Consider the following 137046-nt stretch of genomic DNA (forward strand, 5'->3'; position numbering starts at 1 on the left):
TTGGCTCCAGCTCTTCAGCTCTCCACTTCCAGCTGCATCTTTTCTCATTGCTTGACTGCGTCCATCTGTTGGTCCTAGTATCGGTTAGTCTGTCGTTCTGTCGGTCTGTCCGTCTGACTGTGTTTAATTGCGCTTTAATTAACTTGCATTGTTCCTAGCGACGTGTCGCCGACTGTCCCCCCACCGAAGCACTCCACTCCACTCGACTCCATTCCACTCGTTTTTTCGTGGATGCGGGGGAGAAGAAAGTGCGGTGGCTGTCAGTTGTTTGTTTGTATTTGTTTAAAAAGTGTTGCAGCAGTTGGGTTCAGCCCCCGTTTCAATGGGGATTGCATCTACATCTGTGTCTGTATCTGTATCTGTGTGAGTGCGAGTGTGAGTGTGTGAGTGCTGTATCTGTGTGAGTTGTTTTGAATGCCAACTCAAACAGTCAAGTGTCGTGCAGTGAACTGTCAATAGAGTGTACCAACATTTCGCTCTGGCAAATAGAAAGAAGAACTTGTTTTTGTCGTAGATGAAGCAGACAGAACAAAAACAAAAAACAACAAAAAACACAAAAAGGAAAAGGAAATGTAAATGAAAAAAAAAGGAAAATAGAGACAAATAGAAGGTGGACAGCCAGGATACTCTGGGCAAGATCCCACCGACACTGAGCAGCGTTGAGGTAGGCCTGGAAAATGACGATCTGGCTTGGGAATAATAAATTAAAAGTAAATTGATAAAATGGCATCTACTTTAAAATATCTTTAAAATAAACATCATTGGCCACTGCTAAGGATTTTTTATTTGCTTTAAGGATATGCATTTTGCAGTACATTTTGAATGAATGAGTTTTTTCACGAGATAAATCTTCAAGTAGCGATCTTGTAAACCCATTAAGCGATTATAGATGTTTGAAATTTTTCTGGGTATATAATTTGGGTAATTTGTTACCCATGGAAATTGGTAGATTTGTTGATGGAATGGCACTCATATTATTGGCCCATCTTTATTGTCACAAATGAAACTCAAAAGCCAAAGTACCCTCACGTATGTACACCTCCCTAATCTGGGAAAATATCTCCGTCTCTCTCTCTTACACTCTTCCCTGTAGTATGGGGCAGGACGGGGCTACTCCGCCCCCCACTGGGCTTGAAGGCAGTCTGGGGCAACGCTAATGAGACCACGTCTTGGTCTTGGTCCTTATTGTCGTTCTGGCTACAGCTTCCTGCTTTTCTCTTGGCTTTTGTTCTCCAGACTGCATTTTCCATCCAATACCAGTACCAGTACCTCGTCTGGCTCTCTCTCCTTCTATTTGCTGACTAATCCATTTCATTGAGAGAGAATTTGTTCCACTCACAGCTCTCTGTCCTACGCTCTCGTCTACGTTCCGCGTTTGCTGTGATTAATTTTATGAATGAAGTCAGCATTTCATTCATTCACGCTTTCTGCTAAATACTACGACTAAAAAAAGCCTGAAATAAGAGAAAAGAGTGCAAAGGGTGTGTGTGTGTGTGGGTGGGTGTTTGGTTGTGTGAGTGGCAAAATAATCCTGGGGAAACGCAACGGCTGTAGAAGGATGTGCGCTTCCGTCTTTGGGTATTCCTGGTGCTGCTTCTGCTGCTTCTGCTGCTGACGATGTTGTCGTCATCCTGTGTTGCCAATTAAAATGCCACCGCCAGGCACATACAATATGAGTGCCTCCAACCGGGGGCGTGGCAGTCCACAAAACCCGTCGTCTAGCCCCCAATTTGCTAAAGCAGCCGCCCAACGGCAACGGCAACGGCAACGGCAGCAGCAGCAGCAGCAGTGGGAAGAGTGGGATCCAGGCATTGCCAGGACGAAGATGATGAGGTAAATGTGGATGTGGATGTGGAGGTGGAGGTGCAACAGACCCCTTTTAATGACTGTAAATCAAGCGTACTTTGCAATTTTGCCTGCAACAACACCAGCCACAGGAGCAGCAGCAACAGCAGCCCCAAATGCCACACATCCGCCATGTCCTGGCATCCTTCAGGCATCCTGCGGCTGGCATGCCACCTCCACCGCCTGTTGGACCTTTTCTTCACAACTCAGCCCCAACACTGGTCTACACGAGTGGGTGTTATGGAGTTTTCTTACCGATTACTAATTGATATTGTCCCAGGACTTATGTGTATTCATCAAAAACTGCTACATACAGCTTGGAAAATGTACCAGTAATCAAGGCTAAGAGAAAAAAAAACTGTTTTATTCCATTAAAACTGCCTGAAACTCGCTCTTCACTTTTCCTTTGTTCCGAAAGTTTCATTTACAAGCAGTCCAGAATCCAATTTGTTGTTTAAACATGTGCCAAAATGTAAAAATAAATTATTTATGCATGCACTTAGGCAAGGCAACGGAAGCCTCTTTAGATTTAGAGATCTATCAAGTGAAATGAAATATTTACCCAGGTATTTAGTGGGCATATTAACTTGTAGCTCTCGAATGAAATTAACTGAAGAAGGCTCATTCAGTTCCAGTTCAATCATTCATTCATCCTTCGATTCGCATCTGTTTGGCGTCTTCTCAAGTATAATTCAATCAATGAATCAATAGATGCTTCTCAATCAGCAGACCCTTTTCTTTCCTTGCCTTTCGTTTCCCTGTTGTTTAGTGCCGTCAGCATTGGGGCAACAAACTCGTGTGACATGCAGCTCGAACTTTCAAGAGCCTTGACTGACTTCCAGACTCCCCCTTCCGCCCCCACCACCATCCCAACGGTGCGGTGGTGGGGTCTGGCTGGGTCATAAGCTTATGGGCGTGGCCAATTAGCATTTGGACATTAGACAGCAGCAGCCACCAGCTACCAGCCAGAAGACAACAACAACAAAAAAAAAAAGGTAAAGTATAGTAGAAAAGGGGGTTTCCCTCGGCCCCAAAACATCTGACAGTTTGCCAGGGGCCGACCTGGCAGTGTGACTCACGTTGCAGCCACGGACCGGAAGTGAATGATGCAGAAAAAGGCACAGCAACAACGGTAAAAGCAAACACAAAGAAATCCTTGGAAGGGACAGGCAGCCCCGGTACTACCCCTTGAGTCAGGGGTACCAGACCCAGACCCAGACCCAGCCCGGACCGAACCAAACCGAACCGAACCGAACCGAACCGCCCACGCCATGACATGACGTTGACAAATGCCTCTGAAGGGATCTCTGTCTTCGGGTGGACAAGGACACAGGGTGGCTATGAGTCAGACGACGACGACGACGACGGCGACGGTTAGCGGCGGGTCGTAATCAGTGCACCTGCGTCTGGGCACGCGACTGGGCCCTCGCCCCGCTCCCACTACGAGCTGAGTCAGCCAACCGAAAATTGTCCTTTCCAACTCCCCAGAACCCAGACCCAGGCCCAGACCCAGACCCAGACCTTAGATCCCAGATCCCAGACTGCAAGTCGAAAGTTGTACCTTTTCCACCACTCTTTTTCGGTTGGGCTGGTTGTTTGGTTAGTGTTTGATAAGCACGAAATTATGCAAGCAACAACAGACCAGAGCACTTGCCCTCAGACAGACAGACAGCCAGCCAGCCAGGGGAGATACGAGCCGAGCAGCAGCAACTGTCTATCAGTGGACTCACTGCGTTCATTCAGTCTGCAAGTCCGTCAGTCTGAGTGCCCGACCGACTGCCTGCCTGTCTCCTGGCTTAATTGCCCGAGCACGTGACAGTAATGAGGTACCGGTGGGCGGAGTGCGGATGGATGGGGGAGCCCTCGCCTCCTAACCTAATCGTCACCAGCAAAGAAATGCGAAACTAATTGAATGCCCAACTTTGCTGACAATTGCTGAGACCTGGTCACCTTAATTGAAATAGTGGCCGGGTGTTTGCTTGCAGCTCCAGTTCCTCCAGTTCCAGCTCCTTGCCGTTCGGAACGGCTCGAATGATAGATGGATTAGAAAGATGATTGGGGATGCCATCCCAGAATATCTTCTTGTATTCGGTTGTCCAATGGTGGAGAAAAAATCCTTTGATCTTGTGATTAATTCATACCCCATTAAAATACCGAGCACATTTATTTTCGATCCTTTGGGGGTTCTATTGGGATCTTGTTTCCAATCGGCACCAACAATGGTCGCTGTATCCAGCGCATTTGGGCATGGTCATTTGAGACCTAAATTGGTCACCTAAATTGATTATGAAAAATCAGTCTGCAATTGTGTAAATTTATTGAACAAATGTGGCGAAAATGTAGTGGAAAAATGAAGCCACGCCGCACGCAAACCCCACAATTCCCTGTTTCTAGCCCGAATTTAACCTCATGGTCACATTACAAGGTATTTGAATAAAACTGGCCTGGTTTCGGGTTTTCAAATGATTAAGCAAAAATATAAATTAATTAAAAGCAGAAAGAGTTAGAGAGGGGACATACATACATATTTATTAAAGCGGAGAGGGACAAATTATATTTCGTCCGACAAGAACTATTGTGTGGCGGCATAATCCCACTAAAATATTTGATTGAAAATGAATCCGTGAAGCCGGCAAAAGAGCAGAGCCAAATGGAAAAATATCCAGCGAAATATTTTCAATTCAAAACTAATTTATTGTATTTATGTGACCACCTAAATCTAACGAGAAATGAATGCAGGGGTGTTGCAGGTTACACGTTGCAGATTGCAGGACTGTTCAATATTATGCAAGTGGCTGGAAATTTATGGTTAACCCGAAAGTGACATCCAGGTGGACAGTAGGCCCCCAAACCTTGCCAAAAATTACAGAACAAAACAAAAAATATTTCACTAGACAGTATATTGGCCAATTGACAGTGGAGCAATGCTAATCAAAATAAATGTGTGGCTTAATTGCTGAATTATGGCTCAGTGGGACAAAGGAAATTTTCGGCTGTCGACATTGAGGGCGGGATGCCATTTGGTCGCTAATATTCAAAGCGTTTTCCAATCGGCCCAAAGGCAACCGATAATCTATGTATTTACCCTGGCATTTTCCAATTTGGAAAATAGCTTCCCTTCGAACGCATTCGATCATGTCTCAGATTATACCTATTCCTTCCAGTTCTGGGTCGGCATAAATCTCTTTGATTTGTGATTTCTGATTTGTTGTTCTTGCGGCTTGTTTTCATAATGAGGCGCAAAGAGTTGCGACGGGGTGAGGTGAGAATTATGAAAATGTAGCAGCCGACAGATGCGTCTGCGTCTGCTCCTGCTGTTGCTGCTGTGGCAGTGGCTGTGGCAGTGGCAGGTAAAGGCTGTAGCGAAGGGGCAACTCCTCCAAGCAGTGGACACATTAATTGCTGAGAGAGAAGGTCGCACACGCAAACCACTTTGCACCGCCGCTGCTCCTGGATCCTGCTGTCTCGCCTCGTTCAGAAATTATAGATTAAGGCAAATTATGATTCCGAGTGTCTGTCGCTGGCAGTCTCTGTTTCTGTATTCGTATCTGAGTGCGCCTGCATCTGTATCTGTTTCTTTGAGTGTGTGCTTTTGTGGGAACCTGGCAATGACATGCTAAAGATGCCTAAGATTCTGGACAGTCGACGGCGGGGCAGGGGCACGGGCACGGGCACGTCTAGTACATCTAATTCAAAACGGCAGCCTCATTTCTGTTTGTTAATTACACTTTAGTGTGTGTAATTTTCACAGGATCAGACGCAGACGGTAGGACCCGACCCCGGGGCTCACAGGAAGCCGTCGCCAGGGTCCAAAACAGAAACGAAAATATTTTCAAAGACCACAGGGGGTACAGGTACAGATACAGATGCAGTTACAGGTATGCATATGTGTGTGCGTGTTGGTGTGTATATATAGAATAAATGGGTGTAGGGCATTGGGCCTACAGGTACAAAGTGACTTCACACAAAACTAGATAAGAAACGAACAGAAGCCAAGTGGAGAATGTTGAACGACTCAGGAATGCCCAGTATTTGAAGTCCTTGGGATGTTCGAGATAAATATATCATATACTATCTACGATTATAGGGCAGTAATAGAAGCAAAGTAATCCAAGTACTGAATATTAAATAAAGTATAATAAAATAATAAATATTTCTAGATTATATTCAGAAGCAAACTCGCATAAAGACTAGGTTTTTGACCTTGGAGGCCTTTTGGAGGCCTTTTGGAGGCCTTTTGGAGCCCTTTTTTAGGTCTTTTGGAGGCCTTTTGGAAGTCTTTTGGAGTCCTTTTGGAAGAATAAGTAAAATAAACTAGTATTTTGGTATAATTAAATTATTCTTCTCCATATAAAGTGAGCGATTAAGAGCTAGATCTCATCCATCGACAAATGATTGTTTCCTTTCCTGGGATCTGTGATATATTAAAATGTGTATTAAAATACCTCGTGGCAAAGATCAGGTCCCAGACATGATACCCACTGCGAAGAGGAAAAAGGGGTAACAGACGAAGAGTGCCGCAAATGTTGTGAGCAGAACAAAAGAGCGGAAAAAATGCAACGAAATCAATTGCAGGGCCCAAACGGCACGTCTGGGTAAAAGGGATGCCTATACACCATATACGTATGTATGTATGTGTGTGAATGGGACGGAGGGGGGGAATGCAATTGCTGTTGGTCAGCGGGGGGTTCGGGTAGCGGGGAGCGGGTGCGATGAGACACACGCACAAGCGTAAGACACGCACAGAGATTGGGTCTCGCTATTGTTGTTGTTGTTGTTGCTGCTGTCGCTGTCGATCCTGTTGCAGCTACCGGAAATGCAGCACATTGCACCAGAGAGCGAAAGAGATACGCGCGCGGGAGAGGGTGCGACAGAGGGAGAGGGACCGAGTAAAGATGATGAAAAAGAAATCCAGCCACGAATGCAGTTCGTGCGTTTGCACTCGTTTCAATCTCGGCTTCACTCTTCCCTCCCCATTCCAGTGGTCTCTCTGCTCTCCATCTCCCTCTCCGGAGAGACACGCAGCAGCTGTCTCAGGTTCCTCTGCACCGAGAGGACCGCTCCCCATCCAACCGAACCCCGGGATAGGCAGGCATACGAGCGAATTAAGCGATTGCAGATCTACCCTCCTTCTATGACGCTTCCCTGCTGAATATCGAATTCGTTTTTGCAAGAATTTCATTTTTAGACGCCACTCTTCTCTCTAGTTTTTTCCTTTATTTCAGGAAATTGCAATTTTTACTTGAGACATTTTTGATCATTACTTGGAAAATGATCGGAACGTCTGATATGAGCTGTTGCAATTTTTTCGAATATACCTTTGATCGAAAAGTAACCCATGAAACGGAATAGGAAGCAACTAATCTATGGATCTAGAACCTATTTTTATGAGATATCTTTTCACATTAAGCCATATATATACCAGTTCTTAATGGAATAAACGATACTTTCCGGTCCACTGACTTTTCTGCTGCTCTGCCAAAGCCAAAACTTAATCAGCCGCATTAATCGCATTACAAATTGTCGCTGGTCTGCATTTTTTCCCATCGCCGCAGAAGAACTGAAAATATTCAACGAGAAACTAAAGAAAATGTTGTAATGGAAAACTAAATGGAATAAAGTGCATTGATGGGATGCCGGGATCGCTGCTGCACTTGTTCGCGTTCATAAATGAGACACAGACCCACTCCCTCTGTCCCTGGGCCCGGACTGACCTTTGCGGCCCCATCCCAGACGACGAACGAGCCTCTGGATGTGGCTGTGGATGTGGCAGGCAGCTGCAGTCCACATGTGCTGCTGTGCCACAGCTTCTTGCTCTGCTTCTGCTGCTGATGTTGCACCTAGTAGTACCCGGCGAGTGAATTTAATTGACACCCCGCCGATGGGCAAAATCTGCGACTGCAATTAGCTGTAGCTCCCACAGAGTCACAAATACAGATACGGATACAATTACAGATACAGATACGAGAGGGGACGGACTCTATTTCGTCGCAGTTTTGTATCGGTGGATGGTTCTCACATACCGCTGACTCTGTTTCGGCCAAGGTTAGAGCCAAGAGTCGATCGGATCGGGTCGGCTCGGATCGGTGTTCTCTCTAAGTTCTTGCCCCACTTGAGCCACTTTTTCTGGCCTACAAATTATGCAAAAATTTTATTACTTTTACTAGACTCCACCAGGGGGTGGGGTGAGCGTGCAAACAAAGAGATGAAGAAATAAAGAAATGGGAAATGGGGGGTGTGGCATCTGTGGCACCTGTGCGGCAAGGTGTGGTGCGGCAAGATTGTAACAATTCTCAAGCGGGGCAAGGTTGCCAATTGGCTGTGAACAGAGCCAAGGAATGCGGCTAACGTGGATGCTGCCAACCGACGAGGAAGAACAACCAGATCATGATGGATGGGATCGCTTTGGGATCGGCTTCAGATCGTAGATGGGCTGGGGAGAGATTCAGATTTAGATAGCATAGAAAAATAGATAAGGCTGAACCCCACAGCTAGCTACAAATATTTCAAAAGAATACAATAAATATACTATTCCTATATTAAAACTTAAGAATACTCTCGCAACTGTGGGATTTATATTCTTCGATAAAGTCTAAGAAATGTTCCAAGACCAAGAAAAAAAGCTATAAATATATATGAAAGAAATTAAAATATTATTAAATATAATTTTAATTTTATTACAATATTTTCTTAGAAAAAACCTCTCTCTACAAAGGAATACTTAGTTTAGTATCGAATCGCTGCACAGCTGTTCATTCTAGAGTACATTTTTTGTACAACTCCAATAGACGTTCAAACAAGTGCATTCTGCATTCTTATTGTAATACAATTCCCTTAATACCAGGTCTATAGATCACTTTTGAGTACTCGTATTTGTTTGAAGACTTCTGTTATATGATCCAAAACATATAAGAATTTCCATCAACGAACATTCAAGTGTATTTCAAGTATGTACAAGTCCATAGTCAGCCCAAGAGTTCCATCTTTCAATATATTTTGAAATATTATTTCAAGAAAATTATTCCTAAGCAGATCTCTCCCCCGCCCCTCTGCCAATGCCACTGCCACTGCCTCTGGCTCTTCCTCTTTTAGTTTTTTCTGGGGTTTTCCGAGATTTCAATTGTCATTATTTTTAACTGATGCGGAAGCTGGGAGAGAAGAGCAGCGAAAGATTCGAACAAGCAATGGGATTTCAAATGTTTATTGTGTGAATCTCTCTGCCCTCTACCTGTCTCTTTCTAGCTCTGTTTGTGTGTGTGTGCTGTAATAACAATAAGCGGAGAAAGAAAAAACTATAAAGGGGGACACTGGACAAGATAGTAGTATTTAATAGCCCCCCGGAGACACAAGAGTTAAGCGTGTGAGAAAAACCAAATTCCAGCTAAACCCAGCGAAAGAGAGAGAGAGAGGTGTGCCAGAAAATTATTGTAAATTTTATTTAATTACTAATGAAAATATCAAGGATAGGAAATATCAAGCCAGAGAGAGCACAAGGGAAAGAGCCAAGGAAAAAGAACACACAGCAAAGACAATAAAGCTGGAAACGAGAACAAGAAAAGGGCAATCGTAAAAATGTCAAGCGGGTCGGGTCGGTCCGGAAGATCCCAAAAAAAAAGAAGAAAAACCGAACCACGGCGGCGGTAGAGGTCAAAGATGACCAGAACAAACCCGAGAAAACCAGGGAGACAGAAACACGTAACCTTTAGTGTTTGTTCCCTTCCACCCGCCCACACACCAGTACCCTGGAGGAGTGATGGAAGAAACACACTCATACTAGTAGATCTAATCGAAACCCATTCGGTCATCATTCAAATTTCGGAACTTTCCACCAATTGACATATCCATCTATACAGGGACGGAGCACCAGATGATCTTGGGGCTGATGGTGAGAACACTTTCGATCAAAGTCGAACAGCCTCCAGCTGGCTTCGGCCTCGAACATAAAATTAACAAAAATTTGTTTCCCAACCAAAAAGGGCAACTAGATCCTTTTCTGTATCTCTTTTCCTGCCTCGCGATCACGTCTCGACCTTTTCCACTTCATTACAAACAAATCTTATCGTCTGACTCGACCCACTCTGTGTCTGCTGTGGTAGACACATACATGCACACACACACATAGATACCAGCACGCACGCACACAGGCAAACTAATGATGCTCATTAGACGTCTTTAATGCTCATCAAACAGGGAAAACCATTTCCCAGACAGACATACAGATCATTCGTAGAATTACTCAACAGGCAAGTATAAATTTTCTGGTTTCCCTTTTCAGAATGTCTTGTCAGTTGTTCTTGTAAATTCTAGACAATTTGCAGTTATTTTTAGGCCCAGGGAGTGAGGAGGGACAGAGAGAGAGTCAAAAAGTCGGATGATGTCGAGGGAGTGAGAGAGCGATCCTCATTGAGAACTGAGATCTTAAGAGATCCCATGTACATCCCATACATATGGACATATCCAAAAGACAAGCTGGGCTTGCTGGCGATTTATATATAGACAAAGCACTTAAGATTTCTCTCTCTCTTTATCTATCTATCTATGTATCTGTGCGTGTGGCGTGCGGGGAGGGGAGAGCGGTATGCCTTGGATTGGGGGTTATGTGGGGGATCTATGTGGTTGATTATTTCACAGATATTATGTTGAGTTTTCTGGGATTTTTATCTACATTCTATATGCCGCACAGATAAAGATATGGCTGGTTTCAATACAATCCAAAGTGACAACCACAGCTATCGCAATATTTATGCAATTTTTTATAAATAATTCAGATGGACAATTATCGGAAAATAAAGTTTATTTTTCTTTATCGGCTCATGTAAAATTAATGCTGATTATTATTTTGATGTGGAAAAACCCACTGAACTTCTAGATCCGTTCTTTATTTATTTTTGCTCATAAATCACACAATATTCATTATTTCTATCGATCAAAAAAAGTTCAAATCAACCAAAAGAATCTTGTATCTGAGCGCAAACTTTTCCAAGTGAATAAAAAAAAAATAGTTCAAAAAATTGAAAAAACCAAAAACCAACGTAAAACTGAGACCCAACTAACGGCATAATTACTAGGGTCCCAGCTAGCCCCCTTGTCCCCCTATGCCGTTGGAGCTGTTGGAGGCTTTCCACCATTTCCATCGCCTTTTGCTTTGATAATTTGTAGTTTGTAGTTTATTGTTGTTGTTGCTGCTGCTGCTGCGGAAGCGGGGAACACCACTTTTTGTCTCAGTTAATTTGTTGTTTCCATTGAAAGTTGCGCAAAGTGCACGGAATTTCCCAGGCCGGGCCGGGGCAAAAGTAAAAGCTGCGCTTAGGTGTTGTACAAGCCCCCGTTTGTGGCATGCCGGGCCTTAATTAAGTTACCAGCTAATCTGCCGTAGTCTACTAAAAGTCAACTGCCAACTGGCATATCTGCGTACAAAAAAAAAAGTTATAGAATTATCAACAAATAGATGACGTAGAGAGAGAGAGAGATTCAGAACTAACGATAGCAAATAAATTGAATTGCAACGAATTAAATCAAATGAAAATAAAAGTTAATACACAGCTACAACAAAATTGTGAAACATGCTCAACAATTTTTCATTCATCCAATTTGTCGCATTCTTTCCATCACAAAAACTGATGGACACAGACAGGCATATTAATCGAAATCATCATATATACAATACATATGTACAACTGGTGCCTACGTGTACATACATATGTGTGTGAAATATTTAAAAAACGGCAACCGCATTTCATATAGAACATGGTACAGTCCTCTCTGCGTAAAAACTCTTTTTTGGCCACCCAAACACACACACACAGACAACCACGCAGAATCGACTCAATTTGCATGGCAGCTGCTTTAAATTTTTTTTCTCAGTTTTTCCATTCGATTTTTGTGTTTTATGTGTTTTATTTTCATTATTTTTCTATGTATAAATCTGAAATAAATCGTTGTCATTTAAAATTCAGTCAGTGGCGTCGCAAATAAATCAAAAATTTATTGTAACGCATTTAAATACATGCATATTTCATCTATAAAACCAAAGCGGAGTGGGAGTGGGGAAGGGCGGGGAGCACGGAGCAGCGAAGGTGTAATCGATGATGGGTTCATATCCTCCTGCCATCTTGTCCCATCACACAGATGCCTGACAGATCGGAAGGGTCAGCCAGGAGCCAGGAGCCAGGAGGCTAAGCTCCGGCCTTAAATTGGCCAACGATTTCTCTAAAAATCGCACAGGAATTATTTTTTTAAATATTTGTATGGTCTAATGAGCTTATGCAGGGGATTTATGGGGATTTCCATATACATATGCATGCACAAAACTCTGACAGATTTTTCGTTTGCGGTTGGGAAAAAACCATTCTTTGGGATGCTCTGGGATTTGCCGAGCAGTTCAATGGACCACAAAATATGATATCCTTCAATGGAAACTTAAAGAACTCAGATCAATCATTGCCATTCTTCTCATCTATCCAAATCTCCGATTAGCCCCACTCGAAGATGCTTCAGTGCCGCGGAAACTGGTTTTCCCTTGGGGGAAAGTAGAGAAAACTGTTTAAGCTAATATATTTACTTGATCTGTTTGGGTAAGGCATCTAATAAAGTTGTCAGCTGGTAGATTAGGCCCCCCTCCCATCCCCCTCTATTGGCCATGAAAAACTTAATTGAAAATTGAGTGAGGAAAGCAAAAGAGAAAAAAGGAGAAAGAAAAATCAGAAAAATCAGAAAAATAAGAAAAACCGCAAGACAAAGTCCACGAGCTACGTCATGGTGGCCCCTTAAGCGCTTTTCCACATTTTCAAGTTCATTGTCACTTGCAGAGATAGAGACGGAGAGAGACAGAAAAGGGGGGGGGATACCGAAAAAAAGAGAGAGGTGGAGATAGAGATTGGGACCCCCTCAAAGGCAACAGCAACGACGACGACGACGGAGACGCCAACGACCGCTAACCAAGAGCTCGAAATGCCATAATCCAATTATGAATTTTCACATAAATTTTTACTCAGCCACGATCTCGGCACCGAAATGTATATATTTTTGATGAAAATAACTCCCCAGTCTCCGCCCGGGCCCAGCTGTATAAGTCCCTGTATCAATCGCCCCATGCCCTCGCCTAATAATAACAATAAATTTCCGAGCATGAAGCAATTCAATGAAATGACGAGGACGGCGACGACTACAACGAGGAGAAAAACTTCCATACTGAAGTTGGTGACAATTTCGAAGGGGTTGGAGTTGGACTGGGGGGGGAGATTACTCGTACTTTACTTTTATCAGTCAGCGATGATAATGCCTGGTAATAATTATAGACCGAAAAAAAGCAGCTGGAGATGGAGATGGCGGAGGAGGAGGAGGAGGAGCAGGAGGCTTTTGCCCGATTCAGATTGAACAGAGATTTTTCTTGGAAAGGGGGAGAACTCTCCTCTGGCGCTGGGTCTGGGTCTGTGTCTGGGTCTGGGACGGGGGGCTTTGAGTTGACTCATTGAAACTCATCAGGGCGACAACGTCAACGTCATTGTCAGCTTGCAGCCTGCAGCATCCATCCACTCATGCTCTCTCAGCCCCAGCCCCAGCCCCAGCCCCAGCCCCGGCCCCGGCCCCAGCTGCAGTTCCATTCGAGCTGCAGCTTCCCAACCCATCCTCATCCCCATCCTCATCCCCATCCCCATCCCCATCATCATCATCATCATATTGGTGTCTGGGTCTGGGTCTGTGTCTTCATCGTCGTCTTCGTCTTGGTCGTCACTTTGAGTCCCCATTTTGCTTTTCTGCTGCCATCAAACCCATCGAGTATGACAATTTCATTTATTTAACATGATTTTTACGCAGCGAGTGTCACAATGGTTGAATACATATACAATATTCATTCCTGGTTCCACACTCCAGACTCTGCAGTGCATCTGCATCAGCATCTCTCATCTTCGGCTCACAAGACGCTCTGGAGAAAAGGATGGAAATTGCTGGCTGTATTCGTTTAATGAATGTCTGATTGAGTTATCTATTAATATGATCAATCATTCGTACCACTCGCCGCTCTCTCTCTCTCTCAGATACTCTCATTCGAAAACAAATGATTGCATTGGAGTTCAGTGGAGTTTGTATAGCGACTGATTCATTTGGAAAGGATTTATCCGCTTTATTCCCTCCCGCCCTCTACTCTGCATTATTCGATCTCTAATGATTTTTCCATTTCGCCAGCTCTTAGAATTTTTCAATGAGCATCTTACTGAGTTATCATTTTATTAATTACTATTCGAACTTTGTGAAAAGAGATTTTGCTTTTCCCAAATGAGCTTCCAATACAAGCATGAGTACTCGTACTTATTATTGCACTCCAAAATAACAATAAATTTATTCGAATAATACCTGATCCAAATCGTTTCCCTCAACCTTGTGTTCGATGTTCGCACGCCCACAATTTGATGCCTTTCCCAGCACTGGCTCCACTCTGCTCTGTTCTGTTTCGATTTCTTTTTCTTCTCCTTTTTTATGGGGTCTTTCCCATTGTTGAGCATTTGCCTCTCGCCGCTTGTATTAATATTATTATTATGATATATATTTTTTATTTTTCGGCTATTTGCCTGGTGTGTTTTTTACTTTGGTTTTTCATTATTATTATTATTATTTGGAGTTCGACTGGCAGCGAGAAGAGTCTGCCGCAAAATCGCCGAAAAGGCACGTAGCTCATTGATGGAATGGAAAACGGGATTGAGTGTGGCACAGGGATTGCGACTGGGGGCGATGGAGGAGGAGGACGAGGAGGAGGAGGGCTACTGGGGACATGAGACTGATGATGACGGGAGTTGAGACAGGGCCGGGCCACTTCACCACGTTGCCGCCTGCCACTTTGCTTTCATTTCAGAATTTTATTTTGATTTTTTTGTTCTCATCTTTTTTCCACTTCGATTTTCCATTTCTTTATGAAAATTGCTGATAATCACAGCACAGAGCAGTCCCAGTCGCAGTCCCCCCGTCCCCCATCCCCCATCTCCATTCTCATTCTCATTACCCAAAGTGCGAGGAAAGGCAGGCACTTGCCGCAGATCATTCGTATGGCGGGGGGAGGGTGGTGGTGTGTATCCCATTCAGATTGGAGTTTGGTGGGGGGGCCACAATCAGAGTGGGTCTGATAGAGATGGGGTCTGGGGATGGGTCTCACATGGCTCTGGCATCGCAAGTGGGAATTAAAAGCGACAATTGTTGGCGGAAAGTGCGAGCCTGATGATATGTTCAAAGTAAATGCAAAATAATAAAGAATTAATTAGAATAAGTGGCCATATATTTAAATGAAAAATAAGTGTAAAAGCTATTCACTACGCACTTACGAGACTTTATTTTCAATTGAAATTAGCGTGGATTTGAAATTTTGAACTGAAATTCAAACAATTGAAGGACAATTTAAGATACAGTTTAGGAATTAATTCTAGAATGGAAGGGAAATATGATTAATGGAAGAATATGCATATGTATGTATTCAGAAAGCTGGGTGTCCAGGGATAACTATTCCATTTGTGAATATGTAATTTAGCCAAACACCAAAAGATTAGAGAGACAGAGGCGACAGAGGTAGTCCGTCCGTCCGGCCATTCAGGCGGAGTTTTGAATTACAAATGAACAGGACAAAATGCTGCCAATTTTAATTACTTACATTTCACTTTTGTCAAACGAACGTACGAACGGTCGGCAGCCGGTCAAGTGCACACCCCACATCAGGCAGGGGCCCCAACTCCAACTCCGAGTCCGATTACCTCCCACAGGCCGTGGTGTGGTGGGGCGGAGGGGTGGAGGTGTCTCCCAAACGTGCTATAAACCGGTGCACGCACCACAGGAGCAACCCCCCTGTCCGGGGCACACCAATCCTCGACAGACGTCGGCCGGGCAACCAGTCAACCAGTCAACCAGTCACGACTCATCGAGTCGCAGGCAGTTGCTTTTTAACTAATTACCGTTGCGCCATTCACCTTGAGCCGCTCGCGCCCGTATGTATCTCCAAAACCGTATATCTTTTCTGTTCGCTTCTCCTCTCCAATTTGATACCCTCTTGGGGAAGGTATGATGACGCAGAAGGAGCTGCAGGGACTAGTCAACGGCTTCAGTCCTTTGTTCCCTTCAATTTGTAGAAAAGCAAACGATTTTTAACCGAATCAACATTTATCCCACAGCTTCCATCCTGAGGATCGGCTCACAAGGGTATTTGATGAGTCGGGCCGCAAGGCCTCGTTTTCCTGCCCGTTTTCCTTTCTTTTATTTTTTTTGTGCAAATTATTTAGACAGCGAAAGTAATCGTCAAGAGTTGGTTGGTCGAACAGCTCGGACAGCTCGGACCGACGGGGAAAAATTTAAATGAACTTGGCCGGAGAGGCCAAGGAAAATAAAAAACCAACACGTACGTGGCGAGGCCAATGTACGGGGTCCCGAGCCCCCCCCCCTCCACAGCTCTCAGCTCTTTCTCGAAACGGTTGCGGGGGAAGCACTAAGACTGGGGCTCTCTGACTTCATTAACAAACAATTCCGATTGGGGGGTAATGGCTGTGGGTAGAGGGCCCTAGCCACCACCAACCACTCCACCAACAGCTGTTGCCAATGGCCCCCAGGAATCGAAGGTGCTTTTCATTTGGGCTTATTAAGCCCTTTCCCAGAGAAGGCTGGAGAGGGGTGCAAAATGTAAGGGGGGTAACGGAAAAGTCTGAGAGCAGCGACGAACTCCAGCCAATGTTCCTTAGGTTTCAAGTCTCAGTGACTTCCATTCACAGATTACGTGATTTTGTGCGTGAGATGTGAAAGTAATTTCCACAGTAAATATTTCCATATATCATAGATAAATCATAGCTTGAAGATCTTCTTGAATACTAAATCATATCAAACACATGTGTTTCTTGAGTATTCTAGAAGCTCTATAAATCAATCTGCGTTAAACTGTGACTTTATTAAAACGAGTGACAGGGAATGACTGAGACGCAATGATCTGGTACAAAATAAAAAAATAAAAATAATGAACTGTCTTGCTTGAAAGGGTTCTTCTCCAGTTCCATTCCATTCGAGCGATCAGCTGATTGTGACTTATTCACGGTACGGCTTACCATTCCACAATCACTCTTTGCAGTCGATCATTGCATTCGTTGGTGTTAAATTATGTTCAAATTATAAACTATTTTCAGTGAACTCTTGTCAAGTTTTTTCAGTTTTGGAAATTCTTGTAATCGATTCACTGTGACTCCAAGTCACTGCTTAACCTTAAGTTTACACTTGCTTTTGTCACCCCTTTCACAAGTTCTTTCTCTCTCTCTCCCTCTCTTTCTCTGCTTCTCATCCTCCGGCTCTCTTCTGTGCCCCCGTTGGAACGATAATTACATGTCGTCTTAGGCGAGCACACAACCCATTCAGTTGGGGCTTTGGGGGTAGGTCTCTTTAGTTGGAAAGGCGCTCGAGGGTAGGGGCTGGCGAGGTGACTGGCAAAGTGTTAGTTACATGGGACGCCATTCTCCGCCGCCTGGCACGTAATTTGCTGATTTTGAATTTCGTCTGCGATGGCGGCAAATGAAATGCTTCTGCATTTTAATGCTCCCCAGACTGACAGCTGCCTGCCGCCCCACCGCTGGGTGCAACGTGCGCCCCGTCGATGGTGGGGAAGGGGTCGGTATACCAGCCTTCTGGGGTCTCTCCGAGTTGATCTCTTTCGCTTTGCATTTCGTTATATTTTTATTTCATTTTATATCTCCGTATTCGCATACCCTTGTCGAGGGTACAATGATTTTAAGCTAACGAAAAGAAGTACATATGTATTTATTCGAATATACTATTAATACTTAGTACTTGATCTGACTTATGAGTCCAATCCATCAATCAATGTAATAGTAAAATGTACATTTATGGATGTGCTTGAGCCTTCAATTTATTTACAGAAGTTAGGATGGGGTCTATTATATAATTTAATTTTCATTAATTACATTCTTATGAAACACAAAACCTATTTGGTTTATTCATTAATGTCTTGGATAGTCCAAATTCCATAGAAATCGGTCTACTATATCCGATCTATCTGCAAGAGTATCAAAAGCCTCGGCCTGCAAAGCCCGCCTTACATTCTAGCTTCTCCTTTTTTTTTTTTTGTTTTTTTTGGGAGGCAGAAAAACTATTTGTTGCTGCCGCTGCTGTCAACTCCAGGGGGAGGCTGGTTGGGGTCTGAGGCAGCATCAGGCCCCGTGGCTAGCACCCCTCCGGTGGCCCCCGTTTGGTGCGATGGTCCCCATCTCTTCTTTGCGTAACCCCATGCCCATGCCCATCCCCATGCCCATCCCCATCCCTGGAACATATTTGCACTGTCTGACAATTTTTAAGCAATTTCAGCTCCAGCTTGGGCATGACTTGGCGCTCGCTTTGGGTGGGACTCCACTCCCCGCACCATTTCCCGACGGCACTGCATCCTGTTTAAATGTTTTCCCTTTCCTTTTCCATTTTTATTTTTTTACAGTTACTTTGGTAGCAAGGAGCAGGCGGGTACCGGGGAGGGGGAGCAGCGCGTCGTCGAAATTAAAAATAAATTTCACAGTAAACACACATAAAAAGAGACGCTGCCATGGATGGGCTCTGGTCCGGGGGCCCAGGTCTTGGCTGGGCGTCAGGGATGTCGGGGTTGTTGTGTGACGAGACCGGGGCTGGTGGATACATCCGATTAGATTGATCGAATCTCGACCGGAGATATCCTCTGTAAGGCATCGCCATTCCACAAGCGACTTTGCACCTGTTTTTGTTTCTTTTTTTATCTCTCTTTAAATCATAAATATCCCGAATCCGCCCTCTCATCAAATTTAAAGACTCCAGTATCTATGGCATTACGAATTTCGTATCAATTAAGACATAATTTCGACACTTGAGTCCCACCGAGTCCCACCAAATAACCCCCCAGTTCAATCAGTTCCTGCCCCTGTTTTGGTCCTGGGTATCCCTTAGAAAGAAGGAACACGAAAAGAAAAAATAAATTTGTATTGTATGTACACCGAATTTCCAGGGGAACGGAACAGCATCGTAGTGCCAAAAGCCGGACGTTCAAAAATAGTTCGACGAGACGGGGACTGGGCGACTGGGGGACTGGGGGACTGTGGATTGGGGACTGCGACACAGGGCTGTCGCTGCGGCAGATTGGCGGTGTCTCAGCGCAGCGCAGCGCAGCGCCTCTGCCCTTGAATCCGATTTCGGGGCTGGGAGAGTACGGAGAATCGAGAGTGGAGAGTGGATATAGTGCAGAAGCGTGCCAAGAGCCCGGACGACGTTCAACGGCGTACAGCTGTCCGGGAGATGGGAGTGGGGCGAATGGCGACTCTGGACTTTGGATCGGAGTGGTAGGGGAGGCAGATCAGGGAGTGTAACTTACACGTCTGATGCTTATATTTAGCAGCCAGGCAACACAATGATGGAAAATCCAAACGGAGGATAGCAACAGCAACGGCAAAAAGCGAAGGAAAATGAAAAGCAAAGAAAAGCGACACGACAGATGAAAGAGGAGCGGTGGCGGAGCAGCAAGGGCACAAGCACAGGCTGAGGCAGAGGCAGAGGCAGAAGCACAGAGAGGAAGTGACGTCTCGACAATGCAGTTGCCATGGAGAGGGCTCCACGGCACGGCGTAACCCTCCTATTTATTCGAAACCCCCTTAATGAGCGGCAAAAACTGTCAACTAAATGATGGGGAGCGGATGGCGGATGGCTGCTGGGGTCTGCTCTGGTCTGGTCTGAAGGAAAGGATTCCGATTTGATTTGATGGAACTGAAATTGATTTCGATTGAGGGGGCATTAAGGACCGACCGTTTGCGTGGTCTAACAATAGATTAAAGAGCCCAGTGACAGCTGCGGACAAAGGAAATAACTTGGAACTTCACAGAATTTGCTCCCTAAATTGGAACTCAAAGATTTACGCACGCGTTTCCCATTCCATCAAACGAATTCCCAAAAATTTCTCTGGAAAAATACAGATTGGTATTCGAGAGAAGGCGAAGCTAAAGTTTCATTAAATTCCAAGACATCCGCGATTCTTTCTCTTACAAGAAAATTTAAATCTCTGAAAACCGTTGGAAGATCGATGTAGAACTATTTTTTGTTCTATAATTTTTATTTTTTTTTTATAAAAATCTACAAAAAAAAAGAGAAATTCTTGTACATATGTACATAGGTCGGTTTTGTAGATTAGAAAATTCCCACCGATGCTCCGTCTCTGACCTCGGCCCAATGCCTGCTCGTCTTCGTCGGTTCGGCTCGTCTGGACAGCTGAGTCGGTCCCAGAATCCTACAAAAAATACAAAAAGGTGTAGTAAGCAAGACACTCCCTCCCCTCCTTTGATAGAGATATTTAGGCATTGCAGATAATGCAGAGAAATTGGATATATAAAAAAAGAGTATTGAAAAGTATGGAAGAGTACGGGGAGATATGTTTTTTATTTATGTATTTATTTCTAATTGGAAATATTTCAAAACTACAAGCCCCATTTCGGTGGAACGGAACCCTATCTTGTAGGCCAAAAATTTATGAGATCTCCTTGCTCCTTCTTATCGGGTAGCTCTGGTTTGCTCGTTTTTATTATGGTTCTGAGATTGTTTATAAACAATAAATGGAAAATGGTAGTCAAGCCGCGATTGGAAATGCATTTTCTTATCCACAGATAGATAAAGGGAGAGAGAGGGAGCCATATATGTACATATGTACATATGTACAATGTATGTGCATCCATCTCCTTCTCTGTCGGTTTTGGGTAAATTTAGAGCTAAGTGAGTGAGGGAGAGAGAGAACAAACGCATCGATATTCCCATGCGGCGGCCATAAATTACGGGACAATTACCCATCGAAAAACGAAGCAGTGGAGGAGGCAGTCGAACGAAAGAAAGCAGCGCCAAAGAGAGAACCGAAATAAGCAGAAAATTGGAAAAGAGCGCAACGCTGCGGCCCGGCCCCGACACTTCATCACGACGCCCGAGCGCCCGCTCGCCCGACCGCCCGCCCGCTCGCTCGCGTACCGCTCCCTCGCAGCGCTGCCACTAAGATTCTACCGTCTCCCGCTCTCACACCCGCCCTCACACGCGTAGTTTAAATTGCGCTCACAGCAATCGTGCCATAAATTCCCCCCCATCCACGCCTTTCCGAAAAGTTGTTTATTTTTGGGTCTAGGAAAATGTCTCTGCTACTGCTGCTGCTGCAATCTTCTCATCTTTCCATCTTCCAGTCTGCCTATACATATGTAGCATCTACCCCACCAGAGAGACTCTGTGTTTGTGTATCGATTCAATTATGGAACATTTCCGAATCGACTCATCATGCAGTCGATTGATTAACAAGTATACTGGGAAACCTTCTTTGGCTCCAACAGCGCCAGATCAAATGGGATATGTTTGTACATACATATGTATGTATATGTTTGATCGGCTTTGGACCTGTCAAGGCAAATCAAAGCTCTACTTCCCAAAAAACTGGAAAGCTGGACCATATGTTGTTGGGATCGCACTCTGCAATCCACACAGTCCAGATGTTAGGCCAAAAGGAGAGCACACTGCTTACCTGCGAAGAGGAGCACTGCTTACCTGAGGGGGAGGAGCACTGATTGCGCCAACAGAAGGGGTAGACTGATGTGGGTGATTTGCCAAAAAGGAGAACAGCTGCTGCTGATGCCGCAGTCGAGGTGTCATGACAGCATTGACCTCTGAAGCTCCTCCAGTTGTTGGTGGTCCACACTCAGTCGCGGCGGAAAGTGGCGCATCTAACAGCAAATCAGTTGGCAATTAGGGTACAACCCCTGCCAGATGGCCAGCGAAAGGAGAGCGAGAGGGAGAGCAAAGCCCCAACTTGAGTTTCATCCACTTCCCCCCTCCCCCGACTACGATTCCTTATCAATAGCGCCAAGATCTCTTGCACCAGAATAGCCATCGAACCTCAAACGAACCTCGAACGAGCCCCTGTTGCGCTTAACAGTGGCCTAACAGTCGTCTAACAGCTGTCGAGCCGAAGCCTCTGCCATGCAACATGTGTTTTGTGTCAAGCATGTTGGCATCAAACCCCAGTACTGATTGCAACGCAATTATGAGCCCAACCGAACAAATGGGCTATGGAGAGGTATGGACAACGAGGAAAAACAGCACAGCAACATTTAAGAGTCCCACGAACTCCACCTCACCGTGTTTGATCAACAATATGCCGTGATGGCCTACAAGTATGTTGAGCAAGAGGGTGAGCTCAGCCTTGCATGCGTTGTATTTTCTGGGTCGTTTGGCCTGTTGTCCATACCCTTTTTGTCATCAGCAACACGCGCTTGTTGCCGAGCAACATTTCCCAGCACCGGCAACATTTGCAGGCGGGCGGTTTTGAAAGCCGGCCTTGCCGCCCCAATGTATTTCGTATCTCAGAAATTTTTTGTTAGTGACATGGTCGAGACACGTCCATTCACGTTGTGGGCTGCGGGTGTATTCGAAATATATTCGTCGTGTTTATCGTGAAGCGTGAATTCTTTGCATGGAAACATTCGTGAATGAATATTCTTTTTTTGGAATAATAAATAAAAACCTAAGAAATAAATAAAAACAAGGGACAGCAGTGAGCAAAAGAACGAAAAAACTTCCTACTTGGATCAATGTGTGAAATTTTCAAAATATATTTGAACAAAAGTGGAAAGATTTCAACGAAAGAACGAACCTACAAAAGAGTTTGAGTGGCATAAACAAATGTGGCAAAGGCAAATGTCAGTTCAGTTCAGTGCAAAAAATAATTGAGTTTTTTTTATAATTTTTTTTTTATTTCTGGAAAAATTCAAATACACCCCAAAATAATAAAAAGAAAAGAAGAAGAAAAAATAAACAAGTGCAAAGCCAAAAAACGATTTTTTTGGTGTGGATTACCAGTGAAGGAAAGTGAAGTGATGGCTTAAATGGATTAAACATAAATAAGAAAACACACTGAGAGAAAGAAAGAGAGAGAGAGAGAGAGAGAGATATTATGCAGTGTCCAGATAAGTGCGCGATTGTTCCGGCACTAAGATCTATATAGTCCTAATCGTATATTGAAAAAACCGAATATCATTCGGGGAAAGGAACCCGTAATACGGCCACTGTGAGTAGCAATTGTGTTTTGTCTTTTATTTATGGCAATAGTATCCCAAAACCCCTACCCGGAATAAGCCGCACAATTTTTGGATATTTTGTTTTTTGCTTGGGAAAATGCTCTGGAAAATGCACTAATCCCCCACCAGTAGTTGCACCTCAACTTTGACCTTCTTGTGTTTGGTTTGGTTTTGTTGATTAAATACGGTTAGGGGCCCCAGCCCACCCACAGTTTCGGGCCTCTGACATTTTCCCTGTTTCGGTGGGTGGTGCACGAATGGAATGGGATTGGATGTTCCTTAGAATATTCGAAGAGATCCATGAATTACGAGATCCACGGTGTGCCAGTGATCGTGGCAGATATTTCTTTCCTTATGAGTGGATCCAAATCCAAATATATGTAGATTCTGTACGACAAACATTTACAATATTCCCTTTAAGAATTTTCAATAACAAAAAATGTACACGGTGTAGTCTCATTTGTTGTATTCTTAAATATTCAGCGATAATTGAAAATTGTGATCTGATTTCCTATTCACGTTTTACACTTTCCTCTGGGATAGATCTGGTTCTGGCCAGACCCTAATTGACTTTTTGTCCGTCTCTACCATTCCATCAGAGGCATCATTCCATCCCCCCCCCCCCCCCCCCACTCCCTTTTTCGTGGGGAAAAGCAAATGCTCTGCTTAGCTCTGCTCCAATCTGTTCATCTTTTGCTCTTCTGGCTTTTGCATGATTTATGATTGCCTCAAAACGATTATCATTCGTAGGCCATTTAGTAGAAAAAAGAATTATATAAATATATTAGAGCTTGGGGGGAAAAACAAGTTTTCCTCACTTAGTATTGTGTGCCTTCGATTTGCCTGGAGGCTGCAGTGTCAATGATGCCACTGCCACAGCCAGGGCCCAGAAGCACACTCCACACACACAGATAGACGGATGTACAGATACACAGATGCACAGAGGCTCGGATCTGTATCTCACAGATACACCGAAGCACACGCACCTGTCCCTTGTCATTACAAAAAAGGCAAGAAAAGTTTCATCTCTGGCTCTGGGCCTCGGTTCCGGGCTTCTGGGCTAACCTTTTCCTTGGCTCCAGCTCCAGCTCCAGCTCCAGCTTCTGATTCTTCACCTTTTTGCTGCTGCTGGTGCTTCTTGTTATGCCCTGTACTCACTGGGGTGCAAGGGTATGCTGTTCTCGCACAGCCCTTTCGAGCGTGGCATCGCATTGTATATATTTCATAATTTGCAACAGGGTATCCCCACAGTCGGGAGTCCAGCTGCCATTTATGGGTATATGGGTGTGTGTGTTGGGGTTTTTTGGATTTTATAATTTGCCCCAATTTGCTGGCATTGCAAATTGCTGAAAACGTCTGAAACAATCGACAGGCTGAGCGGGGGGAGGCAGGCGCAGGGGCAGGGGCAGAGGCAGGCCGACGGAAGTGCAACATGCTCATGTCGCAACTTGCTGTGGCTCTTGTTGTTGTTGTTGTTGTTGTTGTTTTTGCTGTAGATATTGATTGCCGGTGCAGAGGCAGAGGCAGAGGCAGAGGCAGGGACCTCCGCGTCCTTTTGCCTCCTCGATGGCAGTGGGGCATCGGCACCCAACATTTGTTGGATCGTTTTGACGCGTCCTCGTCAGCATGTCGAAACTTATTTTTCCTTTTCAATTTCAGCTTTCTTTCTTTTTGATTTTTGCTGCTGCTGCTGTTGCCGCTGCTGTTGTTGCCGCTGCTGCTGCTGCGGCTGTCGCTTTGTTAGTTCTTTGCATGCCACAAATTATGTTTCGGTGCTGCCGCTCGCCGCCTCACCTTGAGAGCTGTCAGCCTTTTTGACAGTTTCTGCTGTGGCGTTGCCACTGATTTGACTGGCGAAGGAGGCGCCCCATCATCCCCATTCCCCATTCCTCCTGGAGCCCTTTAGGTTGGGGGTTTTTTTTTTGGCTTGAGCCAAAAGCCATGATTGGCTGTCTTTTTATACAGTTTGCAACATTTTCTTTTTAAAAAATAATAAACACGATTTTTCCATTAAATGCAAGAAACCCTGTAGGACTAGTCGGAATCCATTCAAGCCCCTCAAAGTCCGCTACAGATGGGTCCATCGATCTGCATCCAACAGCTGTTTGGCCACTCATTTCTCAAGTCATCTCCAGCCAGAGACGATGCGAGACAGAGGCCGAGTGAAGAATGGAAAACAATTTATCCCTTGGTTAATTTGGTTAATTGAAGACAATTGAAAGCCGCTTTGCAGTTCATTAAGCCTCATCAGGCGATGAAAAGCGTCTTGCAGCCTCCCAGTCTCCAGCCTCCCAGCCTCCAGTCCCCAGCCATCAGCCTCCAGCCATCAGCCTTAGATCCATTCAGCCATCAGCTTCTTGTTTCTTCATTCTTTTCCATGACCTCCGTCCGTCCGTCCGTCCGTCCGCCCGCCCGTCCGCTCTTCCATGCTGCTTGTTGTCTTGTCGCCAGACTAATTAAAATATTTGCACTCAAATGCTTAAGCAATAAATATTTGTCAAGCTATCATCATTAGGAGCCCAGAGAGGGGGAGGTTGGAGCGGCTCTGATGGGGCATGCGGCCTGACCCCAAAAAATAAGTGGAGGCAAAAGAAGAAGCAGCAGCTGAAGAGCTCCACCACTTTGCACCAGGACGGGGGGGTACAAAATGGAAATGGAAAATGAAAATCTATGAGAGCGGCATTTTTAAAGTGCCTCCTCCCTCGTCCGACCCCGCACCCCGCACCAGCCCCCAGCCTGCTGCCTGCTGCCCCACTCTCCATCCCCCCCCATTCGGTTTGGCCTGCATTTTTGATGAGCTTTAATGGCGCCGCCTTAATGCAAGTGAAGCATACCGCACACACAGCCTTGCCCCTGCCCCTGCCCCTGCTCCAGCCGCTCATCGATACGTAGAGAGATCCCATCGAGAATGCCAATTAATAGTCATTGATGGGAAAAGTTGTACCAGAGCTCCAGGGCCAAGAGCCAAAGGAGATGGAGGAGGAGGAGATGGAGGAGGAGAAGTGTGCCGCCGGGTACCTCCTCAAGTCAATAAGTGACTCGAGGGGGGGAAGATTGCTCTTACGGCCCCGGCCATGTGTGATTCCGTTCCGGGCTTTTGATGGCCTCCCTTCCGCACCCTTCTCAGTCCCCTTTTCGGGGGTTGGCAGACGGCCCAAAAAAGAACAGGCCACGCGGAATGGGGACAAACATCAAATTAGTCTAAAAATCGCAGCGGTACAGGGCAAGGGAGTGCAGGGGGGAGGAAAGAAGAGATCCAGAAAGACTGGACTCAAATGGGCATAAAATTTCCTTATTGTCGGTCATTGAATGCCGCACAATAGTTTTGGAATGAGAGTCGAAGGCGAAAATTTATGCCATATGGCCTAGAAATTGGAATAGAATGAGGATTGTGGACAGGGACAGAGGGTGGGAAAGGGGGAGGGGGAGGGAAGATGGCAAAGGGAGGCAAGATTTGGGGAAGAATTGTTTGAAATGTGATATCAGGACCAGGGGACTCTGGAATACGAGATCTCATCGCCCCTCATTCCCCGAACGGGATCTGTTTTCGCATCTACCATCCTGTGGCAGCCGTTTTCATGCGGCAATTGAACTCTGAGTCAGGCCGAAAGAAAAGAAATTGAAAGAACTTATGAAAATGTTTTACAATATCCTTTTCATGTTATTACAAGTGTATGTCCTTGTCGTCAGCTTTGTCAAAATGTCTGGCAACGCTTCTACTTCCTGCGCTCTTCCTTCTTGCCCTATGCCTGCCCTCTGCCACATTTCTTTCGCTTCCAGTGCCCTCCCCCCCGCACCAGACCAAGAAGCTTCTTGGTGTGGAACATCTCTACTCCTCTGGGGCGTCGTCAAGTTCGCGCTGCGTTTGAATATGTCATTATACCCTGCCAGCGGGCGGGTATTATGATTTCCATCCGATGTTTGTCACAAGCAGCCAAAAGCCAAAGAGCTGTGGAAATAAAACCACCAAAGTCGATAGCCTATAGTTTTTCCATCATAGTTCCATCATAATCGGATGAAACATAGATTTGAGAATCGTTACCAAAAGACTATGAAAATATTTAATACATGCACAATTTATATTTTAAATCTATATTTGTACATTCAACAAATGGAATAGATTATTTAATTATTTATGATATGAAACATGAATCCGAGAGAGTATCAGAGTACTCGACCCTTTTTGTGACTGGTCTGCTCTCTCTCTGTCTCTGTCTCTGTCTCTCTGTCTCCACTTTCAGGAACAACAATGTTGACGCGTTGTCGTCGTTGTTGTTGCTGTTGCTGTTGCCGCGTGCAACCCTTCGCTCCTTTCCTTTCATTTTCCTCCTCCTTGGAATGAAAGAACGAAAGGAATGTATGCTGATGTGTGTGGGTGTGTGTGTGTGTGTGTGTGTGGGTGGATTGCCCGCCTGACGGAAGTGACAGTTGAACATTCATTCATTCATTCGCTCATTCATTCAGCAACCACTCACTCCTCCCCTCCCCATCCTGTCCTGTCCCTCCCTCCCTCGCTCGCTCGGGGAAAGGGGAAAAATCAAGCCAAAGCAGCGACCGAACAGTAACCATAAAGGAAAAGCTTGACGGGCCAGAAGTAAAGTGAAGCAGGCAACACACAGCACAAAAAAAAAACGAAAACGAAACGAAACGAAGCGAAAGAAGAAAATATCTACAAAAAATTTCTATGGCAATTTGGCTTCCGAATTTCAAGAGGGTGAAGGGTAGGGGTTCGAGATGAGCGCGTGATCGTACCAAAAAAACCTCATTAAAGATATATATATACAAAGAAAACCCTCTAAATCTCTAGGAAAAATCTCTAAATATTATTTCAAAATTTCTAAAGCAATGTAAGAAATAAACGAATTAGTTAATTAATTTGTCAATATATTTGTAGTCAATATTTTTTCATAAATGTGTCATAAATGCTATGGAAACGTTTTTTTCACCAATCTCAGGCTTTATCCCTATCCTTAAGAAAAGGTTTCTACCATAAAAATTACAATTTAGTAAATTTCGAGGGCAGGAGCCTATCTTTTCCATCATTATATGGCTCGTGAGTTATGTCTGGCTGCCATCTCTAAGCGCATCTCTCAAACTAGGAGCCGGAGGAGGAGCAGAAGGAGGGGCAAGAGGAGGAGCAGGAGTTGGAGTCAACCATGTGCGATGTCTTCGCCTTCGTCCGTCGCGCGACTCCCCGGCGGAAACACAACGCAATGACTGAACGGAAGTTTTTTGGAAGCGCATAAAATTATTATGGAGTCGTCTTCCACTTTTTTGCTCCTTTTTGTACGTTCTGCGCCTTCGTGGACGTGGACGCGGACGTGGCGCGTCAATTGCGGGTCCGAGAGTCCGGGGCTAGGGGAGACAGGACCTTCGTTGCGGCTCTGCTGGCACTTCATAGTCCCTGGCTGTCGCAGTCAGCTTTTTATGGCTCGACGAGCTCATGTCCTCCCTTGGATCCGCCGGCTGCCCCTCTCCTGCTGCCGGCGGAGACCTTTGTGAGAATTCACTTTAGTTTTTGGCAGTTACTGGGCGATTGGTTTAGTTTGTCTATCCGCCGTCCATGTCCGTGTCCATGTCCAGCCCTCCCTCACTCCATTTCTCCATCGTTCCTTCCCGCAGTCCCCTCTGCCCCTGGTTCATACTATTATTTTTATGCGCAAATTTAATATTTACATTTAGCCAAAGTGGATTTTGGTCTTCCACTTCCACTTCCACTTCTTCCTCCACTTGTCTATCGTTGACTCTATTTTCTTCGTCTCCGTCGCCGTCGCCGTCTCCGTCTCTGGCTACAGCATTTTTATCAACTGACAACTTCTGACCGCAGAATGTTCCCTCCAGCTCTGCTCCGTCAAAGATGTATCTACAAGATAAACAAGAACAAGCCCAGAAGAAGAAGCAGAAGAAAAAAATATAAAATGGCATTTAGATAAGCCGAAAAACTTTTCCCTCCGCCGCCTGCCCTCCAGGATAGGGGCTATACGAATGTGGGGTGGGGAAGGGGGGCCTGCCTGCATATGAAATATTTGTGGTCTTGTGTGGGGCCGAACAACTCTCACGAGAGGCCAGAGACCGACCGAGTATAGCCGGACACTCCGTTCCGGACGGAGGAATGAGATCGAATTTGCCGGAAAAGATCCCAGGCATGCAGGAAGCAAGGGCAGGCCGGGGAGCAAATCCCATTGAATTTCCCAGGAAAATCTTTCAATCTGATTGCAACAAAATTCCTTCATTGATTAGAGGAAACTTTTGTGGGGGCTCCATCACATTTTACATGTGCATCCGAAACAAAAACAAAAACAAACAAAATGTACAACAATGTTTTGCAAAAATAATCCCGATGATTGTTTTTGCACAGACAATCAATCAATTTAACCATCAATTATCGCCTCGATGGCAGGGCAGCCCATCGATATTAATTTACAATAACAATAAATGGAGAACTGTAATTATATTTTTACTTTTATTTTATTTTAGGCTGCCTTTTTTCTTTCTCTTGGGAATGCTTTAAAGCCTACAGTTTTTGGTTACATATTTTATTTATTCCACTTGGAATTTTCGAAACATTTATTTTTATTTAATTTTTTTTTTTTAATTTTATTATTTAATATTTTTATTGTTTTTTGTTATCATAATTTTTTTTATTATTTTTCTGTTAGTTTTTAATTTATATATATTTATATAAATTCGTTTCTGTGTTTATTACTATTATTTTTTATACGAATTTATTTGTTAATATCAGAATTATGTATACAAATTTTAATTCGTTTTTTCTTTCATTTTATTTTGGTTTATTATTTTGTATTACTATTTATTTAATTTATAATTTTGTTTCATAAAATATAAAAAGGAAACGAAGCGCACTCTGTCCAGTTGGTACGTGGGAGGAGGGGTTTCTAATGTCTCTAATAAATAATTCATCTATTTTTGTTTGTTTTTTTTTTTGGGCTATGAGTCACTATGCAGCCACCCCTGTAACCCCCCCACGCCCACGTCCACCCACTCCTCAAGGGTTCCAGCTGCCTTTGTGCTCTAGTTTAAGTTTCGATTTTGTTTGTTGTTCAGTTTTTACGAGTAAAACCGTATAGCCCGCCCTCGGACAACCCCCAAAAAAGCGGAAAAGCGAGCCCAATCGCAGTCCACCCTCTCCCCGTATGAGTCATGCAATTGTCTACCATCTGGAGGAACCCCCTCCTGGCTATCCCATCCCCCGTAGTGGAGGATTTTCCCTGGGTAAATCGTTAAATTAGCGCATTTTCGACAGCAGCTGACTCGGGATCTGGATCTGCCCGCTGCTGAGGGCGGGGGGTTTAGGAAACAGCTGACGTGGCAGCTAGGGGAGTCGTGCGGGGGTGGCTGGTTTCCCCCCGCTCTGTGTTGATTTCGATATTTTTATTTATTCCCATTTTGATACCCGGCCCAGCCCCCGCCCCTGCCACCGCTCCCGCTCCCGCTCCGGCTGCCGTTGAATTTGTAAAACATTTCCAAGTACACGAGCGACAAACAGGCAACCACTTAACGCTTGTTGCCACGTTCATCCATTTTGTAGCCCTGTCCTGCCATGTCCTGGAGTGCGTTTGCACCACCTCCTGCCCCACCAGCAGCGGGGGCAGCAGCTGGAAAAAGAGACAATCGCCTGATTCGGCTTTGGCTTTCCGTGCCACACACGTTTTGTACTTTTGTTTTTTCATTCATTCTGCTCCTGCTCGACTCGCTGGCTCTCTGTATATTTACTTTTATTGTGTTGCATGTTGTCCCTGTGTGTGTGTGTCGGAGACACAGACCCACACACACACACATACCTACATATATCTTTTCTAACCCTCGCACTGTCAGTGGCAGTGGCAGTGGCACTCCTGCTGCCTCCTTGGAAGGGCATGCAAAGGGAATAATCGGAGAGAACGTTCCATGAATCATGGCCTGCAGTCGGTCGCTCGGTCGGTCGCTCAGGTGTGTGACGAACAGGGTGGGGGTGGGGGTGGGGGGTAAAATAGGGGGGAACTAGCAACACACATATGTGCGGTTACACGGGGGGTTTGGGGTCTCATGCATGAATCAATTTCTCAATTTGTTGCAGGCCTTTGCAGGGCATCGGTAGTATGCACATGATACAGTGCGTACCGAAACTATCAGGCAGTTGCTACACTCCGATATTTGATAAATTGTTTTCTTCATTCGGTTGCCATCGTCTGCCCATTCGTAATCCGCATCTCATTCGGATACCTTTTCAATAAAAATGCCCTGGAGCACCATCGGAGCACTTCCCAAGTCCCACAGCCATTTCCTCCGTAATATATTTTCATTGCAACAATTACCGAAGATCATAATAGAAAATTAAGTAGAGGAAAGGACAGAGACAGAGACAAAGGTCCTTTCTCCAAAGAGGAACGACTGGCGTGGGGTAAAAGTTGCATAAAAATGTCGATTGTTGACTTTTTATGCGAAATATGCGTGATTCCCGACAAGTTTTTTGGGGCAGGATGAATGAATGGATGGGTGTACTGGGCTATGTACTGTGGGCAGGGGTACATTATGTCTAATAAACATTTTGTGCCCTATAAAAGAGCAATGAATGCGGAAGCCCATCGCTGCCAAACACGGGACCGTGCGTGTTTATGGCCGAAAGATGAAGACGAACGAACAGAGCAGCCATCAGCCAACAGCCAACAGCCAGAGGCCAAGCGGAACAACAGCAAAAACATAGCCAAAAACAAGTAGCAATAGGAACAACAATTAATATGTACACACACAAACACACATGAGAATCCAGCTATGAAAACAAAAAATAGCCAGAAGTCGAAACACAGACAGAGACACAGGCAGAGACACAGACACATCAGGAATCCGGAATCAGGAATTAAACTAATAATCTGACTTTTCCGCCTTGTGTTTTCCTTGCAGATCTCCAACGGAACGGCAGACGAAGCCCCAAAGAGAAAACAAAACAGAGAGAAAAACACCCAGAGAGGGGCAAACGCAACCCCAACCCCCACCCCAGCCCCCTTTGCACAAAGGTAAATCCATCTATAGGAATCCCAAAAGCTGCAAAAATGTTTAATAATGAGAGCATTTTTAGCTTCAGACATATTTTCCAAAAGTTAATGAAAGAAAATGAGTGAAGAATCCATACACTCAGAGAAATACAGCCATATTTAGGTTAAATTAAATTTGAATATTAAATAGAATTCACTTTGACTTTAATATAAATATTTGTAAAAGTATTTTGACTACGTCCCATATTTAATCTAATATTAAAACTAAAAAATAATTATATTTCATAATATTAGGAAATATATTTCAATTAAATATGAAATTTAATGTAATATATTTAATTTAAATCACACATTTTCCCATAATTCTTTTAATAATTTTCACTGGCAAACTATTCGATTTTCAGAGCTTTTTTTCTACAACTAATACTCTTTAAATCTTTCAAAATTCTTCTACGTGGATGATTTCTTGCTGGAGATTTCTCAGTACAAATATGGGGGTTGTAGCATTTTTGTTACGGTCATACGTGTGGCATTACACAATGTCGAAGCGAAGGCTTCGAGTCGAATAATAGTAGTAAAAAATACGAAAAAGAAGAAAAAAACAATTGTAAAACAAACTGCGAGAAAATAAAGACACAAAGAATAGCCCACGCCAAGCCCTTGACGAACCGAAATCAGTGTGGCAACCCTGTCCCCTGCTCCGCCTCGAGTTTCGCGTCCATAATAATTAGTTATAATCGGATTTGGTCGACATAGACATAGACATAGACACAGGCTGAAGGTGTCGCCAGTGGAAGTTGTTGTCGTTGTGGTGGCAGCAGCTTGTGGTGCATGTGGTGCAGCACACACAGAAAGATAGATACGGAGAGGTATAGAGGAGTGCGGAGTGCGGAGTGCGGAGTGGGGAAAGAACGCCCACACAACCCACCAATATAACGGTCGACCACAAAGCAATCAAACGAAAAGAAAAGCCTGACAACTCTGAGTGGGTCGCTGGAACCGAAATCGGATTCGGAATCGGGAAAACTGTATCTGTATCTGTATCTCAGACACTGCAACGGGTGGGTCTCTGTCTCTGTCGCTGCACCTTTTCCCTGTCTCTGTCTCTGTCTCTGGCTCTGGCTCTGTGTTCATTATTATTGCTCTTTTCTAACACGTTTCAATACGATGCGATTCGAGTCGAATCGAGTAGAGTCGCGTAGCGTCGCATCGCATCGCGTCGCGTCTCTAACTGAATGCACTAACTAAACCAAGTCGAAGTTTTTTTGTGGGGCCCCACACAGCAGAATGACAGAATGGGGGGAATCGAATGGAGTGGAGTGGAGTGGAGTGGGGAAACCCACCTGTATCTGTACGGTGAAAAAGGTCTCTTTTTTCTCGCATCTCGCATCTGGCTCTTATTTATTGAATTGATTTGTATTTGTGGATATTTCTTGTACGATTTAAAATAGGTTGTTTCTCCTCTCTCTCTCTCTTCTCTTCCCTTGCCTTCTCTTCTGTTGTGTTATCTTTCTTTTTCTGCTGTCCCGGACCCTGCACTTGCTGCAGTGTCATGTGGCTGGGTCTCTGGATGGATGGGGGACACTCGTATAACTCAATTAGCCGCATGAAGGCAGGGCCCCCAAAAACGGACAAAAGAATAACCCATTCAGAGCCACAGTCACAGCCACAGCCACAGATGAGGTAGCAGCCGGCCAAGATTGTTTATTCTTCTCGTTACGTTACGTTGCCCTGCTCGTTCTTTCGGCTTTTGGGGTACCCCAAACAGGTACCAGGGTACGCCAAAAACAACAAAAACAAGAAACACCAGTGACAGCTGTCAAGTGAAGATTTTACAGATTTCTGGTCAGGCAATTGTCGTTGTCGCAACGTTTGCTGCTGCATTTTGGGGCAGGCTTAGGTGGATGATAATTTGAAAGGAAAACACTAAGCATTTGAGCGTTAAACTATGGGAACTTTGTCAATGAATCTCAAATATATGGATGGGTATCGTCTAAGGAATACCCGGGATAATTAAATGAATAATCTTCTTAATCTACTAATACATTTCATCTTCTTACATATTACTATTTGGACTTTATTTTGGAAGGTCGTACAACTCCTTTCCCCAGCCAGGTTGTCTCAGATCATCCTCAGCTGTGGGCCCCGTTCCAGAAACACCTTTCGAGCTCGTGCTGGTCCGAAACTACTATTTCGACATCGACATTTTTCACTCTGTTTGCCAATCGCCTGGCTTCGACTCCGACTCCGACTCCGAGCCTAGCTCCGGCTTGGATTGGATCGATCTATGTCAAAGCGTCGGCCCACACGCTCCTCTCCGTCCGCTACGAATGGAAATAAAACGAAACGCAACGGAATGAAGTGAAATAATAATAAAAGAAAAAAACACGCTTGGATGTGTGTGGGCGAGCTTGGACTTGGAATGGAGCTCGAATGGAGCATAAAATATGTTAATAAGGCTTAAAGTTATACAAATCTCTGACTCTCGGCCAAAAGTCGCCGGAACAGGCATAGGCACAGGCAGAGCCACAGGCACAGGCACGGGCATAGGCACAGATCGCTTGTAATACAAAACCATAAACATGAATTTGAAAAAAATGCTAAAATAAAGTGGAGAAGCCGAAGTCGAAGTCGAAGTCGAACGGGGAACCCAAAACCAAAACCCAAAACCGAACCTGTAGCTGATGCCGATGCCGAACCCACAATCACAAGACAGACCCCAAATACTGTTCAAGAGACGACAGCTGCTGGCCTGGTCTGGCCTGACTGCCCCTCTTCTGAGAGCCGCTTCTCTTTGTCATTGTTGCAGTGACAGTGTATCTTAGAGCATCAGAGTATCTTTTCTTGGCCTGGCTTAATTTCCTGCTGCCGCCGCCGCTGCCGCTGCCCGACCTCAACTTGTTCTGCCCTTGCCTTTTGTTGCTGTCGCGGCACACAGCACACACATCTTCTTCGGGCCCGAAACCCCGGACACCCAAAAAAAAAGAAGAACAACACAAAAAACCAACCACGAAATCAGTTAAGTTCAGGTGTTCAATTTACTGATTGAAATTCAGCTTCGATGTGGCCAAGCAACTTTCATTGTGGCTCTGACTCTCCCCAATCTCCGAGCCCCAATCCACAGTCCCCCCCTCCAATACCACAGACCCCGTGATACAACCACCACTCGTACGAGTGTACATATAGACCTTTTCCTGCTCGTCTGTCATCATTTTCTCTTATGATTTTATTTGGAGTTTGGGCTGCTGCTGGGCACTGCGACTGCCACTGGGAGCGATGGCTGTCCGTCCGTTTGTCTGGCTGTCTTCTACATCTATGGGTTCGTTTCATAATTTTATGCCCGGCCATGTCAGGAATTATGTTAGAATTATGCTAATGAGAGTCAGATCGATTCCAGATGCTTTAATTATACACGGTTAACAAGTTTTTCTTAGTTTCTTCTGCCTTCCGTCGTCGTCTTATCCCCTGTCCGAGCTGAAGCTGCAAGACTTGATGAATAACTTAACTGGTCGTCGCCGGGCAATGCTCGGTCATGATATGATAGCCATGCTAACCGTGTTAGCCAACACTGGTGGGGGGTTCGGGAGACGGAGGGCCTTGTCTCGAATTGATTCAAAATTAAATTGATTAAACTTATGAAATCTGAGCTGCGATCGAGTCATGTTTTGGCATCATTAATCTTTTATGCGTTTTTGGAACGGAGTTTCCGAGAGACTGTTGAAAAGAGTGTTTAACAGTGCTGCAAAACAACTAATTACAAAAAACTTCAACATCCATGAATGTTTAAATTATGACTCAAGTTAAGAGTTGCCATCCAGATCTATAGTGTTGATTAAGTGATGACTGTTATAAGGTGTTAGCCAACATTGAAAAACATAACTCTTTAAATTCCTTACTAAGTCTATACCTCAATCATAGAAAGATTATCTACTACATTTCATTTCCTGCATTATCCAACACTGTCCCGTTTACAACCAGAAGAGCTCTTCATTTATAGATCAACTAATTTATCAGCTGTGACTGTATTCTGTACATTTGATTAAAAAAATGTATGGTGCTATTCAAGTGAAGACTACATTATAGTCATTATAGTTAGTCAACACTGGAAAACATAATTGCTTAAACTCAATCCTTAACCACTCTTCGTATCTGTTACTTCAATCCTTTAGAGATTATCTAATACAAAATAATTTTTTTTTTAAATTCCTGCCTTAACCAACACTGTCCGGCTGAAAAGCTCTCTTGAAACTTGTTTCTGTGGAATAGTGACTCTCCTCTCTCCTTTTTAACTGTGTTGGCGCCCCCCATTGATTGAGTTCCTCTGGAAGGATGAGAACGATGACCTTTTTATCTGGCGTTTACTGTTGTGTTAACTTTTGCTGACTTTGTAGTCCTTGTAAGGACTTCGGCCCCGAGGTTCCTCTGAATGGCTCTGAGTGTGTCTGTGAGTGTGCGTGTGTGTGTGGGCCATTAATAGGCGATTTAAGTTTATTTTTTGGCCGTTGCCTTTTTATTGACACTGGACCCGGGCTCGGGCTCGGTCTCGGGCTCGGTCTCGGGCTCTCTGTGATCCCGGTACTCCATTTAGCCGGGCTTTTGCCTTGGGGCCCACACATACACACAAACAAACACACATACACACAGACGCACTTGGGCTCCTTTTGGCCTCTTAATCAGCCGGGGATGCAGAAGAGGACGATGCGCCCCAAATTGAATCCCTCGAAGCCATCATTGTTCGGCCTCATCCTCTTTGGCTGCTCTTCGTCCGTTTCCTCTTCCTTTGGATCTGCCTTCGGCTTTGGCTTGGCTTTCTCCTTTTGCCACTTAGCCGTTGCCTTTTAGTTGATTTGTTCGAGCAAACAAATTGTCAACAGAATCACCGAGAAGGGGGTCCCTCTCCTTGGAGCAGGGCCCCAAAAGGAGATACGGTCAAAAGGCGAGAGGCCGGGAGGCCGGGAGGCAGGAAGACTGGGCAGACACAGACTAACGCACAAATTGATTTTAATTGTTAGGCATTCCCTTTTTTAATTGTCCTAATCTCTGCCGAACTCTGGGTCCTGGCCGACCAATATCCTTTATGCCGTTTCCCTTCCCCTCCGCACTCCCCACTCCCTGTATCCCTTTCGGCTCTTCCGTTTGTTGCCATTTTCATTTTGTCAGCACAAGTCCTTTAAGTAGCCTTGCACGTACTTCTCCCCAATTTTTTCTGCCCCGCTTCCTCTTTCTTTTTGGTGAAGGGTTAACCGGTCCCCGAAGAGCAGTCCAGCCATGGCTGTTGCATGTGTGTGTGTGTGTGTGTGCGAGGGAAAGAGAAAGGAAGTGGCATTTAGAGTGAGACAGATTGAGGCATCCTCGTTGCGGCTTTCAAGTACAGTCGACACTTTAACTGGCAGTTAAAGTTGGAGCCTGCAGAGCCAGATGGGAGCATCGAATACACATACAATATGTGTGTATATGACAGTATCTGACCGACTTACCTGTTGGCTAAAAACAGACAGTGGCTTCTGATAGGTGGACCATAAGTTCAGCTAAGTTGAGAGTTCAAATCTACTGCCTGCTATACGGACAAATATTATGACACTCTCGGCTCGATTCGATACTCGCGACTTTTCGAATAGGATTCGCACACGCACACTTCAACACTGTGCTGTGCCTGCTGTCTGTGACACACACACTCGTATGCGTATAGCTTTCGTCAATCGTCAATCGTCAATAAAGATTGATCGTTATCCCGCCGGCAAGCAACTGTTTTGCAGACAAAAGCTGATTGCTTCGCCTTTTCCCAAGATAATACCCGCTTGATGCCGCAATCCGGCACTTTAGAGGCGCCCCCCTTCCTCTGGTCTGCGCTCCGAGCAGCCGCCAAATGCCAATCACTGGGAAAACAACAAGCAACAAAAAAGAAGGAATATAACAAAAAAAAAAAAAAAAAAACATTTCCGTTCCATGCGCTTTCCGCTCCAGTTTTCAATTTTCGCTGGCGTTCGGTTCGCCCGTCGCTCGATGTTCGATGCTGGATACTGGCTGGCAGACCAGACCCAGATACAGATACAGTAATTATTTTCAGGCGACGCTTATCACACATAAATCTCGGGGCCGTGGCTGAAGCTCTGTAGCTCTGTAGCTCTGTAGCTGTGGCTCTGCTCGAAATCCAATCGATACGGCAGCCCCAGCAGGGGGACCGGGCACCGGGCACCGGGCACAGCGCTTCAGGAGATTGTTGCTTGTTTTGTCAGGCAGACAGCGGCGGCGGCGGCGACGGCGGCGACGGCGGCAGCAACTTCCCTCGGCCAGTGGGCTTCCTTTTGCGAGCATGCAACTCTTGGCAGCTGCCTCAGAGGGGCAGCCATCGCTCCCCATCTCCATCTCCATCGCCATCTCCATCTCTGTCCATTGCCGACGCTGACCACAAGAAGCTGTGGGGCAGCTGTGCAGCTGCAGCATGCGTGGCATGGCAGCATCCTTTAATGCCAGTCTGAGGCATCTGTTGTGATATTTATAGTTGCAACTGGAAAATGGTAACTGGAAACTGGAAACTGGGGAACAGGTGCTAAGGCAACGCCCGACTGCACCATCTAGAGACGGTCCAGCGATCCCAGTCAGGGCATGGATCGTGTCACGCAGAGAGCCACTCCTGCTCCTGCAGCATCTCTGCAGCCACCGATCCGATCCGATCCGATAGCTGGGGCTAATGACGATACTTCCCCTTCTCCAAACCAGTTTCCACGATACATCCATCCATCCGCACTTATTATCGTCAGTTCTGTTCGGTTCGGCTCGGCTCGATTCGGCTCGCTTCGCCTCGACTCGCCTCGGACTGCAGTGCTCTTCGGGTGGGTTCGGTTCGGTTTGGTTCGGTTTATTAGATGCAAGCTGCAGCGGATGTTCAGCTTCCTTCGACGACCAGAGAAGACTTTTGTCATTTACAGTTTATCTTGTGCTTTCGCCGCCTCTCCCTCTCCCTCTCCCTATGCCTGCCTCCCTCTCTCTCTCCACGTTAGTCGCACTCCTAGGCACGTCGAGAGTGGCTCTCATAAATCAATAAAGAAAGGCCCACCTGGTACAAATAACTTTGAAAAATTTATATTGAACTGAACACTCGTCCCCTCCCCACCCCTCCCTCCATCCACCATCCTCCCCGACTTGGACTTGGGCAAAAGTTTTTCGGCATTCGCCGACCCCTCCCCAGCCCCAGCCTCAGCCTCAGCCACAGCAGGTGGGCCGAGGCCCAGAGAGGAGAGGCCCCCCCACAACTTGAGTTTCAGTTTTTTGTTTGAGTTTTAGAGAGAGAAAAGCGGGGAGGGGCCAGGCGATAGGGGTGGGGGGAGGGGGCCAATTGCAGCTGCTACTGCTTTGGCTTCCAGGCTTGGCTTCATCTCTCCAGCTACTGTGCATGGACCTGGCCAATGAGTGGAGTGATTTGTTTTGTTAGCCAGGGCCCACTCACAGTCCGTCTGCAGACCACACCGAGCCCCTGTCGGACGGTGACCTATATGAAATGGCCTGGAAAGAGCAAAAGGAGTGAAAGGATGGAGCAGTTTTGCCTAAAGTCTCCAAATGTTTCTGGCCCTGAGATGGCTCTTTAAAGCAGACAGCCACTGCCTTGAAAAATCACCCAGCACCCAATCATCATTCGGTGGTAATTTCCATCGAAAAAAAGATAATCAATTTCCCCCCGCCGCCGACGGCTAAGAGCCGATAGTTGAGCCGCTTTCCCAGCCACAGCCTACTCCCTCTCCCTCTGCACCTCTTCAAGCCCAAGCCCAAGCCCAAGAGCCGATGAAACCGAATCTTTATCGCCCATAAAGAAGAGTGAGAGAGAGCAGCAAAAAGAAAACTCTGCACCGATGGACCTAGCGTGTCTATAATCGCCTTTAATTACCTAACCAAACGCAGCGTCATCAGTCCACCCCAGCCCCAGCCACAGCCACAGCCACAGCCCCAAACCCAATCTCAATCCCGATCCCAGCAACAGCAACAGCATCGGATAGATCCCTAGAATCAACTGCCCCGGCACCTGGCATCTGGCATCTGGCACCACCATTTCCATCTTTCCATCATCATCATCATCATCATCATCTTCTCCAGTCGGGGTTTCTCTCCCACAGCCTCATGTGGATTTGGATGCCAGCTCTAATTTCGAGTCATTTCCAGGCCCCTCCCTTTAGGTTCCGTTTTGGGGGGCTCTGTGCCGGAGCGGAAGCTCGCTAATCTTTTGCCTCCGTTTGCATCTTTTTTGGGTTATTTTTTACGGACCTTCGCTCTGTGCACCTTCAATGCTGCTCTTCTTCTCGTCTTCTTCTTCTTTTTTTTTATTTTCTGTTATAATTTTGTTTAATTTCTGTGCATGTGTGTGTGTGTGTGTGTGTGTGCGTGTGAGGGGCGCCAATTTCCGTATAAATGCAATAAAAAGAAATAATAGCGTACAAGAAAACGAAATTAGTCGAAAGGCCCTACCACTGACGGAAGCGAACCACAAAGAAACGAAATAGAAAAACCTAAACTCCACAGAATATACAGAAATAGAGAAATACAGAGCGAAAATAAACTAAAAAAAAAGAAACAGAAACAGAAATAGAAATAGTAAAATAGTAGTTACAGGAAAACAACAGCAACAGCCACAACGAAAGAAAAAATGCGTGAGAAAATTCAAGTGGAGCCAGCACCTGTAGAGAAGACGACGACAGCTACCGAAAGGGACGCACTACTTGTACACTCAGAGAAAAATAGTCACATATTTAAATTTCATATTCGGTTTCTAAAAATACAAAAACAGTGAATTTAAATACGACTTAAACAAAAATATATTCAAGATTTATTTATTTGAAATTATTATAAACTTCGATTAAATTATTTGAAATATGAAATATATTTATATTATCTATTGTGCATACATTTTTAAATCCAAAAGTAAATATTCGATTCTCAGGTCTTTTTTCTCTGCGTGTACTAGCAGGTGTGGGGGCGGGTCTTCCCCGGGCTCCTCGGGCTTAAATAAATACGGTAGGGCAGGGCAGGGCCGGGCAGGGCACGGTAGTGCCGGTTGATTGGTTGAGATTGTGCTTCATACGATATATTGTAGCTGCAATTTATTAAGCAAATCTCCCAAATGGCACTCGAGTAGAGCTCAGCGTTTTGCTGGAGCTAAAGGTGGAGCTGTATGTGGAGCGGTGGAGCTCTAGTCAGTGGAAGTGGAAGTGGAAATGGAAGTGAGTGGCAGAATGGTGAGAACATGCTCTCAGATTGAGTTACGGACAGGGCGATGAAACAGAGTGGTGTGGATAGATGTTACTGGGATTATGGATAGACAAATATATAGTATAAGCCTGTCAACAGAATTTTTGGTTGGATCTGGCCTGAAGCACAAGGCTCTATATTTTTGCTTTCGCTTTCCATTGGCTTTCCCCCCCTCAACCACTTTCCAGGCCTCTTCTTGGAGTGGTTCAGCCGCACAGACCAAACGGAACCCTTAGCCTCTATTCGGCACCCCCGTGGCCTGGAGTACCTACCCTCCCCACCGCCCTCTTCCTGCCATCGTTTTCCCCCCACTTTCGGTTCGTTAGAACATTTTCATATCTGTGTTTTTGTGTGGTTTTAATACTCGTGTTTTACATACCATACATAGCCATTCTTTGCTGAATATTTACCAAGATTTTTACACATCGTAAACCCGTTTTCCTCTCGGCTTGAGCCTTCTTGCGGTGGCGTCCGCTCTGAAGGAGCACTCCTGCTCCTATTTCTTTGCTCCCCCCTCCGAGCAGCTGCTTTGACTAATTTGAATGTAATTCGCTTTGGCGCTCACGTACTCCGGGCCGGGCCCTGCCCTGTCGAGAGCCGAGTCCGCCGGATGGCTTGAAGAAACATGAATAAAACCAAATAAAATGCGAATGAAAATAAAAATGAGTATTAAAAAAGACACGCGCGCTAACAGCAAACCAAACCGAACCAAACCGAACCGAAAACATAAACAGAAAAAAACAGCAAAAACAGCAAACGGCGCACACAATAAACGCAATAATAAGTAATAAGACCCTGAAGCAATTGTTCCGTTTCCCCAACAAATTTGTCCAACAAAACGCGCGAAACGCGATAAAAAAAAAAACATACAGAAAGAAACCCCCAACAAAGGGGTATAAAAAGGCACAACAAACAAACAAATAGATAGATATGTGAACAAGAAGAAAAGACAATTTTGTGTGTGTTTTGTTTGTGTTTGTGGTGGGTCTTAAAGGCGCCAGCTCAAGGCTCGAGCAAACTGGGTTCCGGTTTTCATAATAATAATCGCTTGATGATTGCCAAAAATGCAACAAAATCAAGCGATTCGCTTCAAGCTGCAAGCCCAATCCGCTACAGAGATATCAAGGCTAAATGAAAGCAACAGTCCCCCCCATCCATCCGCAATGAATCCATGCGATAGAGAATGCATTGCATATCTGGCCATCTGGCGTGCCGTATACGTTATAGATCGTTCGAAAAAATATAAAAAAGAAATAAGAATGTTGTATTCCTGCACGTGGAGAAAAAAGCCCTGAAATTTTAAATATTTCTGCCATTAATTTATTTTACATAAATATTCAAATAATTGATTTAAATATATTTGATTTATAAAAACAAAAAACTATTAAAATACAGGAAAAATTTCGTGCTCACATTCAAATGAATGAATATGATTTAAGCAGAATTATGTACATATATTTTGGCATGCAATGGTGGAAGTTTCTATGGAAATCGCCATACAGCACCTTAAAACTCCATAGTAAACTTTAAGGAGAAAACCCAGTGAACCCTAACTAAACCGCAATCGCATTTGTGCCTCCCTTCTGTCTGTTGCAGCCACTCGGATGACGCAACGGAGGAGACATCAGCCGCCCACGATGCAGACACTCGCGATGATGCTGCCGGTGCTGCTGCTGGTGTTGACGTCAGTGACGGTCCTGCCGGCCCATGCCTCGCCTTTTACGAGCTATCAGAATCAGCGATTCGCCATGGAGCCGCAGGACCAGACGGCCGTGGTGGGGGCACGCGTTACGTTGCCCTGCCGCGTCATCAACAAGCAGGGCACCCTCCAATGGACCAAGGACGACTTCGGGCTGGGCACCTCCCGCGATCTGAGCGGCTTCGAGCGGTACGCGATGGTTGGCAGCGACGAGGAGGGCGACTACTCGCTGGACATATACCCGGTGATGCTGGACGACGATGCCCGGTACCAGTGTCAAGTGAGTCCCGGCCCCGAGGGACAGCCGGCCATCCGGTCGACATTTGCGGGCCTGACAGTGCTGGTGCCGCCGGAGGCACCGAAAATTACCCAGGGCGATGTCATCTATGCCACCGAGGATCGCAAGGTGGAGATTGAGTGCATCTCTGTGGGCGGGAAGCCCGCAGCTGAGGTGAGTCGTCCTGCTGTTCGGGAGGCAGCAGAAGTCAAGCCGCATATGTGCATAGTCGAAACGTTGCTCTAACCTGCCACACACACCTTCCGCTTTCTATTCCTGCCTCGTTCCCCGCAGATTACATGGATTGATGGACTGGGCAACGTGCTAACGGATAACATTGAGTACACGGTGATACCGCTGCCCGATCTGCGCCGCTACACGGCCAAGTCGGTGCTCCGGCTCACACCGAAAAAGGAGCACCACAACACGAATTTCACGTGCCAGGCACAGAACACGGCCGACCGCACCTATCGCTCGGCGAAAATACGTGTCGAGGTAAGCGAAAACCAAACGAACCCCGAATTCCAGACCCAGACTCAGCCCCAGACCCAAACCAAACCAAAGCAAAGCAATGCTGTCCACACAGACAGACAGGGGAGGCCAGGCCCCCTCTCCGCCCACCCCAGGACATTGCAGTTTTCTGCATGTCCGAGAGGGGGAGAGACCTGCACCTGAGCCTGAACCTGGGCCTGGTGATGAGGCTGCCTTATCTATGGACGCTGACGCGTCGCAGTCAACGCTCTGACTGGGCTATGGGTATGGCTATGGCTCTTTGGCTCTGAGCCTACTATCAATTTTACGTGATGCGGAGGCCGATTTATGCAGCCCGAACCCAGGAGCACAGAATGGCACACTGAATGGGGCTTTTGTGTTGGACATGGACATGGACACTGACGGGCTAATTCATGCTCAAGCATAAAGGCGAAGGCCATCAGGCCATCCAGTCATCATCTCGCATCTCCCATCAGGGTGTGAAATTGAGGCATGGCATGGTCCAGGCCAAACAAAAGGCCCCATCAGCAGGCCCCCAACTTGTCGTAGTGTTGAGTGTCAGGTGTGTGCACAGCTGACAAATCCCTGACGAAGATGTCAAACCCAAAAGAAGGGACATCAGTGCTAGCCCTCGAGCTCTCGAGCCCTCAAGTGTGTGTGGGATTGATTGACTTAACCCCAAAAACTAACGTCATCTTCGATTTTCTCTCGTTTCTTTCTGTCCATCACAGGTTAAGTACGCGCCCAAAGTCAAGGTGAATGTGTTGGGAGGAGGCCCGACTGGTGGCTCCTCTATGGGAACCCACCAACGGATTGTGGAGCATGCCCAGGTGCGACTCGAGTGCCGGGCAGATGCCAATCCCAGCGATGTCCGTTATCGCTGGTACATCAACGACGAACCAATTATAGGCGGTCAAAAAACTGAGATGGTAAGTGGCGCTCCCATGGTTCCTCGGTGACCGGTGACGGTGCCTGGTCTTGGTCTTGGTCAACATTCCAGAAGCGAGGCGCATAATTAGAGCAACTATTGCGATAAAAATGCCTGCCTGTTGCCTGCTGCCTGCTGCTGTGTTGTATAATGTTACTCAAGACCAGGACGGGGACGGGAACGGGAACGGGGACGGATGGCAATTATAGGAACCAGTTAGGCCTGGACCGGAAAGGCCTAACGTTCCCACAATTTGCTAGCCAGCTAGCCAGCTAGATGGCTGCCTGTGGAGCTCTCTATTAACCAGATCTCCCCCCCTTCTCGTATTCCGTTTCACTTTGCAGATCATACGCAATGTGACGCGCAAGTTCCACGATGCCATTGTCAAGTGCGAGGTGCAGAATTCCGTGGGCAAGAGCGAGGATAGCGAGACCCTGGACATAAGCTGTAAGTAGAGCTCTATATCAGACAGAGGCCCACATGAAACCTCATCAACCCCATCCCCATCCCCATCGCCATACACCAACAACAGATGCCCCCAGCTTCCGGCAACGTCCCCAATCCCTGGAGGCGGACATCGGCAGCGTAGTGTCCCTCAGCTGCGAGGTGGACAGCAATCCCCAGCCGGACATTGTCTGGATCCAGCATCCCAGCGACCGCGTTGTCGGCACCAGCACCAACCTCACCTTCAGCGTGAGCAACGAGACGGCCGGACGCTACTACTGCAAGGTGAATGTGCCCGGCTATGCGGAGATCTCAGCGGATGCCTATGTCTACCTGAAGGGATCCCCATCGATCGGCTCCCAGCGGACGCAGTACGGCCTGGTGGGGGACACCGCACGCATCGAGTGCTTTGCCAGCAGTGTGCCCCGGGCCCGTCATGTCTCGTGGACGTTCAACGGACAGGAGATCAGCTCAGAGTCTGGCCATGACTACTCCATTCTGGTGGACGCCGTGCCCGGCGGGGTCAAGAGCACGCTCATCATCCGGGACAGCCAGGCCTACCACTACGGGAAGTACAACTGCACTGTCGTCAACGACTACGGCAACGACGTGGCCGAGATACAGCTGCAAGCCAAGAGTGAGTACCAAGACCTTTGCCTCTTTGCCTGCCCAAGGAATTATAGTTACCATAGATCAGAAATAATACCATATTTATGAACATATTTATTCCGTTACTCATGCTGCATCTGTTTCCCCTTTCCGCTGACTCTCTTCCCTTTCCATCACAGAGAGCGTTTCCCTTTTAGTGACAATTGTGGGTGGAGCATCGGCCTTGGTCTTCCTGGTGGTCCTCATTATCCTCCTGGTGATGTACTTGAAGTGCAAGAATCGCACCAAACTGCCGCCCGCCGATGTGATCAGCGAGCATCAGATCACCAAGAACGGAGGAGTCAGCTGCAAGATGGAGCCAGGCGATCGCACCTCCAACTACAGCGACCTCAAGGTGGACATCTCCGGCGGATATGTGCCCTATGGCGACTACACCACCCACTACAGCCCACCGCCCCAGTATCTGACAACGTGCTCCACCAAGTCCAATGGCAGCTCCACCATCCTTCAGAACAATCACCAGAACCAGCTGCAGCTTCAGCAGCAGCAGAGCCACCAGCAACACCAGCACCACCAGCAGCAGCAGCAGCAGAGCCACCAGGCACCGCACCACCAGCCACCAGCCGGCCAGAGCCTGCCCATGACCTTCCTCACCAACAGCAGCGGGGGCAGTCTGACGGGTAGCATCATCGGATCCCGGGAGATACGCCAGGAGAATGGTCTGCCCAGTCTGCAGTCGACGACGGCCTCTGTGGTGAGCTCCTCGCCCAATGGCAGCTGCAGCAACCAGAGCACTGCCACCACCACCCACGTGGTGGTGCCCAGCTCGATGGCCTTGAGCGTGGATCCGCGGTACAGCGCCATCTACGGTAATCCCTATTTGCGCTCTTCCAACTCCTCGCTGCTGCCGCCCCCCACAGCGGTCTAAGCGATCGAGTAGTTCGATCGAGCAGCCCACTCGAAGACTGATCTCAAGGGACACGGGACACGGGACAAGGGCTACGCTCTGCACTGCTCCTGGCCTGTCCTGGATCGTTCAATGGGGTAAGATTGGGGCGTCCGCGCCATTGGAAGATTTTCAGCAACCAAAAATTCGAATCGAGTAACGAGTAACTTAAAGATTTAGCTTAGAAAGAGCTCACACACACACACATCTGATCGTAATTGTATGACTAGGCTTAGGTAAACCAAAACCCCCCCTGGCATCCAGATCCTTCGTTTTCTAATCGGTATCCTGCCTAGCCCACTGGAAAATAATGGAATGTACTTTAGCTTTAGCAGAGGGAATGATCTTTTTCGAAGCCGTAGTGTGCTTTCTGCTTCGGTTTTCCAATCTAGGCTAAGCGCAGTTCTATCTAAACAGAGACTAAGCTTCAAAGAATCAGTGTTAGGCATTTACAACTATCGAAGGAAAGAGAGAGAGAGGGAGAGTGTTAAGAAACGCCTTAAAAAAATACATTAACTGTTGGCTGCAGGGGCACCTGTTGAGTTTTCCGCGCAGCGAAGGGATTAACGGCACTGCGAGGGCATTTGTTAAGGGTTCATCATTTAATGCCATTTGGAAATGAAGATGGAATAATAATCAAACACAAATCTTTTAGATATACCTACCGATAAATTTATCTTTGTGTTTTTCCACCTACATATTTACCAGCTTTCCTGGTATTTCACTTCAATCTTTCACTTCAATCTTTCACTTCTTTACCAATATCTTTTGCCTATATGATCTACTTCATATGATCTATCTTTTATCTATTAGCTTAAGCATGAAATTATCTCAGTTGGTTTCTATCTGGCTGCTCCTTCGACCCAATAATAATAGTTTTAACCATTTCCATGCCTTAAACAAATGCCTAGGAAGTGCCACAAAAAAAAATCAACAATATATACGAGTATATATAAAAATATAGAGAAGCAGAAACAAAATTCAATTATATATGTTTAAATGGATTTATATAATCTAAATATATATAGAAATACAGACAGACAGTAGTTCAGTTGAATGGATAGTATTTAAGGGAAAAAATATGCCAAAGTACCTGATAGTATTTAAGTCGAGAGCCAGCCGAGACCCTGACACTGCGCTCTCATCAATTAAATTTAAAAAAAAAAAAACAATTTAAATTTATTAATATAATTTGTAATATTTTTTTTTTGGAGCTATAACTAAACGTATGAAGATAAGTATTTCGATATAAGGATATGCCGATAGAGAATATACAAATGATAGATGTTAGATCTTCGACAGTCGCCTTAACTTATGACACGCCCACACACTCTCGAGACAGCGCCCATGCTAGCAGCAACTAAGAGATAGAGGATAGAACATGTATTCAATTCGTCAGTTCAATTGTTCTAAGTGTACTTCTAAGTGTATAACGGTCTAATTATCCTAGTTGTAGCTTAAACAAACACACACACCCACACACATCTACATAATGATATACCTAAATATATATATATATATATATACATAGATATAGCTATACATACATAGTATTTACATTCATACATACTATATATACAAACAATTTTTTTGCATAGACCCTAAGCATTATATTTTGATAAATGAACAATTCGAAGTAATCATCCAGCAGACGTGTATAATTCTTGTATTTCTTGTAATTCCTGCAATTCCTGTAATTCCCGTTGCCCCAAGTTCAGTTTAGTTTCTCTATATTTATCATAGATCCGTGTATTTGTGGATATCGCGCTTGTCAATTAAGCGACAAACAAATATAAGTGTTTTTACCTATACAGAATGCAAATTATAAAAACAAATAAGCTAAAAACAACAAAACAAAAACAATAAAACACACACACACAAAGTTAAACACGAAAAAAATTAAATAAAATGTATTGAAAAAAAAAACAGAACCAAGTGGGGAAAATCATTCGGAATTTGACATCAAAGCGCGCGGCCAACAGCAACAAATGGCTGTCGGGTAGTCCCCAAGTCCAAAGACAAATAAGCGGGAAAAACATTTTTAATTTGAACCAGGACATGGGCAGGGATATAGACAGGACACACAGGCCGGACCGGACCGGACTTGGCCGGAAAGGGAGTTGAGTTGGCCTGGCCATGGCCAACTGTCGAGCAAACTGCAAAAAGCCAAAAATCAAACAAACAAAAGTGAAATTAAAATGTTGGCAGGCCACCAGCAGCACCACCACCACCGCACCATGTGTGTTAATTTATGGCCAGTCGGAGTCGAACTTCCAGCTCTCTCTCCCTCGGAGTTGGTGGGTCAGAGTTGACAATGCAAACAAACGGCTCGCTAAGCTCGACTAAAAATGCTTAATGAGAGTGCGTAAGGGTGGCTCTGTGCCACCCGGCGCCACCCACAGAGCCACCCCACTCGGCCACCAAGCCCCCCGCTCTCGGGGCCGAGAGTTGGCCGCAAGAAATTCTGCGGCTGTGGCAACAAAGTCGCGCACGACGCCCATTAAACTAAATTAGTTGCCCTTTGTCACAGAGCGACCCTCGAAGCTGTCACACATGTTGGGGTGCTGGGGGTGGTGGGGGTGCTGGGGTGCTGGGGGTGGGCCTGGAAAAGGTTGGGAATTGAGTGGCATGGAGTGGGGGGGCTGGTCATACGTGCACTTAGTCAGAAGGAAGTTGCAATTGCGGTTAGCTGTGTTAATTAGCATTTCTTTGTTGCTGGAATGCTGTTCGGGGGAGAACACCTGAAACCTGGGCTGGACGCACACACGTGAGATCGCAGGCCGCCCAATACTCACGAAGAAAGGCCGAAAAGAATGGGGCGCTGGGGCAGAGGGAGAGCACAGTGAAAGCTCTCAAGGCAGAACCATCCATGGAAATTCGCCTTCGAAATAAAAGACATTTTCCTGCAAAAGGGAGACGCTCTTGAGATCGCACACAATAAAAGAGATGGATGTGTGCTGCAGTGAAAGCTATCCAGGGGGGACTACCATGATTCTGCTCCTCGTTTTTACAAAACTGTCTCAGAGCTGTACAGATATTTGTGCTTATCAATCCGTACACCTTCAGAGTATTTACTGTTCGAAGCGTTGACAGGCGGGTTTCTTTTGTGGCACCTTTTGTTCGCACACGACTTCCTGCCTGCTCCTCCTCCATAGCCCTGCTGCTTTTCAGTGGGAAGAACTCTCTCTGCTCCCCAACCAATCCCAAAGCAATCCCCAACCAATCCCAGACCTCTCCCCTCTCCCCTCTTCCATTGTCCGGTGAATTCGTGCGATCTGAGGAGCCATCCTTCTCGGAGCCACCTCAGCTTTTCTTTTTGTATCTTTTTAGGGGAGTCATCCTTGGGCTGGGGCGACAGAAAAGAGGGGACAAAAAACGGACACGAGGCGCACGAAGAGTTACGATTTCATTAACATGAGATATGGCAAGTGCCAGGGCTCCAACTATGGAGTGGGTTTGGTCCTGGTCTTGGGTCTTGGGTCGGTAGTCGGTTGTGTTGAATGTGGGCCTGGTGTGTGCTGTGGTGTGGTAAGGTGGGAGGATTGTGGGGTCCTTCCTGGGGTCGTGTGGGGCTGGTTTACGGCTCAAGTGTTGGCTTGTCGTCGCTACTTGTGTCGCACTGCGTTGTTAATTGCTGGAAAGAGACGGCTACAGCGTGGTGGAAAGAGACGGCCTCAGCTTGGCGGAACGAGACAGAGACAGAGAGAGAGAGGGAGAGAGGTTGAGGCTTTGCTAGAACTTTGCCCCCCTTCATATGATTAGCAAATGTTTTGTTTTTCACTATGCACTAAAAACGAAGCAGGGAAATGGGAAATGGGAAGCGCACTAGAAAGCCATTCAGAAATAAGGGGTGTGTGGGCTGCTGGGTGCTGCTTGGGCGGTTGGCCTGGTGGCTGGGTGGTTGCTAGGTTGAGGCCATAGCCCCAAATGCCTGGAAAGTTTTCTGTGGTGGGAGGTTGCTTAATGTTGGGCTGCCGCTGTAATTGCTACTCTACGCGTGTGTGGCTATGTGTGTGTGGTGTGTGTATGTGTGTCTATGAATATGTCAATGTTTGTGTACGGAAGTATCTATGGGTGTGCGGGCCTGGGCCGTATTCAAGTATGGGCGAGTTGAATTTCTTGAATTAATAAAATGTCTTCATTATTTAAATTGCACGCACGACCACAGCCCAGGATCCCCTCTGCAGCTACCCCTCATCACTCACCCCTGCCCTCCACCACCTTCCACAAACATATGTGTCGGTTGACAGCCTTGTATTTATGTATGTGTGGGTATTTTGTATCTGTGTGCATGTGTGTGCATGTGTACGCTTCCAACTGAGTTAATTAGCAGCTGGGGAATTGTGAAATATATTAATATTGTACATTTCGGTGGTTCCACACACCCCACAACCCACACCCCATTCGAGAACCCTCCGCAAAAGGACCCCGTGCCACCCCAATGACCACAACAAGCTGTGTCACGAATTCCATTTCCCACTTCGATGGTCCTTTTGTGGTTGAATGGTCGCTCGGTCGGGTCGGGTCGGGGTCGCGTTTTTCGATGGATACGGGGGCCCGACCGAAACAATCAAGGTGGTTTCAAGGCTCCCAGAGACAGAGACAAAGAGAGAGGGAGTGAGAGTGAGAGAGAGAGTTCGGCTTCAGACGTCTAATAGGAATGTTTCTCGTGCAATACAACAGTCCTAGCCCATCGCGTGGTAAGTAGATCCTCAATCACTAGGTCCTGGAATTAGGCTTGAACCATTCAAATAAGAGGTTAAGTATTCAGAAATAGCCACCCTTCCTCCTCTTCACTTACTAAAACTAGCACACCTTTCCCGTAATTAGTATGTATTAGTATTTGTATTTAGAATGCATGCTTATCTCTTTTAGTTCAATTTAGCTAAAATTTCGAATCCTCAAATATTGGTCTAACATTTATACATATATCTTTCCTGGTTGAACTCGACCAGTTCGGTTATACGCGTCGCGCGTCAAGCAGCAGCGCCCCTCGGTCGGTTGGGCGGAAAGAGGACTGCGTTTTGGCCTGGTATCCGATCTGCCAACCTTATTATGATTCTCATCCCAAGCGAATAAATACTATTATTACATATTACATACATACATTTACATATGTATGTACTGCAGGTCTACATATGTACAAATATTTCCTTTTATTTTCAATGTAGCCTAAAAGTATGCAAGATTCATGAAATTGTTCAAAAACGAACGAAAAAATATATTTTATATTATTATTATTAATATATTATTTATTATATATTAATATATTATTATAATAATAATAAATACAATTGCAACATTGTAATAAAGTTTATTGATTAAAAAAAACAGAATGGTGTCCTCTGCGTACCTATCCTGAAGTATTCCGTAGACTATTATAGGTAAGACTATTATAGGTAGAACAAACATCAAACATCCTATTTTTTAATGGTCTGCACTGGGGGAAATTTGACCCCCCCTTTCCGGCTTAAGCCCATGTTTCAAAAGTAGTTAAAATAATACAAAATAATACGCCAAACATTGATCTTTCATGCTACGCAGTCAAAAATTCAACAGAACACACCACTGTTAAGTTGTTTAACAGTGCTGTTCGCTTGAGAGAAGCATGCGCTGTTAACCGCCTGTCTGTAGTTCGGAAAGCTCTACAATTAACACAGAAGCTCGCCCATAGGTGGCGATGCAACGATCATGTTCGTTCCAATTTGAGCAGGGCCGCAACAGGTGGCAGGTGCTACGTGGGAGCAGCTGTATCTTCAACCTATTAAGAGATTACACCCTTGTTAGGTCATCACAAGATCAGTTCTATTAAGAATACAACTTCTGAATGATGTTATAACAAATAAATGCAAAGTTCTAGCTCTACCCCCTAGCTCCTGGATCACTTGAGGCCGCCAGTGACCTCAATGGCTGCGCCATTGACATAGGCTGCCTTCTGGGAGGCCAAAAAGGCAATAACCTCAGCGATTTCCTCAGGCCTGCCCATGCGCCCGAGCGGACAGCGCTGTACCACCTCCTGCTTGATCGGCTCCGGAACTACGGCCACCATGGGTGTGTCAATGTAGCCGGGAAGGATGCAGTTGACGCGGATGCCGAACTTGCCGAACTCCTTGGACGCCACCTCCGTGAAGGAGATCACTCCAGCCTTGGTGGCCGCATAGTTGGCCTGTCCCACGTTGTTCATGCGAGCCACAATGCTCGAGAGGTTAACAATGCTGCCGCCCTCCAGCTGCTGTTCGATCATGGCCTTGGCAAAGTATTGGGTGACGAAAAAAGTGCCCTTCAAGTTGACGCTGTACACGTCGTCGAAGTCCCTTTCCGGCATCTTCAACAGGTAGCCGTCCCGTGTTATGCCCGCCGAGTTGACCACGATGCTGGGGGCCTGATCAAACTTCAGCAGCGCCTCGGTAACGGCTCCCTGGACACTCTTGGCGGAGGAGACATCCACCTCCAGAGCCGCAGATCGTCCTGCTCCCAGCTCCTTGGCTGTCTCTTGGGCAGACTGCAAATTGCGATCGGCGGCGATTACCTTGGCACCATCGCGGGCCAGCAGACGGCAGGTGGCACGCCCAATACCAGATCCGGCGCCTGCAATACACGGGGTAAGAATCATAGAATAAATTTGTTGCAAAGCTGAGCGACACGCACCTGTGACCAATGCCACCTTTCCCGCAAGTATTCCGCCGGTCATTATGCCAAGAGCTTCAATTAGATTCAAAATCCAGCACAAAACAACACGCCACTCTGAACTCTGATTTCTGGCTGAATGTGACTCTGTGGTAGTAATAGTTATCGTTCACGCAGCGCTGATCAGCTGGTTGGGTTAGATAACAGATGGATGGGGAGCTTCTGTGAAAGCTTAACTACAGCTTTATTTGACACAAAGCTTATGCTGAAAGCTTTATCATAGCCCAATGTTAGCCGAACAGTTCGAATGATAACATTTCTTATAGAAAAAGGTCCACTCTACGAACGCTAAATGATCAGCGAGAGACAACTTTACGACAGTGAGAAGCCTGAAAAACTATGGGGACATTTTATGAAAGCTAACAAGCCTCAAAATTAATTCAAAGACTTCCCAAAAATTCCCGAAAATGTCCCACTTGGAAGCAACCCCAAAACTGAAAAAATGTAGTTATGAATAGTCGTATCATTTATTTCACTCCAGCGGTATTAGATAGTACTCATCAGCCCGAGGAGCCAAGTCCACAGCCCTTACATTACTGCCACCGATGTTTCGAGCCAATCCAAACTGGCGGAGTAGTTTCTTGAGATAACGCTTCGGTATGCGCACCAACTGGCGACGAATTATGCGCTGGATCTTGTTCCAGGGTCGACTGCTGCCCCGATGGTCGTCCTCATCCTGCTGTAGGTCCTCAAAGTCCTGATCCTCAAGCGATTCTTCTTCTTGTTTGGTCTGTAGAACGGCCAACTGTTGGACCAACTGCTGCAATTGCTTCTCGCTCAGTTGACTGAGATCAATTTGGGCCTCTGCCTTGGCCACATCGCTGGCTCTCAATCGGAGCCTACCACTGCAGCCGGCGGCTGTACTGCCGTCGAAAGAAGCGACGAAGAAGATCGACAAGATCATCAAGTAGTAGAACGGCAAGCAATCCATGTTTGTTCTCGGCCCGAGGCGGGCCACTGTCTTAAATACGAAAACTGCCTGCGGGGGCATATTTTCCGCCCCATCATGGCGATCACCATCACCATTTGCGATCTATCCAAATTTACATAAATGTGGGTCAAGTACATACTTTTCAAAAAGAATTCATTTATTCTGTGTATGCCCAAATAGAGTGGGGCTTCAAATCAAAAATTAGCTACAATAAATTAGAAAAAAAAATCTGTGTGTTGTTCGTGTGGAAGGGATCAATGATCTCCGATCGAGCCTGGGGGTGGGGGTGGGGGTGGGGGGAGTAGCTCACCCTTTCTCTCTGTGTGTCACCGCCTAGACGGCTGTGACGCGACGCTTGTTGCCCTTGTTCCTGTTCCTGTTCTTCCTGTTGTTCTTCTTGTTGCCGCCTCCGTTCACACGGCGACGGTTCTGCAGCTTCTTGTTCTGGACGCGCTTCCTTACCACACGGCGCTTGTTGGGGCGGCGGTTGGTGTTGAGCATCACCTTCTGGCCGTTCTTGAAGTAGCGACGGTAGCGAGGAGGAATGCGGACGCTTATCTGCTGGCCGCGACGAGCTCCCTTGCGGCGCAGATTTATAAGGTTGTTCTGGGTGGCCTTGCTCTCGGTGGCGCCGGTGCCCTGGACCTCCGCATCGGTCACAACCTCGTATTCCTGGGCTCCGGCGGCAAGGGCTGCCTCCAAGGCTTGCTCGTCGAGCATCTCGGCATTGGCTGCCAGGGCGCCGGGATAGGCCTGGGCCTGAGGCTCATCGGCATCCGCTGGATCGTCGTCTTCCGCATTGGCTCCATAGGGTAGGGCATCGCCTTGGCGAGCTGTGGTTGTGCCTGTTGTCGTGGGTGAGGTGGTGATGGTTCCCGTGGCCGAAGGAATGGTACCCGTGGAAGTGACGGTCACAGTGGGACTGGCGGTGCCGGTGGTGCCCGTGGTGCCAGTGCCAGCTCCAGTGATAATGATGGGGATCACGGGCTGGCTGCTGCTGCTAAACATGTTCTTGAACATGAGGAACTTCTTCAGGAAGAGGCGTCCACTCGAAGCGTCTTTGGTGCCTGTCGAGCTGCTGCTGCCCTGAGCCGCCGCACCACCAACGGTCAGCTTATCCTGGTCGGCCTTCTGGTCCAGGGCCACGGCGAGATCGGCGTCGTTCGATCTGAACTTGGCCAGGGCCGGCTCATTGAAGTAGGAACTGCGTCGGGCCTTTAGCAGCTGGGCCGCCGACTTGGGCTTCTCCTGACCGGGGCCGGCCTGGACGAGGCAAGCAGCCAGCAGGCAACCCAGCAGGACCAGGGACACTTGGTGCTTCATCATTGACTGTGCGGCGAAGTTGCGGCTGAGTTGGAAACTACTCTGAGGCAGAGAACTTTTCTAGCAACCCGAACGGTGGTGGAGGCGGCGGCGGTGGCGGAGATGGAGTCGTGTGTTCTCGCCCGGATGGGTAATGAATGTTTGATACATTACCGCCCCAACTGGATGCCTTTTATACCCGAGACCCGATCCGACCAAATGCAAATGACTTTAAAGTACCTCACACTTCTGGCTCTGGGCAACGGTAAATTGCCAAGGGAGTCAACGGTTCGCTCGGCACTCTGTGTACTTTTGCCTATATACACATACACCAGCACCACCACCGAGACCCCAGACCCCAGACCCCAGACCAAAGACCTATACCCAGGCCCAGGCCCAGGCCCATCATTCGCGCAGATTCATTCAATTCACAATTGAATTGAATTGAATTTCGGTATTCATTTTGGAATTTTGCCTGAAAAAAAAAAAAACGCTTGCAGCTATTTGGACCCCGTTCAGCAAAGTTCTTCACCGTCATCGTCTTCGTCGTCAACCTCTTGTTCTGCTTATCATCTTTGCGGACAGTCCGGCCACAGTTCCAGTCCCAGTCCCCTGTCCGTTGAGGCGGAACGGCTCGGAGAGGTTCGGAGGTTCGGAGGTTCGCTTTCTAAACAGAGGCGGCTGGCAGGCAAATGTTACATACCCGTACGCCATGGTCGAAAAGTGAAAACAAATTTGGCCAAAAAACGAATTTATAATTGAAACAACCGGGTCAAAGGGTGTACAATCCCGGCCAGAGGCTCCATGACCTCCATGGCTTAGAAAATAGCTATTCCAAGTTAAGCAAAATCGGATGACTTCTAGATGTCTTGGAGCTCGAAGTCAGGCCTACTGGTTTGTTTACTCAGTTGTATATTTGTAAGTTGTGGAATAATTCTCATAAGTCTTTCCATAATTCTAACTTTCGATTAGCTTTTGTCTGGAAAGTCGATGTATATTTTCTACAATCGCAATCTTATTGAATTGGTCCAGGGTAAAGCTTGTCAGCTGCCGCATCCAGATCGATTGTGAAAAATATTCCGCACCACTGGACAGAATTGAAGCCGATTATTCAACGCAGCGAGGGCCTTAAGGGTGCACTTCGACTTTGCCAAGGTGGCTATCGATGTGGTCCTGCTTATCTTTTTTCACGTTTTTCATTTTGAGATATTGAGGAAATTGGAGTTCCCTTCCGAGACTTGGAATATCGAAATGTTGGTTTCCTTTAGTACATCGTTTGTTGGTCGCCATCGATGCTCGTCATTCTCAGGCAATGAGGCCGCGGATGATAAACTTTGCTGATGTGAATTATGCATCTAATTCAAAAGTTTTTTCCTATTGCGGAGCTCATCAGATGTCGAATCGTAAATGGAGATGCATCATCGGAGAAACCTGTTTCAGATGATGATGAAACCCGATTTCCGTAGATGCATAAAGGATGCAACTGAACGAGGAGTCAAGGTTCGAATCATCACTCCGATGATCTCGCTCTATGGCCCGCTGATCCCGAAGCTCTGGAAGTCTATACCTTGAATTTGAATTTTCTATATTTCGAACTAAAACGGGTCCAAACAGCGTTTAGAGAGCACATTTCGTCAGACTCTGTGGGTCGAAGTGTCCATAAGTCGAACGTTTTCTTTGGATAATAGTGTTTCGAGTTATGGAAGTTATGATGGGTGGTGTACAAAGAAAAGGTAATGTTGCAGGTTTTTGAGGATGATTGGATCTCTTTTAAATAAAAAAGTTTTAAGTCGTCGTCCTGGCCCGATATTTGACTCATATCGGTGCAAGCTACCGAAGCGAAAAAAGTGAGGCGGGAGCTCGCAGTGGGCTTGCCCTCTAGTGTTTTATATTCGTTGACCTAGAATGATCTATACAGAGGCCCCTTAGTGGACGTCATCTCTGAGAATTTTCAGTGGATCAATGAATGTTTCGGATACATGCGAGATTCAAAGTCACCGAGTTCAGAGTGTTCCTCTGTTCCTCCTGGGATAAAATTGGACAACAGTGAGTGTTTCTGTATATTCGGTTTATTCATCACTGATTCATTTGGGGTCTACAAGGCCAAATATCCGATGTGGATCTAGTTGCGGCGGTTGCGTCTGCGGTTGCGACGGATACGACGTTTGGCGTTCTGGCGCTGGCGGCGGCGGGCCGCACGGTGGCGACGGTTGGCACGGCTGCGGTTGCGACGGCTGCGGCGACCCTGACTACGGCGCTTCTTGTTGAGGCGGCGGCGAACGCGGCGTCGCTTGGCCTGGGCGCGGCGTCGGCTCTGGGCGTTGCGCCGGCGCATGGCCTGAAGGCGCTTGCGAAGGGCTTTGTTCTGATCCTGCTGGCGGCGGAACTCGAACTCCTTCAAGATGGCGCTGCTAGAAGCCTGGGAGCCGGATCCGGAGCCGGGGCGGCTGCCGCCTCGACGGAGGCCAGAATCGGCGCGATTGTGCTGGTAACCGACCAGGTCGAAGCTGTCCTCCTCGTTGTCCAGATTGTCATCGTCGTTTTTGGCACTGGCCCTGTAGGCGCCCACATACTTCTCGTCCTCGCTGTTGTCGTCATCCTCGCCGTCGTCGTCATCGTTATCTTCTTGGCTGTAGTCGGTAAGGGCACGTCTGGTGGCTGTTGTTGTTGGTGATGCTGTTGGTGCTGTTGGTGATGCTGTTGTTGCTGTTGGGGAGCTGGTGGTTGTTGAAGTAGTTGGTCCCGTAGTAGTACCAGTTGTGGTAGGGGTGACGGTAGGGGAAGTAGTGCCAGTGGTTGTTGGGGCGGGACATGGGGGAGTGCCGTTCTTCAAGGCCAGCAGCTGGCTAAGACTCCGGGCCTCCAACTGGTTTGGTTGCTTTAAGAGGCGGTATCTCAGCCGGGCGACGCTCTCCTCATCGCTGCGTTCCGCTGTAAAAAGGAACCGAAAAGTAGTGTCGGCCAGGGATCAAGTGGTCCCCGATAATCAGGGGTAAAGGGTCACTCACCGGCAGCCTGGGCCACGGCTGTTGCGGCTACCAATAGCAAAGCGTAACATAAGAACTTCATGGCTCGACTTGGGGCTTATCCTTCTCCGCTGGTACTGTTTGAATCTCAGTCTCTGTCTATAGCTCTGGATCGGGGCTGTTGCTCTGCCTTAGGGAAGGTCGCTGTTTGACTGTGCCATTGCCAGCGGCCACTCGGGATTATATACCCAACCCGGGCTCAACGCTTCAGTTACTGTTGACTCTACAGAAGCAACAAAAATTTGCCGAAAATGTCTCATTATCATTTCTTTTCGCAAATTTGCAAATTTAAAAAAGTTTTTGCATAAATTTCGGTGACACCACCAGCGTCTTCATCGCCACAGGTCTATCGCCCATCGCCCATCGCCCCTTTGTGGTTGAACTAGTTTGACCCTCGTTCTAGTATCTAGCATCTAGAATTGATTCTGGTACAGATTCTCGCTACAGTGCAGACTAATGATTCGAAACGGTGTTCTATATTGGACCTAGCCATTATTTTTCTCCAAGAACTATTGCATATCCATTCATCCCATGCTGAATCAAAGAAATCACAAATTTTTCTGCTGTTTTAGGAGCTGTTCCATAGCGAACCAATTTTCTACAGATGGATGGCATGCCTTCATGTTCTCCATAAGAACTTATGTGGGGACAAGCGTTTTGGGCAGCAAACAGAGTGATGCTTAGTAGTCCTCCCAAGCAAGTTTGCACTGAAAATGTTTTTTGTTTTGTTTTCGGGGCCTTGTTTTTGATCAAATCAATATTGTGGAAAGATTCCTGAGCTTACGATAAGGGCCTCTATTTTGAGGACAGTAGTAGTTCGTGTCATATGTAGGTTTTCTTTATTTGTGCTCATGGATGGGGTCACATGGACTGTTCAGAGAGTCTGGGCTTCTGGGATTAGTTACGCACGCGGATACGGCGGTTCCTGTTGGGCGTGGCCTGGCGGAAGCGCTTGATCAGGCGTTGGTTCCGGCGACGGGTGCGACGCTGGCGCTGGCGATTCAACTGCTGCTTGCGACGGCGCTGCTGCTGCTGACGGCGCTTCTGGCGACGGCGCTGCTGCTTCTGCTGCTGGCGACGGCGGCGCTGGTTTAGCTTGCGACGTTGCTGGCGGCGCTGGCGACGGAGACGGTTCTGGCGACGGCGGCTTGAGTTGTTGCGGGTGGCCCGGGCGGCGGAGGCAGCCACTGCATGGGAATCGTCCCCCTCCGCATCCTCATCATCGTCATGCTCGAAACCGGCCAACTGGTGCTCATTGAACTCCTCCTCCTCTTCGTCATCATTGCTGTCCAACTGACGGGAACCGGTGCCGGTGCCGGTGCCAGTGCCAGTTCCAGTGGCAGTTGTTCCAGTTGGGCTGGCGGTGGTGGGGCTGGTGGTGCTCGTGCCAGTGCTTGTTGTGGGTGATGTGGGTGTGACACTGGTGGTTGTCGTGCCGGTACCGGTACCGGTGGTGGTTGGCGCCACCGTAGTGGTGGTGGTAGTGCCCTTCAGGCTGTTGATGATGTCCGTCAGCTGAGTGGCACTCAGGCGACCCTGTGCGTTGGGCTCATCGCGCTGCCGGCCAAAGAGCTGATAGTTCTGGCCACTTTTGGCCTGGTGGGGCTTTGCTGCAAGTGTTTTGGGTTCAGATTTGGCGGTTCGTTGTCTTGGCTCAAGCTGTAAGCACTACTTACCGCTGGCAATGGCTGCCAGGCAGACCACTACGAGTAATCCCTTGAGCATATGCATGTCCTAGACGATATGATTCTACTGGGCTTGGCTAGGGCGGAATCTGGCTGCTTGCGAATCTCTCTCGATGGCTGGGCTCGGTGTGACTGACTTCGAAGGGCCCAGCCTGGCATATTTATACATATGTCACCAACTTACAACGCCAAGGCCCTTCGTGGCCCTCAAAGATGTAACACTTACGAACGCTTACGCTTACAACAACAAAAATCGCACTCGCTCAGGAAGAGGAAAAGAGATAGATGGATGGATGCCATAGAGTGGGTCCATGGTTTGGTCCAAGTGTGGTCCGAAGAAAGGGCACAAGAAAGCGCAGACCAAGATGTAAGTCGTTTTGCATAAAGCCATAAATAATCAAAGCCAGAGCCAAAGCCAAGCCGAATCCGCTGACCCCTCGCAAGAACCTCGTAACCTCAGCAGCGATCGCTCCCCATTTGCATAGCTCGCGAATCGATCCATCGATTAGCATTAGCATATTCATACATGGAGTCAGGCCAGAATCTCCTCAGACTTCTACCTAAGGGCGAAAGTGTAGTCGATGTCAATGAACCGCTGTCTGAGCCCAACATAACCGTACAGATCCAGTTCATTAATGATTCGGATGGGGAACAATCAGCACTGTTGTACAGAGGAATAGTGGATCCAATGAAAGCTTAATTAGTTCCTGGAATTGGTCTCCAAGAACAATTAGATATGGAATATAAATCCTTCCATAAGATGGCACTATGCATACTTTTATACTAGTAGTAGCCCCTGATCTCTGCTTGGAAGATCTTCAGGATGTTCAGGAATACGCAATTAATACAAGACCTTTAAAGATTGTTGCCATTTCTTCACTAGATCACCAATATTTTTGAATCAATTCCAACACTCTAAATAGATCTCAGAAAATCTGGAGATGGGAATAAACGTTTGATTCGCATACAATATTATTTTATTTCAGGCGCTTGGTCAAAGTCGAATTGGGGATCGGATTTCGAGGGTCCTAGAAACGGACGACACGGCGACCGCCACGACGACGGCGCATCAGCTGGCGCAGGCGGCGACGCTGGTTCAGGCGCTGACGGCGACGCTGGCGCTGGCTCTGCTGACGGCGTCGGCGGCTCTGGTTGTTGCGACGGCGGCGCTGGCGCTGGGCCTTGCTGCGGCTCCGATTGCGACGGTCGCGGCGTGTGGAGCGACGGCGGTTCTGCTTCTGGATGCGGCGCACGCGCTGCGAGTTGCGACGGTCGGCACGGCGCTGGCGGCGCAGAAGGGCCCGCAGTCGCTGGTTGTGCTCCTGCTGCAGACGCTGGATGCGACGACGGTTGCGCTGATCCGCCTGGAACTGGCGCCACTGCAGCTCGGTGGGGCGCGCCACGGCCGCGTTGGAGTTGGATTCCACCTGTTGGACGGCATTGCCTCCGGATCCAGCGGCAAGCAGATAGTACTCGTCATCATCATCGTCGGTCTCATCGTCGTCTTCCATGTTGCCGCTGCCCGCCTGCTCCTCATCGTCCTCCTCGTCGTCGTAGGCACGGGCCAGCTCCTCGTCGGAGTCCCCATCATTGTCATTGCCAAAGGCCCGACGTGTAGTCGCGGTTGGACTGGTAGTCGGCGAGGACGTCGCAGTCGATGTACCTGACGTTGTGGTGGGGGAAGTAGTAGGGGACGTGGTTGTGGGCGTTGTCGGCGAGGTTGTGACTGTGGTCGTTGTCGCAGCCGCCGTGGTTGTGGTTGTGGTGCCCTTCAGGGAGCTGAACTTGTTGGCTATGGAGGAGGTGAATCTGCCCTCCGGCTGGCCATCCTCGAGGCGGCCCGCGGAGCGCAGGCCCAGGCGATAGCTCTGCCGGCGTTCGGCTGCAAATTGGAGGTTGTAGTATCCCTTGGACCAGGAGTGCTCTGGGAGGACTTACCAAGAGTGGCTGACGGGGCCAGAACGGCGCAGAAGGCCAGCGCCAAGCACAGCTGTAGCAGGCAGTGCATTCTGGGTCGGATTGGATGTTGGATATTGGATATTGGATGGATGAAAGGACCTGGAAAGGATTGGATTCAGCTACTTGTTGTCTCTGAGCTGGCACTCGCAACTGACTGACAACTGACGAGAGTCCGGCGATTATATAGCCCGTCAAAGTCAAAGTTCTGGTCAGAACCGTTGATCGATTGCCATCACTCCACCTCGTCCACCCCTCTCTCTGGCAGTGCTATTAGCTGGGCCGAGAAGCGCCCCAGGCGGGTCAAAGTGAACAGGGGCCATGGTTCAGCAGACGAGTGTTATGCTAATTCTCCACACATTTCTCTTGCTTGCCAAAACATTCTCTCCAGTTGAACCAATGATTGATTGACGTCAGATTTGAGAACTCAACTTGGAACTGGGAGAGCTTCGGAGAATGGCACAACAAGAAGAGCTTGACCCCTACCATCGGTCACAAACTATTTCACACTTGACTCAGTTGGTTTCTTCGTTGCGGCCACTGTGGACACAGCGGACACATCCAAGGAAATGCCAGCAATGGCATCCCCCCTTCATTGCAAGTGTTTCTTCGTAAGGATATGTATGGAATTGTATACGTATCATGTCTGGAATTGTGTTGGGTTCTAGTTATACTGTCCCAATTGTCAGACTGATCCTTGCCTTCTCCTGATCATACCATAAATCTTTCCAGTCCAATAAAAAGACATCAGACATTGTGTAATTTTTATGTTCAAAGGTAAAGGTAAGGTGATGAATATGGTTCGTATTATTCGATTGTTAATCGATTAATTAATAAATATTTTGCTCCACTGAACAGATTTGTAAGCAGTAAATGTTCAATAAGTGTAAGGCATGGAGATCTACTATCAGTTCAGTAGAATTGAAGTTCTCAGATGACATGAATTGAGAAAAAAAAGATTGGTAATACGTCAACATTATTATAAAACAAAATTAGTGAAATCTTATAGTCATTTCAGTAATATCCATTAGGTTAAAGTGCATTTCCAGTATACTTCTACAGCTACTTAGAATATGCGGTGTCCAATGAGATTTTTTTTCTATGTAGCTTCTTCCGAAATTATGAAATATGTAATTCAAATATTTGTAACATCAAATGAATAAAATTAGAAAAGGTCCGTAGATTGAAGTATCAGGACAAATTTAGTCGAGTATATAAGTGCATACATGTATGTATAATAAATATATAAAATATACATTTGTTTATTATGTAATTTTGTGCCAAGCTATGCTTGAATTCCCCATATCCGAAAGGTCGATTAAAGCCAAGGAACTCCTTGGTTTCATTAAAAGCCGGTCTATGGCATTCCTGGATCATATTACCCCAATTTTACCACAATATGTCCCTCCTATTCCTGCTGAGTGGTCTCCTCTGTGCCTTAAATGTTTCAAAATGGGCTTCTCTTGAAACCCTTTCTTGGGTCTTATTAACATTCACTCTCTTGAAAGCCGAGTAATGTGCCACGGAATGCCTTTTCTCTACAAACTTCTCTCCGTTTTGGAGCCCTCAATTGCCCTCATCGGTCCACTTAGTAGGCTTTACTTTCCTCTGCATCTTCTAACTACACGGAACATTATTTTTTTGTCCATAGTCTTTGCCATAATTATAATAAATTTCTCTATTTGCTTTTCTTTGTGCACTTTTGCTTTGAAGGTCACAAACACGTTACTGATTTATAGAATTTAATTGAACTTAACTTTAAACTTATTTTGTTAGGCTTTGGGCTTTTCCCTGACCATAATTGCCTGTCAGTTAGTGCCAATAAATCTGTGCCACCGGGTCAGAGTTTTTGCCACAGTCTTTCTTAACTTGAAATTTAAAATGCATATACTTATGTATGTAAGAACCACCAATGGGGACTTCGACTTAAAGAGTTGGACGTAATGTGCTCCTCAAACGCTGTTGCCACCCATTTTAGTTGGAAATCTATCAAATTCAAGTCACAGACGTTCGAGTTATAGAAGTTCAACTGTGGCTTTGTTCAATAATTGTTCCCTATCATTTTCTAAAAAAAAAACCCAGCCCTTAATGGGGAATAAATGGGAATGCCATTAATAAAACCAATAAGTTGGAAATCGGAGAATAATCTTTACCACAATATGGCGACTTTTTGGGATCTGTTGTCAAAATATTCTAAAAGGTGTATATGAATATACGTAAACGCCATATAGCTTAGTCACGGGTATAAGCCATGGGTACAATGCCAAAAATAAATATGTAGCTTGGAAAATTTGTGAGCTCTACCTGCAAACAGTCATTCCCCAAATGGATGGCAAATAATAAAAAAATAGATTATTTTCATATCACATTTTATTTCGTCATCAAATCGTTATCAATTTTTCGCAGATTTCTTGTCAGGTGCAGAGGTTCGGCTTAGCTCTTAACTATAATACTATGGAAATGGGATCGTCAGAGAAAGGACCTCTCTCCTCAATCCTCAATCCTCCTGGTAAAAGGCGTCGTTAGCCCTGCAGGACGACTTGACCCCCGCGGCGTCGCTGGCCGCGTTGCCGGTTGCTGGTGGGTCGGATTACGCGTACGTTGCGCCGACGGTTGCCACCGACGCGGCGTCTCCTGTTGCCGGAGGCACCACCACGACGACGACGGCGACGTCCGTTTGAGCCGCGACGGCGAATATTGCGACGGCCGTTATTCTTGCGGCGGCGGACAACGACGCGGTTGGCGCGCTCCTCCTCAACGGCATCGGAGTCGGCGGCGGAGGCCGAGCGCTCCATGAGGGCGACGACGGCGCCGTCGGGAATGGCATCAAGAGCGGCACGGGGTACGAGAAGGGCAGCCTTGCCAGTTTTCTCATCGACGACGCTCTGGCCCTCGATCTCAATGATGCCGTCGGGCACCATGATGGCACCAGCCTGATCCCTGGGGATCACCATTTGGGTGGGCTTTGCGTTCTTCAGAAGCTGCTGGCCGCTGGGCTGGCCGTTGGCCTGGTTCAGATTGAGGTTGAGGTTGGGGGTCTTGCGGAGGTTAACCAAGGCCTGGGCTGGCTCATCGTCCTCATCATCATCATCCTCGATATCCTCGTCCTCCTGGAAGTGGTTCTTGTTCTGGTTGTTAAGCAGAACCAACTGGCCGTGGCGGGCAAAGTTGAGGCCCAGCTGGTGCTCCAGCTCATCCTCATCATCGTCGTTGAGCTCCTCACCATTGTCATCATCATTATCATCATCATCCTGAGGATGGACAGGCTGCGCCACATCGTCGTCGTCATCATCATCGGCCTCCTCAACAATCTCAAAGCCTTGGACAACGGCACCAGCATTGGGTAGACCCCTGGGTATGGACAGGAAGAGATACGGGTGCTGCTGCTGGAGCTGCTGCTGCTGCTGCTGCTGCTGATGGCGGAGGAGCTGGCGCTGCTGAAGGCGTGGCTCGGCCAAGGCCAAGGCCAGCAGGCAGCTCAGGGCGAAGAGAGCACCGAGCTTGGACATGTTGCGTGGAAGGCGTGGGCGATCCTCAGAACAGCAATTGCACAAACTGGAATCAGTCGGTGAGTGTATGGATGGGTCCTAATTGTAAGCAAAGTTCCAGAGAACTGTACAGCTCGCTGCGATGGCATTAGGTTTTTATGCGAAAAAGCTCTAGCCGCCGCAGAATGGAAGAAAGAACTCTTCTGGACCCGAACGAGGGAGAAGAAAGATGGAATCAGATGGAATATTCAGAATTGGGCTTAATTGCGGTCGATGTCGGCATAATTTCAAGTGGCGAAATTTGACCGGCACAAAAAAAAAATGGAAAAATAGAATAGAGAAAGAAAAGAACCGAAATATTTCGTGGATGGGTATAAATGTGGTTCAGTGACCCCAAAAAAACAAAAGAAAGAGCTGGGACTCGAGTTGAATAAATAAGCAAAAGTTTAAGTCAAATGACCAGAGCCCAAAAGGCAAACCCGAATCAGCTCCGTTGAACCCACGGGCAAAGCCACAGCCACAGCCTCAGCCACAACGCAACTCCAGCGTCATGCTAATGACAAAACAATCAGAGACACGCACCAGAGCCGATAGAAGAAGCCCATCATCCAACATTCAGCCTCCAACATCCAAGAATAGCCAAGAATAGATGCCCAAAGCCACAAGAGCCTCCCAATCAATGGGCCGCCGAGTCATGGACCTGCTGCCCAAGTCAGCGACGCATGCGAAACTGCTGGGGCACCAGCCTAGGCCCCCGATCATATACTGCTCAAGAGTGCTCTCGCTGATACCACTTCATAAATCGCACAGGTCGAAGCCACACGAAGCCAAGATGGCCAAGATGGCCAACTATTCGCACGCTGCTCGTGTGCCTTCCGTGACCCCCTTCCGACTCGGCACCAAGAAGAAACCTTTGCTGATTGATTGCCCATGGTATAGGGCCCTCATTGTGATTTGAAATATGACTTTTTCTCAAAGCAGGCCCAGCCCCAGCTGGCTGAAGCAATGGGCTTGAAGGAGGAGCTACGATCATAGATTATAGAATAAGAGAAATTGCCCAAAATTGTCAGTAATTTCCATAGTAGCACAAAGCGATCTAACACCAATGGAAGTCAAAGCTCCGACAGAGAGGATGTGTCCTCGGTCCTGGTATTTCCTGGCCAAGCGTGAAATGATGGGCAATAATATATAATGCATTATAATATATAATAAGATAATGCATCTTACAGAGCTAATCATCTGTAGAGGGAATGGCGACCTCTGCTCCGGCCACAGAGCAAGTTAGATTTCTCAAAGGTAGAATTGAAGATTCGTGATTTGTTAGATACAAGTTTTGGGGAAATGTCATTCAGTGCCTCGGGTTTTAGATATGGTTATATTTTGTGGCACACGTTTTGTTTTTGTTTTTACAGAGATTATTTGATAAATTCTTGTAGATAAGCTACATTTTCTTTCAGTCTCTATTAAGTCTCTCTATTATTATAAGCTTGAAAGAAAACTTTCTAAAATATAATAGAAGCCAGAAATCTATTAAAACTAATTTGATATACTTTTAAATCAATTTTGGACTTAAATCAATTAAATACACCAGGCCTATGTTTGTATACCCTTGAAGCCCCATCAATAATATCACCAATAAATCTGGATCTTAAGCTGGCAGGCTGACAGACCTAGGTCGACCCTTCCCACGCAATATACGCCATCATTCAGCTTCTTTTCTGTGCCAGATTTTGACAAAATTTTAATAAGTTATATAAAAACATGATGGTTTGATGTTATATAAGGTTCACAGAACCAAAGAGAAATACTCGTTTATTTATACGCGCTCTAACACCAGAAGTACATGGTCTCAGAATCCTTCTGGAAGATGCTTGCATTTATGATACTTAACTTGTTTAATATTTATTTTGGAAATATTATAATAAGAATTACTTTAAAGACTACACTGTACATATTAAAGGCTCTGCGAGGTACTCATTCAATTCAATCCGCCCTGGCCCTGGCCAGGAAACACCAAATGCGCGGATTCATTATCGGTCAGGGCGCTGTAACCCCAAACCTGATGATCTTCTCGTCCGTATCCGTGGGATGCTGCCGAAATTCAAGCATACGTTCGAGCTACAGAGCCTGGCATCTGTATCAACTGTCTCCAACTGGCCCTAATGGATGCCATCTGGGGCTCAGTCCACTCTGAGACAGAACCTTGACAGGGGATGTGATGTTAGTACCTTCGTTCATCCCCATTACCCAATGATTTACTTAATTATATATTTTTTAATTTTTTCATTTTTCCATTCGAACTTTTCAGTCTGTGCAAAATATGGCATTTTCTTTTCGCAAAAAATAGCTTAATTCAATAAGGATGAATTCTATTTAAAATTTTATATTTGCACTCAAAAGCAGACATATTTTATTAAGCATTCAGTTGAAAGATATTCCTGAAATGGTATTTATCGAAGTAGTTTCGATGCCGGGGCCGAATCCGCATGGCAACAGGCGTCGGAGAAAACTGCAAAAAATTTCTAATACGAACAAGAAACGGAGAGGTGAATTAGGGTTCATTTCCATAAGAATGTGTGGGGTCAAGAAGCGTTTGTCAAAGCGGCAAAAGTCATCTTCGGGAAGGGCGAAAACATAGGCAAAAGAAACGGCACAAAGAAAGCTGCTGTCCAGCTCTGCCAAATGGCTAATAAATTGATTAAAGCCTTAGTTATGGGCCGAGCAGAAAAGATCACAACATTTTGGGCAGGGCAAGTCTGGGTCGGGGCTGCGGACCGCGCAGAAAGTTGAAAGTTCAATGGACGCCGTCCGGGCCAGAGCCAGAGCCAGAGACAGGCAGGGCCAGAGCGGCATCTTTTTGCACAGAATCGAGAATTAATTATGGAAAACCAATTTGGAAGGTGCCCGATGGCCGGTGGCCGGTGGCAGGTGGCCGGTGACCTCTTCGCTGGGGAATTTATCCGAGCATCTATCTGCATATCTGCACATGTGTAAATATGAATATGAATTAGAATGAATGTTTACGGTTAGGCGGCTCGCTGGATTTCTTTATGAGATTCGAAATTATGTTCCAGCAACGAGCGAGCCACAGACCGACCGACCGACCGACCGACCACTTGGCTGATCATTCACCCCGTTTTTGTTGGATAGAATTATTAATTTTCCGATCGGTAATGACCCCCTCCTCCCCCCTTTGTGACGAATGGAACAATGTTGTCAACTCTTTTTTGTGGGCTCCGCTTCGGTGTCGGCGATCGATGCTCTGGCGTCCACTTCAAGCACTCGCATGTTGGCCTAATACTGTCCCAAATGATTGCTGCTTCAACCGGCATGGAGCATGATTATGCAAATTCCGATAGACCAGTGTCCAATGAAGGGTCCGACGCGTAGTGCCAGGGGCCATGCCCAAGCCTCAGATCACAGATCTACGGGGGAGGAGAGTGTTGGCAGCGCTTGACTGGCTAAATGGTCCCCTCGGGGGGTCATCGTTGGCGTGAACAAAGCTGTAAGAGAATTTCCTATACGAGTATTTTCGATGCGTGTGAGTATGGCCTGATATTCCACTTCGATATTGCCCTTGTCGTACTTCCAAAAGTATTCCTCGATTAAAGCTCATTTGAATGATTTCAGAGCTTTTCCTGCGATCTTGATGGCCATATATATCCTTTCTATAAAGCTCAAAGCTTTTCATTCTCAGAAACACTCCTTCTTTAATGTAAATAGATGCCTGATATGACACTCCACTGAAGGTAAAACGTTTCTTCATGCTCTAAGAAGCTGCTGGCTATGAAAGGCAGAAACTCAGGGTTGCTGTGATCGATGCTATCAAGCAATTGCACCTACATTGAATACCGTTCAATCAAGCAATCAATCAACTAGTTAACGGCTTTAGTCTGAGCATGAATCGCAAAATGAATCTATCTATCGGTTGCCGTTTAACAGTCCCCAGATTATCTAGATTAATTATGCATGACCTCGGCGCTGGCTTTCTTTCGTTCCAGGCCAATATTAATTATGGAATTAATTAGGAATCTGTTCAAGAAAGAATGAGCAAAACAAGAAAAAGAATGAAAGAAATATAAATCGGTCAAAGCGCACGGGCCCCATTAATATGCCATCGTTATGGGTTATTTTTGTCTCTTTGCGGCTTCTCCTCATCTTCTTCCATGCGAAGGGTCAACGCACTTGACACGACACGAAAATCTCACATCGGAATTCATTATCGAGGTTCGAAATAGCAACAACACAATGCTCCCGATTTGGCTTGAACTTTCAACTGGCAAAAAACAAAAGAAATACCTGAAATTATGCTAATACATTTCTCTCAATCGTTCTCTCTTCTCAGATCTCTTTCGGGGCTTCGACTTGGGCTTTTTCATCTCAGGCAACAACACACGCAGAAAAAAAAACATAAAAAAAATTTATTTCTTTAGTTTTGTTGTTTTTGTTTTGAAGTTTCACGTGGATTGAAAATCGCTTTTTTGGTTGATTTTTGTTGTTCATTATTCATTTCTTCATTCATTCTTCGGTCTTTTCGTTTCTCGTAACTCTAAAATTATTCGGAGACCTTATCGGATGCAGAATTTTGCTGTTCCTCCTTTGGGAGCTGCTCTTCAATCTTCTGCACTATTTGTTCTTCCTTTGGAGGTTGTTCTTGCTCCTTCTTTGGAGGCTGGTCTTGCTCCTTGGTTGGCTCCTCCTTGGTAGCCTCCTTGGTCGGCTCCTCCTTGGTCAGCTCCTCCTTGGTCGGCTCCTCCTTGGTCGGCTCCTCCTTGGTCGGCTCCTCCTTGGTCGGCTCCTCCTTTATTGTATCCTCCTTGATCTGCTCCTCCTTGGTCGGCTCCTCCTTGATCTGCTCCTCCTTGGCAGGCTGCTCTTTGGCAGCCTGATCCTCCATCAGCTTCTCTTCGGTCTGGGGTTCCAGAGATCGTCCGCTCTTGCGCAGGGCAAAACGACGGTTCTGGTGGAGGAGATCGAAGTAGGGATGGAAGTCGCCGTAGGACACATAGCGGGCATCTCCGTAGGCGGGCTGAACATGACGCGACAGTCCCGGCTCATCGTCATCGCCGACGAGGATGAATTCCTGATCCTGGTTGGCCTGGGGCACCTCAGTGGAGACGGCCATCGGCATCGGTATCATCTCCTTCTCCTTCATTTCGCTGGGCTGGTCCATCGGCTGCATCTCGCTGGCCATGGCCTCGACGGCGGGAGCCTTCTCAACGATTGTGCCTGGACGGATCCGGGTGGGCAGGAGAGCGGCTCCAGAGCCGCCTGCTTTCACGGGCTTGGCGGCAATGAGGACGGGCTGGCCGGAGTTGGGCTTGTTGGTCGAGTCGGTGCGGGAGGGCGGGATCTGGGGTGGCTGGAAGATGTCCATCAGCGAGGCTTCGGCCAGCAGGGGCACCGCCGAGGCCGTCAGCTGGGGACGCTTCTTCTTCTTCTGCTGCTGCTGCTGGGTGGCGGATCCTGATCCCCGCACCGGGTTGATGGCGCTCTGGGGAATGTTGAGGATCAGGGGCTGGGCCTGGATGCCCTCGGCCAGGGAGACCATCGACTGTTGCTCGGGCGGAGACAGACCAAGCTGACTCCAGGGGATGGTGATGTACTGCGTGGGTCGTCCCTGCCGACGAATGGGCACGGTGAGCGGGGGCTGGGGGTAGGGTCCTACGGGGTGGCGCTGCTGCTTCTTGGTCTGGCTGGGCACGTAGGCGTAGGGGTAGGCGGGGCCGAGGTTCAGCAGTTCGGGGGCCACATAAAGGGTCTGTCCGTTGCGATTGACGAGGAGTGTGGTCTGCTGGGGACGACGCGCCTTCAGAGAGCTGGAGGTTCCGGATCCCGACTGGGAGGTGCGGCGGATATTGGTACCCAGCTCGGCAGGGCTCTGGCCACGGGTGAACTGCCGGATCTGGCTGATCAGGCTCTGCTGGCCGCGCTGGATGAAGTTGGGCTGGTTCTGAGAGCGACGCGTTCCCGACTGCCCGAAGAAGGTCGGCTCTGGCGCCTGAGCCGCAAACTGCTCATCGCTATCATCGTCCACGCTCTCGTTCTCTTCCTCGTCATCATCCTCCTCGACATCCTCATCGTCATCGTCGTCCTGGTGCTGCTGGGGCTTGTTTTGGGTCACCTGTTGGCGACGCTTTGTTGGGGCAGGAGCCACTGCCTCCTGCTGGGTGGTGACCTTCTTGCGCTGGGAGCTGGACTGCTGGGCCTGCTGCTTGCGGCGCGGCTTCTGCTGGGGGCGGGGCTTCTGCTGCTGCTGCTCCACGGACTGCTCGTCATCGTCCTCGAATTGCTCCAGCGACTGCTCGTCGTTCAGAGCCAGATCATCGGCCTCCTCGTCATCGAATTCCTCGTCGAAGCGGTTGCCCTGGAAGTAGTCATCCTCGTCGTAGTAGTCATCATCCTCGAAGGAGTCGTCCAACCGATTGTTGTTGCTGTTGTTGGGGCGATCGTTGAAGCGATTGGGACGCTGGCGACGACGATTGCCGTTGCCATTGCCATTGCCGTTTCCGTTTCCGTTGCGGTTGCTGTTACCCTGCGCTGGACGCTGTCCCCTCTGCGGGCGCTGCTGGACACGGACCACAATATCCGGACGCTGCGTCGTCGTGGAGCTGGTGGTGCTAGTTGTGGTAGTGGACTCCCTCACGGGTGTGTCGACGAGACCAGGAAGCTGCTGGCCGGCTGCGGCCAGGCGATCGTTGAACCAGCCGGACACGGAGCCAGCCAGCGTTGAGAAGGAGGAGCCCAGGCCTTGGGCGGGATTCATGCCGAACAGCCAAGTGCCCGGCGAGGCGGGGGTGGGGCTGGAGCCGGCATTTGCCTGTTTACCTTGCAGCTCGTCGAGAGCCGCCTGGCGGGGCTTGAAGGCGATCAGTGGGTGGATGATGAAATCGGCCACGGTGTGGGGCTGAGGGTCGGCTTTCTCCTCGGCCTTGGGCTGCTCCATGGCCTCCATAACCACTGGTGGCTTCTCCGTGGGGCTCTTTGGCGCCATGGGGGCATCCTCTACACACCATCCAAATTCACATTTTCGTAATCACAGCAAAAAAATATTCGAAAGAAAAAACATTCACAAAGTTGTTTGGCACATGAAAAAAATTGGAAGAAAAAAGCGCAAGGCAAAAAATTAGTGGTTTTTTTTTTGGATCTGAAAGCGGCTCTAAGGCCGGGCATTGCATTGCCTACCAATTAGGGCCATATCCGCTATGGGGGACTCGGTGGACTGCTCCACCATCACGGGCGACTCGGTGACGGCCTGAACCGGAACCGGAGCCTGGGGCTGGGCCTGGGACATAGCCAGGGCCAGGGCCAGGCACAGGCACAGCACGATTTTGGCCATGTCTCTGTCTGTGTGTCTGTCTAGCTGTCTTTGTTGTTGTTGTTATTGTTGTCGTTACGTTTGTTCTTGTTCTTGCAGTCACATACACACACTCGCACACACACACACCAACACACACACACTTGATATTGAATTTGTATCTTTCGGTTCGTTCGATCGCCTCGTCGGTCGGGGTCCACAGACAGACGTATCTTTTGCTGAACTGTTTAAGCGTGCGCGCCGACCCGAGCTTTTTATGTGCCGTCTAGAATCACTTTTTGGCAAAAGAGCCAAAAAGCGCTAACAGCCAACAGCCAACAGCTGCTGGCGAGCGGGAGAGTGGGAGAGCCAAAGCTCTTGGTCTTGGACGGTTAGCGTAACTCTCTCTCTCTATCTCTCTCTCTCTGTGGGGCAGCTGGGGGCTGTAAATCAATTTGTCGTTTGTTGACCGCCGATCGGTGCTCGAAGACCCCCAGGTCGCAGGTCGGACGGACCACCATTTCAGCCTCGGATGATCATCTGGAGACATTGATTAGATTCAAGAAAGTTTTAAAGAACTAGTTCGTGGTGGGAACGTAGGCATCCATATTCATACATGTATCAAAACTCGATTTTTGCATATTTTGTACTATCTTTGTTCACTTGTAATAGAGTACGTACAGTAAACGGGCTCCATCAAGTTTATTTTGAACCAAGCCCATGGACTATTGCCTCTTGTGAAGCATTCGATTAGAACCAAGTTATGACAGAAATCTGGCTCGATTCTATTGAGTAAATACGGCTAATGTTTAATGTTAATAAATTCCATATTCTAATTATTTTCTATATTCTATATTCCACGCATTCGACATGTATAAATAACGTGACATTGGTAAACCGCAATGGTAATAAATATTTAAAAAAATTGTATTTAAGTTTTTAAGCCGAAACTAATAAAATGGTTTATTTTCAGTCGAACTTATCATAATTTATCTTGAAAAAGCCTTAAAATAGAACTCAGGGAAGAATGGTACATATATTAAAAGAGTACACACCTACCTTTCAATGAAATAATCGGTTTTTTAATTACAAACATATTGAAATTAAATATAATTCACTCTTATTTAAACATAAATCTATTTATTTAATATATTTAATAATATTTAATCAAAAATCACTTCAAAGCTAATATTTTGTTTGTAGGATATATATTAAATATAAATATGAAATATATTTAATTAAAATATACAAATATTTGTTAATGAAATATTTTATATTTATATTAATTCTAAAATGTAAGTGAAAACACTTTCTTTTTACATTTTCCACTCTCGGTGCAAATACATTTTTATAAATTATTAAATCTAAGTGTAACTTTTAAAATTTCAGGTCTTTTTTCTCGGAGCTTAAAGAAATGTTTATTATTTTCTGTTTTTAGTAAAGTCTTTCAGAAAAGTGAAAAAATATAGTGAATATTTATAAATAAGGTTTTCTTGCAAAACTTCGTTTTGTTGAACAATTGCTACCATGGAAGCAATATGAAATACCTGGTCGGTTTGAACAAAGGTTTTGCGTATTCGTAAAAGAAGAATATATGTATGTATAAAAAAACATCATTTAAATTAAAAACTGTGAGACTGATTTGCTATAAAATCCCGCATATTCATGCTAATCAAGAATATAAAATACACATATATATATATTTTTTTATTGGGTTTAAAATTATCCCTTCTATACGCTGCAAGCTTCTGCCCAATTTTCATAGCCTCTTCAAGGGTTTAATTATATGTAGCAAAAAAGCGACAGTAAAGGCACAATAGTAAATTTTTTGACTATTTTTATAGTCATGTTTTATTTTATTACTATTTTATAAAAGAAAGATGATTACTAATAATAGTTTTCCACTAGGTCTCTTTTACACAGTCCACCATCTAGACAAAATCCCAGAAAACTGTGCTTTTTTTCTGAATCAAAAGCTATTTAATTACTTTTTTATTCCTAACGCCAGAATGAATATGCATCCATTTCACTTCCACGCAAAAGATACATGACATTTTTGGTCGAGGTAAAATGAATATTGATTGTAGGGGACGCCGAGGATTTGGAAGAACTAGTTGAGTCCTAATGTTTATTATTTTTAAAAAATTATCCATTACTTCCAGGTATGAAACTATTGGACATCTGAGACTTGGGTTTGAGTACATAAAATCGTGGTGTTTGGTAGATTTTTTACTATATTGAAGCTATATTGTAGGTATAGTAAAATGGAACTGCTGGTCTTCTAGAATCTAGATGAGGTTGAGCCGAAAAGTATATCATTTTTCACACATCTGAGCTCTGTCCCTCGGCTCGGAACTAGTTCCTGCGAATTTCCCAGCGTGTCTCACGCAGAGAGAAAGAGATAATTATAGTGCATTTGCAGCGATTTCTATTTTCTCCAAGTGGAACATTGTGCCAATTCCGGGAACACATTTTTTAGACATGCTCCAAAATAGAACTTTCCCTAGTAACTTTCTAATAGATAGACCCCGGAGGTGAGTTGAAATTAAATAAGATGAGATGAGATGACCTCGGCATGTCGCAGGGTAGCTTTCTTCGCAAGCCCCCCGTACAGACCCACTATGGGCCCATTCTCACACACGGGACCTAATGAGTATTTATGTATTTTTTATGCATTTCCATTAGCATGAAATAACTTGGGCCACGTTCACCGCAGATTTTTTGTTGGCTTCTTTTTCGCGCTTACCGCCTTCGCCTCCGCCTTCGAGCTAATGAATACATTGCGTTCTTGGGCCGATGCGATGGTGATGGTGGTGCTGCTGCTGCTGATGTTCCCTTCTGCTTCTACTTCTGCTCTTTGAATAATTTGGTTATTAAAACATTTGTTTATGTCGCCCATAATGGGCCGCAAATATGTTGGACCGCATCTGAAAAAGCTGGACCTGGACCACGTAGCCGCGATGGATGCGGCCGAGTTTTGAGGCCTCGCGCCCTGGGAGTTACATCGGGAACGGTAGCTTTGGGAAATTTAAATAATTGACGCAAACATAACATAAATTAGATTAGTCAACAGAGAGAGATAGAAAGAGGGGAAAAAAATAGTAGAAAACATAAATTAATCACAACCCCCCGGAGGCCACCAACGCTCGATGGGCAGACGAAGGAAGTCAGTGAAAGCGGCCCATGGGATGCATAGATGCCCTGAATGACATCGGATTTGGTTGGGGCTATATATATATAAATATAAATATTTATTTATATATATTTATAAATAAATATTAAATATTTATAGTGAAAGCTCAGCTTCAGCTTTGGCATGAAATATACGAAGCAGAGATACTTTTCCAGATCGATTAATCTACGTCAGTCGAAGGATAATCATCCGATTTTAATAAAATATTGCTATGCCACTAAGACAAATATGAAACTACAACTCTTTGAGTCAAAAGTACAAATTGTATTCTCACAAAGGCTGTCCGACCACCCCTATTTTGTCTTTCTAAAGGATATGTTACTCTGTTGAGCACTATGGCAAAAAAAATACCCTTATATTTTGGATAAATCAAATTTGATTGTTTTTCAGATTCTTAGAATTGGATTTTTTTCTGAATTGAAAATACTTCAATACTCCTAAATAGTATTTTAAAACATTCTTAGGGACCTACCCTGCATATTTTTATTAACGGTCAAATTCAACAAATTTAGTGTGGAAATCTTGCCATAGCAAGCAAATTTAAATATGAAAGGCTTTCAACTGCAAAGGTGTAAGGGAAATTGTGTTTTATTCTCAACAAATTTTCGCTGTGTTTTTTATGCGCTCTCTCTTAGAGAATAATTTTATGTAGTTGCAAATAGTTATATTCTAAAAGTAACAAAACTTTTCAATATGATCCTATCAGTCTTACTCAAAGCAATAAAATCGAATTATGAAGGACAGATCTAAGGAAATCATCTATACTGCCATAACAGCATCCGTTATTTAATATTTAAAATGAAAAATTATATTTAAAACACAAACAAATTTAAAATTGAACTTTATTTTAACGGATATTCGTGCAAGTTTTCAAGTCGCTAGCTTTAAAGTTAGCATCAATACAAAAAATATCAGTGTATTTTTGCCAATAGTGCACAGGCTGAACAAAATTACTTTCAAAGTTGTAATTTTCTTTAATATCATACATAACAGGCTCAACAACTGGGCTCCTTTTCATGGGGTATTGTAATTCCTAATTGGATGGTTTTTTTCTATTAACAAATTAATTTAAATTATTTAATTATTGTTAAATTGTAACAGAGTTTTTGTGTCATTTTTGTAACATTTTAAAAGCTACCAAAGTACTACCACTAAAGTATATGTATTCTGGATAAACATCAGCTGTACCGTCGATATCGCCGTGCATATATTTGTTTCTATATTTTTATACCTTATACTTCAAGATTTTGGCACTTCCAGCTCTTATAGTCTTTGAGCACTAGACGCTAATAGGGACGGACAGACGGATGGACGGACAGACAGACAGGGCTCAATCGACTCGGCTATTGATGCTGATCAAGAATATATATACTTTATGGGGTCAGAAACGATTCCTTTTGGACGTTACACACATCCACTTTTACCACAAATCTAATATACCCTAATACTCATTTTGAGTATCAGGTATAAAAACCGCGATTTTCTGACTTTTTGCACATATAAAATTTTTACTGGGCATCTGCAGCGCCGATATTTGTGGGCTTAAAAGAAAATTGTTTGAACTTTCAAAGGATTATCGTTCCGTGTCGATATCAAAGATATAGCTAGTCAAATAATTATTATGATTGAGACTGTACTGAATGCACAGCAAAGACCATCTTAGGGTTAAAGAAATCGAACCATTTCCCGTATATTCAGTGGAGCCAAGCTCAATAGATAGAAAGAAAGGCGAAGAAAAGAATATCTTTCCATTGATTTGATCCAATTGATTGATTTAAATACCCGTTGTCTGTTTGTGGCCACTAATGGGATGCGATGTGGATGTAGTTCGAATTGGGAACACATGCTGTCTCAGAATGGTTTTTGGCCCAAATGCTGGGCTGACCATATTAGGAACAAGTTTCTTTTGAACTTTGACACTGCTCGGAAGAGAGATGGAGAGAAAAAGGGCCTCGCCCTCCGTGGACAGTGACAAATGTGTTCCACAAGGCCCACCCATTATGGATGCTCGCCGCTTGACTTATTGAAAATCTCACTTTTGACCTCAAAATTGGCTCAAGAATCGGACACATTTTTTGGAACGGGGGGGAACTTTTACGACAGAGCAACGTCACCGACGACCCAAAATGCAAATTTCGATTTTAGATTTGGCCAAATGCTCTCTCTCTCCCTCTCTCCCTCTCTCTCTCTCTCTCTGCCGACTGGCGGGCAGGGCCAAATTAACCCAAAGCTGGCCTAAGATGCGGGGGGGCGTTTGAGGTTTACTGCATCTGAAATCGAATTGGGAATTGGAATCGGAATCGGAGTCAGCCATAAAATCGGAAAAAGAACAGTCTCCGAGTCCGAGTCCGAGTCTGAGTCGGTCAACGACTCGGCTACATGTGTGCAGCGAGCTGTCTGGGATCCATGGGTGATGGCGGGGCGGGGGGTTTCTAGTTTTTTCTGGAGATACGGGGATTCGAATATACATAAATCAAGTGACTAGTCTGGTACATTTGCATACTTTAATAATTTGCCAATCGGCGTGCAGACGTCTTTGGCTGTGGCTTTGGCTCTGGTTCTGGCTGGGCCATTCTTTTTTCGCCCCTTTCCAATAGAATTTCGCATCGTTATGTTTTCGGTTGCTAATGTCTTTTGTTTCCACTCGTTATACGAGCGATTTTTATGTGTCTCTCTGGCTTCGAGGCAGGCGAACGTTCCTCCCAATATAAAATGTCTTTGCTGGGGCACTTGTTGAACCATTTAATAGAGCCGCTCGTCCAGCGACACACCAAGAAGACACACCTGACTTGGTCCAAACAGCAGCAGCAGCAGCAACATCCACATCATTATGGCAATTAAGTTGGTCGCCCTATTGGCCATTGGCCTGGCTCTGGTAGCCATCAGCGAAGGTATGTCTAAGAGGAGTCAAAGTAAGGATCTTTGCGATCGCAGAGATCGTAGAATGCATCCCCTGGCAGCCTTCTTAAGGATATACTCGTATCTTTAAAGATTGATAATCCAGCTTCATCTCCAACTTTCAGCTCGTCATGTTCCCGGCCATCGCTACCATCATCGGCAGCAATTTGAGCAGCGGGCCCTGATCTCGAAACCTCATGCTGGTCCCCAGGGCCGCGTTTTCCCCGGCGCTGTGGCCATTAAGAAGCTGGTGCTGCTGAAGTTCAAGAAGATCGTGCCCATCTCCTTGATCCTACTCAAGTCGACTAACGAGAACGAGGCCGAGCTGGTGCCCGTCTACCCCACCGACCAGATCCCCGAGAACGTTCAGTTCATTCCCACGCCCAATGGCATCTCCGGCCACAAGGACGTCCAGGCCATAGCCATTCCCAGCGAGCTGCACGATCAGCTGCAGATCAACGGCCTGACCAACCTCGAGAACATCGAGGCCCTGCTCCAGAGCAGCTCCATCTCGTCCGCGGACGCCGAGGAAGAGTCCGCTGCCGTAGGCAACAGCATTGCCGTCGCCCAGCCAGAGGATCTGGTGCTCGATCAGCCCGAGAACGATGAGGATCAGGTGCTCGATGGTGCAGCAGCTGCCCCAGCGGCAGTCGCCCCAGTGGCAGTCTCAGCCGCTGCTCCTGGCCTGCGTCGCCTCTCCGCCGATGAGCTGTTACGCTCTGGTGTCCGCAACTCGGCCCACCTTCAGCAGACCAGCGTAGAGGAGATCCCCCTGCTGCTGTACTCCGCCAACGATGGCGGATCCTCTAGCTCCAGCTCTTCCTCCCCGGGCCAGGGACGTCGCTATGTGGCCGCCACTCCAGCGCGTCGTCGCCAGCAGCAGCAGTTCTACAACTAAGCAGAGAGGGCCCTGCCTCTTCCTTCTCGTTGCCCACTTTCCCTAGGCGTAAGCACTTTCCCCGGCTTGGATCCTCCGCCTCTTCGCCTCCTTACTGGCTGTCACATGGGTTTCATTGTACTACTACTGGAATTTTTTTTTTAGACTGAACTGAATATAAATTAACGTTATGAGCGAAATGACAAAAGGGGCGCGATGTGCCGGTCTCTGCTTCCGGGTTTGGCTGGTCCCTCTCCCTCCTGTGGGCTGCCGGCTGCCGGCTGCCGGCTGTGGGCTGTGGGCTGTGGGTGGTTGTTGGCCTTGTTTTCTGGCGCTTATCAGGCGAGTGCAGTTATCAGGGCTTTTGTGCTGTGCTTTGTGCCGCTGACGTGACATGTCCTGTCGTGTGTTCTCGTGTGTGTCTGGGCCTAAGAGTGTCCTCGTATGTGGCAGCTTGCCAGCTGCCAGCACCCAAGACTCTGAGCCCTAGACTGTGTCTTTGCCTCTGGCTCGTGCTTGGGTCTGTTATAAATTTGCAGCCTGCCCCGTGCCACAAACAAAGCAGCAGCAACAAAAAATGCAAGCACACATAAACACATGGCACATTTTGCTTGGGCGAAAAGTCAACGGCACAACGGAGGCTCAAAGAAAGGAAGCCCTACAACAAAAGGCGACAAAGATAGGCCAAGTTAACCTGGTGTTCTGGCCAAACGAGCAACGAATATGGGATGTTCTTACCACAAACGGATATCAAACCAGAATTGAATATGAATGATCGTTGAGCCTTTCTAAAGGGAAATTTGGATGCTTCTTTGGTGGACAGCATTGTACCTCACACAGAGAGATCCTCAGAGATCCAAAATGTTTGCAAAATGTGTGATATGATACCCTTAGCAGCTACTCCTTCTCAGTTAGTGTGCGGCAACTTCATGCCTTTTTATAGGTGCAGTCAACTCCTGGTTCCCCCACTCGAGCCCCCCTTCCTTCTTCTCGTTTGTCTTGTCGTATGTCTTATTTGCCGCATTTTTGACAGCCCCACAGAGGCAGAGGCAGGGGCAGGGGCGCCTGCCACAAAGCTTTGCCCCACCGTGTGCCCCCAACTCTCTCTTGGAGATTATGCAAGCGTTTTTGGAATTAGCAAAGCCGAAAGAGAACAAACAAAGAGATATTACAACCACATAGTATATTGTGTGAGACAGAGGAGGAGGGATTGGGGATTGGGACTTGGTGCTTGGGGATCTCTAGCGCCCGTAGTAGGGCGGCGGCACATAGATGGTCACCCGCTTGCCATCCCCCCCACTGCTGTTGTACCGCCCACATGGCGGTGGTCTGTAGTAGGTGTAGGTGCAGACGGTGCAGCAGTTGATTGGCGTGGCCACCACCACCACGGGGGTCTTCTTGTTGGGTGGATAGGGCGGCGGGTAGGGAGGCGGATAGGCAGGCGGATACCAAGGACGCGGTGGTGGTGGCGGCGGAGGCGGAAGTGGCCGTGGTGGAGGTCCCACTGGACTGCAGCAAGTCTGTGGCGGAGGGGGTGGTGGCGGCAGCGGCGGTGGGTATGAGGGATTCACAACATAGGTCTCGCAACACCGCTGCTCCTGGAACGCCTCCAGAGTGCAGGGCGACACACAGGAGTTGAAGAGTCCACTAATCCAGTCGTAGATAACGCCGAAGGTACGTCCCTGTCGCTGGGTGGTATCGAACGGCCCGAACGCATCTACAGATGTATTCAGGGATCCCGATCCCGAACCAGATAGTAGGGGCGGAATATCACTTGGCTTCGTGGCTGAAGGCTCCTCCAGGTCCTCCATTCGCGAGGAGTGATTGATGTACACATACTCAAAGTTATCGTTGATACTCGTGGAGCTGCTCGAGGCGGAGGAGCTGCTGCCGGAGCTGGTTCTGCTGCCATTGAAAAGAGACGGACGCCAGCGTTGGAGTCGCACCTGTTGCTGGGCTCGATGTCTTACTGGTACGATTGAAATGGGGAAGGAAGGAAGCAAAGGTTTTTCCATCAGAAATGTATGATTTGATTTAGATTTTAGCCTAAAAGCAGGCAACACTATTTGAGGAACAAAAATAACACTGATACATGTGTAGGTGCTCGAAGGAAGATCAGTGGGGGGGAATCTGGGTCTGGGAATCTTTTGGTGTGTGTTTTACAAACAGCTTCCTGTGCTCCAAAACAAAAAAACATAAAATTGAGTAACAAAAGTGCAGAGTGATGCTCTAACGCCAAGCCCAAACTCAGTGCTCTAGTGCTCAGTGCTGTTGGTGATGTAACATAAACAAATGCATTTTTATTCCAGAGTGCCTTGAGTGAGTGACTTATGGGGCAGACGAAGACGACAAAAAGAAAGAAGTACATGTTAAAAAAAAATGTAATGAGAACTCTCTTTCGAGGAGAGATCTTCAACTAACGGCCAAAGAAGCCAAAGCCGCCGAAGGCGTTGCTGTTGGCATTGGCCCCACCGCCGCCACCGAAGCCATTGAAGGCACCGCCATTGGCGCCGGCATTTGCTCCACTGCCACCCGGACCGCCGGCACTGGCATTGGCATTGGCATTGGCCGACTGTCCGTTTTGGCTGGTGGCCGAGGCGCTGCTCGAGGCCGAGTTGCTGACGAAACCGTTGGGGCCGGTCTGGGAGCTCGTCTGGGCATTAGTATTGGCTGCGGCATTGCCCTGGCCGCCATTGCCATTGCCCTGGAAGATCGACTGGCTGCTGGCGTCGCTCGTGACGTCCTGCCGATTGCCATCCCGCACCACTTGGGAGTTGGTCTGGGCCGTGTTCGTGGAGGAGCCAAACTGGTTGTTGTTGGTGGCTGTTGAGCCGCTGTTGGAGTCTACGGTTTCCCGGTTGCCCTGCTGCGTGTGCTTTGTGTTGGCATTGGCGCTGGACGCCTGCTGCTCCCCGGGTTTGAAGTTGAGGGCCTGGCTCTGCGAGTTCTGGGTATTGTCGAAGCCATCGGCAGTCTGAGTGTTCTGCTGGTTCGTGTTGGCGGAGCTCACCTGGCCGCTACTGCCGTCCTGGGCCAGGTTCGAGCCGATGCTGCTGGAGCCCGTGTTACCAGGACTGGCGTGGTTGTTCGTCGAGGCTTGCTGATTGAAGCCGGGTCCACCCTGGGCATTGGCGTGGCCTTGAGCCTGCTGTTGCTGCTCATTCCTGTTGTTCTTCTTATTGTGATGATGCTGCTCAGGCTCGAACTGCGGCTGGCCAAAGTTGTTGAAGCCACCGCCAAACTGGGGTGGCCCAAAGCCAAAGCCGGGACCAGCGCCAAACTGACGACGTGGACGATCAAATCCCAAGGGTCCCAGGCCGGCCCCAAAGCCGGGACCGTAACCGCCGCCAGGATAGCCGAAGGGCACGTACTGGGCCCGCCTCTTGGGCCGCCTAAAAGCCACCGGCTGCGGCTGTCGCACCACACGCTGCTGGAAGGGACCGCCGTAGGTCTGGCCATTGGTCGCGGAAGTTCCGCCAAAGCCACCAGTGTTGGCCGAGGTCTGGCCTCGCCGTGCCTTGCCCACGGCATTCGAGTTCGAGCGGGTGTCAGTGACGGTAACGCCGCCATATTGCTGGGTATTCGTCTGGGCGTTGCTGTTCGACTTGGCGCGGGCTCCCTTGCCCTGAGCATTCACCTGGGCCTGCGACAGTGTGTTCGAGTTGGCCACATTCCGATCCAGATCCAGGCTGAGAAGTCCGAGACCCAAACGCAGGTCCCCGTCCGCTCCGCGCTGCAGTCCCAGTCCCTGCTGGAGGTTTGTGGGCGAGAGCGAGGCTCCCAGTCCCAGGTTGCCGATCCTGAACTGATCCGAAACACCCTGGGAGACGGCGCCATTGGCATTGGTCTTGGTGCGGGTCAGGGTGTTGCCGATCTGCAGCCCTCCAATATCCACGTCGCGGTTCTGGGCCTGGCTTCTGGTCACCGTGCGCTGTCCGTTCTGCTTGGTCACGGCCCGCGAGTTCGACAGTCCCTGGGTGTACTCCAAATTGTTGCCGAAGTCCACCTGCCGCTCATAGGCGTTCGTATTGGCCTTGGATACGGATCCCTGACGCTGGCGGGGCTGCTGCTGGTAGGGCTGCTGGTAGGGCTGCTGGTAGGGCTGCTGGTAGGGCTGTTGGTAGACGAGCTGCTGGCGGGGCTGCTGCTGGTAGACCAACTGCTGGGGCTGTGGCTGGAAGCCGAATCCCGCGAACTGCGCCTTGGCTGTGGAGAGAGAAGGAGGAACGTCAGCATCAGTATCAGAATGAGCGGAAAGTTTCATAATTCCCCCTGACAGCTATCAAAAGTAAATAGATCCCTCCCTGGCTCTATGCATTCGTAATATCTGGAACCCTCCCCTCCACGGGAGAAAAAAAAAACTCTCCCAAACTTGCTCCACACGCGTCTGTTTTTTTTTGTTTTTTCTTCTTTGTCTCTCGTCTGGTTTCTTCTTTTCTACTTTTTGGCTTAATGTTTCTAATTTGAATATCATTTGGTTTGTTTGATTTTTGCTCAGATTGTTATTCTGTTTTTTTCCAGTTTCTGCTTCGAGTTGGGCAGAGGCTCGGTTCGGGGACAATGGACTCACTGTTCAGCGAAATGACTATGAGAATGTTCCCTTCTCATAGAACAGAAAGAGATGGCTAGAGTGTTGGCTAGAGAGAATCCAAAACTGAGGAACGTTCAACTGAAATTGAAACTGGTTCTCTTTATGCTCTCAAGCGTCTCTTCATAGAACAGCTTAGATGTCTGCTTAGAAGAGAGTTGGACTATGTTTCTATTTCTAAGAAGTTTTGGTATTAATCTCAATCTCAAGCTTCAATCTCAAAGAAATATATTACCATATGCCCCAATTGCCTGCAGATATACGAGTGGACATCCGAGCTTCACTCATTATGATTTTAAGCATTCAGCAATCCATTAATACACCTAACTATTTATAGATCTATAGTAGCAACCGCTTTCCATTCATTTAAAGTCATTTCTTTAGCTATTTCTCTGCATCTCCCCATCTCCATCTGTAAGCATCTAAAATTGAAAAGCATTTGTTTCATTCCCTTAATTTATCTTTCTTTGATCTAAATAACCTATTGATATAACTAATGGACTTACTTGTGGATCTATAGCCTTGTTTCATATTATTATTTGAATTTTTTCCACCTATCTATGGATCTATAATGGATACATTCTAGGATCTAACGTAAATATCTGTTCGAAACAGATCTACAAATACAGATTTATGTATGTAGCACACTTTCTGCTCTACCTTCAGGCCCTGTCCCTGTCCTCTCCCAATAATTATATCTCATAACGAAGGTTCCACAAACATTGGATAGCCGTTAAGCTGGGTAGACATAAGCCTACCCCTTTCTGCCCCTCTTCTTCTGGGGCTTCTTTTTTGGTGGCACTTTCCTCTGGCCGCACTTATGTGTTGCTGTTGACAATGCATCGCACGTACGCGCAAAATCCAGCGATAATTTTGCAATTATTGCTGTAATAACAAAGCCCAAAGCCCCCAGTCTGTGTATGTGTCTGTGTGTCAGCATGTCAGTCTCGCCAATCCGTCAGTATGTGTATGTGTGTAGGTGTATATGTGCGTATCCTGTCATTATCCTGTCTATGGCCGATGCCAATGCCGTTCTGCTGTTCTGCCTTTCGCCTTTTCCAAAAATATTTACCTTGCGGTTGACAAACTGCCAGCCAGCACACAATTAATCCAACAAATGCGTGTCGCATCCTCATCCTGGCCATGTATCTCCTCGTGTCCGTATCTTGTATCTCTCTATGGTATGGTATGGGTAAGGGGCCGTCTCTCCCACACTCTCCAACACTGGCTGGCTAATTTTCCGTTGCCGTTACGAAAACAGCGCACGCAATGAGCGCGTTTTTGGCCGCTGGCCGACTTTTATTGTGTCTCTGCCGAGTGTTTTTGCGGTCTTGTCGTTGTTGAAACGGGTATATGCTCTCCATTCGCTTCAGTATTCGTTGGTGTGTTTGTTGTTAAGTATCTACATACACACACAGCGTGCGGAGATACATGTAGTATCCGTGTATGAGTGCTGTTTTTATTCGGGGATTTTTTTTTCGTTGTTGGTTCACTTGGAGCAGAGCCGATGGAGCGCGTGGGGCGACTGTTGCTCGACGTCGAACGTTTGATAGCGTTCTAAACTCGCTGCCGGTTTGGTAATCGGGCTTTAAACTAATCAACAATTAGCGCCAACGCTCGATTCGTCAACGAATATTGCTTATATGTACATATATTCAATATTCCACAAATTCACGTTTAACCCGTTTCCCCCCCGTTTCAAAAAGACATCGAGGGGATGCTGCTATAAACAAACATTTTTGATAATCAACTTTATTATTATTTTTTTTTATTTCAAGCTCTTTTTTCCCCCTGAATTTCAATCAGCTCTGAAGTTTTTGAACCAATATCCAAAATGGATAAATATTCTGTCACTTTTCCATCGAAATTATCATTATTTTAGGGGGGATTTTTGGCTAAGAGAAAGGCTGTTATCTATTCGAATATATTTGAATCACTTAACAGCCTTGGGGCTGGGAGAAAATTAAATGTCTGCTGAGAATGCCCAGTAAAAAACACAGCATACAATCATGAGTGGAGTGAATACCCCAATCATTCACTTATATGTATATCGTTTTAAAATACATAAATATAATGTGTATGGAGATGCTCAACAGCTGATGAATGTCATCATTTGGGTAGTTCCCATAATAGATTCCCCCACCACATCACCCACCGCCTGCTCTCCATCTAAGCGCTGGTTTCGTTTCAGGTAGCTTCCACTTCATGGTCAAGATTTTTAAAGTTCGAATTGGCACTGCCCTTGGCGCCGCCTAAAATGCCTCCAATGCCTCCAACGCCTCAACGTCAATGTACGCCCTGTAGGTCAGTTGAAGCATGAGTTGTGGACCAAACCCGTATAAGGAGCATACACTATACCCCTTACCAATCGCCAATCTCCAGACCCCCATCTTCGTTTTGTCAGCTAACAGACAAACAAATAGAAGACTGACCAAAAACCTGCTCAAACTTCGAGCTTATATTTTATTTTTTTATCTATTGACAATAGTGATTAGCGTTTTTTTTTTTTCGTGAAAGGGGGGGGGGGGGGGGACTAGCGGGGGAGAATCCACCAAACCTGTCTCCACCAGAACAATTTCTGTGAGCCAAGCAGTTTCGAACGAATCAGCTCTGTGGATACTTGTTGTGTCTTTAATGGCCCCCCGATGTGTGGATTCCCTTTCATGAATTAATTGAGATTCTAAGACGGAAAAACATCAATATGGGATGTTCAGTCATTATTGCTAATGATGTGATAGATCCCTTCGATCCGGAGCCCCTTCTGTCCGAGGTAGTTTTTGAGTTTTCAATTCGAATATTTTTGCTTGTACACTGAAAGAAAACGCCAGCCAACGGTAACAGCAACAAGGCCAACAAATTGGGTCAATACCCACACACACACACACACACACACACTCACACACGCACCGACACAGAGCACAGACACTCGCGCAGTCAGGAAAACTTTCGCCAGAGACTGAGAGAGAAGGAGAGATAGACGACGGCGGGGTTCAGTTCGGTGTTCGATATAAAAAATTGGTTTTTATTGTTATTTCATTTCTACCGTTTATCGGTCTGGCGGCATCTTTACGCTGACGATTCTCTCTCTCTCTATATATATGTATATGGATATATACATCTCTTTCTCTCTTTTTCTGCTCCTCCTTTACCCCTGAGTGATTTTCCCCCATTTTGGTACCCGCTCTGCTCTGTGGCGCTGCCTTGAACGCGTGAAATGGAGTAGAAAAATTGTTTTTCTATCAAAGGCAAAATATCGCAGCAAACTCTCCAACATTTTCCCCGTAACCTCATACCACCATCCCCCCCGCCTCCCTCCAACCCACTATTCCAATCTCTGTCTCTCTCTCTTTCTCACTCTCCACCAAGTACCATTCCCCTCCCCCCCCCCCCCCCCCCCCCATGGCAGTAACAATCGTTGGTTGTTTGTTGTTGTTGTTTTTTTTTTTTTTGGTGATATAGTAGCGACTTTTCTCTATCAATTTAATGCCCACAACTTTGCTGGACACGCGGCTTTAACTTTTTGTGAACTTTGTTGCTGTTGTTGGATGAAGAGGTCACTAGAGTGGGGAAAAAATAGCTGAAGGGCGGGATAGGGTCTGCTGGTTTGGTTTTTGGTTTTTGGCCCGAGATTCGAGATTCGAGGTTTTCTCTACTGCCACTGACGCCACTTGTCCTCTCCAACGATACTGTCTGCTGCTGGCTACCGACTGTGATTTGTGCTGCTAATTGGAGTTTCATTCGCTCAAGAGAGAGGTACCAGTAGGATTCAGTGCACAGTTAAAGGCAAACATATAGCAGAGAGCATACTAGAGGAATTTGTCAACTACATGGCGCTGCATGTGGCCCACCAGTGTAGTGGAACTTTTGGCAGCGATACGCAAAACTTAAACCCAATTCAATTCAATGAAAATTTCTTGCTTTAAGTGTAGAGCAAATAAAGCACACTCCCTGCAGCACCCCGAACTCGCCCTGAATTAACTCCTTACACAGAATGATTCCGATCCGAAGCAGTCCAAGGGCTCGGGCGCACTGCAGCGTCTAGACGTTACCTTTTTGACCACCAAAGAGTTGGATCGTCTTGCAACGGCATGCACAGATATTCTCTAGCATAGCCTTTTATTGAATTAAATAGATAATGATCTAGAAATCTAGAAATGATCCACACTGCCATCTGTTTAGATTCCAACTAATCTTTCGGTTGTGGAACAATTTGGTTACCTCCTTTTTTACTACCTTCTTCTACTACCCTTCTTTTGAAACTACCACGTTCGGTTCCCTTATAGATCGCGGATAGCTGTATTGGAATATTGGAACGCGTTGTTATCCAAATATAGCATTTCTTTATTATTTTCCAAGGTTTCAGAGTCCCTGTTTCAAGTCTTTGAATTGCTTGGAGGTCCCTTGTTTGAACAGATTTAAGATTGCTGCATATCTCAGACCTCAAAGCGTTTAACTTTAGAATTTCTTCGTGTTGTACTGCTAGAATCCTGTTGCCAGTTTGCGGCTCCATTTCCTTGCTCATTGTTTTCTTACTTTTGTATCTCTCAGATACTTTCCTTTGTCGGCAGCTCTTTTTTGGTTGATGAACATTTTATGATAATTTGTTTTGACAAATTTTTTAAGTTGTAAATTTTGTTTGCACACAAGCACCGAAGATACTCGTACAATTATACTTGCAGACGGAGACACAGATACAGACACAGACACAGCTACAGACACAGATACGTTGTGCATTCAGTGAGCCATATGTTTGTCTAGAGTTGCCACACTTGCATGCAGACACAACAGGCACACTCACATATGCTTCCGCTCAGTGTGCTTCCTTGTTCTTGTTCTTGTTCTTCGGGCTGTGAGTGTGTTTGTTTCCAGTTTACTTTTGCCGCGTCTGCATTGCGTCTTTTGTTATTATTACATTTTCATAAATGCAAAAGATACAGATACACACACACACACACACACACACACAAACACAGACACACAAGAACTCGTTGATAAATTTTGTAAAGTTTTGTCTGCCATGCGGCTCGTTAGCTGCCTCTGTCTCTGTCTCTGTCTGTGCCCCTGGAGCTGAGGAGCTTCTCCACCATGGGTGTCCTTTCTGTGGCTTCACTTGTCCCTCTATCTGTATGCTTGGTTACACAATCACCCTGCGCACCACCACCACTGCAAACCACTCCTCACTCCGCACTGCTCACCCTAGCCGCTGTCTCTGTTTTATACGCATGAAAAATTGCTTCCCAGTGCAACGTTGAAATAAGATATTTCAATTTTGTATTGTAATTTCAGAACTTAAAATGTAATTTTTGAACACATAAGGGAGTCCATTGTGTGTAACCCTGCTCTACCATATCCCTTATCCTCCTTTTTTGTTTGTGGAAGTAAGCTCTTCCTGCCCGCCCGCCTGCCCGCCTGCCTTCCTGCCTGCCTTTTTTTCTGCCATTTTCTTTCACCATTTTCAACTTGTTCTTCTAACTTCTTCGCAACTGAAACTGAACTGAACTGAACTGAACGTGGCAACCCTTGCGCAATTGTGCCTGCTCTGTGCGGATAGACGGTTCAATATATAAGCCAGACAGAGACATCCCTCCCAGAAAGCCTCCGCTGCTCTACCTCCACCCGGGGGGGGGGAGGCTCTCTTCCGCCGGCCGCTCAATTGTTGCTTCTCTTTGGGAAATTATGCAAACAGGCTAAAAAACGTTGGTCGGGGTTGACAGGAATGAGATGTCTTCCGCTTGGCTCAGTTTTTGCCTTGTAATAAAGTAGCAACTGCACCCTCCACCCCACCCATACACCATACAGCACCTAACCCACCTCGTTATAACTGCATAGGCGGCACTTTTTTATGCTGCCGCTACCCTGGGATCTAACTATTGGATCTGTATGGGGGTCACCTGACATCACGGTGGTGTAGACGCAAAAAATCTGAATACAAAATGGAAAATGCACATACAAAATAGTATTAATCTATTCATCAATGTTCAGATAAGCAATCGAAAGTTCTTAATCTTAGAGAATCTCTAAATAAAATAAATTGGGAGCAACTTGGGTAACATTCCACCTAACCATTAATTGGGACCATCAAGAATCTGCATCTGGATCATCTGAAAGTCTCAATTCTTCAAGCTCCTCCGTGAGAATAATTTATAATCAGTTTGTAGATACATTAAGGTATAGCACAATCTACTTATATTTCCCAATCCATACAAGTAATATTCGTCCGAGTGCCGATGCTTCTGTTAATTTTGAAACTAACAGCATTCTATTCTAATTCTTATAGGAATGGCCTATCTATCCTGCAAGAGCTCTATGGAATTCCATCACTTCGGGTCTCTCCGTTGGCTGCCAAGGGTGACCCCGATGTCGACTCTTCGATGCAGTTACACTTTAACTATTTTATGTCGGTGTGGGTGGGGGGCGGAGGGCAAGCATTTCTGGGGCTGCCGCCTTAGGGCTGGCTGCTTCGGCTCAAGTTTTTGGCAGCGCTTAAGAACTTAACACACAATGCCAAAATGTGCAAGCGGGGAAGAGAAAGCAGGGAGCAGCAGGAGCAGAAGCAACTTGCCACGCCCCCTGGCATAGCACACGGAAAAGTTTCAGTAGTCAGGTCCCACTCCACATCGGTAGCACCACCGGGGAGCCCAAGACCTAGCACCACCGCACCGCCTTCTTCAATTCCAGTGCCAGTACCAGTGCCAGTGCCAGTGCCCTGGCAAGTGACAAAGCTGGCTGGCAACGTCGTGTGTAGTAGGAAATGAGCCAAATTATGGCAAATTGTTGGCAAAAGTATTTAAAATGAGTTTATTTTCGAAATAAAAACTTCTGGTTGAGAACTTGCGTCTCTGGGGTAAGATGGTCTCTGTGTGTGTTTTGCAGTGCCTGTGCACGCATCGTGCATACTCGCACGATGTCGATGTCAATGCTGATGATGACGATGGGACAATAATGACAGAAACATTACCAAACTCACATGAGACAATTAAAATGCCATTAGACAAGCAACTGAATGTACGAGTGAATCAGTTGAGTCGCTCTGCCCTAAGCTGAGTTCGAGTTGAGTGGAGCGGAGTAGAGTTGAACGAGTAAATGGATGGCAAACTCTAAGATGGTTAATCATACATATGTTGATTAATACGCAACAACATAACACACACACCTATATGTACATATGTATGGGCATTTCCATGGAAAAGTCCACGAGGACAAAAGATCAAAACTCAATAAAAAAACATTATCATATCATTTTGTGCAGATTTTATGTTTCTTTCTCGTTATTGGAACTTAACTTATTTAACAAATTGAAATATCATTTTATTAACTTTATTTATTTATTATTTATTAGTAATATTATCAGATGACTTATTATTATAAATTTTTTGCAGTATCAAACGCATTTTTTAGTGCATCAGTGGAACAAATGGCTCAGGTTTCACTTGCGTTTTTGCCCCGTTTCAATTGCCTTGAAAATAATAAATTACCAAAAATCAACCTTAGTGCCCGATACCCAAGCACTTTGCTGAAAAGCAGATGAGTAATATATGAAAGATTGGTGGTTCGGATTTGATATCCCAATCATCGTTTGATGGTCAATTTAATGATACCTAATATATTTTATATTTAACTTTATTTGTGTCTCTGAATCTGGTTATATAGTTCAGTTATTTCATTATAGGCCAAAGTATACCCAAAATGTTGTCTGAGGCGGTATTCAGCGGATACAAACTAATCTGCAACGAGAGGAAGTATAGAGGATCAGCCCAGCTCTAAAAGGAAATAGGAGAAAAGGGATCAGGCAGCAGGCCTCAGTAGCTCTCAGCACCCAATTCCCAAGTTTTCGCCGACCGGATTCGGCCACATAGATGCACACGCAAACTGCATTTTGTGAGAAGAACTACTTAACGCTCATTAATACATTTTAGTACATTTACGGGCATACATATACTCAAACCCACACAATGGAAAGGAGCAACTCGCTGACAAGTGACTCACTCGCCAACACACCCACACATGGAGGGAGACCAAAACCAAGACCAGACCAGACCAGACCATCACCAGACCAGACCAGACCAGACTGAACACAAGCAGGGAAAACCGCACAATTATGACTTGTCTTGGGCTTGGTCCTATGTGTGTCTGTCTCCCTGTGCGATGGGGCGTATGGGGGAGGACGGAGACGGAGGGACGGAGAGCAAGCGACCTTAACTGTAAAACAAAAATGTTGAAAACCTAACAACAAAATGTAAATCCTTTCAATTGAAATGTAACATCCCAGCCAGGAAGCACCCACAAGGGGCATTTGGACGGGAGTGGAGTGGGGAACGAAGGGAAGGGAAGTGTGGCTCGAAGGAACTTTGGCTCGTCAGCAGCTTTTGCTTGTTTGCGCTCCTAAGTTATTGTTACTGGTGCCAACTGGCTTAGCGACTCGACTCCACTCGACTTCGTCTTCAGAGTGCTCCCTCCGAGTCCTCTAGCCTTGGCCACAGCCACCCCTCCTCGGGTTGAGTAGATAGTCGTTGGTTAGTCCTTTGTCGAGTGCGTATGCTTCATATTTTCTATTTGTGTGAGTGGCCCGGTCTCTTTCCGCTATCCCTGCTCGATCCCACTCCCTTTCCCTTTGAGTCTCGAGGAGTAGAACTCCTTCGGGTGTGCGTGTGTCAACTGGCTTAAAGTTGCGCGTGGATTTGTTTGCTAATTCCATGGCAACCCATTAGCATAAAATTGTGCACATAAAATGCCACTTCTGGCTCTTCTGTTCTGCTCTCGTCTGTTCTCATCTGATTCGCATTCGCACTCGTATTCCCTGACACTTATTTTGCTTATTCTGCTTCATCATCATCATCATCGTCCTGTTCTTGGTTTATTATCACCAAAATCGCTCGTTGTTTGCCAAATCTCACTTGCAGCCCATCAACAGGTGCAGAGTCCAGAGGCCAGGACACAAAGAGCCAAAAGTAGGCGAAATTGGTGGGCAAACAACGAAAGGAAAGTCGAACAAAATCTCCGAGTTTCGACTTCGGCATGGAGTAAAGTTTCATCCACTTCCTTATTCCATTACAATATTTATTCCCATGTAAGATCGTCCTCAGGCCCTTCCATCTTGGTGGAATCTGTCTTTGAAAATTACATACAAATATACATATATTTTCACATCCGAATCCGAAGAAACAAAAAAGTGTTTCTTACTAAGAAAAGTACCTCTTCAATAGTCAAATATGAACTATTGTATACTATTGCTTTGGCCTGGAGGAGTAAGGCTTGCAAAATGAATGATAATCTGTAAAGCATACATATTTGTGCTATGATTATAGAGGGCCTCAATGATGTACGATTAATTTGTGGTTTGGTTTTGGTTACCAGCTTAAGGTGTCGTTGTGATATCTCCTGACTGACAGCTCTGTTGACTGTTTCGGGCTTTTCCGACTGCTTCTTTGTCTTTTTTTTTTGGTTTTGAGGTTTTTTTTTGTTTTTTTGTTTAGGGTAATGCTGAATCAACAAAGTTGTCAACTTGGACAATCCTTGGAGCCTTTTTGTCGAGTGTTTGCTTGAGCCTAGCGATTGCTTCTCCTTTGTCTACTGGTTTGCTACACTTTCCCATTCTCCCACTTTTCCTCTCTCTGTCTATCGCTTTCTCCTTTCCTGTTTCAGAGCTACAAAAACTCAGCGTGAGATAGTTAATTTGTTTTCACTTCAGCAACAAGAATATCATCGTCATCCAACGTTCTCTTACTCAGTGAACCCCCACTTTCCACTCCCATACCCATTCCCACTCCCTGTCCCTGTCCCTGTCCCAATTTCTCCGTGTTCCGTGCATCCCTTCTCCCCGTCACTTTCTCTGTGCTTCTACCACTTTTGGCTCATTTATTTTCAGTTTGACGCCTGAGCGCTGCTTATTTGCACAACAATAGACAGCAGGAGAGAGAGAGAGTGGAGAAAGCTGGGTGCTTGGGTGATGGCTGCTGGCTGAAAGGAGGAGGTGCGCTGGTCGGCCAAAGCGAGGAGCAGCGTTGGCTGGCTGGCCGGAGCGTTGTATGAGAAGTAGCCGCTGTCAAACTTATCAAATGGCGACGCGAAGTAGAAAGAAAAGATTGCACAAATGAAGACAACACAAGGGTGTTGCCAGAGAGGCGTAGTGATTGTAAGAGGGAGCGGTAAGACGGTGGGGCGGTGTGGCGGTGGTAAAGGCAGTTGACAACTGCGAAAAAAATACAGAAAATGGCAATGGGTAAGATGGGTAGGACGGGTAGGACGGGTACGACGGAAGGGTAGGCAAATTGTCACAAAGAAAAATTAAAAACGCAAAAACAAAAGACAACCACCAGCAGAAAGAGACACTGAGGAAGGAGTAGGAGCAGCTGGAGAATCCTCCAAGGGGAGGAGGCAGCGTCTATTGGGAGGTGCAGGTCTATACGAGGGAAGAAGTCACACCGAGAAAAGAAATATATAATACATATTTATGTGCACATATCCGGTACCTATTTTTAGATGATTACTGTCTTAAAAAGGCCGTGATGAATATTTACATGGGATATTGAAAAATTTCAAAATTGTTCTGTCAATATCCACGGAAATGAATATAATTTTTCCTGCAGTGCACTAAGGGACGAAGGGATAATGGTGTTGGAGGCGGGTCTCAACGGTACATCAACTCAAAAATGTGGAGCAAGTGGCAAGCAAAGTTGTATGGCAACGACAGCGACAACGACAACGACAACGAGAGTCCTGTCCAATCCTGTCCAGCGGCAGGAGAACTCCCAAAAAATTGTCACCCGTTGCCTGTAATGCTGGTGGTGCCTGCCTGTCACGGCTGCACAATGTTTCAATTTGGCATTTTATCCCAGCGACAATTGTTGTTCGTTGTTTGCCACTGTGGGCGGTGCGGTGCTGCCACGTGGCGGGTTGTAGGCTGACATATTTTAATTAAATTGTTTGCGGAGCCACTTGGGCTCGGCTTGGGGCAAGTACCGGCTGAAGGACGATCCCCCAAAAACCCATCAGCACTTTATGAAATGGATTTATTATCCAGGAAACGGCCTTCAAGGGAGATAGAACTACTTACAAGAAAGGAGAAGGATTCAGGGTGGATGGGCTGTTTGTGTTTAGCCTAAGTTATGATAAGTCGTAAGGCATTACCCAAGGTAAAGCGGGGTCAGCGGGTTGCTGGCAATGGCGAAGACTAAATATGATTATTTTTAATAAGTTACTTTAGGCTAGGTAATGCTTGTTGGGCTAGTTCGGGGGGTGGCTTAAATAAAGTTGCAATGGAAGCTCTTTGGAATGTACTCACGGGTCTGTATTGTATTGTATTTGGGGCTGTGCTATGATTATTTATTGGTGTATTATGTTATTATTTACCATAAAGTGTGAATGACTGGTGTACAAATGGGATCGGTTCTGTGTTAAATCTTGGAGTATATGGGAAAGACGTAGATTACTTGGAGTTGCGCTTCTCACTCTCTCGCTTTCCTATAACGAAAGCCAACCCCTGGCTCACTCGCCTCGCCCTCTCGAGCCAATATGAGTGAAATATCGGATCCACAACATGTTTTTATATAGCTTCTTTTGTGAGTTCCTTATATGGAATTCGATTCACGCTCTTTCACCTTTTGATCTTCTTTACGCTCTCTTCTCTTCTTGCCCAATGTTGTTCCATCTACTCTATACCACCGGTCCTCGCCCGTCTGGCTTTAATTCTTCTCCATGAACACCTGTGCCTGTATTTTTGCCGTTATGGTACAGACCCCGCCATTGTTACCATACCATCTGTCTCTTTTGCTCATTTCGCACAGCAGTCACCTCTACCTCTACCTCTCCCTCTCTCTAACATGTCTCTGCACTGCTTGTGGCCTCCTCTCTCAGTCTATATTTTGTCCTGCCCTCTTTGTGTGCTTTTGCAGTTTGTAACCTTTGTCCTGCACACGGACTGTTTAACCGCTGCCTCACCTCCTGTTTTCCATTGTCTGTGTGTGGTAATAGATCAATGAGATAACATATATTTTATTATGCACACAACAAAACAAAAGCCGAGCAGCGCCAACCATTCGCCAACATTCGACCAAATATTATGAGAATTATGAGAGGTCCTAGTCGCTCGTTTCCAGCTGGGTCCAGTGCCTCCTCCGCGGCTCTCAATTTTAATTATGCACTCGCATTCAGTGCTAAATTCGGACTATTCAAACATTTGGCCGTTGGCCACTTGCCACTTTTGGCCAGCGAACAATTAAAAAGCTCCGCCGGCCAGGAGGCCAGGAGGCCACGAGACGGGGGCTGGGGGTTGGGGGTTGGGGGCTGGGAAAGGGGTGCTGTTAAATTTGTTGGCTTTTGCGATTATTTGATGGGCAAAAATGTAATAAACAGTTGAAATCTGAAAATTCCCTCAATTGCATTTGCCAATTTTTGTATTTGCCTCCTCCAATCCACTCCCTCTTCCATCCACTGCGGGCCTAAGCCTGATTTGTTGAAATTGAATGAAATTCAAATTTTCAAATAGATTAAATCAGATACGACCAAAGTACTGCACATAGAACAGCATACTGGCAATGGGGAAAGTGTTGAGCCCCCGAAGCATGAATTTCTTGGAGCATGAATTTTCCTAAAACCTTCCTCTATCGACTGCCAATCGTAAAGATATTACTTTATGTTATTTCATTTATCTTTGTATACCCGGTACTCAACATGAGTATTGGGGTATATTCGATTTGTGGTGGCATTGAATGTGCGCGTAACGCCCAGATGGAACCCAGATCGGATTATTCTTCCACGCTCTTGCTCATTTTGTGTCTCTATCCCACACACTCTTCGTCGTGCAATGTGTGCGCCTTATGGCGGAGGGGAGCCCTACTGACTGAGAATCGGGCATAAAGGAGTAGAGTCGCGGCCTTAGCTGCAACTCAGAACGTTCTCGCTCGTTATATATTGGAAGATTAAATCTGTTGGAAATATATTTAATCGAAATATGAAATTTATTTATATAAAATATTTGCATATTGGTGTGAAAATTTAAATGAAAACACTTGCTTTTTACATATGTATGTATGTAAATATGCAAATAAATATTAAAATTTCAGTGGTTTATAGTAGAGTGTATAGGATCTGGTTGGCTATAGCTGTGCTCGTACCACCTCATTCTAATGTCACCACACTAGCTCTACCTCCGTTGGAGAGCTTACTACAGAAACATGTTTCTAATGCCAAAAAAATACGAGCAATAAAATTTGGTTAAATACCAAAGTCTCAACTTAATTGGTTCCTCAAAGACACAACTTTGATGGAGCTCAAGAATATATATACTGGAAGCAGTTAAGATAAATCAACAATGAAAAATACAGCAACAAAATACAACAAAAAAACGAATAAAGGAGAGACCATAAGCTGAAGCGAAATGATTTTCTAAGTAAGTGCAAATTGCGTTTTAATTAAAATGTAAAAATAAAATACACAGATCCAGGACTCACAAAGACACTGCCGGGAACCGAGACGGACACCCAGTGGATGGATGGGGGTGCCAACACTCAAAAATATAAAAATAAATAAAATCAAGCAAAAACAAAAAAAAACAAAAAAAAAAAGCGGAGAAGAAAAATAATTAAAATTTCGAAAAGTAAGTTGGAAAGTGTTTTCTCGCCTCTCGTCCTGTGACATCTGCTCGACAGTCGCTAACTGTTTGAGAGTTCGCTGTGATGTACCGCTCGCTGCCACCAACTGCTCCCTCATCCTTGCTGGCTCTGCTGGAGGACTTTCCCCAATTTTCTAGCACAGACCCGCAGCCGCCTCTCCGGAGGAGGGTGCTCCCCGTTACGTGCCACAGTATTAACACTCTCTAAGCTCGCAAAAAGCGTAAATGTCACAATTCCATTTATTTTTCGTATTTATGTTTTCTTCGACTGGCCATGCCCACTTAATGGCCGCCCAACTGGCACGCTGTCTCCCTTTTCCTGGGCCCTCTATCATTTGCTTGCCTTATCAGCATATCGCACATCCCCATCCCCATCCCCATCCCCATACCCATACCCTGGTCTCGCCGGAAAGTCCTCGTCGCCCGGCATTTTCTCTATTGCCTTGTGAAAAATTATTTGACAAACAGTTTTCCGCACGCGTTTTCTTCGCTTTACACCCAGCAGTATTCGCCTCCCACTCATCCCCCTTCTTTGGCAGCCTCTTCCCTTTGGTTCGACATCTTTTTTTCGTGGCTTGGCATAAAAATGCAAACTTTTTAATTGGGTTTTTGTGTGATCGCATTTGGGTAAAGCTATCACTGAGGAGGTGGCGGCCAAAGGGAGGCATTTGGTAGCCTGGAGGAGGGATGGCTGGGCTGGATATGGGGATTGAATTGGTAAGTCCCGGGTCCGAAGCCGTGGGCCCAACACCGCCGAAAATCCGCGTTGATGGCAGCCATTTGACGTCGCTGACTGCTGTGCTCAAAATTTTAAGCCGCTTAGCTTGACCAAAACTTCCTCACACTAAACACGACCAACCATTCCCGTGTGTACCTCCCATTATCCGGCCGGACAGCCGCCTCCCACCCATCTAATGAATTCATGGACAAAAAGGGCAACAATGAAAGAAATGTTGACCAAAATTGAAGGGAACACGCTCGCGGCACAAATTAGGCGGGCTCAGCAAATTTTTTGACAGCTTCAGAGCAGGATAACGGGAACGGAAACGGGATCGTGAACGTGAACGAGGGGATAATCCTAGGTCAAATGGTCTTTCAACTTTTTGTGGATACTATAATCCTGCAGTTACCTTCGAAAATATAGGGGCTTTTCGATGCGATTCCCCAAAAAGTATCAATTGGCGAAGCCCTCTTCAACGTGATTCTGTTGTCCATAGCTGGAGGTAAAGCTGAAAGGCATAGGTAGGGATTATATTCCATAGCCTAGCACAAGGCATGGTGCATCTCTATGCACCGCTCTATATTACATCTCACAAAAATCAAGTTGAAATGGACGATCTTGTAACTGCAGTACAGCGGCAAACAATATCCAATTTCCCTGGAGATACCCGTACACCTGCTTCATTAGCATTCGGTGTAAAAGAAAATAAAATCAACCTCTTGGCTGGCCGTCATAAAGTAATTGAACTATGTATTTATTGATTAAGCAATTAGTGGAAATTACACTAAGCACACAAAAGATACATCTCCACGCAGCTCACAATTTGTGCGGCGTGTGTACACAGTACGAGTAACTGTGGCAGTGGCAGTTGCAACAGTAGCTGCGACTCCACTAGCCAAACTATCAACATCATTGGGCGTCCCACTCCCACTCCCACTCTCACTCTCTCTCTTTGTCTCTCCCTTTGCAAACATCGCACGCCACATACGCAATATCTACATAGAGAGATAACCATAGACATAGTCGTGGCTATAGCTTTAGCTATGTCTATGGCTATGGCTATGGCTATGGCCCTGGCTCCGGGTCTGGCTGTGGCTGTGGCGGCTCTGACTCTGGCTATAGCCATGTGCTATTTATGCCTGGCACACATCGCAAACAGCCGACAGACTAACAGACTAAACCAGACCAGACCAGACCATGCCAAAGCCTCAATGCCAGCGGGTGTCAAATAACTTACTCGGAGTCCACATATTTTTCCGGAGAGCGCATAACAAAGGGTTTATAAGTCAAATTTATCGCAAGCTAAACGATCTCTTAATGGAATATGTATTATTTGTCAAATAACACCCAACCCAATGGATTCCATTACCTGATTACCTTTCTTTATCAACGTACTGGGTTTTCCTACATCAATCCACTCAATCAGTCAATTTTCAGTCATTTATACATTATATAATCTGAGATGCTATTCATTCATCCATATATGCTGGTGAGTCCATTAAGCTCTTCATATTTTATCTTTTCCTTTAGGGATAAATACTCTTTTATTCTGGTAAATTCCAGCTAGAAGATCTATTTCGCAGAATGTTTGTAATCATCGGTTAATTGAAAAGTTATATTCTTGTATTTGTTTAGCTATCAGTCGTAATCAACTTAGAGTATCCGTGATTCGCTTCTGAATCCAGTTGGGAGCTCTCCGTTTCGTTGTTTGCATTCGCTTTGTCGGCTTTAACTGGCGGCGCTTTAATTGCAGCCCCTGGCAGTGGGGCAGAGCAGCGGGAGGCCACCCAAACCGGGCGAAGGAAAGTCAAGCCAAGGAAGGCGCTGAATCCTGGAGGTAGAGAGCTCTCCTGTAGTCGTACTTCTCCTGGAGCTCTGGCTTTGGCTCTGGCTCTGGCTCGCATGTGTTGCCATCGATTTGGCCGTTTAACATTTATCGCCTCGTGCTCTGCAAATGACTGCAAAAAGCGGGCAAGCGGAGGAAGCGGGGCAAGCAGGAGGAGATCAATATATATGTCCAGCAATTTTGCACATTTTCCACTGCGTGTCACCTGCGCTGCGCAGATAAATGGCCAAAGACTACGGCAGGCAGTCGGGGGGGCACTGGAGGAGCAAAGTGTTGCCAGTTGAGAAGGATACTTAGGGCTTAGGTTGGGGCAAGTGCGACTGCGAGTGGCTGTGGGTGTAGGTGTGGGAGGGACAAGGGAAATGCCGCAAAAGTTTGTCCCAGCCAACGGCGATTTGTCGATTTATGTGCTGTGAATTGAAATGCAGCCAAGAAAATTTCTCATCCAACGAGCTAATGCAAAACAAATCGCTTAAAGAGTGCGGAGAAGACAGGGAGAAGACTGTACAGGTGGTGTCACCTGTGTGTGCCTTTCTTTCACTGAGAGTATACATACGTGTGTGTGTGTGTGTGTGTGTGTGTGTGTGCTAAGCTAGTGTCCTTTCGGTTATTAGAGCCCACTCTCCCATCGATCTCATCTGCTTGTTTTATTATCTCAAAGTGAAACAAAAACGGGGAAAAAAAACAAAAACAAAACCGGGCAGGAGGGAAAAAATGAAAATGGCGAAGCGCTGAAGCGTTAGCGACATTGTTGACCGTTAGCCGTTAGCCAAGAGTATCACCAACACCAACACTAGCAACAGGACCAATACCAACACCAACACCAATTACAACAACAACAAAACGGCAGCAACGGCAATGGCCAACAACAACCAGAAGAAGAACAGTGTTTGACCCCAGCTGGTCCGTTGGCTGTCCAACTTGTCGCTGCGATGATTAATGGCCACCAAACTGATAAATCAACTTTGTCGCTGTTGCTGTCACTGCACAAACACGCCGCAAAATGCTGCGCCCCTCCAATACTAACACACATACACACACATATAGCTTTAGATAGATAGAGGAGGCTCCTTGTGGGCACATTCCTTGCAAAGCGCTTGCCCCCTCCCCCGTCCGCTTCGCTTCGCTCAAGGCTGGCTAGAAATTCGATTCGTTTCAATTCGTTGCGGCTCACTTGAGTTTTAGCTAATGTTCAATATGCCACGCCCCTGGCATTCAACCAAACCAGACACTCCCCCCCTCCGCCCTCCACCAAGCTCAGGCAGGAGAACACAAGCTACATATGCAAACATGACCATTTTGAGCCATGCCACAGCTTGCCCCTTTTCTGCGTTAGCCTCTTGCGTCCACCACGTCCACATCAACGTATACGTCCATGCCATGTCCATGTCCACGTCGTGACGCTCCGAAAAATTCGATTCTCAACTGTCCATAGTCTACCGGAAATTATTTTGCAGCTAAGCAAAGAATAAAGCGGAACCATCGGATCAAAATGACGAACTTTAAGGGTCATGGTCATTGTGTGTTGGCTGTGTGTTGGGGGGATGGAAGATGGAACAAAGAGAACCAAATGGAGCCTGATCGAGTTGAATAGATTTAGGTTGAGTTAAATGGAGCCTGAATCGCATTCAATCGATGGAAACATTCGAAGCTAGGTGGAAACATATGGAATGTGTTATTAAATAGCATATGTACATGATTGAAGCAGGTCCCCGATACCTACAGAGCTAAAACAGAATCATAGAAGATACCAGAATATAATTTAACCAAGAAATGCGCCAATTTACAGTAGTAAAGCAAGGTTCCAAATATTCCTAGGGACATTTCGATCACTTCATCGTCAATCACCAAAGCCTCAATATCTACAAACATTTGCATGTACATGCATGGTATGTACCTGCGTGTGTGTGCGTGTGTACCTACTTCTGGATGGGTAATCCTTTGTGCCATTCCACAGTGCTTCGCATTGCCATTCATTGCATTTTGCCATTTGGCTCATTAGACACATTTCGTTGGCAATTAAGTAAATAATTTGTAAGCCGCAGAACGTTGCAGTGGCTGCCGCGGCGGCTCGTCTGCGGTGCCACCACCACCACCACCACCACCACCACCCACTGGCAACCACCGACCACCATGGACTCCTACTCTTCCTCCCTCATTCTCTGCCCCTCCTGTTCTGGTCACGACCTGTCCCGTTTATTATGTTGTATCTGTATGGGAGTGTGACTGTGAGTGTGAGTGCCTCTGTGGTCGCTGTCTGTGGTAATTTATGTTACTGCACCAAGTAAATGCCGCCAAAGCACAACTCACAGGACACACAGGCACACAAAGCAGTCGCAGGACAGTCACACATACTCACATACCTACGGACAAACAGTGTGTGTTTGCGCTTTTGTTGTTCTGTTTGCCAATTGATTTGAAAATCGCAGCAGCAATAGCAAAAACGTTGCCGTTTGGCTAATGCCAAAAACATTACGTTCCGCTCATCCAGCTCCTACCTGCAGCCCTAGCCGATTTCCAGGGAATGCCGAGGCCAAGTGCTCAGCAACCCTTTCTGCGGCCATTTATTTCTAGCACGCACTGTTTTCCTGCCCCCAAAAGTATGCAACGCGAATATTTAACATTTTCGCAAGCACTTGAATCGTTGCGGCTCTCTCTCTCTCTCTCTCTGTCTGTCTCTTCGCGCAGATATTTTGGGACATATCCCTCCCACTTCTTCTCCTCTGTCAGGGTAGAGGTAGAGGTAGTGCTCTCCCAAAGTTCCGATTGAATTTCAAGCGAGCCGAAGGACTCTTCCTCCCTGTCCTGTCTAACTTGCGTGCGTGAATTGAAAGTTTCCTGCGATTGCAATGAGCTGAGTACTGGGAGGGAATTGAATGGAATAGGGATCGGGATTGGATGGGAGATAGAATTGTGATGGAAAAGATACAAAGGTACAAACAGTGAACAATGCTTTAACGCAGAATTAGTTCCTTCGTGTGTAAGTACAAGTCTCACTTGTGCTATCATTAAATCATAGTAAAAACAATTTTATTTAAGTGTGGAAAAATTCGAAAGAAATATACATGCAAGTGATGGCTGATTGAAAGTCCACGCAGTAAGGCAAAAACAATTAGCTGTAGCCCAATAGCAGGCACCAGCACTGTGAACAAAAGTGAAAAATGAATTCAATTGATGGCTCTCTTCCCGTCCTTGCGAGTGCGAATGGGAGTATCTGCCCCCAGCAGTCAGCAGCACTCTCAAATCAGGAATCATGTGTGCCCCAGCAGCCATCATTCATCCAGCTAATCGTGGGATGGGAGGCGGAGGCGGACAGGGTGGACAGGGGCAGCATCTGATAGGCCCCATGTTGTTGGCCCAAGGCAAATCTATGGCCGGTCCATGAATGCTCGTTAAGGTCGTGAGAGATGCGAAAGGCTGTTCTGTTCTGTGACTTGCACTGTGATCACAGTTCAGCAGACAGTACAACCAAAGACAGTTGTTAGGAGCAACAGTTGGAGGAGCAAAGCACACATAATTATTTGGTACACGATTTTGTCAGGGTGGATTTTCTTCCATCAGATTATAAAAATGGAAAATTCTTCTTATAATGTGCCCAATATCAATGAAATGATCTTGCCATCTCCATCTTGCCAGTCATTCTGATTCCACAGAGGCGCAAAAAAATCGCCATAGGCTTGATTGCCGTTACCACATAACCTTCCCATACCTGGCTGTCTGGCCAAAAGGACAATGGCCGATATGCAATGCAGACGCTCTCATGCAGCCACCCAGTTCATATCCCAATCCTCCTCCTTCTTTGGCGTGTCCGAGCGTGGCTCCTCCGCTATGACGATGTCGCCATCATCATCGCCATCGTCATCGTTTGCCTCTGAATCAGAATCTGCCCCTGACTCTTCTCCTTCTGCTCTTTCGCTCCTGATGTTGCTGTTGTTTTGGGGCTACTTGTTTATGCATGTCATTGTTTGCATGCAAATTTTGAGCAGCCTACAACCTGGAGCCCATCTCCGTCGCCGTCTCCGTCTCCTCACCTGAACCTGAACCAGATTTCCCCCGCATTCGACTCGATTCTCATTCCATTGCCACAACTTCTTTAAAGACTTAAAGCCAAAACGTCTGAGTCGAAACAATGTGCTCGGAGTCGGAGTCGGAGTCGTAGTCGTAGTCGGTGCCGATGCCGATGCCGATGCCAGAGCAGGAGTTGTCGTCGTCGTTGACGTGCTGGGAGATCGCTGGTCGGTCGACGGCTGGGCTGCCATTTTAATTGAATTATGGCGGGGCAGGCAACTTCAAAGGAGCGCTGCCTGCCTGATAAGAACAAAAGTATGTTTGCAGCATGGAATTTCCCTTGCTCTGCTCTGGGGTTCAGGGTGAGGGTCTTTCAAATTAGAAAATGTCTACACAGTGACTCTAGAGCTGAGAAACGGGAAACGTGATACGTACGTGTTAATATGGAGACTTGCGATTGATGGTATACCAATTTGGACATACTCGAAGGTTGGATCATGGCTGATAAAGGACACAGAAATCATTAAATCATTATCTTAAAAATGAAGGAAGTCTAAGGATTCAAGTCAGGAATTATTAAAGTGTGTTTCCAAGAAGAAATTTGCACCACTTCGTAATTTTCCCACCACTTTTTCATCGCATTTCGCTTCATTATACTCCAACATTCCTTGCAACATTTTCGCATTGTCTTGATGCCACTGTGGCAGCATTTTTTGAGCGCTAGCCTCGCATTTCAGGCGTGTTTGGCTACGTGAGCGGCTAGCCGAGGCGTGGCCCAGGCCCAAGCCCTGGCTCCGAGGATGTGGGTCTTGTTCTGGACCTGTTGCAGGCACACGCCAGCTCTGGCTATGGCGCCCCCCGGCGTGGGGCGTGGAGTGCAATGGAGGAAGTAGTAGATGAGCAGCAAACGAAGAAGAAGGAGCACCGCAAATTATGCCAAGAAACTTGTTAAACTTATTAAAACGAAACCTCGGCGTTAAGTTGCCAAGTGCAAATACACATGCTGGGATAGAATACTGGAGCTGGAGCTGGTGCTGGTGCTGGTGCTGGTACTGGGTCTCCGCCCACCGCCAACACCCCCTATGATAGCGCCTCATGGGCCAACAAAGTGGCGAATGAGGATGGAGGAGCAGCAACAGGAGACTGGGGACTGGAGAACCGGAAAGAGAAAAAGGGAACCGGAAGTAAGTGCTAGATTTGCCAGGCCGACGCACAGCGAGCGGTAAACAAGTGGGCGTTTTGGCATTACATGTGTGTGGGCGTGGCACGTGGGCGGATATATTTATTTATATATAAATGTGTGTGTGTGTGTATATGTATTTGTGACAATTAAAACACAAGCGGAAGAATATACTTGAAAGGAGGAGAGCGGGAGAGCGGGAGAGTGAGAGACAACTTGCGGTTTGGCAGCTGCGTTGCTGGGTTTTTGTTGCAGTAGCTATCATTTACTTTGTAGCCGCAACAGCAGCAACAACAAATGCAGCAGCAGCCAGCAGCCAGCAACAGCAGCAATCGGTGCAAAGAAGTTTTGCGGCGAAACTTTTCACCCAAGTTGAAATCTCAGCCATGTCGTAAATATCGAGGGAGACACTCAAACAGCAAAGACGAGAGCTGCATTTCCCTTCCACCCGAAGGCCCCCTGACTTCAGCCCCAGTAGCCGCCACCTAACACCCAGGTTTCCCTGCCTAACACCACCCCAAGTATATCCATCTTGGCTGGCATCTTGAAGCTGAATTTTATGAGAGACCCAAACAAAATGGGAAAACAAACGAAATTCTCGAGATGAGTGGAGCCTTACAGAGAGAGAGACAGATTCGCTCGTATTCTCTCTCTCTCTCTCGCTCTTTCTCTCTACTGACACTTGACGAAGTTCATTTGCTGCAAGCTGAAGAAGCAGTATAATTAGCCATGAGATAAAAGTCAAGCACAAATTAAATGGGAGCCCCTTCCACTGTCACTTCCCCTTGCCGAGCAGCGGGAGATGCTGAGCGGATGCTGAGAGATCTGTGCAGACAGCAGACATCACAGAGAGAGCAGAAAATTATGGTCGGATTAAGCTGCGGGAGAAAACTGTTGAAGGAAGAGACTTCCCTGCTGAAGAGACACGGCAGTATCTTACTGACTGAGTGGCACCGTCTTCGTGCTCGAATTTATTGCGTGCACTTGGAAAATCTATCTATGAAAATGTCAGCCTCAAGCTTAACCTTTTAAAGGTGTATTCTTCTGATGGGAAAACTTTCTTCAGAGGTCCCCCTATCATTATCATTGAATTTCATTCAAAATAAATTAACCCAAAATGTATTGTCTTTGTCCCAAAAGCAAGAGCACTTTCTCTGGCCACAAGGAACCAAACTACGAGCCAAAGAAGTTTCTCAAACTTTGACCACAAAAATTTGTGACTAATTTCCCAAAAACAAGAAAAAATAAATGAAAACTAAAGGGAAATGAAAGGGGGGAAATTCCAAATTGAATCGGAATCAGCAGAGGAGGAACCGCATCACCAACTTTACACAATTTATCATTTCTATCAGAGGAGGAAGACCCGAATGATTTGCCAACTCATCGGGGAGCAGGCTCCGCTGCTGGCTAGCACCTTCGTGATGCCTTGGCCAAAAATTGCATTACGCATACGCCACGTGACCCGCCTCTCGTCACGTGCCTGGCCACAGAAAGATTTGTTGCACAATGTGGTTTCTGGCCCTTCTTGGCCCTGCCCTGCCCTCCTGGCATTCCATTCCGTTCGAGTCTAATGGGGTGGATTCCATTCCGTTCTATTCTTTTCCGCCCTCTGGTCTTTGTCTTTGTTTTTGCCTCTGCTTCTGGCCCTGGATCTGCCGAGGCAAGTGTTGCAAATAATTGCCAGACGAAATGAATGTCCATATGCAGACAGAGCTGAGCAGAGCAGCAGGACTGTGGCAATGCCAGAATCAGAGGCAGATGCAGAGCCAGAAGCAGACGGAGTGTGGCAGCCGAGAGTCAAGTGGCAAGGCATTAAGTTGCCAGGGGGGTGCAGGAGGTGAAATGGTGCGATCCGAAGGCGTTGTTGAGCAGCAGCAGATGTCATTGTGTTTGTTGACTTTTAATGCCGTCTGGATGGGTTTCCGTCGGCTTTTCCTTTTTCGCCGTGCTTTTCCCTCATTCCTTCCGTCATTTGGTTTTTGTCACATTACGTAAAACCGCAGACCGAGCGGACGAGCGAGCGTCCCAGGAATCGATGTCATCGCTGGCTGTCGCCACATTCATTAATCAACCGGCGTCTGCGACGAAGAAGGCCGTTTGGTTGGGTGGATGGGTGGTTGGGTGGTTGGGGCATGGTGTCATCATCTACTATACGGGACTATCCATGGCAGAACAAATGAATGTTGGACATTGATGGTGACAGCTTCGTGTTTATAATTACAAAACCCCGAAAACCAGCAACCGAATACCGACAAACTTTGATTCCTGAGAACTTGATGACATTAATGAGCAGCAACTGCCTCCATTGAACCCGGCTCACACTCGTAGTCGTACTTCTTTCGCTGTGACTTATTGCCGTGCTGCCAGAAGTATTCTTGAAGGGTTTCCTCCTTCTGGACATTCCTTCTTCGTTGGCTACGTAATTAATACGCCCCAGTCGCAGCCCCAGTCGCAGCCCCAGTCGCAGCCCCAGTCGCAGCCCAGAAGGATTGCGGAGGAGAGTAAAAGTGTGGACACTCATACGCCCCGTTGACGCCCGCTCACGTGCCCAGCCCTTAACCAAACGGAAATTTCAATCACGCCTTTAACCCTTGCACAATTGCAAACTGCACCGAAATAATGACAGGCAGAATGGAATGGATTTTTGCTACTCACTTTTGTTCTTGTTCTTGTTTTTGTTTTTGGCCTCCTCTTGCGTGACTCACGAATTCTCGAATCGTAAAGGAAACAGAACGGACCGGACCGGACCGAACCGAAAGCGTGCTGGAAATTGAGTAAAGTGAAAAAATATTTTTGCGGATGTATGGACAGAAAACAGTTAAAGCGGAATGCAGACGCTGGCCTGAGACGATTGCAGATTTGAGACTTTTTCGATTCAAATATCAATGCACTTGCAGGCGTTTAAGTAAGGGCTATCCAATTGAAATCGAAAATAACTGTGGGTAATAACTTTCTTTCAACTGAACACCTTACATACTCTTATATTTTTTGCGTTTTCATTAACCTTCACACTGTGCAACCAATGAACAATTTTTGAGGGAAAACTATAAAACTCATTGTATTTTATATTGTTCCCCCCTTTGCTCAACTCTTCTGCCCGGCCATTAGGTGGAACAAATTTTCCAGAGGAAAATGGTGGGGGAAAGAAAGAGAAAAATGTGAAAGGGAGCCGCACAACAATAAGAACGAAAAAGAAAACCCCCAGAAGGAAACACGACAGAAGCCGACAAAAAGTTGAAGTTGAAGCTTGAACACCGAACACCGAACACCAAAGAGAAAAGAGAGGGTCGGATAGGGGTGGGGGAGGGGGAGTAGGCCCTAAAGGGGGGTCTGAAACGGAGGTTTAGGAAGCCCAAGTTGTACGACTAAACTTTGCACTAAACATCCGGCAGCCAAAGAGGAAGGCAGCTCAGCCAGCTCTGACGTTGGCAGGCATTTTCATAAAATTAAACACAAAAATGTTGCTCTGCAATGGATTCGAAATGGTGATCGAAGTTCGTCGGAGGGGGCTGCGCTTTGGGGTACCAGAGCCTCAATAATAGAAAAATATTCAACAAGAGTTTACAATGTTGCGGTGATGTATGTGCATCGTTCAACGTTGAACGCCATGAGCCATAAGCCATCAGCCAGGAGTCGGCTCTACTCGGTGGTAAAACGAGTAAGAGCTGTATAAGGAGGCGTAGGACAAGACTGAGGAAAGGTTCTACAAAATGTTTTAACACGCACATCCAGCAGATGTACAGCAGGGTGATGGTGAGGCGTAGATGAGTGGAATGCAGGTATGGAGAATGGGCGTTCTTTTAAAGTTTTGCACCTATTGGCAAGCATAACCCCCGACATCTTAGCCCAAAAGCTGGATCTGGTTTTTCCTGTTAAGCGAGCTCATCCGTTTTTTATTCCTTATTTTATACTGGCTACCTTCTGTTTTTTCCTGTATATGTTTTCCCATTCAGGCATTTCTCTATCCCCAAGATTCTTTGGATCTCTTATCCAATGGCTACTTTTTTTGTCTGATCTTTTGATGTTTCAGGTATCTATGTTATTTGATATGATCAAATATTCAATTTGATTTTTAAATTTAAATTTATTAAAGCTAATTCATTATTTTTTCTGGTCTGCCAAACAGTTGTCCTTCTGGGTCCTGGGGCCACCGACGATGTCAAGGCCAACAACTGGAACAGGGCGAGGCAGGGAACGCACATTTTTTCTGAGAGCGTGTGTGTGTGTGTGTGTGTGTGTGTGCCCATAACCCGCTTCTGTGGCAAGTTGTTAAATGGTACTGACACTCGACCCGCCCCCTAACACATTTATAAATATTTATATGCTCTGTGTGTGGGTGTGTGTGAGTGTTTGTGGGTGTGTGTGTGTGGGCTCCTACATCATTTTTTTTCGGTGGCTGTCCTTCAGCTCATAATCCTTTTTTATTGCAAATTACCACGCTAACTCGACATCGTGCGAGCGGCGGGGGTGTGGCACTTTGGTCTGCTCATGAGGCTCATCAACAAGTTCATTTTACGGTCAATTCATTAAAAACAAAAAAGAGCAGAGCGGTGGAGAGAACAAGCTTTTTCACTTGTTATATGTTTTCTCTCCTCATTATACCCTTCACACACCCTGGGGTATGTAGATGTTTGCTACTGCCATCAACAGTCGTGTGCGGATGGGGCGGCTGTTTCCATCTGTCTGATGTGGGTTCGTGTGGCTAGGATACTGTGTTCCACTCGGAGGTTCATTTTGCACAGCCTATCGGACAGCAAAATCGGACTATTATACTATATATATCGAAGATAAATCCACAAACAGGTAGTATCCGGGGTGCAACATATCATATGAGGTTTCACGACATTGAGAATATATTTATTTATTTTTTTGGATGGGCTACAGAACTATATTGTCTGCAGAATGACTACGATCGGTTGCTATTTCAAACATGTTTATATATCATTATAGGTATCGATTGATAATCAATCGACATCTCTCGAATCTGGGATCCATTTGTTACTGTCTCATTGGTACCCTAGAAGGGTGTCGCTGGCTTCTATCATGTGAGGCTGAAGCTTTCGATGTTGACTTTTTATTACAATATTTAGTTGGGGTCAGGGGAGGTTGGGCTGGTGGAGTGTCGTCGGGGTTGGAGTCTTGTAGGTGTGGCACATGTGTGTGTTGACCCTGTGCTCGGATGTGCGTGTGTGGGTGTGCGTTGACCCTCATTTGCTGACATTTAGTGGCAGTTTTCAGAAACAGTGTCAACGTTTCTCGTCTATGTGTGTGTGCGTCATGCTAAACATGTCAACCTCTCGGGCCTCACCTCAAAGAAAAGTTTTTTATTATTATTATTAGTATACCCTCACAGAGGGCTTTATGATTTTGACCAGATGTTTGAAAAAAGCCTTCAAATCGTGTCATCATTTCAACAAATGCCAGCAGCTGTCACAGGGCGTTGATCGGTGGAATAAAAACTCGGAGGGAAGTTCTTATTACAAAAAACATTAGACATATCCATTAGCAGTTTTTGCATCGAAACGGTGCGATTCGAAAGGGTAAAAAAAGATACAATTTTTACGTTTAGTTTTTTCCCTTTGGTTTTTTTATTTATTTAATTTTCGCCTTCCCCTTTGGCTGCTGTTTGGCTTCTGTTTGGCTTGGCTTTAATTTTATGATTATTGTTTTCCCCCTCCCCTCTCCCCCCTTTCCGCTCTCCAGCTCTCTCTTGCCGTCCTCTCCTTCCTCCCTGTCGCACACCTTTTTGGCCATGTCTTTGTGGCTGGCTTTTGTTCATTTCTTAAGTGGCGCTTTATAATGTTGACAGTTTTATTGAGGCGCAAAATGTGTTGGTCATTTTTCGCCTTTCTCTTGTTATTGCTTCTTCAATCTGCCCCCAAGGACCCCCCTGCAGAAATTCATTCAGATAGGTATGACAGAGGATTCCGAGGCTCTCGTGTTCTCGGGCTTTCGGGCTCAGGTTGGATAGCTCTTTGGGCGAGGCCCTGTTGAGGTTGAGGTTGAGGTTTCCGTTTGGCTGCGGCGGAATGGTCTTATTTGCTCAAGCCCCAAGTCCCAAACGATCTGGGGTAAGCTATAGCCCCGGCTTATATCCCTTCATTTGGCAAATAACAGATTTCATAGCATACTTTCGAGGCCAAATTGCTTGGCTAACAGGGCTCTTGAATCGTTTGAACCGATTCCGGGGCGAATATCTTCTTGAGGCTGCACTGTAAGCGGCTCCTGGTATTGACCATCTAAGCGTTCTCTGAACGGCTTAAATACGTGCATACAATGGCCCAATGGCGGGCTTATTTCGGTTTATCTTTAATATATATTTTTCGATTTTGTAAGTGGTTCCTCGACCAGAGTTGCAGCAATTTTGAGCTGAAATAAAAATCATCACATACATTTCCGCTTATTAGCTCTCTCTCATTCTTTCGCTCCTTGATTACCTGAGTGGGTGAAGGGAACCAGCAGCCTCTCCTGACTCCGGGTAATGACAAAGTTTCCACATTAGCAAACAGAAACTGTGGCATATATTTTGGAGGCTTCATTATCCACCTCTTCCTTCCACCCACGCTCCGCCTCCCTGCCTCCACCGATTATTACTGTTGTTGTTGTTATCCTTCATCCTTATTTTTTGTATGATTTTACGGCTCATTTGGTTTTATTAAAATTTGCACGTTTTTCACGCTTATCAAACGAGAAGCGCACCGCTCTTACAAGCTTTGATTGTGCCAAAAACCCACAAGACCCCCAAGACCCCAGCACCCCAAGACCCAAGGCTCAGCACAGACCCCTCCTCACACATACACACATACACTCCCTATGTGTGAAGGGGGGAGAGGCAGACAGCATCCCTTATGTGAGCTTTTGCTTTTATGCTAATTTCTAAAACTGAAATGAATAAATGTCTTTCGTTCTGGGGTTTCGGTTGGGGTTCTCTATCTCTCTTTCTCTTTTTCCTTTGCCTTTATTATTGTTATGGAAATTTTTATAGTTTCCCCATCATTTAGTCGGTGGAAGCCACCATCTCCCCTCCACCACGCACACATAAAAGACAGACACGGAACAGACACACACGTACACAAAAGCGAACAATGTCTAAACGCTTTTTCAATTCAAAAGTTGGCAACAATTTTTTCATGTTTGGAACCTTTTCTGTGGCCGAAGTTGAACATTTAATTTTCATTGTGGATGGGTGTTGACGGAGAACGAACGACGAAGGACGGCACCGAGTTGAATATATTATGGGTCTAAAAAATTGAAGGGAGAGAGGAAAAGAGGTGAACCCTTACTTTTTTTCTGTCATTTGTTCTAAGAGAATTGTATGCAATAAATAAAAATTACACGTTCAACAATTTCTATCTCGCCTCTGTGATCTCGCTCTCTCTCTCTCTCTCTCTCTCTTCGAACCCATAGACCATCGCCTGCCCCGTCATTTTCCATGGGAAAAAACCCCTTTGTTGCCCTGTCTTGTAGCCTTCTAATTGGATATGTTCGACGTCGTCTTTGACTTTGGCTTTTGACTTGAGTTTACGGCAAACAACGATGGGAAATTCCTTCGACCGGGATAGGGGGTTAGCCGACCGATGTAGGATTCCCAGATAACGGAGGATACTGGGGGATACCGTAAGAAAAATGTCGCTGCTGGCAACTCTTTCGTTTTTTTTTTGCTGTTTTTGTGATACCATCTCCCTTTCTCCTTTGTTGGGGCAACCCTGATGGGGCAATCAGAACTTATGTTTACCCCAATTAAGGTGAACACGAGACCGTTTTTGCGATCCAATGAGTTAGAAACAAGATAAAGGACCAAAAGCCTGAACAATAAACCCAAAGAGCTCCAGCCGAGCTCTCTGCCCACACTCGATCCCCGGGCACTGTTCCTCTGTCCTCGGCCCTCGGCCCGGGCCAGCTCCTGGCCATATTCCCGCTGAGTCGTTACCCGCCTGCTGTCATGCATGTTTATGTGTCCTCATCCTTATCCCCATACTCTTCCTCGTCCTCGTCCTGGTCGGCGTTGCGTCGCAGCAGGCACAACAATGCCCCAAGAGCAGAAACCCGGGAGAGGGCTAAGGGCTGCAGGAGGGAGTAGGACCAGAAGGACCAGCCCTGAATGCCGAAGCAATGATTAAAAATTGTGCAAGCGTGTGGCGGCCAGCGATGTCGATTGTGGTTCAACTTTCAGCTGGAAACTGTGGCATCTCACGAGGGGAGCGGCGCGGCGCACTGCCTGGATGTGAATGGGAATGGGCACGGGGATGGGCATGGGCATGCGAAGCCAAGAGAGCTTTCATGGTATGGTGACATGGGATGGTAGATGGCATGGCGCGTGGGCCAACATTTTCGATGGCAAAGTCGCAAAATCCAAAAACCAAAGTCGTGCGCTTTTATTGTCATTTGTATGCGTGTGGGCCAGCTAGCCAGCCAGCCAGCCAGCCAGTCAGTCAGCGCCATTGAGTTGCCCCGAAATGGAGCCGAGCCAATTCTGGCGGAGCGGCAGCTGCCAAGCGGCCTAAGCCGGCGGCCACTCGAGATGCGAGCGTGAGGTGAGGCGATCGTGATTGGGCTTACGGGAGGCTATTGCAACTTACAGAAGATGGGGGAATATATTATTCTGAATAAGCCCATGGGAAAACACTTTATCAACGACCAGGAAAAAGTCGATATCGGGCTTGGATTCAAGCGGAAATTAGGCTGTGATCTTAATTGGAAATAACTTGGAAAATTACAGCAACTGAGCTGGACAAAATATTGATATAGATAGTTGTCGTTCAGCTTAAGGATAGAGGGATAGACATAAAAGAGCTGATTTAGAAAAAGATGTAAGGGTCCTAGGCACTCACAATCCTAAAGGCTGGACGATTTGATCCGAATCAATGATCTATAAGCTGCGAAAGTAATTCAACTTTTATCTGAAGTTAGCCCCAAATCTTAGGTCAATATCTTTTGAAGCTAATTTGTATCCATTTGGATCTGCTCGTGACTCACGTGCCTTGTGAGCCGTGTGCATTGGACAGCCTAAAGGCTGAAGGATGAAAGCCATTACCTCTTTCGTTCTGCAGAAAACTTGCAGCGAACATGAGCCGCTCCTGCCTCGAAATACTCATTAGCAATAACGACCCACCACCACATTGGGGCGAGTCAGGATACGGATACCATACCATACCATACCATACCATACCAGCTGTGTCCATGTCGATGTTTGTGTCGATGTCTATCTATTGTCAACCATCAGCCACGCATGCAGCCCACAGATCAAAGCCCCATCGAGTAGAATAGAGATGGGGGGAAGATGCTGAAGCATTTGCCAGGCTCCTGTTTGGTTTTAACCGGACGATGGAGTGGGGGACGATGGTGTCCCCGATTGGGGCTGGGGCTGGGGCTGGGTATGGTACGATGCCTACGACGGCCTATCTGCGTCTTTCCACTATTTACACAGCTCATTTTATCTAGTTCGATTGGCAATTTATCTGAAAATGTTTTGTCTGCCACACGGGGCTTCGCATCGGTGTTTACCTCAGGCTTCCTGAGCAACCTTCCCTCACCCTCAACGCATCTGCTTGTTTGGCCCTATAATTGGACCTTGTTGAGGAGAGATTGACGGAGAAAGTTGTGCCAGACGGTGGGGGTAAATATCGGTTTTTGAATCTTAATTTCTTTGAACGAACGAACGCAAAATCAAAGAGGCTGCCAGCTAAAAGTTAACTAAGCAGAGGCTGCCCCCAGTGGCACCGACTGGCACCCACTGGCACCCACTGGCACCCACTGGCGCCCAGTGGGCTCACCTTTCCCTCTTCCGTCTTCCTCCTACATGAATGTACGGAGAACGAGGGAAACTCGCTACAAATGGAAATTTTGTCAAGCTCGAAATCCTTTTATAATGACAAAAGGTTTCCACCTCTAAGCCGATTACACCAAAAGCAATAGGGCCTACTCCAGCACCAAGGACAGGGCATACTTACAGACACCGGGTCTTACCAGGGGAACGGAACCCAGAGGAAAACGGAAAGTGGAAACTGGAAAGTGGCAGGGGTTAAGAGGAAACTTACCCGGTTGCGGTGCCTACTTACGTAATTAGTTTGAGCGGGCCGCAGGGAAGGTCTGCCTCTGCTCCACTCAGGCAGAAGGAAAAGAAATTCGAAAATGAATCTTTAATTGCAACTGGATATCGGACAGAGTCTTTATCTTGGAAAGTTTTGAAGTTGTGAAGTTTTTGAAGAGCCAAGCCAAGGCACTTTTAGATCGGTTTGCATAGTGATCGGCTATATTCCTTGATGCTTTTCCAGGAAAACACATACCAAGGATAATTGAAACCAGTCGGGACGTTGGTTGTCGTGCCCGTGTGGCTGTTTTATTTGTATGTACATTTTACAATATATTTCAAATTTAATGATAATATTAAATATATGTAAAGGCCGCTACATTCTCTTTTTATTTGTCTCTTTGTTCGCTTTTAGCAAAAGTGCCAGAAATATCTCTATCTTTTGACTTGAAAGATCCTGCCAAATGAAAGATCCTTCAAATGGTTACATTTTCTGGTTTTAGTGTGTTTTTTTCTGTAATTTATTTCTTGTATTTAACAAAATTTATGTCTGTTTGTGTGCGTAGGTGTCGTAGTGCTCCGATACATTGGGTAAAAAAAAAAAAAAAAAAATACATATCTAAAACGAAAGTTTTCGATCATTATTTAGGATTTTTACTACCACTAACGCAAGCCCTCATGGGAAGTACAAAGCATCTGTAGCGTAGTGCAGTAATTTTCATGGGATACAATTGATTACTGAATGTCTGAACATGAATTTTGTAAGTTCTTTTGTGGCAGTGTATCTCCTGGTATGTGTATGTGTATGTGTATGTGTGTAGCAGCAAAAATGTCCAAGAAAATGCATTCAAATAGAACGAAAACTTTCCAGCATAGTTGCGGCGTTCATTTGTATGCATATTTAGTGTTCGTGTATGTGTATTAATGTGTGCGTGGAGACAGTGGATCCGTACAGATATGCATAGTGTGTGTAGGCGGTGTGCGTTGATCTCTGTAGGTGTAGATCCTCCACATCTTTAGCGGAACAGATTTGCTTAGGCAGCTTAGTCCTCCTCGCTGCTAGTATCGGGGGGCAAGCGATTGGATGGCCGAGTGACACGGACGAGCAGATGACGTATTGGCAGTCTGGAGCGCGCAGCCTCTCCTAAAGAGAGACGGGAGAAGCGATCGGCAATGTCGGATGTTCCCGACTCCTCCCCTGCACTGGCAACGGCATCGCGAATGTTCGACGGCTCGCGATGCTGACGGCGAAAGTGCTGCGAAATTTTGAGCAAGCGGTCGGGTGGGGCCATGGGCACGGCCACGCACAGTGGACAGATGGCGTCGCTGCGGTCGTCGTTGTGCTGGGCAACCACATGCTTCACAAGTTCGTGGTACGAATGGCCCATGGTGCCGCAGATGGGGCAAGTGAAGCTATCGGCGTTCAGATAGGGAATTGGCTCCCCGGCAAAGTACAGCTTCTTAGCATCCTCGTCCAGCAGGCACTGCATTGGATGCTCCGACTTGTGCCGCCCACTCACCACCTTGGCGTCATAGCAGCTCTGACACAAATCAAAGTCGGCGCACTGCAGGCACTTGTAGCGGCAGCCAGTTATTCCGTTGCCCCAAAGGTCGCAGCCGTCACAAGTTGCGCTCGGTTGAGGCTCCATTATGATTCCAGTTGCTTAACCTTGTGTAGAGATGATGAGTCGACAAAAAGAATTACAATTTCTCCAAAGGACTTACCTTTTTTCGAGGTTGGATGTTGAAACTTGCAAATTTTACCAGAAAGAAATACGTGGATGACGTTTCCAGGCGTAGATAATTATTGAGAGCAACTCTGCTCCGATACAAAATACATCGAAAAGAGTTGCCAGACTGTTCGAAAGAAGTCGTTAAGCTATAATTTAATTGTAATTCAATTCAAAGCTGATTTTGCAGCTTTATAATAAAAAACATAAATTTCTCGCCTTTGGAAAAGATTATTTTTACCGACAGGTTTCAAAATGCTTGTTCTTGATAATTTTTAACGATTTCTCTGATTAATTTGATAATATTTCCCTGCTGCTGATTGAAGTTGATTGAAACTGAGTTAAAACTTTATATTTCCCAGACGAAAGGCTGAAGTCACAAAGTTTTGAAGGCCGATCGATGGCTGCATACATTATCTTTCATACATTCCTTAAACAAATTTTAGAGCCCCAGTCTATCTCAGTACGTGACGCGTCTTCAGGGTTCAGACTCCAATTTGCCGAATTGTTTCATGCTATCTCTGTCCTTCAAATAAATCAGATCGCTAGGTCTAATGTCATACTAATCCCTTTTTTTCAGTTATGGTTTTTACCCCAAAAATGGCTCAAAACAAAAGCCAAAGTCTGGTGCTCGGTCTTCCTTTTTAACCCACTCATTTTCGTTTCGTTTGTTCGCGCTTTGTACATAAATTTCATGCAAATTGACTAATTAATTTCTGCGCAATGGATTCTTATCGTGCTATGCACTAGCCCATATAATATTTGCATAATGCATGTGTATTGGCTCAGTCTCAGTTCAACGGAGTTCAGTTCAGTTCGGAGCCCCAGACCCGGACCCGGACCCGGACCCGGACCCGGACCGACCCACGCACTCGCCGTGGCCCATGTCCCGGCTGAAGCTCCTACTATTCCAGAGCTTCGGCTACGGTTTCAGTTCCTCTTTCAACAGAGGAAAAAAAAAACAAAAATTTTAATGACGGATATTAAGCATAACCACACAACTAAACGAAGAGTGGGCCAGGGTATGGGTAGGAAACGGTTGGAGGGGGTACGACAGGGACTGCGGCTGCGGCTGGGGCTGGGAAAATTTATAATGCTTCCGTGTTTTCCCGCAGGACAGAAGGAGGGCGAGCGGCAGGCAGACTGACTCGGAACAGGACCTTTAAGCCTGCCAAATATGCTGATTGCAGCAATAATGATGATTATGTTTGCCTGGCCTGCATGCGCGACGCAAATTTGTTGGCCAAAGCGGAAGGAAGTCGAAAGCATTGACAATGCCAGCGACACGAAACAAACCCAGAGGCTAACACACACACACACACACACACAAAGGGGGGAAGGACAGGGTTAGATACACATATACTCGTAGTGCAAGAGTGGTAAGGGGGTGAACAAGTGCAGCCACAATGCCAACGACAATGACGAGCTGCAAAAGCATTTAACGACTTGAAAATGCGACTCCCGAACGTAGCGAACGTCCAACTTGACTGACATACTGACTAACTGACAGACCGACTGACTGACATTCAACAAATGCGAAAAAGAAACATTGAAAAGGGGTGGCACGGGTATAGAGGGGGTAAGCGGCAGCTTATGGAAATATCACAAGGAAACAAACGGCCCCAAGTCGAAGTGAAAAATACACTCATTACCCCCAAGGAGAGACACTCGAATCACAATTGGTTTTTTTCCAGAACTTCCAGAAACATAGATATTCCAAAATAAGTAATTAATTTCTGGGTTGAACACTGAGTTCTCCTTTTATAGAAAATTTCACAAGACAAAACACACAAAAGTTTTATCCAAATTGATTCCTACGAATTTTAACAGATTTTAATGTTTTCTGCAACTTGGTATGGAATAAATCCCCAAGTGTAAGCTAGAAAGGATTTGAATTCTGATTAAACCATTCTGGATGGTAGCTTTTCAATGACAGACAGAATGCAATCAGACAGAGTCTGTCTACCGGGGGGCAACAGATGATTAAAATCAATTGGCTTTCCGGCTTCAAATATTTCGAACATCACCAAAGAAGAACGTGGCCCTTTGATAGGGTAAATACGAGCGTGTATATTGTGCAACAAAATGATTGCATTGCGTGCAGAAAGTTTTGTTGGGGCCCTGCGTACACCCCCCAAACGCAGTTCCGTGCCCCCGATCATGCCCACCATCATTGGCTGCCTGCCTACTCCGGCATTCCGGATGAGTCCTCACTGTGGCCATATTAGCAAAGTGAATTGGTTTTTATTTGTAGCGGAAATGTGGAAAATTATTTTTCAGTTGTTGGTCGGTGATTTGCATAAGTCGCAGGTGACAGTCATCGTTGCTCGTTCCCCGGCAAGTACTGCCCAACCCGGCTCACCCTTTCCCGACCCATATCCGAAGACCTTACGAGGAGCTCTTCTTAGAGCCCGCTCTGGGAGTGGCCCGACAGTGCAAGAGCAGCTGTGGTTAGGCCCGTTTTTCCCTTACTCGTACCATGCATGCTCAAAGCGGCTTAAGTAAGAAGCAGCAATAGGACGATGACCAAGAGCAGGACAAGGACAAGGAACAGGAACAGAACCAGGAAAAGGACCAACAGAACTCATCTTCAACTCCATGTCGCTCTGCATCGTCCATCCTCTGGGACAGACTAACGGCGATAAGAATACTCTGACAGATTTTGAGGTTCTCGGGCATGGATCTGGACACAAGCACCCCCTCTACACTCCTTCTACTGTAAAGAAAAGACACTTGAGCCGCAACTTGGATTGGGCTTGGCTTTGGGCGCTGAGTGCCGCTTTGTTACGGATTTGTTTTGTATGGATGTGGTGTGGTTGTGGATGCATTGGAGAAAGGGAACCTTCTTTGGGGACGCACGACGAAGGCGATCATTGGCTTGTGGGAAAAACCAACTAAAAGTCTCCCATCAGAAGCCTGTACTACGACTATTGCTGCTAGCTTTGGCATTGTTTACAATAGAGCTGATCTTCAAGGCCTGCGGCTTCCTCTCAAAGAAAATTCAACGACAGAAAGCTGCAATATTTGGCCGACTTGACAGTTGGGCTTTTGGCCTCGTGAGCACTTTTAGCTGTTGATTTATTTATATGGGGCTGGGCCAATCGTCTTTGCACAGTTGGTATTTAATTCAATTTATTTTTCATTTGGAGCTGTAGCCGGACTTGAGAATCTCGACTTCGGTCGGGGTCCCTGGAGACGGCTGTGATGCTGTGATGGCTGTGGAATGGATGGATAAAATGTTGCATATACTGCATACACGGACTCGCTCTCGTGCTGTGTCCTCCATTCGGCTGTGTCCTCTTTCTGTTTCCGTTTGGCCGTTGGTCTGGGGGAAAGTTTTTATGCATGTGGCCATTAACTGGTGGCTTTGCCGCATACTCCCCTGATCTCCGGCCTCCTCCGCCTTTGAGGCAGCTGCCGCGACAAGTCAGGCTCCAGCCTCCGGCCTCCAGTCTCCCAAAATGTCGAACGGTGTGGTGGTGCAGCTGGAGGTGGAGGCAGAGGAACACTGCAACATTTGCTGGCTTGACTTGCACTTACCCGTGGGAAATCAGTTTAATGGAAATTATAGCATTCGATTACTTTTCGAACTAAACTCAAAGCAAGCTTTCTCCCCACCCCTTTAGCTCGTTTAAGTGGCTCAGATTGCAGCTCATCAGGCCGTCCATCCGAATGCCTCCGGATTTTGTCGAAAAAACGTGTTTCAGGCAGTTGATGCAGGCAGGGCCTAGAACCATGACCAGACCCAGAACCAGAAGGCCACAAAGAGGCGCTGGCATGGAAAATGGATCTTCTGGAGCAGTCAGGTGAGGCCTTTCCTCTTGCCATTTGCCATTTAAGTGACAAACCAATGGACAGTACAAATGTCGGAATGCACACGGCAATACGCAGGGGGAAAAGTGTATTGTGGACTGAGAGAAAGGTGAATTCTTTGCAAAATTACATTATCTAATCACATTCTTTTTGTTTTTTTTTTAGGCACATTTTCCTGTCTGCCTGCGGTGCTGATTAAAATGGACAAATGCAGAGAGGCTCGTCACGAAAAACCGAAACAGAAAACGATTTTACCAATGCAACGCTTCGCTAAGGTTAGGAAAAAATTTGGAAAAATGTTCCATTAGGGGAAATTCGCTCGGAAATCGTCAGTGGGAATGGAGTATTTGTGAGTATTGTGGAGTATTGTGATCGGATTTTGTGTGTTCTCGGACTGAGGCTATGTCGAAAAAAATCAGTTATAGGATTTCTCGGCGTTCACTTGCCCATATGCGGCCCCACTGCCATATGGGCATCTGAAAATCAAGCGAAAGCATTTCCTGGAATGTTAACAACAACAAAAGATGATATACTCGAAGTTTTAGCGAAAATTTTTCTGTTGTTGTGGTCTTCATTCTTTTGGCTACGTGATGCGGCCTCTCGATGGAGCGGCGTCGGTCCCTCTCGTGCCACAGGCAGTGCGTACATGAGTCTGTCTCTGGCTCCATCGCTTCCTCCTTCTCTGTGTGAAGGTCACGTGGCACAGCACTGACAAGGCAGGTCAGGCCTGCCTCTTGGTCCCCGGTACCCGGTCCCCAGGCCCCCAGGCCCCCAGGCGCAAGTACCCCGTCCCGATCCACATGCGCCACACGCTCCACATGGTCCTTTTTCGGCTGCTGTCGAATGTCGACATTGAGTTTAATGAAGTGCAACGAGAATTGGAAGCAATTGAAATGCATTTGCCATGTTGGATGCTTTTGGACAGGGGGAGAGGCAGGTGAGAGTGGGGGCTTGGGTGCACTTGTACTGCTGCTGCTGTACTGCTGTTGTTGCATCATCAAGTGCCGTTAAACATGCCACACGCATCAAAGTGAAAATGCCGCAAAAACCCCCAAAAAAAGGTGGAATGAAAGAAAAACAACTAAAGTTAGAGCCAGGTCTTTATGCCTCCTTCGCTCCCTCTGGGTCGTGCTCTTTCCGGCACACAACGCCGCACAAAGACCCGAGGCCTGAGCAAAACTGTTCCCACTCTGACAAGCTGCTGTTAGGCCTCTGTTAACGGCTCTGCCGCTGTCCGGGACGACGTCGCTGCCCGCTCCCAGCGCCTGCGCCTGTTATCCGAGGCACTTCGGCTGTGGTTCGTCTCCGTTCGGCTCCCTCAGCCTCGTCACCGTCTAAAATTTGGATCGTCTTCGGCTCGCTTTTTAGGCCATGGCCCAACTGTCCTTCGGTTTTAGTTCATATGGCGGCCATTCAGCGGCCTGCACTGCCCAGGAGCGGTTCTGTGCGACGTGGCGTATGCGCGATGTTTGCCCGGCCTGACAGCGCACTCAAGTTTTACGAGTACTTTGGTGAACTACTGGTGCTCCGCTCCGCTCCGCTCCTCTCATTCTCACTTGAAGAGCCCTGAAATATTATCTTTATGAAAATGCACTTGTCAGCGAAAATTTTCCGCAAGTCAAGGTACGCCGAGGGGGATGGGAGGGATTGGGGGTGAGAATAGATCTGAGGAATAAGATGGAAATGCACTTGAAGAAGTCGACTTGACTGGGCGGCTGCGAGTCGGATTCGGTTCTTTTGGGCCGTGTCAACTTTCTTTTGCCCATCATCGCCGTAGGAAAGTTCTTCTGCGCGCTCATTACTGAAACGCTTATGATGATGCTTTTTGCCCGAGCGGGCTGTGAGCGGGGTGCATCTGTGAGCCTGATCTGTGTATCTGAATTTGAGCGAAATAGAGCAACGGGAAGAGGTTCTCGCCGGGGCTCGGAAAGAGGTTTGACATGCAACTGCAGTTTTGGCCATTGTAAACATTCAACAAGGAGCAGCACCGAAGTTATCCCCAATTTAAATGACGGACATTTAACAGGAACGAGGCTTCTGCAAGTGGGGATTATGCAACTAAAAGGGCAGAATATTCCAGCAGCCAAGAATGAAATGCTTCTAGCATTGAAGAGCCATTACTAAAATCCTCGAATGAATAGAAATTCGTTTCATATAGCTACAGCTGAAGTGATTTCTAAGCATTTAATGGGAGAGTCATTGAGAACTGAAGAACATAAATATAAGCCCAGTTTTCAATATACAAATTTAAGGATGTTGCTAATTTAAAGCATTTACAAAGCAATTCTCTATGGTATAGTACATACTTATATATATAAAAGATTCAGTAATTCAGCGCATACCTACATAAATATCTGAACTTTTCAAATTTTGTATGGAAAATAATAATAAAATGAACTATAAAAAAGTACTCACCGCATGTCGGTCTAATATAATCATTTAATTAACAATTATACATAATTATTATAATTAATAGCTAGGGCGCAAGCCCCCGCTTCACCCGCACACCCGCTTCGTTCGAGCGCCCCCAGAAAATAATTTATAATTATTTATTAAGTATTATTAAGTAACTGTCTTGGAATTTTGCATATATTTATGAATATTCGAAAAAAAGAGCTGCAGTCGGTGAGGAGAGCTTGGATCCAGTTGTAACAAAAGTTGTATGTTGTAAATTAATTCAGAGCTTCCCTGGGCAGATGGTCCAGCGTCGTTTAGTTCTGGCTTGGGCTTTGTCCCGCACTGTCATCCCTTTTTATTCCCAGATCCAGCGAAGGATTTGGTGGATCCTCCGGCATTGGTCCTGCGGGGGCAGCACAAGGTGCTGCTGCATTTTTCAGGTTCCCCGGGCTCTCTCCGCGTCCTGCAGGTCGCATACAGAGCAGTTTTAGCGGCTTTGGTTCAGGCATCACAGAGGCAAGAGGAGCCGCCTCCTGAGTAAATGCTAGCATTTGCTGCTCCAAGGTCATCATTGACTTCTCCCGGGGTGGCGGAGGCAGCGGCAGCGACAAGATTGACGCCTTCAGCTGCATTACCATCTCGGTCAGATCGTGACAAGCCATTTTCCCCCCTCCCGAAGATTCCGTGGACATCGGTGCAACGTCATGGCTCTGCTTATTGGACATAATTCAATTTTGACTGCTTCGAATTTCGATACAAAAGTAAAAAAAAAAAGTAAAAATAAAAAATTCTAAATTTGTAATTTAGTTTCCGAATCGACTCCGCCCCAACGACTGACTGGAGAGAATTTGTGTCTGGATAAGGGCAAGAAAACAAAGTAAGCGCCAACTAGATTGGGCAACATTTCTTTTCGTAGAGAAACATTTGAATTCCAATTCATAGCACAACTCGGAACTTTCCCCGACGAACAACTGCAGTCTGGGAGCCCAGGACAAGCGGAACAGTAGCCTAGACTCGTACGTACGGCATGGCATGGCTTCCTGGAAAGAGAATGCAAATAAAAATAAATTATAATTATAATAAGTAATAAATAAGAGTAAATATCGCGAGTGGCGGGGTGGCGGAGTGGCAGGGACGGACTCGCTGAAGCGGTTTCACACGCAATTAACATATTCTCTCTACTCCGCTGAAATGCTGAAAACGTTTCCATATGGATTACGTGGTGCTGCCTGATCCCACCCACTGGAGCCACGTTTTCTCCTGCTCTCAGCTGCGTCGCAGTGCGCGCGGGGATTTAATTTTTCGTTCTTTGTCTTTTTGCGCTTTTTAATTACTTGTTTTTTTTTTGTGGCACGTTTTTTATTCAATTACTTGTACAAATTGCAAACAGACAACAAATGTGCAGCGCACAAAAAAAGAGCAAGTAATCGTGGGAGCTGGTTGTGTGTGGGCAAGGGTAGGGTAAGGGGAAGGGGAAGGGGAAGGCAAAGGGACAGGGGTCATGATATCCATGGACCCATCTGTGCAAACTCTGAATAAATGTGGCAGTTTGTATGATATTCCAGTCACATCCTGCCCCCCGCCGCATATGCCGATTCCAGTATCCAGCCCAGTCGCGAATCGTCACTTTTCAGTCGAATTAAACAATTAACAAGTGTAATTGATAAACAATTAGTGGCATTATGAGCGAGCCGCAAAAACGCATGCTACAAAAAAAAACAAAAACAAAAAACAATAATAATAAAAAAGAAGACCCATCCAATATGTACGTATTTTCCTATAAAACAAAAGAAACCTGAAGCCGAAGAAAAAAAGACTCAAGGCCGCAGATGGCAATACCCAACAAATTTCAATTCATATTTGATCGTATTTAATTCTATTTTATATTCTATTATTATATTACCATTTTGTAATAAAATTAATCAGTCCAGATTAATAGATTGTTTAGTGTAATATTCAAATAATTTTTTAACTAGGGCCTTAAATATACCTACATCTTATAGCCCCAGGGATTGTATGTGAAATAGAAAAAAAACATTTTTGATTTCATTATTGAAGTTCACAATATTTATCTTCGATTTAAAAGTAATATGTACATGAGACTATTGCAGAGGCAACTACGAAAACTATCGACGTTCAGCCTACAAATGACTCAGAAAGATGTATTGTCATCGTGTAAGGGTATAGTTATGCAAAATATACATAAATAGCTCGAGTATGTAAATATTAAGCATGTAGGAAAGCAGTGTACATATGTACATACATATATACACGAGTATATGGCTGATAAGCAGCGCTGGCGAGAGGAATAAGAAGGCGAGAACGATTTATTTATGGCAGCAGACAATTCTCAGAAGCGTTAATGACCAACGCAAGCTGAAAACAGAAAAGCGGCAAAACAGTGGCGGCAAAAAAAAATCTGATATATTGACATTATTTTTGGACACTGTACATATGTACTCACACATATGTTTATAAACACAATGTATACCATCCGATGTGTGTTGAGGGGTGGGGTGAGGCATAGACAGCTCTGCCAACATTTTGCCAGCTGCCACAGCTTATGGCCAACTCCTATGGACTTGGCTAATTCGTCTGTAGGGTGCTGATAGCAAAGAAAAAATCCCCGAAGTATAAAAAAATTGTTTATAAAATTTCAATGTATAATGACAATTTATAGACGCTTTTCTAATCGTATCCCAAAAACCAGTCGGACGGCGCGGCGCGTACGGCTCTCGGCATCTGATGCTCTCTGCTCGAAGGCAAGGCTCCATGGCATCTGATGGCGTGGCAGGGTGGAGGGAGACCCGCTAAGTGCCGCATATATAAGCAAATGCCTAGACTTGATCTCTATTTAGTTGTGGTCGACTACTGTGCGCTACTTGGACCGAGGGAAATACGAGTTTTTACTTGCTAGAAAATGCGTGCGGCTACGTTGATAATATTTGGCCTGCTGATGGTCGGCTGCTGTCTGGCCCGTCCCCAGGACAGCTCCCCGGCGACGACGACGACGACGACGACGACAAGCACCACAACCACTCCCAAGCCCGTGGAGGATAAGGCGAGTTCCACGACAACGACCAGCAGCACAACCACAACGACAACGACGACAACTCCGAAACCAGAGCCCAAAACTGCATCTCCCAGTACGACAACCACCAGCACTACTCCGAGCACAACCACCAGCAATACAACACCCAGTCCCAGCACAACTACCTCTAGTACTACTCCCAGTACCACCAGCACCACTACAATTACTACAACCACCCCCAAGCCCAAGGACGCTGGCGATGAGGAGGCCGAGAAGCTGCTGCAGCAGTGCGCCGAGCTGAGCAGACGCAAGAAGCGCGGCGGATCCTCCTCCGAGGAGGACAGCGGCGAGGGAAAGTCCTCCAAGTCGGGCAGGAAGGAGCGCAAGCAGCTGAAGAAGATGTGCAAGGAGCTCAAGAGGCAGCAGGAGCGCAAGCAGGAGAAGACCCAGAAGGGATCCCTCTCAGAGCTGGCCCAGGCATTGCGCACCTATGCTCAGCGCCACGGCCAGGAAGACCGCCACGAGCACCGCCAGGACCAGCGCCATCACCACGGCCATCGCAGGCACTAAAAAGATTAAAAACTCCTGATGGATCATCTCCATTTCAACACCTAAAGGCAGTTATTTTTTTTATATATGTATGTGTGTATATATTTTTTTAATTTGTGAAAGTTTTTGATTGGAAATAAACGTGAAAAAATGCATGCCATTTCTGTTTGTGGGAGAAAGTGCAGATATCTCAGGATGGCGGTATTTGTTCTTTCGATCAACAATTGGTATCATTTTTTTTCCCCTTCACTGATTATACATATGTTAATAAGAACAGTACAAAAGTACAAAAAGTTTTCCTAGCTTCCGGAGAAAATCTTCCACTGGATGGCAAATCAGAGCAATGAGATGATATGGGATATTTTTCATACATACATTTCGAGCAAACGAGACAATAATAAGGTTGTATGTGGGCCTGAAAAGTAGATAGATAGATCGCTTCCTCATACAGCGAATTGCAATACATTCCCATAATTTTGTACCTTGCACTCCTTCATTATTATTTTTTCAACAACTTTGTTGTGTGTTTTTTAACTACGATATTAAAAAAACGAATAAAACGTTAGCGCTTTTTGATATTCTCAACCCCCGTCTTTGATTTATTATTTTTCTATAAATACTTCCGCTGTTCGTACGTATATCAAAAACAACAACAATATCAAACAAAATCCAAGATCCAAACCCGTTTTTGGGCACGCAACAATTTTTTTGTATTTGTATATGTAATAAAAATATTATAATAAATAGAATAAGCCATAATGACTGTGGAAAGAAGCTAATAACTTTCAAATGTGTTTACAATACAGAATATATGTTTATTATTTTATTTGGAAATCATTGGAGCTACTCTTACACACATTGTAAATTCCTCGACCTTCTTCGAGTGGTAGTGGGTATTGGTTGGCGAGTTTAGTTTTTTCTTTGGGCTACGACTGGCCTAAGGTCAAATTTGAAAATGCCCACTGGGTGCCAAGAACAGCTATCGATTGAAAGCAATTTGCATAATCAACATGTGAGAAAATGAAGCGAAAAGAGAATTTAGACAGCGGCAAAAATCGTGTGCGTATACGTATACGTATACGTATACTCGTATCGAAGAAATATGAATGTTAATGAGCTGTCCAGTTGTCCAGTTGTCCATATGTCCAGAGTTCGTCGCTGAGCCGTTGAACTCTGCCTGGCATGGGGGTAGAACGAGCGGGAGATGGCGGTGGAAACGGGCGATGGGGAGGTGGAGGATGGAGGATGGACGCTACTCTATTGGTAAATGGGTCGCCCCTTGGCCGTTTCTTTTTGTTTTTTCTTGCTGTTTCGACACGCTCTGAGCCCCGATAGTTAATTATGCTAGATCTCTGGGCTGGCAAAAAGAAAAATTAAAAAGAACAACCATCTAAATTGGCTGGAGAAATGCCGTTAGGGAATGATTTATGCGCAAGTTGGCCAAGAAGTTGATATAAGTTTCAGTTGGGGAACGGAACGCGACTCAGTTGAGATAGTTGAGGCAAACGAAGACGTTGATATGCTATGCAATAAGGGATTCTGGACGATCCTGGTCCTGGTCTGGGCCATCGCCCTTTCCAGCGACCTCTCGCTGGTGAGCGGTAAATTTTTTTTTAATCCTTGCCCCCGCATTTTATCAGAAATGAACGTGACTATTATTTTTTGTTTTGTATTGTTTTTGTTTCCACCACAAAGGCCAAACGGTGGCGCCCCGAACGAGCTCCACGGTGAAGCCCACCAGTGCCCCCAAGCTGGATGTGAGGCCCACCAAGCCCATGATGATTGTGAATGCCCCGCCCAACAAGCAGAAGCATCTCGTTCCCGTTCCGGTTCCGGTTCCGGTCCCGGTCCAGGTGGAGATGCCGGCCGAGCCGATGCAGCTGAAGTCGGGAATGCAGGTGAAGGACACCAAGCCGCTGCAGGTGACTGGATTCATCACGAAGTCTGGGAACATCTACGAGATCGAGGACAAGCGCGGCATGGGGTCCATCGAGGGGCGTCAGGCGGATGATGGCCAGGACCAGATCGTGTGTAACTACGGCAATGTGGTCATCTACAGTGATGTGCCCTGTGACCAGGTGACCAATGTCCGGGTTGGCGAGATCAAGCCCATCAAGGCAGGCGGCAGCGGAGGCGGTGGCGAGCAGCCCGCGGAGGTCAGCACCGAGAAGCCTCAATCGCAGTCGCAAGAGGAGGAGCAGGCCCCCGAAAAGCAGGAGCAGGAGCAGGAGGATGGGGAGAAGGAGCAGGAACAGGAGAGCAACCATCCGCGCGGTCAGCAGAATCAGGGGCCGAATCGTCGTCGTCGCCGTCGTCCCCAGCAGCAGCAGAAGCGCCGCCGCGGCCAAAGCGGCAACGTGGTGCGCCGCCGCCGCATACGCAACGGCAATGGCAATCAGAACACGCGTCGTGGCGTTCAGCAACAGCGACGTCGCCCCAACCAGCGCCGTGGCAGCGGCAACAGCAACGGCAACAGACAGAAGCAGCAGCAGCAGAAGCGCCGCCGTCAGCAGCAGCGTCGTCGTCAGCAGCAGCAGAGGCAGAAGCAGCAGCGTCGACGTCGCCAGCAGCCCAAAAGGCAGCGTCAGCAGCAGCAGCGTCTTCGCGTTCGCGAGGACAACAACGAGGTCTAGGGGGGCAAGGAGAAGTGGTATTCCCCACTAAACGCACTCCATCCAGACCCAGATCTTACCAGTGACACAGTAGTCGAATAAAGAGCAAGCGAGCAAATAAACAGAACGAAACCAAGCCAAGTCGACGACTTCCATCTATGGGCAGTGTCCGGGTCCGGGTTGGGGTCCAGTCAGAGGTCTGCCAGTCGGGGGGGTTGCATGGAAAAATTGAAAATTCACTTTATGTCGGTCGTTTTGGTCCTGGGGAATCAACACGGAACAGTAATTAAAACAAGTGCAGTTCACGGAGGACAGGCAGGGCCGGCCAGGCCAGGGCAGGGCTCGAGCAAAATACTCGAAGGTAGTGCTTACGCGACTCTTGAATGCCCTAAAGAAAACGAATACTTTATGAACACACTTATAGCTCGGGAAGAAAGGAACTTCCATTCAACATTTTCATTGCAATCTTATAGAGAAGATTACAAATGTTTGAGTTTGAATGTGGGGAGATAGATGGGTTATAGATTAAACGCCAGTAGTTTCTGTATGAGCAGCTTTAATATGCCTTGAAAGAATTTATTCAGTTTGCAGTCTATGCTTCAGTTTGGCCTCTATTATACGAGCATAAATGGTCCACATCTATACTTAAAATCCAAAGATTTCCATTCAGGTTACTTCGTATAGAACTGTAAGGTTCTGTTTTCCAGCAACTTTTGATCCCCCTTCCGCTACATCCAGTCCATCTATTGTGCATTTTTTAATCACTCCAAAGCCTCCGCTGCTCCATTCTTATCTTGCAAAAAGGAGCAAAGTTCAAAGGGAATGCAATTTCTATGATTTTGGTCTGTTGCCGTGGCCAGCCTGTCACTTTAATTGTAACTAGATTTTCGACTCGTCTGTGCACACACACACACACACACATATATACTTTTTTGGGAGCCTGGACTGGGCAAGATGCTGTTGAGGAGGTCGCTTGGGGGTGCGATGTCAACGTCAGCATCAGTTACAAGAAGAAATTTGCGCGCTTGGGCCCAGCGCACTTAACACATAAAACAAACAACAACAGCAGCAGTAGAGCAGACCAGACCCGAGCAGGACAGGGGCATGGGCAGGGGCAGGGGGCTGGGGTGGGACAGAGTTGGGGCCAGCAGGGGCCGAAGGGGTTTGGGGACGGGGCAGATGGGGCAAAAGCTTGAGGCGGAATAGGAATAGGGTGCCTGCGAGCCAAGCGCGCGCCAAGAAAGTCATTCAAAAGTCAACCAACTTTCTTTTGAAACACGTTAAAGAGCTGGAAGCAACAACAAAAAAAAACGTATACGTATAGATGTACAGGGATGTTGGTGGGAAGAGGAAGGGGAAGTGGAAGGGGAAGGGCAGCGACAGGAGTAGGAGGGGCATAGCTGGGGTACAGTGGGCTAAGGGTTGAAAGCGGGGCACAGTGCATAAGGGACCACGGAGGACTGTGACATCGCCCCCAACCAAAGACGCTGCTGATTTTCCTTTGTTGTTTGCATGCACACAACGAGCAGCAAGCGGATGGCTGCACTTTCTCCCCCTATCCGCCGCAGTGGGAGTGGCCATGGATGGTGGGTAGTGGGTGGTAGGGGGTGACCCCAACCAGTGGGCTTCTACTCTCCAAGGAGCCATCAAAATGTGACGTCGTCGTCGTTGTTGGGTATCGTTGTCATGCGTTGAGCCTGCAAGTTTATCACCTCATTGTTCTTGCACGCCAAGATTCTCCCTGTCGTCGCTGTAGCTACGGCCCCATACCCCATACCCCATACCCCACATCCCAGATCCCACATCCTGTTCCCAGTCCAGCTCCTGCTCCTGCTCCTGCTCCTACTGCAGCTCTTCGTCTTCATCCTTCTTCTGCTACTGCTATTCAACCTTCTTCCACTTTTGCTGTTGCTGTTTTGTGGTTTTATCGCTGACTGTGCCCATGCTGAGAGAGGGAACCGCAGCTGCAACTGCAGCATTAACTGCAACAACATCAGCAATAGGATTTCGAACCGGAGCAGTATTCACCACCGCAGGATGCCACGGGACCCTTCGGAGCCACTCTCTTACAGGGAGCAGTCAGGGCAGAGGAAATGCTTGCGGTGGCCCAGGACAATGGCCAACTCATAAACTGTTCCCGCTGAATCAACTGGAACGAGAGCTGCGGAGCAGACTGTACTAGTGGAACCTGGTTAACAGCGAAACAATTTTCGGTCAATTAGCATTGATTAACACTAAGTGGAAGTGCAGACCCCTTTTTTGAAAGCTGTGCTGAAAAATCGATCAATGTGTCCAATCAGAGTTTAAATAAGTACCTTTTATCGTCGCTGTCCTATTCACTGTTCCTAGTTTGTACAGAAGGGTATCAATAATAGTTTGCAAAAGGGCTGGTAGTTTTGGACTTGGTGGAAAAGAAAGACCAAATGAGCTTACCGAATGACAGACTATCTATTATATTTATGTTAATATTTTGATGTCGCACTTGCCAAGAGAAAAAACAAAACGGTGATGAGAGAAAAACAAAGAAAGTATGACAAATATTCTAGCTCTCTTTCACTCTCTCTTACCACCAGCAAATTAGCATCCTGATGTTACATCACGCTCACTCCGCTGGGAGCGCTCACTGATCGGGGAAGTGTGTGACGGAGAGGGAGAGAATAGCACTCCTCGTGCAAGGCTATTCCCCTGGTTGTTTCATAAGAAAGCCTAATCAAAATTTTCTCCAATTTGTAAGTCATCTCTTCTAAAACTGCATAAAAAGAGTTCGATAAAATTCAATAGTTGGCTCAGAAATGTGGTGAACGGCTTAAATCAGTCCCAGTGACCACCCAGCTCCTGGTCGATGTGCAACATAAATATTTAATATAAATCTGAGGTATATATATAAATATAGTATGACTGGTAAGCATATTTCTAAGGATTCCAACCTACACATGTGTGTGGAAGACATGCATAGAATGTATAAAGGAGTTCCAGCAATGCCTTGCCAAACACTTCGGGCATTAATAAATTGACAGCACTTACGAGCAATCTCTCTGACATTCTCCAGGGCTTCCATCTGCATGTTTGAGTGCATTTCTTTTACCTAACATTCATGTAGCTGACATTTCTCATTAGCCAATGCAGCTTCTTGCCCCTTCTTGGGGTCTGTCTCGACATTTTGGGGAAGCCAAATGGGAGTGGGAATGAGAATGGGAGTGGGAGTGGCAGTGGCAGTGGTAGTGGTAGTGGTAGTGATAGTGTTAGTGGGATTTGGGGAAACTCGAGCACTTCCCGTTGACCCTCATCTACTTTCGAGGGAGGCTATGGCAAAGTGAGTTGCAACTAATTTCAGTTTAATTTGTGTCAGTCTCCCGCTTCCTTGCTGCTGCTTCCTTGCTGCTTCTTCTTGGTTCTTTTCACACTTTCCCCGTTACTTATTATCCTTGAGCGACGTGTAAATGCTGCTAATGACGACGTCAAAAGAAGCCGCCATAAGCAGGAGATACAAAAGACTTCCTTGAGACCCGCTCCCACATTTTCATTCCCATCCATTTTCGGCGAGAAGAAGCCGGACGAAGAGAAGGAGGAGGAGCAGGAGGAGGAGCATCTTTAACGAGTTCCGTGTTTAATTTGGCGGATTTATTATTTTAATTTGCGCACATTTCACGTTTCGTTTCATTCCGTTTCGTATCTTTTCTGACGAAGAGCCGGATGAATTTCGATTTCGATTCCATAATTAGAGGGGCCTACGGACCAAGCGACCTTCGACCTTGGCGCACATTTTAAATTTGCAAGTTGCCAATGGCAACCCAGCTCCTCTCCTCTGGCTCGAGACCCCTGGCATTAATGACATTAATGCGCTTATTTTCATGTTAATTACCAGCAGACACAGACCAGGACCAGGACCAGGACCAGGACCCGACTTATCAAAGTATATGTATCCCTATATAGATATATATATTTTTTTGAGGCACCCCCCGTTGAGCCGCCAGCGGGTTTTTGGCTCAGGCTCAGGCCTGACCCGAGACCTGGCACTTGGTAAGATTTTTGCGTGGTGATTTAAATAATTGACAGATTTTTGCGTCGAGCGCCGTTGGGTGTCTTTGTGTACATAGCAGCATCCCCGCAGCATCCCCGCAGCATCCCCGCAGCATCCCCGCAGCATCCCCGCAGCATCTGCAGGAGGTCAATTGAATGATACTCCTCTGTGCCAGATGTGCTTCTGCCCTGCCCCGCCCAGCCCTGTCCTGCCCAGCCCAGCCGAAAACCATCAGCCGCAAGTTCCTTTTGTTCATTGCGACTGTTAAACAGTTTTATCTTTATGCGATTATGTCTGCTTGTCCCCGACTCCCGGCTCCCGGCTCCCGAATCTCACTCTACGGCCTCATCTCCGCCCTCGAATCTAATGCGTGGTCGTGCCCCAGCGAGGGGCAACGAACGACCAACTCTTTGCCCAAAGGATTTGTGTTTAACAAAGTTAAGTAGAAGACGTGCTCAGGCACGTTCCACACCCCCACCGTAGTCCCAGTGCCAGCGCCAGTGCCAGTGCCAGCCCAAGTCGCATCCCACTTGCCCAGTGTTCTACATTTGTGCGCTGTCAATATTGGTGGATGCCACTCGAAACTTTATACAATGGCTGGGTATATTTGAAAAACTGACAGATTCATTTGATAGAACAGCAGGGACAAGATGAGCTATGGAATGCATCCCTTTGCATCCCGAGATGCCTCGATTGTGCGGTTGGTTTCTGCTCTCAATATTTCCATTTCCAGTTAACGAATTTTTAGGAGACCAATGTCCATTAATTGTGCTTTTCATTTTTCAATTATGTCGCTCCCATTGTTCCGCTGTTTAAGTTCCCATTCTCGTTCCCATTCACATTCTAATTCGTTATTCACTTTCCGCCTCCAACATGTGGGAGCATCCCATCCCATCCCATACAAACACACTCAACCATCATAATCTTTGACACTCTTGTCCCCAGCTCCGTCCAGCATCCGTGGACGGCCTATTTCTTTCTCAGGTGAATCTTTCAATCTTACTGCGGGGTTTTCAAGCCCTAAAATTGGCTTTTTAGAGGGAGTTGAGAGTCGTGGCTGACTGCGGACCGGAAATAAAATATCTTGTGCTAATTTTGTCACGACCTCGCCACCGTACGTTCGGATTCATGATTCAAGCATCCCCTCCCACTGGGAGGCAAGCAACTTTTTGTCAGTTGTTTTAACATGGCCGTGGGGCAAGAAGAGACGTCGCAGCATCAGTCGATGTGGCAAGCAGCCAGGAAGCAAGGGGACTTTTGTTTTATCAGAAGTCAGTTAGTAGCGAAAAACTTTTTAAACGTTTTCGAAACAAGTTGAAATTTAAATAAACCTTTCCAATTTTTTGACGATGCCATTAGCCCAGCAACTTTCCTACCCTTCCTCCAACCTACATCCTGCACTTCTCATTCCACGGTATGAAAGCCAAGTTTAGACAACAAAATCGCCAGAGAAGAAGCAAACTTTTCCGGCTCTATCCCTTTTCTCTCGTGCCAGAGAGAATCGTAAGAAAGTCGGTGAGAGACTGAAGAAAAAACTGAGAAATATATCCCTACCCCCTTCTTACCACTATAGCCACCCACTCACCCATTCATGTCCCTTCAGCCCCATAAAATCGACTTAAATTTTTATTGCGACAAAGAACTCTTCGGGCGAAAAGTGAAAAGAAAATCGTCAGGGCCAAAGTGCAGTCTCTGGATGGGCGATGGGAGGCACTGGAGTGCGGAAGTGGTGTCAGGGGTTAGGGCGGTGGTTCAGCGGTTTCTAAGTGCAGCCGAAGTCGAAAGCGCCGAAATCGCATTATTGCATAACATTTTTTCCGCCATATTCGCTATTTGCTCTCACTCTCTATCTATGTACTATACATACGTTGGTTTTTTATCTCATCTTTCCTGAAAATCGTTCCATTTGTTCGTGTAATATACATTTTTTGTATACCCTTGCAAAAGTCGTTTAAATTATGATGAAATGCTTCCAATATATACCTCCAAAGAGTTGCCTGTGCGTCCAGACCATTCCTCTGGTTCCACGCAATATAAGAACCACATAGGTTTAGGTCAGATCACTTCATCAATGTTTTTATGAAGTAGACCTCATCAAAAGAGGTCTTTCCAAAGATTCTCCTACTATAGGACTCTCTTCGCTCGTGAACCAACCCCCGGCTCACTCGCTTCGCTCGCTGGCGTCGATATGAGTAAAATATCGGACGACTACCAAACACTTTTTTATAAAATAGACTAGAGAGCTACGCTCTATAGTAACAATAGCGTATCAAAGGCTGAGTTTCTCGAAGATTGCTGCATCTGTCCCTGCCCAAAACAACCGTTTTTTTCTTAATTGGCCTAGCGCCGGAAAGTATGCAGTTCTAAAATATTTTCTATAATATTTTCGCTGGCTCTAGTCTCAACCGTTTCCCCCTCATTCTAAAAGCTGCACAAAGAAGTGGAGAAAAAACATGGAGATAGAGAAAAGAAAGAAGCAGAATCAAAGGCTAGAAAGATAGATACACACATACATACATACGTGTAGAGACAGAGAAAAGCCAAAAAGCGGCAAGCGGCAAGTTCAAAAAGAGCTCAACAACGACAACGACGACGGCGACGAACCGAACGAGCAACGAACGACAGACAGCAACAAAATAATAAAAAAGCTAACTTTTTTGCCAAGTTGACTTTGACACATTGGGCCAACACAAACACACGGGGGCTAAGACAGCCACAAACAGTCTGACAAAGACAGAGACAGAAATGGCGACAGAGTCGGGGACGGAGACGGACATGGTCATACGGAAAAAGACAGAGAGAGAGAGAGAGAGAGAGAGAGAGAGATCGAGAGAGACACAGTTTGAACTCTTCTACCATGAAAATGGCATAACAAAATTGCCAACTCTCGCAAGAAGTGCAACAAAATACTTATTTGTCTTGCACGAAATAAAATGAAATGAAATGAATAAGAAATTCTAGAAAATTCATAGAAATATGAACGGGTCTATATGCATATGGCTTATACGAGTATTGCCTCCG

The 137046-nt window shown here is 46.3% G+C and overlaps 14 protein-coding genes across 14 annotated transcripts; 4 read left to right on the forward strand and 10 right to left on the reverse strand.

The window, feature by feature from the left end:
* Window positions 1–22896: 22896 nt before the first annotated feature.
* Window positions 22897–47367, forward strand: LOC6598460 (irregular chiasm C-roughest protein). The gene is made up of 8 exons (XM_026990420.1): window positions 22897–22915; window positions 31827–31939; window positions 42752–43305; window positions 43426–43626; window positions 44355–44552; window positions 44896–44998; window positions 45084–45632; window positions 45784–47367. The coding sequence occupies exons 3-8, from the start codon at window positions 42760–42762 to the stop codon at window positions 46530–46532; spliced, it is 2346 nt and encodes a 781-aa protein (XP_026846221.1). The 5' UTR covers window positions 22897–22915; window positions 31827–31939; window positions 42752–42759; the 3' UTR covers window positions 46533–47367.
* Window positions 47368–52431: 5064 nt separating this feature from the next.
* LOC6598459 (estradiol 17-beta-dehydrogenase 8) lies at window positions 52432–53298 on the reverse strand. The gene is made up of 2 exons (XM_002023651.2): window positions 53199–53298; window positions 52432–53138 (listed from the first exon to the last, which is right to left on the reverse strand). The coding sequence occupies exons 1-2, from the start codon at window positions 53239–53241 to the stop codon at window positions 52432–52434; spliced, it is 750 nt and encodes a 249-aa protein (XP_002023687.2). The 5' UTR covers window positions 53242–53298.
* Window positions 53299–53709: 411 nt separating this feature from the next.
* LOC6598458 lies at window positions 53710–54168 on the reverse strand. The gene has a single exon (XM_002023650.2). It carries the CDS (start codon window positions 54166–54168, stop codon window positions 53710–53712), a length of 459 nt encoding a protein of 152 aa, XP_002023686.2.
* A 333-nt stretch (window positions 54169–54501) lies between these two features.
* LOC6598457 lies at window positions 54502–55491 on the reverse strand. The gene has a single exon (XM_002023649.2). The coding sequence runs from the start codon at window positions 55489–55491 to the stop codon at window positions 54502–54504; it is 990 nt and encodes a 329-aa protein (XP_002023685.2).
* Window positions 55492–57592: 2101 nt separating this feature from the next.
* Window positions 57593–58539, reverse strand: LOC6598456 (uncharacterized protein DDB_G0287625). Its single transcript, XM_026990474.1, has 3 exons — window positions 58479–58539; window positions 58186–58401; window positions 57593–58128 (listed from the first exon to the last, which is right to left on the reverse strand). The coding sequence occupies exons 1-3, from the start codon at window positions 58537–58539 to the stop codon at window positions 57593–57595; spliced, it is 813 nt and encodes a 270-aa protein (XP_026846275.1).
* Window positions 58540–59393: 854 nt separating this feature from the next.
* On the reverse strand, window positions 59394–60237 carry LOC6598492 (putative uncharacterized protein DDB_G0274435). Its single transcript, XM_026990475.1, has 3 exons — window positions 60173–60237; window positions 59844–60106; window positions 59394–59789 (listed from the first exon to the last, which is right to left on the reverse strand). The coding sequence occupies exons 1-3, from the start codon at window positions 60225–60227 to the stop codon at window positions 59394–59396; spliced, it is 714 nt and encodes a 237-aa protein (XP_026846276.1). The 5' UTR covers window positions 60228–60237.
* Window positions 60238–61209: 972 nt separating this feature from the next.
* Window positions 61210–62189, reverse strand: LOC113566144 (PH domain-containing protein DDB_G0287875). Its single transcript, XM_026990476.1, has 2 exons — window positions 62120–62189; window positions 61210–62063 (listed from the first exon to the last, which is right to left on the reverse strand). The coding sequence occupies exons 1-2, from the start codon at window positions 62187–62189 to the stop codon at window positions 61210–61212; spliced, it is 924 nt and encodes a 307-aa protein (XP_026846277.1).
* A 2470-nt stretch (window positions 62190–64659) lies between these two features.
* LOC6598490 (protein MLN51 homolog) lies at window positions 64660–65646 on the reverse strand. The gene is made up of 2 exons (XM_026990548.1): window positions 65203–65646; window positions 64660–65100 (listed from the first exon to the last, which is right to left on the reverse strand). The coding sequence occupies exons 1-2, from the start codon at window positions 65644–65646 to the stop codon at window positions 64660–64662; spliced, it is 885 nt and encodes a 294-aa protein (XP_026846349.1).
* Window positions 65647–70180: 4534 nt separating this feature from the next.
* LOC6598488 (probable serine/threonine-protein kinase kinX) lies at window positions 70181–72964 on the reverse strand. Its single transcript, XM_026990477.1, has 3 exons — window positions 72953–72964; window positions 72811–72880; window positions 70181–72630 (listed from the first exon to the last, which is right to left on the reverse strand). The coding sequence occupies exons 1-3, from the start codon at window positions 72962–72964 to the stop codon at window positions 70181–70183; spliced, it is 2532 nt and encodes an 843-aa protein (XP_026846278.1).
* Window positions 72965–78933: 5969 nt separating this feature from the next.
* Window positions 78934–79911, forward strand: LOC6598487. The gene is made up of 2 exons (XM_026990549.1): window positions 78934–79006; window positions 79139–79911. The coding sequence occupies exons 1-2, from the start codon at window positions 78946–78948 to the stop codon at window positions 79909–79911; spliced, it is 834 nt and encodes a 277-aa protein (XP_026846350.1). The 5' UTR covers window positions 78934–78945.
* A 1167-nt stretch (window positions 79912–81078) lies between these two features.
* Window positions 81079–85642, reverse strand: LOC6598486 (uncharacterized PE-PGRS family protein PE_PGRS54). Its single transcript, XM_026990401.1, has 3 exons — window positions 85551–85642; window positions 82312–84096; window positions 81079–81859 (listed from the first exon to the last, which is right to left on the reverse strand). Exons 1-3 carry the CDS (start codon window positions 85621–85623, stop codon window positions 81132–81134), a joined length of 2586 nt encoding a protein of 861 aa, XP_026846202.1. The 5' UTR covers window positions 85624–85642; the 3' UTR covers window positions 81079–81131.
* A 30881-nt stretch (window positions 85643–116523) lies between these two features.
* LOC6598483 (E3 ubiquitin-protein ligase KCMF1) lies at window positions 116524–117607 on the reverse strand. Its single transcript, XM_002023638.2, has 2 exons — window positions 117598–117607; window positions 116524–117541 (listed from the first exon to the last, which is right to left on the reverse strand). The coding sequence occupies exon 2, from the start codon at window positions 117519–117521 to the stop codon at window positions 116916–116918; it is 606 nt and encodes a 201-aa protein (XP_002023674.1). The 5' UTR covers window positions 117522–117541; window positions 117598–117607; the 3' UTR covers window positions 116524–116915.
* A 9059-nt stretch (window positions 117608–126666) lies between these two features.
* Window positions 126667–127547, forward strand: LOC6598481 (cell wall protein DAN4). Its single transcript, XM_002023636.2, has one exon. The coding sequence runs from the start codon at window positions 126733–126735 to the stop codon at window positions 127411–127413; it is 681 nt and encodes a 226-aa protein (XP_002023672.1). The 5' UTR covers window positions 126667–126732; the 3' UTR covers window positions 127414–127547.
* A 1364-nt stretch (window positions 127548–128911) lies between these two features.
* Window positions 128912–130025, forward strand: LOC6598480 (UPF0746 protein DDB_G0281095). The gene is made up of 3 exons (XM_026990478.1): window positions 128912–128993; window positions 129088–129221; window positions 129273–130025. Exons 1-3 carry the CDS (start codon window positions 128912–128914, stop codon window positions 130023–130025), a joined length of 969 nt encoding a protein of 322 aa, XP_026846279.1.
* Window positions 130026–137046: the final 7021 nt, after the last annotated feature.

This window comes from Drosophila persimilis, unplaced genomic scaffold (genome assembly GCF_003286085.1).
Source record: "Drosophila persimilis strain 14011-0111.01,24,50 unplaced genomic scaffold, DperRS2 tig00000579-arrow-pilon, whole genome shotgun sequence".
Taxonomy (NCBI): Eukaryota; Metazoa; Arthropoda; class Insecta; order Diptera; family Drosophilidae; genus Drosophila; species Drosophila persimilis.

Bases quoted from the DNA above. Each gene is read 5' to 3' on its own strand.
- LOC6598480 (XM_026990478.1), top strand. From the start codon at position 128,912: ATGCTATGCAATAAGGGATTCTGGACGATCCTGGTCCTGGTCTGGGCC. The intron at 128,994-129,087 runs GTAAATTTTTTT...TCCACCACAAAG, and splicing joins CGACCTCTCGCTGGTGAGCG to GCCAAACGGTGGCGCCCCGA. The intron at 129,222-129,272 runs GTTCCGGTTCCG...GAGCCGATGCAG, and splicing joins AGCATCTCGTTCCCGTTCCG to CTGAAGTCGGGAATGCAGGT.
- LOC6598459 (XM_002023651.2), bottom strand. From the start codon at position 53,241: ATGACCGGCGGAATACTTGCGGGAAAGGTGGCATTGGTCACAG. The intron at 53,139-53,198 runs GTGCGTGTCGCT...CGTGTATTGCAG, and splicing joins AAAGGTGGCATTGGTCACAG to GCGCCGGATCTGGTATTGGG.
- LOC6598481 (XM_002023636.2), top strand. From the start codon at position 126,733: ATGCGTGCGGCTACGTTGATAATATTTGGCCTGCTGATGGTCGGCTGC.
- LOC6598492 (XM_026990475.1), bottom strand. From the start codon at position 60,227: ATGCATATGCTCAAGGGATTACTCGTAGTGGTCTGCCTGGCAGCCATT. The intron at 60,107-60,172 runs GTAAGTAGTGCT...AAACACTTGCAG, and splicing joins CCTGGCAGCCATTGCCAGCG to CAAAGCCCCACCAGGCCAAA. The intron at 59,790-59,843 runs ACAACTGCCACT...GGTTCCCGTCAG, and splicing joins CCACCGCCAGCCCAACTGGA to TTGGACAGCAATGATGACGA.
- LOC6598483 (XM_002023638.2), bottom strand. From the start codon at position 117,521: ATGGAGCCTCAACCGAGCGCAACTTGTGACGGCTGCGACCTTTGGGGC.
- LOC113566144 (XM_026990476.1), bottom strand. From the start codon at position 62,189: ATGCACTGCCTGCTACAGCTGTGCTTGGCGCTGGCCTTCTGCGCCGTT. The intron at 62,064-62,119 runs GTAAGTCCTCCC...TCCAATTTGCAG, and splicing joins GGCCCCGTCAGCCACTCTTG to CCGAACGCCGGCAGAGCTAT.
- LOC6598486 (XM_026990401.1), bottom strand. From the start codon at position 85,623: ATGGCCAGGATGAGGATGCGACACGCATTTGTTGGATTAATTGTGTGC. The intron at 84,097-85,550 runs GTAAATATTTTT...CTCTCTCCACAG, and splicing joins GGCAGTTTGTCAACCGCAAG to CCAAGGCGCAGTTCGCGGGA. The intron at 81,860-82,311 runs GTTAGTTGAAGA...CAATCGTACCAG, and splicing joins CGGCTTTGGCTTCTTTGGCC to TAAGACATCGAGCCCAGCAA.
- LOC6598456 (XM_026990474.1), bottom strand. From the start codon at position 58,539: ATGAAGTTCTTATGTTACGCTTTGCTATTGGTAGCCGCAACAGCCGTG. The intron at 58,402-58,478 runs GTGAGTGACCCT...TCCTTTTTACAG, and splicing joins AGCCGTGGCCCAGGCTGCCG to CGGAACGCAGCGATGAGGAG. The intron at 58,129-58,185 runs CCCCAACAGCAA...CAACAACAACAG, and splicing joins TACTTCAACAACCACCAGCT to CCACCAGACGTGCCCTTACC.
- LOC6598487 (XM_026990549.1), top strand. From the start codon at position 78,946: ATGGCAATTAAGTTGGTCGCCCTATTGGCCATTGGCCTGGCTCTGGTA. The intron at 79,007-79,138 runs GTATGTCTAAGA...TCCAACTTTCAG, and splicing joins TCTGGTAGCCATCAGCGAAG to CTCGTCATGTTCCCGGCCAT.
- LOC6598460 (XM_026990420.1), top strand. From the start codon at position 42,760: ATGACGCAACGGAGGAGACATCAGCCGCCCACGATGCAGACACTCGCG. The intron at 43,306-43,425 runs GTGAGTCGTCCT...CGTTCCCCGCAG, and splicing joins GCGGGAAGCCCGCAGCTGAG to ATTACATGGATTGATGGACT. The intron at 45,633-45,783 runs GTGAGTACCAAG...TTTCCATCACAG, and splicing joins GATACAGCTGCAAGCCAAGA to AGAGCGTTTCCCTTTTAGTG.
- LOC6598457 (XM_002023649.2), bottom strand. From the start codon at position 55,491: ATGAAGCACCAAGTGTCCCTGGTCCTGCTGGGTTGCCTGCTGGCTGCT.
- LOC6598490 (XM_026990548.1), bottom strand. From the start codon at position 65,646: ATGTCCAAGCTCGGTGCTCTCTTCGCCCTGAGCTGCCTGCTGGCCTTG. The intron at 65,101-65,202 runs GCCCAGGCCTTG...AAGAACGCAAAG, and splicing joins ATGATGAGGACGATGAGCCA to CCCACCCAAATGGTGATCCC.
- LOC6598488 (XM_026990477.1), bottom strand. The intron at 72,631-72,810 runs GTAGGCAATGCA...GATGGTGTGTAG, and splicing joins AGCGGATATGGCCCTAATTG to AGGATGCCCCCATGGCGCCA.
- LOC6598458 (XM_002023650.2), bottom strand. From the start codon at position 54,168: ATGGATTGCTTGCCGTTCTACTACTTGATGATCTTGTCGATCTTCTTC.